Source organism: Cyprinodon variegatus, unplaced genomic scaffold (genome assembly GCF_000732505.1).
Source record: "Cyprinodon variegatus isolate N-32 unplaced genomic scaffold, C_variegatus-1.0 Scaffold14, whole genome shotgun sequence".
In the NCBI taxonomy this organism is placed as follows: Eukaryota; Metazoa; Chordata; class Actinopteri; order Cyprinodontiformes; family Cyprinodontidae; genus Cyprinodon; species Cyprinodon variegatus.
Genome location: NW_015150467.1, coordinates 1 through 114334, shown reverse-complemented (window position 1 = coordinate 114334; position 114334 = coordinate 1). Strand labels below are relative to the sequence as shown.

The following is a 114334-nucleotide window of genomic DNA, read 5'->3' as shown; positions in this document are numbered from 1 at the left end:
AAAACCCTCCTTCCACTGGCAGCTAGGATCCAGGACAAGAACCAAACAAAAACCGAACAGACAGACTAACAGAAAGACAAGTAATGATCTGGCCCTGAATGCTCAGGCTGAACTGAATATAAACCAGAGGATACAGGTGAGGGGAATAAATTATAATTGAGGCAGGGAAGGAAGAGGGCAGGTGAGGGGAATTACTAATTAGGGAGGAGCAAACAGGCCAGATCATGACAGTGAGGTACAGCTACTATGAGAAAAAGCACAAACAGCATAACATTAGAGATTGTACTAACAGATTCTGCGGAGTGGGAGAATAGAGATAGAATGAAGTAGAAGTCTGAGCTAACCAACACTGAGGGACTTTCCTCCAGCAGTCTAAGCCTACAGTATAGCAGCATAACTATAGAGATAGCTCAGGATAACCTGAGCCACTCTAACTATAAGCTTTATCAAAAAGGAAAGTTTTAGGCCTACCCTTAAAAGTTGACAGAGTGTCTTATTTTTAATAAGATCAATCTTATTTGTATGAGTGAGTTGATTGCATCGACTCATTGACTCAAAGGCAATCTCCCGCACTAAGCATGCTTGTAGCAACAGTGGAGAGGAAAAACTCTCCAGATAGGTTAACAGTTAAAAATAACAACCCATTTTAAAAACAACTCCTTTAAAAACTAGATAGGCGGACATAAACACAAAAGAGACAGATGGATAGCAAGAAGGCATAAAATACTTCCTCTGAGTTTCACATTTACTATGAACAACAGGCAAACTTTATCTATAAAACTGAAAACAAAACGAAAAGGCAAAAGACAGTAGACCTATGCTTAAAGCATTGCATTGCAAGACATTGATAAAACAACTGAGTCCAACATCCAAACAGTGGATGTTGGACTCCACCAAATGTACTGTTTATATCTGCTCCATTTTCTAGTTTTATGGACAATATCTCAAGGTTAAAAAATGCTTTATATTCTGCAATATATTTGCAGTTTATAGAGTTAATTTGACAAAATCAAAATAAGTTCAAAGGGATATTATATTTTTAAAATATACTTCAAACTTTGTTCTGGTGTGCTAGATGTCTGAAAATTATGTCCAAAGTAGAAGATGTTGTTCCACTGTACTGCACACTCTTGCTGTTGTGACTTTGTCTTACATGACATGTTATACAACCTATCTGACTCAAGGGTCACTGACCAACCCTTAATCAACGAGCACAGTACTTCAGTGGGCAGTATTTCTACCTGCACTAAACACCACAGCTTCAGTAAGAGAGCAGCTGATTATGAGCTTATTTTTAGGACCTTCACTTCATGATTTCCACTGAATACTTGGAAATACAAGTAAGAGGGGCTTAAACAAACATTTTCCTTTCTCTGGTTGACTCATTCATCTCTACAGATGACAACTTGTTGAGTTGTCTCTTTTTTTGTTCCTATTTCTTCATTAGTAATGGTTTATTGTTTTCACTTTGCATAATTCAGACTCCCTGAACTTTGTTCAGTAACAGAGAGCCATGAGCGCCACCTAACAGATGTATCATTTACAAGTAAATGCTCCAAGTGGATTCACATGGCTAAATCCTGCTCAACCGGTTGTTGCTATTTGAACCAACTGTAGCACCTTGCATAATTACATTCTGTTTCCCAGGCTATTGTCATCAGTTAAAGGTCAAGAGGATTATTTGTAACACAAACCAAGCCTTGCATTGTGCTGCCCAATAGCTGGGTCTTTAGTTGCTCAGTCACTTTGATATGCATGTGAATGTCAAATTAAAGAACCAAGCCCTAATAGGCAGCCATTACTGTGAGCGAGGATTCTTTGTGTTAATCTGAGTTCTAATCACTTATTCAATCACTAAGCATTGTGTTGGTGCACCCCCCCAACCCACCCTGTCATGGCTGCACATAGGAAAAAAAGAAAGAAATTAACAATTTCTTTATTTTATTTTCCAACACCATGGATACACTAAAATAAAACCCACATTTGTGGCTAGAGGCATTGCCTAATGGGTTATCCAGGGTGCTAACAAGCTTTTCTTGTTTGCTTTAATTAAATTTGAACCCTTTATAATTAGGTGAGAGACACAGTTGACCTCTGTATACTGAGTCTCATCACTTTCACTACTCTTGTGCTTTACGTGTATGTTTACATAAAGTCAAAATAAAAAACAACAAAAAAAAAAAAATCAGTGATTCTAACTGAGAGGTGCTAGCTCATTTCATCTAAACTGAGATATTTTCAACAGATCTTTCTGAATAGTACGACCTGCCTTTTTTTTGTTGGTCTCGTGAAGCAAATCAATGAAGTGTTACCATGGAGGACAATATGGCATCACGCCAAAGAGTTGAAGGTAATATTGGATTTTTCCATTGCTTGATGAACACAGGAAAGGAGTGTTTATCTCTCAAGTCAATACTTTGTAAATTCTCCATGCAATCCACCTACATCAACAATTTCTTCATCAGCTTTCAACAAATAGAAACAAAAACTTTACCAATTATTGCGATCAAAAGGTCAAAACACATGGAAGTGCGTTTGTATAGTTAGATAATTATACTTTGCTTGCAGGATTCCTCAGGGGCTTATCTTCAGTACTCGGGTCTACTTTATGCATGTGTTGCACCTCGACATAAAGCATATTTAATGACGTAATGTTATCAAAGTCTGCTGTAACCATTTTTAAATGTTGAAAAGAATAATACTAAACTACTCGCTGAAGATGAACATTGAGTAAGATATAACCTCAAATCCTTTGCTTTGGTAAAGCCAAATTCATTAAGAGTTCTACTATCCATCTCTGTTTCTTGGTTTATCACAGCCATTCTGGGTGCAATGCTTGATAGGTGTACTGAAGTTTTTTTTTCCAGCATAGAGCTATTGCTAGAATTAGTTTAGAAAATGCTTTTATTACACCCTAAATTGACTACTGCTTGGTAACTTATCTTTGTCAGGATCAAGTAACTCTTGATTAGACTGTATTGCAAGGTTAAAAGGTTGGGATTTTGATTTTACTACTTTCATTTTGTTGAAACTTTTTCTTCTCTATTTCAATTAATCTGTGTTTTTCAGAGTGTGCTTGATTATTATTATTCATTATTAATATTGTCATACTGCTTTAGATTTCATTAGTTTAAAAGCTAGTTTTATTTTTTCAATGCTTAAGGATATAAATAGGTTAGAGTACTGTATTTGTTGCAATTATGGATGTAATAAAGACTCAACACAAGACACAAAAAATTATTTATATACGTCTCTGAATAAATCTTGTAAGTCCAAACAAAAACATGTTGGCCAGTCATTTTGCAGTATTGTAATTTAATGGAGGAGGTAAATCGGTAATGAAAGCTAATGAAGCCACAGCCAAACCAAAATCAACATGGCAAACATGGCATCTAGTTTGTTGAAATTCATTAATGCATCTTTGAAAGAGAAACATATGCTGCCAACTTATCTTTTTACTGTGACTGGCTAAAATCAAACTGAGGTAAGGCAGGCTCTTGATGTCACGTAGCCCAATCATTTTGAAAGGGTCTGCTGAATGTCCCTCGTTTGACCGAAGGGATTTGATTGGAGCAGTCCCAGGTTCAACATAATATTAATTTATGTAATGTAGCACAATATTTTGTAACTTTGAGGGCTCTTTATTTCAGGGGTTTTCACTGTGTGAGATTTCCCCATACTTTGCGACTAAATAACCAAAATGATTGATATAAATAGTCATATTTTTTATTTTATACTTAATTGTCCCTTGAATGATCAGTATATTTTCTTTAAAACATTTTGAACATTCTCTACATAATCACATATAAAATTAAGCCTATTGTAACTGCTTTGCAAGTTGTAAACACTGTAGTAATGCTCGAGTGAAAACTGCATGACATTAAATTTCTTTACATATCAGAATCTATACCTAGGGAGCATTAAATGTATTCTACATATTTAAATTTTTTATATTGCCTAATTTTTCTTAGGAGTTGTTAAACTTCCAACTTAGGTTCTTCCAATTCTATATCAGTGAAAACTACTTATTTCCTTCTTGTAAAAGCATAACTTATGCATAAAGCCAAATCCTGCACTGCATCAACATTGGATATAAATGTACTCTCACTTTTATGTGCATCACATCTCCCATACAGGCATATTATTGTTCATTTAAAGGTCTGGGTGTGTCACAAAGCTTTCAAAATCTTTCTGTTGGCAGAAATATTAGCCATAGTTGTGTTTCATGGAGAAGAGAGCATATCCTGTAGACACTGCCTTTAAAACTTTTGACTCTATTCTATTCTAAATCTACTTGAACTGGCAGATAGGGTGACATATTACTCTAATCCCTCTTACCAGCTTATTGTCCATTGTTAGTCTGATGTTAAAATTTGGTTGCTTCCTTTTAGGTTTTAAATGCTTTTTTGCTGTCATTTCTAATCACTCTTCTTATAAAACCCAAACAACATTAGAAATTCTGCAGTAAAAGGCACACCGAGTAACTTTTGGCCACTAGGGGCACTAGACGTGTAACTTTTTTCTTGCCTCAACCATGACCAGTAGTCAAGCAGGAGGAAAATAATAAAGCCTTAGCTCCATGACTATATAAGGGCCTGCGGCCATAAAGGAATAGGTTCTTCCAGGTCACATGACCTGGCCAATGACGGTGCATCTAGTCCCAACTTACATTGTGGTATTTCAAGAGGGCAGCCCCGCTTGTAGCATTGATAGTGTCAAGCACTGTATATTGGCCTGAGGAATCATCTTAAAAACCCCTAAGCTTATCTAAAAAAACTAATTTAAATAAAACTAAGCAACAAAAATGAGAGATTAGTTCATGCTCAAGGAGAATGGATAGAGAGCTTTTGTGAAAATCATTTTCAGATGTTGCCACAGATGTTCGGTGGGATTTAGGTCTGGGTTTTAACTGGTCCATTTTAACACAAGTAGGTTTAGTTCAACCCATTATCTATATTCAACATTCCTTCTGCTGGTGTAGACAAGCATGTGCGCAGCATAATGCTGCCACCACTGTGTTTCAAAGTGGAGTTAAAGTAGTGTTTGGAAGTTGACGTTCAGTGTTAGTTTACTCTACATATTGTATTGTGTCACGGTTGGGTGGAGGTATTTGAGGACCCAAATGCAGAGATCAGGCGGCAGAGCTGAATCTTGTAGATTTAACGATAGAACAGAGGCAAAATCCAAAAATACAACAGCCAAGAGATTAGAAAACGTTAGGAAAAACTCACGTGGGAAGACAGAGATGAGGAAGCAACTAAAAACCAACAAGGATCTAGCTCTGAGTGACTGCAGAGGTGGAGTATATAAGTGGGAACAGAACAAAGGATGGGCTAATGAGCTGAAAATGGAGAAGGTGTGAGTGGAACTAACTAGAAGGAAGCCCAGGGGATAGGAAACAAGCACAAGGGGCAAACAGAGAGTAACTAAAGACTGCTTGAATATAATGGAAATAAACCAAAGATTAACAAAACAGAATAACTAATAACTGAAAACAAAAAACTCAGATCACATAACACAAAATAATTGTATGTGTGAACCAAAAGGTTGTAACGACCTTGGTTTTGTTGGTTTTCTCTAAGTTTTCAGTTTCACGTTTATCCATGTTTTTCTTTGTTTTCTAGCTTTATTGATGTGTTCTTGATTTATTGAAGTTTCTTAGGTTTTTCTTTGCTTGTCCTCTGTTGCCCCCTTGTGTTTTCTTTTCCCTTGGCTTCCTCATCAGCTCTACTCACACCTGCTCCTTATCAGCTCGTTAGTCCTGCCTTTGTTCAGTCAGCCATAAATACACTCCCTCTGCAGTCTCTCTGTGCTGGTTCCTCGTCTTACTTTGTCTCACCCTGGCTCCTTGTGATTGTTTTCCCCTGATGTCTCCATGATTCTGGTTTGTGTTTAATTTCTATGTTGGATTTTTAGATACCTATTTTTGTTTAGCACTTTCAAGTTGGATGTTTGCTGCCTGTGTTATCCTATTAAATCTTCTAAGAACTAACCCCTGCCTCTCAGGCTCTGCATTTGGGTCCTTACAAAAACCTCCAACCAAATCATGACAAAGGTTCAGTGTCTGTCTCATTCTACCAGAGCAACGTCATCCACATTTTTCAGATTTTAGTTAGTAAAAATGAAAACCATGTCTAGCTTTTATTTGATTTCATAGGTGTAAACTATTTTGGATGCACATAACAAATTAAACTCTTTCATATCTTACACTTAAAAAAACATGTATGACCACAAGTGAAAAGCTTTCATATAAATTAGTGAAAACATTTACCTCTTATATAACCTACTGAAGTCCTGTTTTTCTCTGCGTTGCCCTGCGATGGGCTGGCAACCTGTTCAGGGTGTACCCCACCTCTCGCCTGTAGACAGCTGGAGATAGGCAGCAACACCCCTCGCGACCCCACTTGGGATTAAGCGTGTAAGAAAATGGATGGATAACCTACTGAAAACCTTGCACAATTACTAGTGAAAAGCTCTCACATGAAGCAGTGAAAACGTTTACCTCTTATATAACCTACTCAAAAGCTCTCACACAAAGTGAGAACCATTTATATAAAATGGAGCCTAGGCGGAAGTTCAACTGAAGAAACTAGTTGCTTTCTTACATCCACCTGCAACACAGCCAATCAGCTTTGTACCACACCTCCAAGAAAGCCAATCGGCATCCAAAGTTCATCTTAAAAGACCTCTGATCCGCAACTTGTCTGCTCCTAGTGCGCAGGCGGTGGATGCGCTATGTGACTCATTCAGATGACACAGTTTCAACTCACCTCCAGCCCCTCCTCCACCGTCACAGGTAAAGCTTCATCAGGGTTTCATTACTCCCGGACTCTTACTGCATTCTGCGTGTCATTTCAACCAGTCCGGCAGAAGACCGCCATGTTGAGCCTGGTTCTGCCAGAGGTTTCTTCCCAACAGGGAGTTTTTCTTGCTCATCATGGAAAGGTTCTCTCAACCTGTGTTATGCAAGCCAGACTTCCATCTTCCAGATCCCAGAGTGAAGCTCTAGTATCAGCTCAAGCAGTCCACTGGATTTCACCATTAAGCTCAGCATACCTCCTCGCTAACCAGCAGTCTACAGACTGACCAACTTCATCTATCACCGCTCCACCACCAGTTTCAGGCCTGGGGGGAAACAACCCTATTCTTTGCTCCTGTTCAAGCATATCTATCAATATTAAGCGTTATGTTTCCTGCCGAGGTCTGAGCGCCAAAGACAAAATAATTGTATCAATACATTTCTTCTAATTATCTTTTCTCTTTGTGCGAGTTTTTCAGATTGAACTGGTGAAAGCTTTACCTTTCATATACACTACTGAAAAGCTATTGGCAGATTTCAGTTCAAAAGAGGAAGGCATTTCGGTGAAACCGGAAGGAATCTCATTAAACCGGAAGTTTTTTAAACAGAGGCCATTCCAGTTAACCCCGTAGATTTTTATAAAATAAATTAATTGATTATTGCTCAGCTATCTGCTGAAAACCTCACAGAATCAGGGACATTACTCTTATTAGTTATTTTGGTTTCAACAGAGGCCCTGTTCTGGTCTTGTGCGACATTCTGTTTCTCTATGAAAATCTGTTCCCCTTGTGTCGGGAACGCGCATTGCAGCCAGAGAGGTGGATCTGATCATTTTCACAGGGCTTCTGATCATTTCTCGTATAATCATGTCAAGGCAGGCACATTCAGTTTAATCGGCAGCTGTTTTTTTGTAAAATAAATAAATAAACAAGGTCTTTTGCTGTTTTGTGTTGTTTTGTCACTTCAACATGTAGTGTGTATTTATAATTTTTCATTGCTGATATAAGAGGATGGAAACTGGCTAATAGCAGGGCACAAAAATTTAGACTTCCTGCAAAGATGAAAGTGTAGAAATCCTGTTCTAAGGTTAAATATTACAGATTATAGATTAACAAAATTTCTAGTATATGACATGCTGTCACACAACAATTTTTGAGAATTTGGAAACAGTTGCTCGATATTTCCAAAAGATATGGGAGAAGGAGGGGAGAGAATGGATATTTTAGCTGCCTTAAATAATCTGTTCCCCCTCCATAACATAGGAAGAAATTAATTTACCTGCAAGTATTTAACTGTTTTTATTCCTCTCTTCATTAACAACAAACCCTGTGGATTTGGTGACATTTGATCATTAATTACCAAAATTAAAGGAGTGGAACCATATATTTTAGTTTACTGAGATAAATCCTTTCCTCTCCATAACATGTGAACAAATTAATTTACCTGCAAGTCTTTAACTTTATTTAATCCTATCTCTTTATCAACAACAAATCCTGTGATTTTGGTAGCATTTGCTCCTTGTTTGCAAGAGTTATGAGGGGGGAACCATATATTTTAGCAAACTAAAATAATCTGTTCCCCTTCCATAAAATGGGAAGAAATTAATTTCCCTGCAAATCTTTAACTATGCTCGTTGTATGTATGGATTCCGAAATAAGCTAAACTGAGATTATATATTTAAATAGAGGCTTCTACTGCACCACCTTACTGCATAAATATGCTCCACTTTTCACTGTCAAGATCCATCAAAGGAACAATGAGAGAGTCTACATTCATAAAGTTCCAACAGTGTTTTGTAATGGAACATTACACTGTAATGAGCAACCAAAAATTGTTCTTTATGGAGCTACTAAAGCTCTGTGAACCGGAGAAACACAGCCCACCACCATGTGCTATATTACTGACAGAGCGTTACACTGACTGAAAGTCACAACCATTCATTTGTAGATCTTTCCTTCTGAATTTAAGGAGTCGTAGAGCCCAGTTTTATTTAGCACTAGACAGTCATCTCTGCTTCTGTGGAGGGCAACAGATTTCCTGCCCCTCCTTTGACTTTGCTCCTGCTTGTGTTTTGCACTTCATGATTCAAACATGCTATTTTTTGCATCTAGATGAAACCAGATGTGGAATAATTTTAATCAGCGGTAAAAGTTAGGCTCCCCTTTCTCCTGGGACTCTAATGACCTTAGAGTTGTTTGAGTTTTAACACTCACAGATGTGCTCGTATACGTCCAAGTTTGTTTCCTTATCTGAAACCTTCAGTGCAGTGCACAGTAGTAAAAACCCTACAGAAGCTGCACCAGGGAGGCTCGTTTTCTCTGCTCATTTTATTTGCCTCCTACTGAAAAATAAGACTTTAACCTGATCCTGATAGGTGGCATGTTTTTGAATGCATCACAATGTTTCGAAAAGGCAGAAAGCTTTCTCGCAGGCCAGCAATTCCTTTTTCTTTTCTTTTTTTTTTTTTTTTTAAAAGCTGAATAATACATGCATATTTTGATGTGAACCGGTAAATTCAATAGCTTATGTGGAAAAGGATTGCTCTCAACCATTCTTTGCAGGCAGCCATTTACTTTCTTTAGGTCCAGTCTCCCATAAATAATTTGCCTTCAACCTTCACATGCATAAAAATTGCAACTTGTTGGTTATGAGAGAGAACAGTGAGGATGCACTTTGAATGCCAATGTAGCGATGAATAAACAATGGCTCACTGCTCCAAGAGCAATGCAGAGCTGCCAGAAGACATTGCTTTGAGTCCGTAGGCTCTCTTAATGGGTTTTGCCACAGACCAAGCCTTTCAGTCAGCTGTGAATGGGAGACTGTTTTGATCTAGGGGAACACTTTAATAATTTCTAACAAAGCAACGATTCCCTTGGCACTTTGGACAACCTTGGCAGATTCCATCTGATTATACCTCATCCAATCAACACTCTTTAAACCCTAACTTCTGTGAGAGAAAAAGTTATGGCACATGAGAAATAAAAATCAAACTTACTTTCAGAGCCTGTTATTGTCAACAGAGGTACCTTGTATGGTGCTCATAACATCTATCACAACAAACAAATGCGTTAGTTGTGCATTTTAACACCATAACCTATAGATCTTACATTCAAAACCATAAAAATAGTCCAGCTCTTCTGTAGTGCATCTGAAACAATATGAGATGCTTGAAAAGTAAATGAAAGCCTGTGATATTCTTTAAAGGCAGTGGGAGGCTTTATAACCAGCTTTGCAGTGTTACAGTGCCACCTGGTGAGCAGTGTTGGATGATAATGTCTGCCGAACAGGCTCCCTCTGGATTGACTGCTTACTTAGTTATTTAAAAGATAATATTCAAATTTTATATATATATATATATATATATATATATATATATATATATATATATATATATATATATATATATATATATATATAAACACGCAATTACTTTGGGAATACAAAGTAAAAAGCTGTAATCATGCTTTGAATAGCCTTGGTTTTAACGAACCTTATAGCACAAGGAAATGTAAAGCAAAGGACACAGATGGACTTAAGGAAATACGTGTGTTCTTATTACAGTGTCGTCTTACATGATATGTAACTTTTAAAGAAGCACAAACATTGAACAACAGGCTTTTTGATCAACTCAAACTATATAAAACCATCCAAATCATTCAGAGGAAATTATTAAAAATGCTATTAAAATTCTGTTTCAGCTTACAGATTGCATTTCATTAACAGCGGTTGATATTGAGAACAAACGTTTTAATCATTGATTTTGTCAGTTTTTTTATTCTTGCATGTTATTGGATATCAAAACTTTCTTTATTATCAATAGATATTAATGACAGGCCGAGCGAAAGCTTACTGTCATTATTTTTTTCCAGTTGCATATAGAAAAATTGTATCTGAGGCAAATAAAAATTATATTATGGTTGATCTGCTTACATATTCAAGAGACATCCAAATCCTGCATAAATATAGTTTTACATTAATTCTTACTGCCTAACTGTAGAAGCATTGTTAGAACAATGCTTCTACAGTTATTCTCAATGTCAAAATAAAACGTACAACTGTGAGGCTGTATGCATGTGGCCGTCTGTGTTGTCTCTCACCTCTTCTCCTCATCCTGGGTGAACCCAGGCAGGTGGAGCAGCACAGATGAACCTAATCAGAGCTCATCAAGGAGGAGTATTTAAGAAGACGATTTCCTCAGACAATACTCTCACTTATTGTGTGGTAACTAGGCCTTATCTTGTGTTCCAGGATTACCTGCCTTGTCTCTCCTTCCGGATCAAATCTCTTTACCTGATGTCCCAGGTCCACCTACGCTCATCATCTCCCAGCTGCCTCTTAAAAGAAAAAACCTCCCCATCTCTCCTCTGTGGCTCAGTAACTCCAGAGGCCCAAACCACCCCACCCAGCCTCACCGATCCTCCAACTCCCCCTCAGTGTCCTTTCACCATAATCAGATTAAGCAGCTCAAACCTGACTTTCAATCATTTAAAACCCATCATATCATTGTTTCCATAACTCATTGGCTTCTCTTTCTATGAAATCCCACAAATCCAGCATTCAGACCCCCTTCCAGCTGAAGGTCTTGTTACATTAAATAAACCTTTTATCAATTCTTTCCCTGTGTTTTAAGTTTTGATAACTAAGGGTAAAATCTTGGTTCTGATATGTTAAAATATGAGCTGTTTTTTTTTTTTTTGTTGTTGATAAACACCAAATCGACAAGACTTTTCCAGCCTTGTTTTCATCACTCTTCTCCAGATGTAGCTCTGCTTCGCCAACAGAGCACTAAAAGGCACTTACTGTACCTTGTTGCTTTTGGGTTTTTCTGCGTTTGACAGGTCAAAATGTTTTCTGAAAAGTAAGTCTACACTTGCTCCATGGTGTCAAGTGCTGAAATGAAAATGTAAAGATATCAGCATGCATTTTAAGGGTCTAAGTTAGCAATTGAATCTAAGCCAAACATTTGACTAATTACATTTCTACATTTTTAGGCTATTTTAAAAATAAAATGTTTACTGCTCTGTTATTTTTGACATTTTGTAGCTTTTTGTGAGTTTAAGATAATCTAAAGAATATAAACCAGCAAACAGTTGAATAAGCTCTGTACTACTACTACTGTAGAGCATATAATTTGAATGTGTTACATAAGGCTGTTTTTTTTATCATTTTAAAACTTGGACAAATAAAGTTAAAATACTTGGTACATGGGACACATTTATACAAGCAGGTAAATAATACTTTAAACAAGGAATTAAACTATTTAAGTCATGCGGTGACAACACCTAAGTCAATCCTAAGAATCACACAAGAAGTGTACCGTAGAACACTAAAGAAAAGCAAAACAATAAAAAAATGTCAGATGTTTGATAACACTAACTCTTATTTCATAAACTTTTAATACATGGAGTGTGTGTTAAGGCGTTTTGTTTTTACTGCAACATTTCTCCATCAAATGTTGCACATTTCTCTACTTTATTTTTACAGCAGATTTCAGTAAGATTGCAGTGGCATAAAGGTAATTATGTAATAAAATAGGAATGATTGAAGTGAATTAGAATTGATCATTAAAGTAATAATTTGCTTTTGAAAAATGAAATGATTATTATTAAATGCAAGAAAGTTTGACTACAAATTTAAATTAATAATGTTAAAAAAGCACAATCAAAAGACACTAAACTGATTTTTTATCTCGATTTAAAATCCTGGATATTCAGCAATCGTCCAGTTTTCACAGTTAATTCTGGACCAGTGGAGTTTAAGAACTTAAAGATAGTTAGCAATGTTCTTCTTCAAGTTCTGGTTCTAGGTAAGCAGATTAGGTTTGGGCCTGAAGACCTCAGAGGTCTGGATGGTTAAAACACTTACAATGTAATGTATTTGGTGCTCAGCCGCTATTTATATACTAACAGAAGTATTTTGAAGTCTGTTATCTGAGATACGGGGAGCCAGTATAAGGACTTTTAGAAATGTGGTGCTGTGCTCCCCTTTTTTAGTTTTAGTGAGGACAAAGGCAGCAGCCTTCTGGATCAATTGCAGCTTTCTGATAAACTTTTTTTTTTGCAGATCAGTGAATTCACCATCACAGTAATCATTTCAACTAAAGATGAAAACATTAATAACTTTTTCGAGATTCTGGTGAGAGTGTCATGATTTTGGCGCTGAGGACTGGCTCGATTGTTCATTCCATTCACCTGCCTTGCTCTGCCCAGTTTCTCATCACTGTTCATCTATTCCACCTTCTCCAGTCTACTTTAACTGCCTGATTCCAGTCATCGGTGCCAGATAATTCATGCCTTTGGTGAGAGTTCTCTAGCATACATGATTGTGTTCTGATTGCATGATCCTGACCCATTCTGCATTTGGACTTCTGAGCCTGCCTGTTCTGCTGTATTGGCTTGACCTGCCTTAGGACTCCTGCTGGATACTGCCTGTTGACCGAACCTGGATCTGCTTCCTGACACTGACCTGGATTTACCTTCAGTACCTCTTTGGATCTCTGATCTTTTGGCTTGGACTCCTGTGAACCTCTCTCACAGCAGTTTTGGCTTCTTCCTCTGGATTGCCCTGCCTTCCTTTGTCTGCTTGGATCTGACCTCCTGCCAGTTTTGTAGTCTTCAAGGCTTCAGTCTGGAATCCTCTGGGCAGGATTCAGTACGTCTTGTTGGCAGCCGCCTGGCTGGAATCAACCTCATTCTCTGGGCATGGAATGAACTTTAAGACCAGGTTAGTGACTCACACATTTGTAATCATCCTTCTCCAGATTAACGTGGTCACTAACCTGTTTTTCCCTCCTGCAGAGGTTACTGTCTTAGAGGCCCTAGCTGCCCACTGCCAATCCGTCATTTTTAAATAAACACTTTTGGGAAATCTGTCTCCCTTGAATACTAGGTTCTCTGTCCTGAGCCTTGACATAAAGATTAGTCCTTTAATTCTGAAGATTTTCTTTAGGTCATAGAAGGCCGACCTCATTATTGTATTTATTTACCACTGCTTTTTCAGCACTGAGTCTATCACTGTAAATGTTCAATATTCTTTTTTTGGTCCAGATATTATTACGTCAGTTTTGTTTAGATTTAGCTGGAGAAAAGATTTTGGCATATCCATGCGTTGATGCCTTTTATGCATTTACCCAGCACTTGAATGGATCCTTAGTCATCTGATGACATCCTAATGTATGGTCTTCATAGTTGTAGTAACTTATTACGTTGTCTATTATAATCCGACTTAGGTGAGAGTGTAGATATTGAATAGAAGGTGCTTTAAGATGGACCCTTGTTGAATGTCACATGTTTCTTTCTGGTCTCTGATATAAACTTACTGAATGACACAAAACCTTTTCTGTCTTTTAAGTAGGATGTAAAGCCAATCGAATACTGCACCAGAAAGGCTAACCTAGTTTTCCAGGTGCTGTAATAAAATACATTTTTATTAGAGTTCCTTTTGACTGTGGAGTGTTCAGCAGGCCTGAATACCACATTATGGTCTGATACATTTACCGCTTCGACAAGAACACTTCTGTACTATGGTTAGAACGTGAGCTAGAATGGAAGACATGTAGACACAGCTTTTTCAATAATCTTATTGATGGACAGGAGGCTTTAGATGGGCTTGCAATTTGGCAGTAGCAGCTTGTCTAAGTTCTTTTTTTTCCCAACAGCTGTTTGATAACTGCGGGTTTTAATGCATGGGGGAAAACACCTGACAAAAGGGACGCATTTATTATTTGAGTTAAAGAAAGTTCTTAAAGAAAGCTGTTAGTAAAATATCAAGGCAGCAGGAAGAAGCATTTAGTTGGTATTAAATTTCTGCTAAGATTTTGTAGTTTATTTGGTAAAATTTTAACATATGATCAAAATCAATTCTCATTGGAGATATCTTTAGTATTGGACTTCATAAGAAAGAACAGACTGCCCCTCAAATATTTGTTGTGAAGAAGTGAATAGATCCATTGCAGACCCTGGCTGAGTAAAGTTCAGATGCTACAGTTACAGTAGGGTTTCCAGTGCAAACAAGGGATAAATATAAATAATGTTTTGCTGGTGATCTCACAGAAGAGCATTTATCTTACAGTTGTTACAGTTAAGTTATACCCATAAAGCCTCTCTTTATAGATGTTATCGTGAACCTGGAGACCAGTCTTCTACTACTTGCATTCAACTTTTGAACACTTCCCTGTTTCACCTCTGACTATTGGAGCACTTGATTATCATTAAAGGAAAAAAAAAAGTTAAGGGACTAAAACCTTTTTAGGTTTTGGTTGACTAAAACCAACTAAAGAATCACTTATCGTAATGACAAAAATGAGTCTAAGACTAATAATAGTAATTTTTGTTCTGAAAACGTAAAAAAATAAGACTAAATCTAAGATGGCTGTCAAAAACATTTGTTAAAAATCGTTTAAATTTTAAATAAATTTTAAATTTGCAATAAATTTTTCAAAGAAAAAAATATGTTAATTTGACAAATACCGATGCAACTATAGGCACTATGTGGCTAAAAACATTTGGCTTTCAAGGTTATTTGATCATACTTTTATACTGTATATATCGTGTATCGTTATATAGCCCAAAGATATCATATAACATATTCCTCATATCGCCCAACCTTACAGATATTTTTTCAAACAAACTTAAGCACACATTTAACAAGTTCAATGGACTGTTATAACAGACAGCATATCTTTATTTTTCTTATTTCTCACTAAAATAACTTGTAACTTGTCCTAACAGAATGTCTTCATTTACATGTTGAAATAGCCAATGGTCAAAGTTTATGATAAAATGAACTAAAAAAATATTTTCATGTAAAACACCACATGGTTAAAAGTTTATAAAGAGGAAGTATTTCTTTATTTTATGACAAAACCACAATGCCATATAAAATACACTTTTTATTATCTAAGAGCATGAGTTGATTTGCCTTAAATCCAGCATATTTAGCCACAGTAGCTTCGACTTTAACAGAAACCATACAGCACTCACGGCTTGGATATCATTTAACAAGAAGAGCTTGTGAGCGACCCCTGAAGAGTTAGAAAGCATGAGGTTATCTTTAGATTTTTCCCCCCGAAAAGTGCTATTTAACAATGATTCTGAGCAAGCTGCTTCTCACAGAAAAAATATAAGCTTTATGTCTCCATCTACACCATGTTAAGACAATATGTTTCATCCACAGTTATCCTCAAAAGTGCTTGTTGAAGTCTGAGCAGACTGTAGAATAGAAAAAAAAAATATACAGTACATTGGCCACATGTTATATGTGTGTTACTCCTATACGGTACTGGCCACATTTATTGGCATCCCTGACAAGTATGGTTAAAAAGCTTTACAATAAAATGTGTAAAGATGCTTCACCTTTTTTTGACACACATTTATTTCAAGGCTCTTTTTTATGTTTAAAACCTTCTAAATAGTCTGGAAGGAGATTAATGTGTGCTTTGTGCATCACAGCTGGAATGAGTCATAGTACATTTCTAGATTTTGAAGGCAGGCCGACACTTTGAGGTTCACATGACCATTAAAACAGAAGCAGGACTACAGCCTCACAGATCCTCTATCCTAGTCATCAGGGAAGATTATTTTCTTTCTCATGTGTTCATGCTTTATTTACTTCAGACTCACCTAGCCAGTTTGATGTTAAAGCCAGATCTTAGGCCCACCTCTCACCAAAGGATAGATTTTCAGTAATAGTCATGAAAGAATTAGGACATCTCCGCATGGCTGCATTTATGATAGTATGACAAAAAACTTTTTTCCTGGGGGGCCTCTCAAAAACAGTCTAGAATTCATAGTTTCTAATGGATGTTATAAAAAACATAAAAATGGTGCCTTTAAGGCAGCACTCTGTGAAGATTTTCTTTAAAGCTGCTCTTGCCCTGTCTCCTAACCAACACATATGCTGCTTTTTGAAAAATATGTGTTTCGAAATGTTAGTAAATTAAGGGAATTTTGTAGAAATTCAATCCTATGCACAGGTGGCACATGCTTCGTTATTTGATGTCCTCTTCTCCTTCTCTTCTTTTGCTGTGATGTCACTAATTTATGCTTCTGCAATAAAGTCTGAATTCATTTGAAGTTTTTTTCACATCTTTATCATGGGTGCCAGTAAATATATCCCCTTCTGTCAGTATAATACATTTTAAAATAAGTTATCTACACTTTCCTAAACTTAAAAATCATATTAAAACACAAATTTACCTTGTTATCCCTTGTTATGCAATCGAAACATAGAAAAGTATTTTTTTCATACATGCTTCTTACACCTATTTCCACATTTTCAGTGTTAAAACAATAGGTTTATTCCCTTAAAACGTTTTCCAACAGCAAAGTCCATACTATAAGCCTCATTTCATATTTAGCAGCTCCATAGAGTAAAGCAAAACTTGGTCTGTTGGTCTGGCTGAGGATAAAGTGCAGGTGTCCTTTGGACCCAACAACAAAGTAGATGAATAAGCAGTGGACTGAGATCACTTATAAACCCCCACCCTCTGATCTTAGAGCAGGGTGATAAAAACCTTCATGAACCAGAACATTGGACAGCAGTCTCTGCCCTCGGGGAGACATGCAGCTCTGTCCAGGTAAATATCCTCTGGCAGATTTTCCGGATCTTGTGGATTTAGATCTTGGTGCTGCGTAATACCCCTCCATGTGGTCATATTGTGTGGGCTTGACTTTAGTGCTCTGAGTCCGTCTGTTGAACTGGGCAGGGAAGGGTTCCATCTGTCCAGGATCCAGGGGAGATTTTGATGGGTAATGATAGTAGTGACGATGTTCTCTGGTGCTCTGTGAGCGCATCGGTCTTCTCAGGATGCTGGGATTTTCAGCACCAGCCAGCAATGACTCATCCTGTCCGTAGCCTCTTGCTTGGCACCTGTGAGTGAGTTCAATGTTTTTCAGGTTAGGGCAGCCTCTGTCAGGCAGGGAGGGGACTTTTCGGAGAAGTGGTTGCTGCGAGTAGTCCTCTTTAATATGAATCCGTCTCACTGGGCCAAATTCGGCACCAGACCGGTGGCTACGACGTTGACTGGAGACCTCAGGGAATCCTTGCTGGGAACTCATTCCGGGTGAGGTCGGGGATGTAGTTACAGCCGTTTCACCTTCCATGTTGTGGGCAGAGAGAAGGTTGCCGTTTCCAGGGTCTGACTTACTCCTCGTGTGCATTATGTCCCTTGGTGAGTCTGGAGTCTCACAGGGAGACACAGAGTGGTACGTCCCCTTATGTGTCTCCTGTTGAACTGGTTGATATATGACCCTTTCAAAAACCTCTGCATCTCTAGCTTCATAAACCACAGTGTCTCTGCTTTTTATGTAGAGCTCCCTATTCACAGGGGGGATATGGCGAGGAGAGTAGTTGTAGTATTCTGACGGCTCACCTTCTCTTGTGGAGTGAACACTGAATGTCTGTTGACGATGGATACCACTTTGCCGACGGGGATCAAAGTAATGAGATCTTGGATTTTCCGCGTTTGAACCGGCATGGTATTGGTGTTCTGGCAGTAGGTTCTGAAACTGTGTCCGTACAGGGTTGAGGCCAGCCTGGATTAGTCCTTGATAGGGTAACTCAGGGCTTCTCTTTTGCTCTACGTAAAACATGGCGTCAACAGGCAGGATTTCTGTGTTAGCAAGCTCATAATGACTTATCTGTGGGGCATGGAAGGAGTGTGCCCTCCGGATGGCAGGGTTTCTTGCCACTCTGTCCTCTGAGCTCTGCCATTGACCATGTTGCTTGCGCAAATCACCCCGGTAGCGCCTGTACTGGGGTGACAGAGGTTGCCTCAGACCTAAGGAGCTGTAGTGGCTATCAGATGACTGCCTGTACAGGCCTTTATGTCCAGAGAGGTGAGGTGGCAGAGCGCTGGGTCGAGGATAGGGTGGTGCAGGTGTTTGACCCAAATGCAATGGCCGGTGATGGTACTGTGGATGATGATGGTGATTACTAAAGGCATCCTCACTAAACCCGGGAGGACTGTCCTCCTCTGGGCTATAGTGATGGGCTGAAGAGGTCTGCAATTGGCGTGGAAAGACCTCTTTGATAGATGCAGGCATCAAAGGCTCTGCCAGGACAGATCTGAAATTAAAAGCATCCACAGAGTCGGTGTTGGCATACACAGGAGAAGCTGTTGGGCTCCTTGCCGAGCAGAAAGGCTGACAGGGTGTGGAAACTCCAACACTCTGGTAAGTGTGCTGTTCTTGTTTGAACTCTGTCTCTCTTTCCTCCCTTTGCTCCTTCCCCTCAGCGCTGCCTTCATCCAAGCTCCCTGACCCGAGGGGGCTGACATTAGGGGTAAAATTGCACACACTTTCCTGGCTTTCGCCTACCTGAAACCGTTCTGAGCAGATGTGTGAAGAGGAGAACTGGACAGGATTAGGAGAGCGATGAGTCTCCCCAGCTGTTTGCCACTGGGACCCTGAGCTCCCACGAGGGCCACGGTACTCTTGAGGATGGGCTTTGAGGTCGAGAACAGAGGGTCGCTGCAGTCTGTGGTTATGTGCATGACTTCTTCTGTGGGATGCGTTGCTTGCCTGATGGGCAGACTCAGCCAGGGCCAAGGCCAACTTGCGTGCAGCACTCATCGAGGGGGGGTGAGGAGGGAGAACAGAGACTGAACTCATAAGTCTATCTGTTCCTGGGGAGGGATAAGACAAACAACGCTACAGTATGACAGGACAAACAAAGCTATGGTAACACATGATGGGACAAGACACAAAAGCTTTCATAAGAAACTACAGAGGGCATTAATTGTTACATACTTACTGATTTTATATATATATACAGATTTTTTTTTACTTATATATAAAAATGTGTCTTGTATAATTATTGATAGTACTAAAAACATTTCACATTTTGCCCTTACCTAAACAGCAAACATTGTGCAGAATGACAATCATAAACATTTTTAATTATTTTACCTGTAAAAATCTGTGCGGTGTGTATTTGTTTTCTAACCCCATGGTCAATACTTTTACTGCAATTCCCCTATGAGTCTTTTAGGATATGTTTCTACCAAATTAAAACATGGTCCATTCCTGATTGTAAAATAGTTCAAACTCAGTCAAGTTGAATGATTAGGCCTGTCGCGATAATCAATAAATGAATTAATCGCACGATTAATAAAAATTATCCACGTCATTTAATTTATCGGCTATATCGTCTCTGCCTGTGTTTTTCTCCTATTGATGACGCTGGATGAAAAGGCTTAGCTCCGGTGCTATCCACTGACCCCTCCCCTTCCTCATTTTTGAGGAGGGAGGAGGAGTGGACTATCGCATCAGGTAGTCAGCGTGCATCATTTTGTACTTCTGCAGCTTTAGAGCCCCGTGAGGAGTTAGCGAGGTAAAAAACAACCCACATCTTATGTTGGAGGAAAAAGCTCGAAATGGAACTGGTTTGAAAGCCGAGCGCAACAGCCGCAGTGGTGGAGTATTTCGGATTCAAACCAAATGACAGAGGCGAACCGCTGAACCTATGTGAGCCAGTATGTCGCATTCGTCATAAAACAGTAGCAACTAAGAGCAGCAATACAACCAACCTACACATGCACCTTAAGCACAACCACCCAGCAAAGTTTCTCCAGCTGGAAACAAAAAGTACAAGCGGTGGCCCATCTGCGTCTTCAAGTTTGCGACAGTCCACCATCACTGAAGCAATTTATCGACAGGCAACATACAAAAAGGTCGGCACAAAGTGGCGCGCGCTCACAGACAGCATAGTTCATCTAATTGCTAAAGAGATGCTTCCATTTAATATTGTTGAAAAGCCGGCATTTCGAAAAATGTTGCACACATTTGATAGACAGCATGAATTCCCCAGAAAACATACATATTACCAACGTGATATTTTGTATATACGTTTTTATTTTTACTGTGGTTTTATCTTGTATTTAGTTTTTATTCAAGTGTATTTTAAGTTAACAGAGACTGAGAGTCCATTTAATTTTTATTTCTCGTTTTATTTTGTTAACCAGTTCCAGTGTTAAGTGTTCTGTTGAAAATAAAGTGTGTTTATCTTTGGCAGGAATATGCATGCATTATTACGTCATTTCCATTAAATCAGTGTAAAAAGGTCTTCAAACAATATTATCGTTTATCGCAATAATTTTTGAGACAAATAATCTTTCTGCAAAATTTGTTATCGTGACAGGCCTAGTTAAATGGACGAATCTGTGAACAGCAATTTTAATACTTATTTAAGATGCTCGGTTGAAATTAAGTATGCATTCTGGATGGGCCATTCTAAATCATTAATATGCTTTAATCTAAATCTACTATTTTATTGTAGCTATGGTTGAACTACATTTAGAGTTGTTGTCTTGCTGAAAGATGAACTTTTGTCAGTCATTTAAAATCAAGAGACAAGTTTTAAGTTAACTACAAGGTTTCTGACACACTTATATAGACTTTTTTTGGTTCAACAATTGCTTTTTCCTCTTTCTCACTCACAAAACTCTTCCTCAAGGCTAGGGAAGCTGAGGAGTAGACGCTAACAGCTGCAACCATGCAGTCTCACCTTAAGGCTGGTTTATGCTCAGTAACCAGGTCTTCTGCGTGTGTTTAGCAGTTAATGCAGATATGCCCCCCCACCTTCCGCAGACACTGTGGTGCATCTCCCAAAAATTGTAGATGACCGCAGACAGTGCCACAGATATGAGGCCTCTGATTGGTCAATTCAACATCCACTCTACACTATCCATATTTCCTGTTTGGTACCGTACCGGCTTGTTTTGTTTGTATGATCGCCATTGTGGAAAATAAGTTGTGATGATGGACCAGTTATACGAGGGAGGAGCGTGAGAACCCTGGGACCCTTTTTCCACCTGATCCCCGCTCTTTTTTGCCCTCATGTCCCTCCGTTGTCGCACAAACTTGCCCCTTGCGTTTTTTCCACTTCCTTACCGCCTCGGCCGTATCTAGACCCACAGCTACTTCGTGATTATCCCTTTTGCGTTGTGGAGTGTAATAACAAAGCGCAGACCACCCTTCAAAATTGAGCATAGATCAAAAATATCTGAGTCATACCTGCGACAAGCTCTCTGCTACACACTGCTGCAGGAATATAACCAGCCCTTTTTTGTGTGGATACTCGCAGCTTTGTAAGTGTTACTTTTGACCAGCCGTGTGACAGTTTTCCTGAATAATGTTATTCATTAACAGCTTCAACAGATCTGGCATTTGTGCCTCACTCTTTTCAGTTTCGAATAATTGATGAGTACTCTGTATGCTTAAATGCTTAAAGCCTCAAATATCTTAAATCCTAGATCTGCTTTAAACTTCTATAAAACTCATCCTAATATTTTCTAATATCTAAGGCCTGAACAGCACAGCTGGAATTATACTTGCAGGATACTAATGGCTTTTTATTAGCAGTATTGGGGGACAAGGGGCTATAGACAAATACACATCACATTTTTCAGATAAATCAGCTAATGTTTCAGATGTTAAATCTGGTTTTTTAAACTGTAACAGTATAAAATGTGAAATGTACTATGGAAAGGTACAGTACAGTTCAAGTTTAAAGGGGAACTGACCTGGATCAGGGAGGTTCTGTGCAGTCTGACTGAGGTCAGTTGCAGCTGATGCCTGACTTGCTGTGTTGATAGGGCTGCTGTGCTGAAACGTGGCTCTTGGCTCCTTTCCATCTGCCACTGCAGCCTCCCACTTACCCTCGTTGGGAGAGGAAGATGGCACGGGAGTCTGAACATCTGCCAACAATTTTAATGATTTCTTCCTCACTTTGGGGGAGAGATGCTTCAAGCTAACTTTTTTCCCACTTTTGCACAATGCTGGGCTGACATCTGGAGAATGCGTGCAGCCAAAGTTGTTCTGAGAAGATGCAGGCTCCGATTCACCAGAACACCCCACACCTTTCCTCCACCTGTTCCCATCTCTGCCGTGTTGCATTGCAGGAGTCTGGCTGCACTGAAAAGACATGGGGTCGAAGTCCAGGGATGAGATGCCTGCAGCCGGTGGGGAGAGGTCAAGATCGTCCTCGGAGTGGTTAGGGGTAACAGCTCTGCGGCCTCTGTCAGAACTGCGTTTGCTCTCGTTTGGCTGGTGAGCTTGGCGGTCCTCTTTTCCTCTTGAGTTGTGCAGGTCATCCCTGCTGGTGGCAGAAATAGCCTCACTGGTTGAACGAGGTCTGAGGGGGCGGTAACTTGGAGGCTCTGGGTTGGAAAATGAAAAATATAAATGTCATTAGGTCTAGAAAAAAATATATGTATATATATGTAAACCAATAAGAATTTTGCAAAAGCTTTATTAATTTTAAAGAAAGATCACCTAAATTTTGTAAAGAAGTAAGTGATTCTTCACTCTTAGTCGAGCGCATTGTGCCACTATCACCTCGTCCTCCTACAATCGTTTAAGCAGAAATTGTTCAAAATGAATTTCACAATGTCCATGACACATTCAAAAAGGAAAATAAGCTCCACAGGAAACTGACCTGGCAGTGCTATGCTTTTTATCTCATTAGGTTCACTGGGGTGTCGCTTCAGTTTACGCTTGGACACTGAATGGGACTTGCCAAGGTGGAAAAAGGACAGCCAGTTCCCCACTGGAGACTTCTTTGACTTCACAAGAGACCGCTTCCCACTGAAAAAATGAAGGTTTTAAAAGTGAAAACAGCTCTCTTAAAATGTAAGAAAAAAAAAAAACACTTTTAAACCATAAGTTAATCACAATTTATAAGGTTGTAGTTAATCACAAAACATAGAAACTAAAGTAAAGTTGGTCTTATAACTAAGGCCATTATTTGTGGAAAGGTTTAAAATCATTTAGTTTTATCAGTTAAATCCTCAATAGAGAGTACAGAAAAGAAAGTCATTACCAAATGTACACAATGTGAAATGTGCTTTTGTTGCACCTTACAAAACCTGTACATTTCTCCCTAAGTGTCCCACATGTCGGAAAGGTTTTCAGTATATCTTGGTTTTATTGTTTACATTAAAATATCCAGCAGTTTTAACCTGGTTGTGTTGATTTTTAAGAGCCAAGTGCATACATATCTAAAAATTACTTAGAATAAATTTTTTTACCAAAAGTTCACCTTTTTAAAACAAATTTCATAAATAATATGACAATATGAAAGGAACTAGTCTTTTTTTGTTTTCCATTTTTTTCAATCAAAAAAAGGTTCTAAATTCATTAATACTTTGGACACTTAAGTGCCCCCTGTCGGTCTTTTTGACAGTGATAGGTTTGGCCCTAAATGTAGTTTCTTTGGGTCAAAATATCTAATATAATACAACGAAATTGATACATGTACTTCAATTTAAATTTCCAGAATTTGGGAATTCACAAAGCTCCTGACAATTTATTTTGCTTGCACGGTGATGAAAAGAGCTACTGCCCTGTTCAGAGAGAATGTACAGAATAGATTTCTCCCCTTCTTCATATGTTGAAATATAACAATTATTTGGGCTTCACCTGAGCAGCTCTCTGTCCTTCATCCAAAGCTTCCTGTCAACAACTGAACAGGGAGCAGGTCTAATGTCACAGGCAGGAAGCAGCAGCCATTACAAGCTGTCTTTGTCTATGAATGTCACTATAAAATGAAAAAGCGCTTAGATTTATAAGGAAATATAACACTGGTTGGCTTACGAAGATAATGTCATGTTTTGGATCTGCCTTCGTTTTCTTTTTGAGTTTTCATTGGTTTAATTTCCATTCTGAGTTATTCTATTTGTTTTTGGTTGAATTTTTTGAGTTCTTATGTATTTCTTGTTTACTCTCTGTTGCCTCTTTATGTCGGTCTCCTTCCCCTAGCTCTATTCTAAATGCGTACTTGGCACCAAACAGTGATGAATATATAGAAGAAATATAATAGAAGTGCGGTTTAATATAATACAAGTATGTGAATAGTTCTGTCTGAAACTAGTAAAAATAGTTTTTTAAATGGTCATTGAGTCAGATATGTGTTGGTAATGTTTGATTTATCTAAAGGTTTTTTTTCTGTTACTGTATTATTGGCTGTAATTTAAAGAGAGATTCTAATATATCTGCAATGTGGGGACTATAAATCTGATAGGATTTGTATTTTTTTATTTCTATTTTGCACAATTTGCTTAACTGAATTGAATACAAGAGATTTTGCAGATATATATTTAATACATACATTGTTTAGATTTACTTAGATCTTTCTACCCCTTATATATTATTACATTGGCTTTTATTTGTTCATGCTGCCGGTGGTTGTCACCTTTATGTCACTCTGTATTCTCATGAGTGTAGTTTTTGTTTACCTCACAATAAAAAAAAAAGAAAAAGAAACAGTTTTGAAAAGTTATTCATTTTTTTTTTTTGGAAAGTCTTAATCTCTACCTCTCTGTCGGCAGTTCGATGACAGTGTGAAATTTGCCCAGGAGAGCTTCGGGCCCTTCTCCGACCTCAATGTAGTCACTGGGGTTGAGGGAGGGAGTTGTAGCCGGAGACCCAAGCTGAGTCTGATTCCGAGCCTGTGCCTCCTCTAAAGACAGCAGCTTGGTGGACGGGGAGCAAACCATCAGAGACTTTGGTCTTGATAAAGTGTTGTTACCTAAGATGATTATAAACAAATTAGTAGATGAATAAATATACTCTCAGTCATCTTTTTTAACCACGTTTTACTCCTTCAGAATAACCTACCAGTGCTTTCTCTTATAATAGCATTAAGTTTGGAGCTGAAAAGGGACTCTGTGTTGTTGAGAATGAACTCCACCACCACCGACTGGATTCGCACTTCCATGAAGGCTGCTGTGCCACTAAAGCAGGCCGACTCAATCTGTCTGGACCTGAAACAGAGCACAGTGAGACCTATTTCAGCTCTTTAGGACCACTGAGATGTGCCCTAGTTGGATGTGACAGAAGAGCTAAAAACAAATGCTAATCTCTGACAGTGCTGTGGCCAAGATAATCACCTGAGGAGGTTCGGTGCCCAGACGATTGCAAGGTTTTTAGTGTGCATGTTGGTGACAGAGCTAAAGGTGGCCAGACGGGACAGGTGCCTCATGAGGTACTCCAGAGTCCTTTGGATATAAATCAATTCTTATGGTTAAGATTGTTCACTATTGTTCTCTATCAAACATTTAAGGCATTTAGTGTTACTTCACTTACAGTAAGTGACATACAAGTTGATTCTATTTACAAATTTCACAACTTCTACATGCAGTTGGTTGCTGCTTTTTGGTGTATCAAAGTGAATAACTTTGAATAAACTGTGCTTTCATTTCACAAATAACCACTTTTCATTTTTTTCTATCACATTAAATCCAAATAAAATATGTTGACATTTCTGACTGAGAAAGAAGAAAAAAAAATAGATAAAGTACAACAACAGTTAACTTTGACCAAAATGATACAGATTGATACAGTGACTGATACACATTCACTTTTGTGACAGCAGGGTGCAGCAGTGAGCTATGAATCTGACCTGTAATGAGGAGGAGGCAGCTGCTGAATGACATTGTGGATTTTTACCAGCCTCTCCTCTTCTGTAGCTGCAGACACAGCTTCCTGTGACGACACAGAGGACAAAGCACACATCACACATGCAAGCCTAATAGTCAGGCAGAGGGGGGTTGCATTAATATCTACTCTATTGCTCCCTTTCATATTCAGGATTTTCTTTTGGTTTCACAAGAAAATATGAACTGCCTTTGTCTTTTATGTATATCACTGAAAGGTCAGAAAGTCTGACTGAATCCTATATCAGCTTCCATTGAATTTTTATAGTCATATCCGTTGATGCTTACTGAGAATCGTTCGTAGAGCTGGTAGGTGAGCAGGGGGTTGGGCAGTTCTCTAAAGTAGAGCTTGCACAGGGAGCCCACTGAGTGGATGTCCTGTCTGAAAACGTCTCTGGTCAGATCTGGGATCTGCTCAGAGTCAAACTCGTGCCTAGATATGGGGAAAGCAAAATGAGATGTTAGAACAAACAAATAGACAGGGTTTTAACCAATCTGAGTATGAAATACTAGATAGACTTTTTATTATATGTAATATTTCCTTTTTTTTTTTTGGAGGAAAGTTGAATAAGAAAAGATTTTCTCTGGCTTCACAAAGTAAATAATTTTTTTTAAAGCAGAATGGTGTTTAAAATTATATTAATGACTTTATCTTAATTGATTCTAGAGGCTTTACTGACAAGTCCTTTGCTTAAGCAACTAATACCTATCCATCTCAGGTCAATCATTGCGTGTTTATTAACGACCACTTTTTCATTGATTTCGTTCTTATTTATCCATAAATAAAACATTTGGTCTACTAGAGAAAATTCTTCAGCAGCACCACTTACATATGGAGCACCCTTAGATTTATCTTATTCTCATATCATGCTGTCGTTTTAATTTATGTTGTTCAACCACATTTAAATCTCTTTTCTTAATAAAATAAAAGCTTACTATACTAAGCTGTGCTATTCACACACACATAATGCCTTCCAATCATGCTTTGGCTCTTTCATCTATAAAATGTTCAGCAGGTGAGGAAATCTGCCTACCTAACAATGGACTTGTATTGTTATCTCTTTGAATCTGAATGTATATCATGAATTACAGGGAAGGAACAAACCGTAGTTTTTGTATGTTGGAGGAGATCCCTGAGAGTCTGTAGATGCCATCCACGACTCCATTTTTCTCAATAAATTCAGCGCAACTCTTAACAACCTGTGGGACTACAGGAAACAAAAAAACATTAATTTATAATGTCTGTCTGGCTGTATGTTTGTGTAAATATATGTCTATACACCAGTAATAAATAAAAGTCTGCCTGTATAAAATGAGGGTACAACTGGCATTGACAAATTCAATACTTCACAATTTAACATTTATTTTTTAAAGCAGTGGTAATGATACCAAGTTAGAAAGAAGCTAATTAATTTGGCAAATTTTGGAAAAAGGCATGCCAAACCAGACAGGAAGAAGCGTTATTAAAATATTTTATGGTTTGAAATAAACTAGGTTTTGTGAACAATAAAGAATCTACTTCAGTTATAAGCTCACAGCAGAGAGACATTATATGAAACCTTAGAGCAAGTCAGAATGGAGAAGTATCTTCATATGTGTATGTTTTTGTGTATTTAACAAATACATTTTTTGTCTGTATTAAGGTTTTTCTTTGATTTGAAACATTAAAGTAAGATGAAAATTAAGAAATGCACCATATTTAAGAAGCAAATCCAGTCACCGCACCATTTAACCAGTGCAGATGCTCAGCAGTCTGAGGTTTTTGATCATGGTGGAGCACATTCTCTTTGGTGCTGAGGCCTGGATCACAAAACAAGATGCCCTTCTGACAATCCTAATGCCATCTGAAACTACGGCTATTTTCTATTAATGGAGGGCTGATCTGTTTTACAAGAAGATATGCTCCTTTTTTGGTATTTAAAAAAAAAAAAAGGACATAAGTTGAATTCCAATAACAAAAACAAAGTTAGACTGTAAATACTAGCACCCAAATGTGCCTTAAATTATTAATCACATTTCTCAAAACTTTCATAAAGCTCTGGACTGGTGCTGGTAATTTGAATTAAATTCTAATGATATAAAGACATAAAATTTTTAAGATATCTGCTTCAACTGCAAAAAGCAAGCTTTATTTGAACAGCCAGAGAGTCCTGAAGGAAATGAAACAAAGGGATAGAAGATGAACATGATTCTAATCCAATAACCGCCATTTCATTTCATTTCGTTTCAGTATAGCTGGCTATGATTTCATGAGAATCAGATTTCTATTAACAGAATCTTTGGCTTACTTTGTGTTACCTCTAAGCAGATCTTATTTTAGAGTAATTTACAATACATTCACAACACAATAAAAAAAAAAAAAAAGAATGAAATCCAATGTTTCACCATCGTGTCCTGAGTTGTGGAGATGCTCTCCCAGGTCGCAGCCAAACACTCGCTCTTTGAGGATTCCACGCTGACGCAGCTTCTGTGGTGGCGGCCGAGACTTCATAAATGACCTCAGGAAGGTTACAAGCTTTCCATGTTTCTTGCACACTGATTCAACACACAAGCACAAAAGCATCTTTAAAAACTATTACATTTGATGTAGTTTAGGTCCTCTATGATAGTTCAACAAGCACGTACGCACACTAAGTAGTACCTGGCTTTGGTACTGAGTTCTGAACACTGGGAGGGATCTTTTCGTTTATCAGCTCCACACAATCACAGGGGAAGAAACCAACCTGCAAGGACAAAAAGAGACTGAGGAAGCAAATACAGAGCAAGTATTTTAGCAGAATGTTGTGAAGATGCAAAAAAAGATCCGCAGTCTGACAGCTTCACATACTGCTTGATAGAGTCAAACTCTTGAGTTTCTGGTTTCATCTGATGAAACTCTAGAACTTGAGAATAAATGTTGATGTTGTCTTTAGAATAATGAGAACAAACGACTACCAAAGCTCTGACAGGTTGTTTTGAATAAGCTTCTTTAAGCATGAACCCATGAAAAAGGTATTTATTTTCTAAGGTGATCTGTGGGATCATCAATGCCCAACATTATGTTTTCATTAATGCTTTTTCCTTTTCAGAAGATGACTGAGAACTTATATTTATAGAATAACATGAGTTATTTTTGAAGAGGGGGCATTCTTATTATTACTAATAGAATAAATATTTTATTATAAATGCAATATTTTGATTGATAATGTGATCTATCTATGCTATGATCTATCACATTTATAAGTAGTGTTGCGCCAATGCCATTTTTTTGGCCCGATACTGATACCCGATACCTGGCTGTGCAGTGTTGGTCGATACCGATACCATACCGATGCCATCTGTTTGAAACTGATTTGTGTGTGTATATATGAAGAACTGCATAGTACTTGGATGTAAAATGCCTAAAATAGTTGAATAAACTTTTGGCTCTAAAAATGGTATCGGCACCCTATTTGTTGGTACCTTCCAATACCGATACGACCATTTTAGTGCTGGATTAGGGCCCCACCCGATACTGGTGCAACACTATTTATAAGTAATGATGATGATGAGTAATAATTAGCTCAATATAATTTATAATCTGATTTATGTCTGGTTTACCTCCATTGGCAAAATTAAGGCTTGAAATTTGGAAAGCATCTTTGAGCTCCACTTTGAAAGATCAACATTATCCATTTGGATTAGGAGATTAAGAAAACATCTTACTTTCCCTTTAAGGTGAGATGTTTTTCAAAATAAAAGCTTTAATTTTATAATTATATTATAAAATTAAAACATTTTTAACAGCTTTTATTAAAAAAAAAATCATACTTTAAAGGGGAAACAAAAGAAACATTCTTCTGACAGGTTCATTTAAATGAGGTATATGGATTTTATTGTATTCTCATTTACAATCATTTGGCAAATTAGACTAAATAATGTATACACCGTTAGTGTACTGTGTATCCAATAAGGCAAAGTATACACTCAACAAAAATATAAAGGCAACACTTTTGGTTTTGCTCCCATTTTTATAAGATTAATTCAAAGATCTAAAACTTTTTCTAAATGCACAATATTGTGCTCCACAAGTGGAGCATGTGTTGAAAAAAGTTGTAGGTTTTTGAGTTCATCTCACAAAAAATTAGAGGAAAACCAAAAGTTTTGCCTTTATATTTATTGAGATTACTTAGAATTCAGTATAAAGTGTGTAGAGCAGGTTTACCTGAAAGCCATGCTTCCCCCTCCACCAGCCTGTGTCTTCTTTAGGAGGCATGTCGATGACAGACACAATATCTCCCACCTAAGTCAGACAATGCATTTTTAAGAAGCTCATCTCCACAAAACGTTGAAAAAACATAGTATAGAAATATGGTTGATATACTGATTGAAGACTAAGTACATCTTCTACTGCAGCATTTACCTCAAAGGTTAGCTCATCTGTGGCCTGAGCAGTGTAGCGTTTGGTGACGTGGGCGGCAGCAATGGCTGGGACATTGATCGAAGCTTCTTCAGAAACCAGCAGATGGTTCCCCTTGTTGTCGATCTAAAAATAAAAACAGCAGATACATGTTGGCTAAAGCTGGGAGTGGGAGTTGGTCACGATTTATTAGGAGACAAAGCATAGGAGGAGCAGAGAACAATAAAATCATAAAACATCCTGTTTTGTTTTTGTAACTAATAACGTTTGAGGGGGTTTCGCTGTTAATACGAAGTGACACAGGTTAATCGATTGCACTAATCTATTTGTATCTGTGAAAACAAATTATGAATGATTTTCAAAATTAGATACAACAATAATGATTTTCAACTGTTTGACATAATTTCAGCAAATCAAACTGCAGTTCCAGAATACGTCCTGTGTTAAAGCATTCAGTTAGTATGTAGTTAACTGCAAGGTTTGGAAAACTGAACAAGATGCTACCCATTTATTCTGAGGAAACTCCAAATGTTAAAGTTAGATAACTTTCTTTCTGGTACTGACCCAGCATTTAATCACCATCAAATATTTTCAATAGGACTTTGTTTTGGGGTTTGGAAAAGCCATTCCAAGAGTTTAACAAAAACTCATTTAACTCAAAACCAGTTATAAGTGTCTCTGCTAATGTACTATAGAAAAAGACACAACAATTTAGTCTAGTTTTACACAGCTAAAATAAATTCTACACAAAGAAGAGTGATTGGTGTGAGAGAACAGCCCAGAAACCTCTAAAATTATTAATATACAAAGGTAAACTAATTTAAGATCTCTATCTTAAATCAATACTAGTCTCTTGGGGAAAAAAACAACATATTCTGCACTAACAGGTATATCAAATAGCTTCTGAATAACGTTTGGAAAGACAAAGATTAAGCTATTTAACAAAGGAGGAGGTTTTTCCAAGAGGCTTTAAAACCGAAGAAAGTGTCAAGCTTTGGTTTGATTACAGTGGTACTACAGCATTACAAGTGAGTGGGCTAATAAAATAGGACTATATTCAGAATATACTACATTAGCTTATATCAACAGCTTTACAATTAAACTTGGACATAATTTGATGATCCAACAGGAAAATGAGCCAAACAAGTTTGTTTTGGAATGATGGAGCTGGCTATTATAAGGAGTTTGCATGAATAAGAGAAAATCCACAATAATTTCAACTTTTTCCGTCAGAAACTCTCTTAAAGTCATGCATTGAATTTTCAACCCACCTAAAAAAGAAAAGAAAAAAAATTTAAAGGCCCCTAATAATGAATGGATGTAAACACCTTACAACCACTTTATTTCTGTAGCTGCTGCGATGAAGGCAGAGAAAAAGAAATGTCATTCAGCAAAAATATTGTTCAGGCTTCTGGTGGTTCGGAGTATGAAAAACCTGGAGCTATAAAATAAATTTGTACGAAATTAAATATGTAAATACTTAACTAAGACATTTTTCTCCAGATATGCCAGATTAATTAAGCCGTGCATGCTTACAGTTCGTGCAAGAGGCATCTCTCATTGTGTAACTGATCATTAGACTTCCACTTCATATTGGATAGGAAAAGCTGCATGCACCTACATTTTTCTGCACCACTACTGTTTATCCACTTAAGCCATGGCAAACCCCCTTCCTGGATTACTGATATTACACAAACCCCGCCTTTAACAGGGATGTGAAAACCCACACTTAAGGATTATGCTACCAGCAAGCGATAACAAATTTTATTCTTATCCATTACATTTCAACCATAACCTATTTTTCCATCAGTTCATCTAAAATCTGTAAATTTGCTCGCTACAATTAAACACCTGTCACTTCAGTATCTCAAGTTAGGGTTTACATTATAAATGAGAATCCCAGCCTTAAATATATACTACCTCCATCCATGTTAATACTGGTCCACAGTTGATTTTGTTGTCCGCGATGGCAGAAAAGCGGGACAGGTAGTTATTCAGCATTGTGGCGACTAACTGAAGAGAGACAAAAAAGGCAAATTTCAATAAAGTCCAAACATAATACATAATGTCACATAAGCAGCATATATATTAGACTCTACAAATGTACTTAAATGGTACTTAATTCTCACCAGTCATTTTAAAACCCTAAACTTTGGTGTCTTTCATAGAGCAAAATATTGTGATGTGGAGGTTAACTAAAATATAGATATTGGTTACACCACACACCACCAAAATGACAAAAAGCAAGGTTATGGTTGTACGATGACGAAAAAGTTTTTGCAAGGCATTTTATATGGAGGTGGTCCAACATTACCATACCTCAACAGTGTCCTTTAAGGTGTCGTATCTTGGCAGTTCGGTGAGATGGGAGTAACGACGGTCATAGATACACAAGTGCAAGTGTTTGTCCAAGACCCGGAAGTCCTCATAAGATCTTTTCACCAGCCAGTTTCGACCCTGATGGACACAACGAAAAGTAAATACTAGATGCTGAAAGATTACTAAAAAAAAGGGCTCTCCGACTGAGATTTTAAAGGAAGATGTAAAGGATGTTAAGCTGAAAATCCATAAATATTGCTTATACTGAGGTGACATTACCTGGCAAGTGATCTGGACCAAAAAAACAAGTTCTTTGCTATCCAGACCAGGTTTTGGTCCTTCGTTTTGCCCCTCTGCCAAGGCCAACTATGTAGAAAAAAAACGAGAGGAAGGAGAAACAGAGGAGCCTGGATTTAGGATGGTGTATAAATAATAGATGAGCATGATGCAAAAAACGCTCTGTTTCAAACCTGGGATACAAAAAGTGTCTAGTCATAAAACAAGATGTAAAAACTATAAGATCTATATTATTTTATCCTCTATCCTTTATATGCATGATATATATATTTTTTTCTATGAGCTTGCAGATAATAGGATTTCAACACAACGAGAGATCAAAGATGTTGGTGGAGACTTCAGAGGCCTTCACTCTGAGGAAGTTTTGGTTATTTATAACTGTTTGCAGCTCATCCAGATACACTGTTACACAACATGAGCCGACCTAGTTTCACCAAACTGATGAAGACCACAGACTGAGAAAATTATTTTTAAATGAGCCGTTATGGGGAAAATGCTGTTCACTGAAAGGATATTTGTCTTTAATTATGACTCTGAACTACAAAGCTATTTAAGGTATGGTACAGTCAAAGGGTCAAAGATCCAGTTACCATAGAGAGGATGGCAGATAAAAAGAAGCCTTGATAAATTATCCAAAATCAGCCAAAAAAAATTTTGTGTTTTTTTTTTCAATCACAGTGCACACATGCTTTTAAAATAAAATAAAGTATCCCATCAGTTTCCCATAAACAAACCTGCATTATGTTATTTATTCACTAAACAATAAATGCATAGCCAGGGGCCCTATTCATGTTACCTCCCACTAGAGCATCTCAGATATCCATCTGCGGATGAAGTAAGTGGTTCTTCTTTGTGTGCGGGACTACAGCACGCTCCTCAAAAAAAAGGAAGAAAAAAAAATCTTGGCTGAGAGTAAAAGGGTTTAAATGCTGCTCCTGACTCGCCTGTTTACTGTCCCACCGCGCTGCATGCAGACACTTATTTGCAGAGCTTTGGACCCCCATGCACCAGTGAGCTATAGAAAGCAGAAAATATGAGACACGGATGCTTCCCTCTGAGTATCTTAACGCCCCTGCCTCTGCCTCCCTTTTTACCCCTCCTCCCTCTCCTGTACTCCATCCCCCTCCCCCCTCTTAACCGATCTCCTCACTCCAGCGACAAAAGGAGGTTTGCCTATAAATGGGTTCATCTGGGACACACAGATGCATATTCTCATCCATCATACAGCAATATGAGACAGACAGACAACCCTCCAATTCTAACTGATGTCTTATCAAGGCGAGACTGGCGCTAATCTGGAGACAAATGTGGTGGAGGATGTCTGCTGCCCTTGTGCTGTTCTGCAGGCAGGACACATGAGACCTGATCACTGCTTCGTCTTTGCTGTTAAGACTATTGTGAATGCACATGCAGCCTTATGCATGAATAGGGAAAACCAGAAAAATAAACATGTTCTTTAGTTAAAGAAACCCCCGATTGCGCAGAACATTGAACTTCCTATGCAGTTCTGCCTTTAATATTAGTGTCCCCAACAAATAATGCTTCTGTTTCTGTTCTCTTTTAATTCAGTTTAAAAACAGCAGATGCAACAGCAATGGCAGCTGCTGTGGATAATTTTGCCGCAGAGAGTGAAAATGTTTACGATTTAGCCTCCTGCAAGACAGCCCATAAATGCGGCATGCAAGGATTCAGCTCCTTGAGCATCACATGCACCACTGAGGCTGTGCTAAGCTAGGGTAGCACCTTACAGTTGTGCAGAGATTAGTGATGCACTCTACTGGTGATCAAACCAAACTACAAGTTAGTTAATGAAGCCTTTAGCACATAAGTGAACAAATATAAAGACCTGAAAACTCTCCTTAGCACTGCCCTTTCTTAAACATTGTCACATCTACTGTGTGCTGTTATTTAAAAAAATCCCTTTGAGAAAGGTTTTAGTATTTATAAAATTGCAAAATTGAAAGGGGTGCCCATAAAAATGCAACAGACAAATGAGAGAACGTGGTAACCAAGAAAGCATGTTGCAAAAGAGGTACAATGTTATCAGTAGAAACACCAAGCTTGGGCATCAGTCCATAAAATATTGTCCCAAGACAAAATCAATCAGAAAAAGTCTCCTCATTTGAATTTATATAATGTGTTTTTAGAAACTGATTTATGAAGTTCAAAGGAGGGGAAATGTTTTCAGAGATTCTACGGAGGACTTTCTAAACACTGTGGTAGGATCAGTCTCCCTGTAATTCACTGCAGTGTTGAAAGACCACAAATCTGGACTCAAACATCTTAAGTCTAGCAGCATGGATGCATAGGCATGCATCAGCGTGTTCCTCCCAAAAATTTGTTCCATTGACATCAGCCATGTGCAAAACTTCCATTTCACCCATACAATCAGTCCATGTTTTCACTCAAGGATTTAACCAGACAGATCTGATGTCCGCTATTAAAGTTATTATGAGGACACAGATCAAATTTGGGCTAATATTAGCAATAAAATGTGTCTCTGGATTAGAGAAAGTGGTCTTTTATTTTTTCACTGCTTGATTTAATAGAATCGGCTGACATCAGCTAATGTTTTGTGTTGCCAGATGGTTATCTGATGCACATAAACAATAACTACTTTTAGCATGGTGGTCTGTATGTTTACTTATGGCCATTGGTGTATTTTGTGCCTCCTCCGTGTTAATTGATCATTGTGGACTTTTGGGTTGCCAAATTGTGTAAAAAGGTGGGGAAAATCCAGGTCATCCGTCTACTGTAGTAATTTTCAGACTTAGAGTTCCAGAACAAGTCAAGCCAAGATGGATGGATGGATGGATGGATGGATGGATGGATGGATGGATGGATGGATGGATGGATGGATGGATGGATGGATGGATGGATTTATCATATTTATCACTTGGCTTGAATAGAATTTCCTGCTTTAAAGAACCAAAACCTGGTGTTTTATTAAAGTAAGTCATTAAAACATACTTCTAGATCTAAATGGTCAAAAAGCAAATCATGATGTATGCTGAAACCAATGTTTAAAGTGTACTGGGGTTCCTGACAGCAGTCGTTCATTTTTGCTACTCCACAATAAATGATCATTCTCTGGACCAGAAATAAGATTATGTTGTCTTCTAATCCAGGCTGTTGGCAGCAAAACTTAACACAAGTTTGAGCAACCCACTGGTAAAAGTTGAGAAAAAAAATTAACAATAGCAGAGTCTGTAGATAAGTCATCTAAACAGTTTAGAGATGATCCAAAATGTGAGCTATGTATCCAGTAACCATCAAGATACAATCCTTCTAGTAAATTCTTGTACACACATCTCTTAGTCACACTAGAAGTAAACAAAGCCTCTTTAACAGTGACATCACCCATTTCACCTAGCTGTACTTTAAAAGTCGTAGGGAAGCGGCCGTTCCAACCGATGCATTTCCGAATTCTCCCAAGTGGTGCAGAACTTTAAATAAAGTAAATAAAGTGAATGTGATCGGTCGTTTATCAAGAGGGTGGCGATGTTGTGGCGGAAGGTTTGCAAACAAGTGTTATTGTGGCCGGTGTCTCGGGAGAATCTTGCTAACCAGTTACCAACTTAGAGCTAGTAGGTTCCCAATGGGAAATTCCATTTGGACCAAGTATCACTAAATTGGTGACTTAGAAACGACGCTGTCAAGGAACGCTATGGACAGCGGAAACATGCAAGAGGAGAGATTTTTGTGTCGGAGGATGTGGATGAGTCTCCTCTGTCATAGATTTTTTATTTAGTGGAGGAAAGTGGGGACGAAGATGTTGTGGAAGAGGTCGGCAGAAGCTTGGTTTGGTGTAGAAGGCTTACAGCCGTACATGTTTGAGCCCTTGCCTCACAACACTGCCAGTTCTGTCAGCTATAAGACACAGATCTGCATTTTCGTGAACACTGGGACATAACTCAATGGTAAAGTAAATTATTCTTATTTCAACCGTTGTGTATATTAGCTGCGACATATGAATCAAGATGCTATGACCCAAAAAATGTAATGGACAGATGACCTTTGATATATGATTGGCCGAATTTAGGTGTTCAGGCTGACGTATAGCTAACTGGCCTGCATAAGATAACCAAAAAAAAAACACAGATTTTAAGATAGGATTTTTTTTTTTTTTTATAGAGAAATTTACTAAATTTTGGGATAATATTGTCTGATAAAGAGTATATTTATATACATGTTTAAGCCAGAATGATTGGACATTTAAATATGATTTCCCTACAACTTTAAATCTGTCATCCAGCAATGCCAAAGCATAACTACCTGTTTTATGTTTCTTACATGACCTGTGAAGTGTATGAGGGAAATTGCTGTAACGATTGTCCAGAAAACCCAAACAAGGATATTGATTCTCCCTCAACACAATAAATACTCTCCATATGCAGCGTTCTGGAAGCTAATAACTCTCTGCCAAGTATTTTTAGAGCTCACCTGAATGTTGCCAAAATCAACAGTCTCATAGTGGAAATGGGCACACTCTGCCAATCTGGGGAAGTGACCTCTTGGGAACGTTAGCCTAGAACACACAGAACAGCAACTCATCAACATTCAAGACACGCTGACACTGTGATGAAGCAAAGCAAAGCAAAGAAAAGGAGGAAGAGAGGTCAGGTTTATGTGTGAGGGTGGCATTTAAGATTCACACTGACCCATCAGTGTGAGAGGCACCTTTCTTTAGAACACAGGCCATCGTTTCACTGGCCTGAATAGAAACGCTTTATTCAGGCCAGTGAAATACTCCCTAATAGTAGCAACTGAGAGCACCTACTTCTTCATGTTCTTGACCTTCATACTTGCTGTGCTGACGCAGGAGCGCAGGAGGGGCTCGGCAGGGTGTTCTGTGATGTCATCACTCTTCATCTGTCAAAAACGGCCACCATTAACAGGGTCAGAGATAAAGAAATTGCTTATGACATGTCTTTTGGAACATAAAGAAAGCACACTCATACATCTAATGGTTTTTAAAATAAAAATTATAGCCTTGTTCTTCATTAGATGACGGTCAAGTTGAATAGGTTGGATATGTCTTACATTTATCAATGAATCAGGATTTTTCAATTAAACAAAAACATTTACGTTATCTACAAAACTGTTTTCAGGTAAACAGTCAGAATTCCTGATAACATCACTTCCTCTTTCAGTTTGTTTTAGACACTTAGCTTCAGACATTCCACCAAATTAACAGGAACTTTATGGATAATAGTTTAACCTATAGAAACTCACATGTAAAATATCGAGAATGTAGCAGCTTCTTGTCTTTTTTTAGCTTTTACTTGGTTTGGACATTTATAATTGTAGTTACCTGGACAGGCATTCCATAGTTTTCCTTATGTAATTACAGCCAACATAAACACATTGTTATAAACATTTTGTAAATGTTACTATCCAGTAAAATGGGTCTCTAGCTTACATACCAGCCTGCTTTAACTCCTGATTCCATGAGATAAAGATTGCTAATAAGATTAATTTCTCAGATCATGAATCTAAATGAAGTCTTTAGTTTTTAGGTTCTGAATCCAACTCCTGTTTAAAATCTAAACTCTTTTTTTTTTTTTTTATAAGAGCCTCTTTTAATTTAAGTTTCTGATGAAGAAGACAAAGATGGCTTCTTTTTTTACACTTGTCAAATGGCTCCTTGAAAGAAGTTTGAACTCTTTGGCGAAACATACAGCAAGCATGTTTTAGCAGGAATAAAAGTTAGCTTTTTCATGTTAAAAATCATTCTGAAGGTCTCTTTAACAGGTGATACTGATCTATTAGTATATGACATGATAAAAAAGGATGATTCTTTTCAAATTCTCCAACTCCATGTTGAATAAATAACTAAGTAGGGCAATAAGTTTAATATTTTGCCCATTTCCCACTTTGATACTGTTATTCCACTGGGAAAATAATTTGCTACACAAACTAGAACCAGTATGGAGAAAATCCAAGGTTAACATTAAGCTGCTGGAATAGTTCTGACATCAACCAAAATAATATTCATGGTCTATAATTGAAAGCCAGATGTTTTAAAAGACCTGGGATAGAAAAATAGTTCAAATATTCAAAATGACCATAAAAGCATGTTGATGGTTATAACAACTGTTTAAAATCTCAATGACAAACTAGAACAAATAGTTGTAAAATTGATGTATGTATGTATGCTTGTGTGGTTTGACCCTCATTGGAAAATAAATTAGAAATTTTGCTCTGAAATCTTGTAACATGTTGAGGGGACAGAAGAACCAGCTGAAAAAACAAAACAGATTCACAGAGGAAGGACAACATGTCTGTTGGGTTTTATGTATTCTATTACATGGGATATGAGTCAGCGCCATGTGTGTAAAGGAGTGTACCAGGGCAGTGGATGCCTCTTGTGGCTGCTTCTCCCCAGGAGGAATAATGTTGGTAACTTGAGGTAAGCCATCATCTTTTTCGAGGTCAGTAGATGGTAACAAATCACTGCAGAAGAAGCAAAAGAAGGCGTTTAAAACTGGCAAGGCTCACAGTTTTTATAATTATTATTTTGATCCACCAGAGGGAGCAAGTGAGGGGGAAATTATCCAAGCAGCTTCTGAAATCATGACGTTGCACCAGCAACATGTCATGCTGAAGATGTTATTTCTGAATCCAAAATGTGAGAAGAAAAATAAACATAAAAATATATGCCAGTCAGCTGGATCTATCCGCAATTACAGAGAAACCATGCTTTACATCAGTGTGCTCGATTCACTGGCCCTTTATGTGCACTCAAAGCTCATGTATTCAGTCATCCATGAAGACAATCCACCCACAGGGAGTGTTTCACAAAACCTTCACTTGAAATGTGACTCAATGTGTTCAGGAGTGCAGGGTGAGGTCCATTCAGGGAAAACTTTTATAAGGAACAAAGACTGCAGAGAGTTTGGCTGTCTTACATTGATTCAGCTGGATCAAACCTGGAAATATGGCCTGGAACCCAGACACACACATCAACATTTATGGCATCCAAGAGGACTCAACAAATTCAATGAGTACAACAAAAGGAAGACAGTGGGGTTTGAAGCTGACAGAGCTAAAAAAAAAAAAAAAAAAAGAAGAAGAACAGTTTGTCTCTATCTCACTATGATAACTGGGTCATTTTTTTAATATCACATCTCAAATGCAAATTCCCACGTGCCTGTTAAGCAGCATCCAACAAACCACATTCAACTGAACTACTTTTTATGATCCAGGTAAGCAGACAAAGCCAGGAAAAACAGTAACTCACCCCTCAAGGACGACACTACTTCCTGGTTCTCTCTGGGGTCCTGAGGCAGCATTCTCAATCACCGCGGCAACCACACATCCAGCCTCCATGATGTTGCCTTGCTGCAACAGCCCGCTATAGAGAAACGTGAGTAGGAGGAGACAGAAGGAGAGAAAGTCACAGTGGGTGGGTAGGAGGGTCCGAAGCTGTGAAGCTGCCAGACGTTAACCCACTCGAGGCTAGGATCCACCCTGACTGTAATCTGGGATGACATCATGCTGAAATGTCATGGTCTGTCTTGATTATAAAAAAACATGTCAGGCTGTAAAATTCACAGGATGGATTTCACAAGAAAATCATCATCTGTTTTCTACTAGAACTGACAGATAGCTGTTAAAAACCAATCATTGCTCTCTTCAAGGAAAGGATAGGATACGTTTGTCACAGCAGTTAATAAAATTAAAATTTACTGATTTCACTGTTACCCTTGTTTTCAATTGCTCTTTTTTTGCTGTGCTATGAAAAGGTAATTCCCAGCTTAAAGATTTCTTCTCTTTTTTTAATATAATTGTCACCAAAGACAATAAAAATTAGATAAGAACAAAAAGTTGTTTATACTAATTGGTTTTAACGTACAGTAATGTATTAAGGGACAAAGGGTATTCATAGCAACCTGGGCTTTTCTGAAAAAAGAAATGACCTCCTTGTGTAATCAGAATTTAATGCTGATGTTTTGGGTTAAATTTCATTAGCCATGCCTAAGCTAATTACTGTCGGATCTATAATCAAGAGGTCACTTGAGAAAAATCTGACAGCACAAAGTAGGCTGAAACATCTCAATAAAGAAACACACCATACCCAAATCTACAGAAATGTATGAATAAATGACAAATAAAATAACAAGATCAGTCTGGAAAGGATAACAAAGCTATTTCTAAACCTTAAGGGCTCCATAAAACCCTGGAGGGCAAGGAAAAACCAAAATAAATGAAACATAAACTATATCGGATCAAAAAGATAAATAAATATTATCAATTTTGGAAAATGTTTCCATATGATTGACTTTGTGGTTAGAAAAATTAAACCCTTTCATGAATGTGAAATGATTTAAAATTCACTGGCAGGTTGTCACTGGGTTTACAAATATGAAATACAAATCTTAGAAGTTATTTTGAATGTGATAAAAAAGTTTCATCTGTATAGCTTATTTAGTGGTTTGCAAAATCAGGAAATTGTGCAAATGTAAATAAGAAAATAGAACATTTGAAGGTCTTATACATATTTGCCAAAGAAGACGGGACTCCTGTTAGACTCATTCTATTCATTTTTCCTCGAATTCATTAATTTTGTTTTGCTAATTTAAAATCCATTTTTCATAATTGTGGAATATTTCCCTACACCCAAATAGTTTCTGGCTTTAGTCACTCTTATGGGATTTGTTTAAAATTAATATTTAAGAAGGATTCTTTTGTTACTTAACAGGAACTTTAAATTCCCATATCAAGTTCTACTGCTTTCTCTCTGTATGGTGAGTAAACACTGGGAATGCCCTGGTAAAACAAACTTGGCTCTCTCACAATTTTCCCATAACGAGCACCTGAAACTATGAGGGTGTTTGTCGGTAAACAATGCCTTGCTGACGTGGATATGTCCCTCTCACACCTCTCACCACTGAAATTGAGTTTACTGAGGAACAGGTTACAATCAAGATTGAAGAGTTGTGCTGATCAACCATAACATGTTTGGTCTAACTGGTATGTTAATTAGGCTCAATGCTGCGGTTCCAGCCCCTCCGGCAAAGAAGCTGCTCCAGGATACTGGACTTCCACAAAGTTTCCTAATTTTAGCAGGATGCTAACAAGCAGACACGAAGGCTTGGCAAAGCTTATTCGACCTTATACTCATCTCATGCTGTCTCAATCCAATCCTGAGAATAGGCAATGAAGTTACCAGCCATCCAGAATCTACAGTACATAAACTTAAATTATATCACAGTCACTAGGACACTGCATTTACTGTATAGCTCCCTTATGAGCAAAGCCTTTGTGTTCTTTGAGCTTCTTCTTTTTTTTATTTATTTTTTTTTATTTAGAGAAGTTACAAACAAAAACCTTTGGGTTTTGCAGATTTGATGTGATGCTCTGACACAAATTAGTAAATAACCATTCAATGAAAACAGATCATGTAATCAGCAGCCTTTAAAAGTGTTCAGTTGTATGAAGCCTTTCTTAGCCAAATTCTGCACAAAAACAAATCAAATTAAGATTTAAATCTATCTGATCATAACAAGCCTAGCCGTAATAATTTTATTGCGGCCATTTTCATATGTTTTATACTCTCTTACAGCGTTTCATCTATACCTATCCTGTGTTTCCCTACAGTTTTTTCCCAATCAATCTCAGCCAGCTTCACCGTTTCTGCAGCAGAAATACACCCCCTAGCATAACACTGCCACCACCATGCATCATAGTGGGAATTGTGATTTCAGGGATAGTCTGTTAAGGGTCTTTAGTCTGAGCACTCCGCTCCATGTTTGATATGTACTTCAAAGAATGGCTATATTCACAGTGAGATTGAATTACTAACAGGTTTTCACTGATTTTTATTAGTGGTATTAAGTTAAAGGGGGCTGAATGTATATGCACTGATCCACATTCTTCAGGTTTTCATTTCTATATTTTGAATAACATATATAACCTCCACCTTCACAATCATGCAAAAAATTAAGTTTGATTACAGTTTTTAAACACAATAAATGTAAACTAAGAACAATACTAAAGCTGTATCTTGCTAATAAGGGAAATACATTCCCCTATCAGCTGAAAATTTTTTTAAACCCACACCAAAAAGCCTGACATTGCTGATTATAGCAAATTAGACAGAAAGCCTGTTTCAGTACAGGAACATGTTGTCCTCAACACAGCAGAGAGGACAAGCTTGTTTAAAGCACCTGCTAAAAGACTAGCAGGTTTTTGTCTGGAATAAGAAAGAAAATCAGAAAACAGCCATGAAAAACAAGCACTAAAGTAATCACTTCTTTTAACTAGAAAACCTTAACGGTAGACCAATGTAGAAATGCCACAAATAGCATACACTGCAGACATGCAAGGCTGTGAAGAAACATGATTTCAAGTAATCCTCATATGCACACCACCAACTTATGTAGCAGTGTGGGTGGGGAAACCAAAAGAATGTCAAAACTGTCAAGACAACATATTTTCCTCTTTTTTTATCTTTTAGCAACCTTGAAGTCATCACAACACACAGCTGCTCAATCAAATGGTGGCTCTGTTTTCACCGCTTCTCCATCAGCATTCATGTACAAAGTATCAAACTTTCTTTCCTGGATCCAAGCATAAAGAGGCCCTTTACCTATCCTAGATAATGGGGAAGGCGCAGCTCTGATCTCAGGAGACTGAAGCAGCAACCATAAAGGATGTCGCCTGGTATCTGATGGCCTACATAGTATTTCTGCAGGAAAATAGGCCAGCATGCACAGTCCTACATGCTGTTTGTAGGACCTGCATCAACCAGCGTGTTGGAAAGAAGGTGGTGAGTGAATATTAATGGGTAAAGATCTCACAAGAATGTCAGTCACATGTCATCCATTAAAAATTAAACAAGGGGGCAGCTAAACAAGGGAAAGCTGTGCTACTGAGTGTTTTCAGCAAATTAATGTTAATTTTAATCATATTTGTTTTAATTCCTTCCAAACCAACCATTACCTCTAATTTGGAAGCACGGCTAACAGGCACAATGTGACGCTCCAACCAATGATTGTTGGCCGACTCAAAATACAGAGGACTATATCAGTTACCATCCATCTACTCGACATGAAGGGGAAAGCAACGTGACAGCCTGTCAGAGTCACATACTCTGCTTTTAAATGACAATTTTAAATCTCTGCTCATGGGAGAGTATAGGTGTTTCACATATTTTATGACATATTCTGTTTCATCATATATTCTGTGATTTTAATCTGTTCATTTACTTTTTTGGCTATATTTTTAAATTATGTCAAAGTTGTAAAATGTGTGAGAAATCAATTTTTTTGTTTTTTTGTTTATGCAGCCAGTATACAATATAATATATACAGTATATATACAGTATATATACAGTATAAATGTAATAATATAGTAATGCACATCATTAATTAAAAGTCAACATATTGTTTTACAATTTGGCCTTTTAATATTATGAAAAGAACCCAATTAATCGTTAGATAACCAGTCAGATCAATCAACTTTAGACTAACTCATTAGTTGATAACTTGCATTTCTAAATGTAGCTTTATACTGCAAAGCTGTTGACCTCGTCATCATCGTTTAGTGCATATCTTTGCGTAGGACCTGTTTTATAAACGCTAGCTGAGGTTGCATTAGGCTAACGAAACACTTATATGTTTCATTTCTGAGAATCAATGTTGTCTTCCTAAAATAGGTTTCTTACACAAAAAGATTTTCTTCTATTCACTATTTATAGTGCATCATTTGCCTGTTTAAGAGAGAGCAGATTTGCAGCTCGCTGCAAGGTTCGGATTGTCTTTCCGAGAGACAGACTGGATTTTTGATTAAATGTTTGGATCATCGTGCGCCTGCTGTTCACACAGCCCGCTGGCCATCATAGGAGATCACTTGCTTAGAGATTTAAGCAATGACATTTTCTCTGTTTTAGATGAAATAATCTCAGTCTGACAGATTGCAGAAGATTAGAGGATCAAATTGACTCTCACCACCGACCAATTCACCTCTTTCTCTCTGAGAGGTGGCATGAGCCATGAAGCACTGTAAAACAATTGCTGAGCTGATGGAGACAGCCTGAAACCTGCAACGCAGTGACAGTCAAGCAGCCTTGGGTAGATTGGCTGATGATCTGTCAGAGCTTCTGGTCAAAGGTTCCTCTGAGGCTTCATTTGTCTCCTTGTCGCTCTGGAAGAGCATTGAGTCACGATGGATGGAAGATGAGTTACCATAGCAACTGCAGAGCTTTTTCCTCTGCATCTCCACCTTGTGTTTGACTGCAGTCAGATTGAAAGCCTGAAACCAACTTTCTGCACATTAACAAGAGTGATGCCATTCTCTGTTTGGGTATATCAGGAGGAAATTGAAGATCGAGGTGGAATTTGGTTAAGTGTGAATGTTAGCAAATTCTGTTTTTTTGTTGATAGTACCCACTTGCATTGCTTCAAGGTGCTAAAGACTTTATGCAGGCAAGAAACGAGATGTTTACTTTTAAGGACTAAAGCTAAACACCTGGCTGGGTATATTATATAATGACAAAATGGGATGAAATAAGAAGCATTTAAATTAGACCTGCAAATAAACCCAACATTTTGATGCATCTACTATGTGAAAAATACAGATATATTTGGAGATTATTTAAAAAATGTGTTTAGCACTGATTTCGATTCCAGTTGAAAAAAATGGCTATGGCCGGTAGCCGAGCTGCCAAATAGGAGGTAATGGTTGGTCTGGAAAAAATTTAAACTTGGCTTCTTGAAGTGTTTTAACACACTAAAGTCCTCACAACCAACCATATTTATTGGTATAATGTATTCTTCTACCATGTTACAAATCATGCATAATTCCCTCCAGTTTTGTGTCATCATATTTTCTCTTTCTCGTTGATCAATTATTTTTGGTAGAGAAGTTGAGGCTGCTCCACCATCCAGCATGCATGAATGGGCCCTTTTCAGGTGACAACCTGAAGCGCAACTGGAGTGTTTCATATCTATAAGAATTTTGCATTCAGCTTCCCGTCGCCATTAAACATTGCAAAATATTCCCACATTGAACTCTGCTTAAGCTTATTTATGTTTCTACCCTATCATGTCTCCGCCATTGATATTGTATTTCTCTTGCAACTATTGGTCCATTTAAGGGTGAACAGCAGCCCTCTAATGGAATAGCAACAACACTAAAACACTAAAAGCAAATTTGTCTAAACACCCACCTATTTTTAAGCAATCCTCTTTTTGCATACCAAAATTGAAGAGCAAATAACTGAGGAACTGTAAGCTCCAATTACATGTGTGATACATCATTTGAGAGCTAACATCTTTTAGTTTCTGTACATATAAATGAAAGCAGAGTGACTTAAAAACAGCCTAAACTGCTCCAGTTCAAATATACCTCAAAGTTGTTTTCTGTCTTCTCAGAAATAACAGGTCTTTTTTGAGCAGCAGCAATAAAGACATGCTTGAGAATAGGCATGTTTCATTCTATTACATTTGATCTACATCATGTCAACCACAACTGCAGAAAATTTCTGTAGGTACAACAGTTCCAGAGCTGTGAAGTTTTTGTGTCACCAGCGTTTCCAAATGTGCCAAATTTGAGCCATAAAACAACAATGAAGCATTTTAATGGGCACAAAACATTTATAAAGGAAGTATTTTTCCACCTGTGTATATATATATATATATATATATATATATATATATATATATATATATATATATATATATATATATATATATGTAGTGTACCCTATTACCTAAAGAATTCATCATTGATGTATAAATGTATAAATATAAAACGTTTAATTTAGTGTATATCTACCAATATCTCTACACGTCATTGGCTGACAGGCAAGGAGCAAGGAGCTTATTAGACTTCATCAGCTGTCCCTTCATCAAATCGAGTCATACAAAGATGCACACACTTTTGTATTGTAGATACGAGGACGATGTAAAAAAAAAAAAAGAAAAAAAAACATATCAGACAAACGTTTGAGGTAGTAAGTCTTAAGATGCTAAGCATTATCTTTGACCAGCTAACTTTTCTGACATCAAAAAATTTATGTTATATGGCGATTTTCTCATCATAGAAATTTTTGTTTTAATATGAATATGCTGAGTTACTTTTAACCCTTATGGACCAATGTAGTACAAATAACTGGAGATTGGATTTATAATACAGCTGACATGCTGCTATATCTGTGTTTACTGTGCTTTGGTGCTCGCTGTGTTCATAAAATGAACTTGGTGGTTGAATTGTGGAAAATCTAAGCTTTCTAACAATATCTAACATGTCTATATTGGTAATAATTTTACAAATGTAATTTTCATGTTTTGTTAGTAGTTAGTTGTAAACGCTTTAAAAACGGTGGCCAGCGACTGGGTGGATTTTGAGAGACTAATCAAAACCTTATCAGTTAATCTGATTTAGCAATTTTAATCTATTAAAGCATTTAATAAACAATTAATCAAAAGTGGGTTATTTGTTTATATCCTTTTATTTCGTACATTTAATAGGCCTACTCTATTTCCTCGATGTGCATAAAGGGTGTCCAATCTTATAACTAGTTTTATGGAGAGCAATAAACTAATGATTATTTTATAAATAATTTGACCATAAAACTTTAGAAAAAGTATTAATAAAAAAAGTAAAATATTTTCTATAAGGAGTAAGTAATCATGTCTCTCTTAAATGATTCCTTAATCTAACTTTGAAACAGATAACAGATTGTTCTCTATCAGCTTGTTCACAAAAACCTGCCAGCCTTTCATTCCATTATCACAGAATATTTAAAAGAGGAAGATTGTGGACGTCTGGCAACCTGTCTGTTTCCAAGGGAGGCAAATAATGCTGTGATGGACTTGACTACACAACACCTCTGTTTTCAGCTAATGTTCATTTCTCTGATGGTAGGATAGATGATGCAACACCTGTGTCAACAATAAAAAAAAGCAATAATACTTTTGGTTGCAGGTAAACATGATGTGTGTGTAACACACCATGTTTACTAGCTATGTGGTGACTTAGCTACAAAACCCTACACCATAACGCCAACAGCATTGCCTTTATACACCCAAGAGCTTTAATGACATTCTATACTCAATAAAAGGGCTTTAATATTAAGTTGACACCAAAAGGTTTAGATGTTAGTTTATGAAAATATGGGACCAAACTTCTGAGATACCATTTATGGTCTTGCTCACGGTGATCGTTTAATTCTTCTTAAAGATGTTCTAGCATTTGAGCTCAGGACTCTGTGCAGGCCAGTCAGGTTCTCCCAAATTAACTAGCTCAAAATTTAAATAAAAACGCTATCACAATATTGGTTGAAAATAATGGCAATTTAGATTTTTGATACTTTGTATGATGTTATGGAGTCATTAACAGAGGTCATTTCCAAATTGGACTTGTCTTAAACGTTTTTTTTGTGCTGCAACATAAACAGTATTTTTCAAATATAGCGAATGGGCAAAGCTAAAGCCCTAAAAAAAAATCAACCACAACCTTTAACAACAGTATCTAAAGCATTGACAGACTGAAAACAGATTTGTTTCTCCAAAGAACAACTTCACACCTTACACAACTCTATAGAAACAGTGGGGTAAGCTTTGAACCAGTACATCTGATGTTTTGCGCTTGATGCAACAATTTGATGCAGCTTCTTATCCATGAAAACCCATTCCAGGATGTTTTATCAACTTCTGCTCATCATGTTCTTCAGAATGCAATGTTGCTCAGCCTTATACACCAAGTTGTTGTTAACCATTACTTCCAATGTGTTACAAAAAATTACTATAGATGGAATGCAAGAAATTACTTCTAAAAAGGTTTGACAGGAAAGTTCTTTGGATTACTTTGGACAATAGTTGTATTCAGATCTCTTACATCTAAAGGATGAAATGACTAATATAGTCAAAAAAATACAAATATCCTTATCAATGGTATGAGGAACCCTTGTCTCATTCCGTATAAAGGGCTCTGAAAAAAGGGAATGCTTTCAGAAATACTTTTGCTAAATTGCTCATATGACAGTGCTCTACTCAATTATTGTGTCCAATTGAGGAATCACATTATGCTTTATTGGCGCAGTCAAAAAGCTTCTTGTCTTTTCTTTCTTTATTCCAAAAGAAATCTCTAGTACTCTTCTGTTTAAGTACTTGGGAGTTTCATCAGAGCCAGCGCTAAATTTGATTAGGGGATATATCATGTGCTATTGGTCACCACTACATTTAACTAGCAACCTTTAAATTACCCATCCCAGCACTTCCAAATAAAGCCATCAACCTATAGCGTGTATTATGATGTTCATTTTTGGAGTTGATTAAATTTAAGTAATGCATGAACTAGAAAATTCCTACAGTCCTTTAATTTGTTTGTTTCAAACTTGTTTGAAGGAGCTTAGAGCACATTTTGGAGTTATACAAGCGAAAATGCTTAGAAAAGGTCATGACAATCAGGTAAAGGAAAAGTCTGGTCAGCAAGGAATAATCAATGGACCATTATCTATACCTAAAACTAATATGTTTGCAGTGATTTAATGAATTTATTAGTAAAAAAAAGAAAATAATAATGTTCATTGCGATCACTGAGTCTGGGAGCGGCCATTTACACCCAAATATAGTAACACCTCACTCCTGACATCTCCAGCATTGACGTCACGGTACAGTAAGCCTAGAGCCATTCTTCCCGCTTAACAAGCAAAATCTATGGGAGCTACTAGACACACCTGCAATCAACAACAATTATTTTAGATTTTGAGAGGAATCAAAATTTGCAAGAGCTATAGTTAAACTGACAATGCCCACGTGCACTGCAGTTGGATGTTGCAAAACACCGGGTAAAAGCAGAAAAAAAAATTAGTTAGTTCACCTTTCTGATTCATGATCCACGAGTTCGTCGTTGGATTGCCAACTTGAAGAGGGAGGATTTGCCATCGAACTTCTGGCCAGAGAAAAAACACGTAATATGTAGCCAACGTTTTGAAGAAGAATTTTTTCAAATGATTTAGATAATAGCGCCTTGTGAATAACACCAGATACAGCACTGGGACTTGATCAACAGCTGATACCTCACCGTGACATCACAAACCGGTAGGTCACAGTAGTGTTCTTTGACAAACATGGATGTCTCCAGTAAAGCACATTCAAATGAAAATTACTCTTGATTAAAAACACTTATAATTTATTGAACAGTATGTAATAATTCAATATTTAAAGTACTTTCAGAAGTTTAAATTCTGAATATGACCAGACTGTTCCTTTAAAATCAGTGTCAGGGGCAGGATTTTTTTGTGACATCATATGCATTGGTCAGGAGAATTCCGATCACTGCATCTTAGATTGTAAGGTCAACCTAGTCGTTGTGACACTTTTATATCTCCTATAGTCCAGATGATTGCCCATGTGGAAAGGCCATCTATAAAACAGACCCATGAATAAAACGTCAATTACAAATGATCCCATATAAACAGCTAACTGGTCTTAGTATGCTTCTGAATTGGGCACAACTGTTGTGCCATTGCTGACAGAATCTACACTGCAAAAAAATTAAAATCTACATAAGTCATTTTTTTCTTAAAATAAGTGCATTTAGTCTTGAATTGAGGAGGCAAGTGAGACACTTTGCCAATGTAACAAGACAATTTATATTTAAAATAAGAAATGTAAATTTACTTACTCAAATTATTTACTTACTCAAATTAAGGGTGAATTGCAGTGTAACCAAGCTAGACTTTGATCACATGAAATGTTCGGGTGTATTACAAAGCTTGCACTTGTTGCAGGTCTGTTGCAGAAGAATTGCAGCATACCCGACCAGACAGCTCACTAAACAGTTAAACCCAAGCCTGTGTTTATAACCTCTGATGCAATAAAGCAACTAGAAGCCCCAGCCAATGAACAATGGGAAAAGTTAACCGGTAGTGTACTATGACCTGTTGGGCCTGACGGATAAGGCGCATTAATTCAACAGGGCTCGCACAGCACGCTGACTATAAACCTCTATTATTTCATAGATTTTATGGGGGAAAGCTGATAGCTCTAATAGGCAGTGTCTTTTCATCACGACTCCAGGACATCTGATTAAGATCCACCTGTGTTTTAGTTCCAGCAGCCTACCTGTGCCTGTGCGCGCTGCTCCTATCCGCCGCCTCTTCTATGCTGCAAAGCGCGCAGCTCCTCGGTTAGGAAGCTTGCTGTCAGCATCGCACTGCAGAACCATGCACGCCCTCATTCAGACTAAAAGGGCTCAGCTGCTCATCTGATTGATGTTTTTGGGAGGAGAGCCCGGGATCAGGTGCGGCATCGCTCTATGGCTGCTGGGGAGCGTTTCCGTAGCTGGTGTTCAGAGAGAGAGGGAGAGGAAGAAAGCTGCGCTCCGTGGGTGTCGGGAACGCGCAGTGCTGAAACGGGATTCGTGCCCGCGCCTCGGATGTTCAAGCCTCCCGGGTTCTTAGATGATTTTTTTTTTTCCCAAACCAGGGACCCAGATTTGATGTAGGCGTGGGGGTATGCAGGCAGGCAGGCGCTGATTCATTACATCCACGAGCATCGAGGAACCGCAGTTGTGCAGTGTTAGGTAATGGTAGAAGAATTACATAACCCACCACTGTGGGTGGGCGGTAACAGTGAGAGGAGTGAAAACTGGTGTTCAGTTTGTCCATAATCATCATGTAGGCCTGTCTATTTTAATGTACAGATCTACCAAGAGAAATACAGCTTATGTTATGTAATAATTCACAATACGAAATATGTCCTACCCCTTGATGCTTTTCCCTATTTTTTTTATGTAAATCCATTAATTTTATTTGTATAGCGTCAATATACAAAAGGCCATCTACAGTCACTTTACACAATCAAATGAAGTCAAACATAGATTGGTTAAAACTCCAATGGAAGGAAACCATGCATGACATGGTGTCAGTGTCTAACTTGCAGAATTCAGTCCTCCTGGTTTAGCAGGGTGACAGTTAGTTTGCATTGCACAATTGAATTTGCAGCAAACCCTGTTACTGAGCATGAATGCAGAGGAAATGAAAACACTTCTTTACCAGGCTCAATGTGAATGGGCCTCTGCCATGACCAATGGAGCTAATACACACTATATAAACACTAAAGCACAGATCTGGAGGTACTTTCTATCTGAGTGAAAAATAAAAGGGCAGATACAGTTGTAGCTCTCCTGAATTGGGTTAGAGTAGAAGAGCAACACTGCCAAGCAGATGAAAATGAACACACAGTTGGTCGCAGTAAAATCTCAGTTAATGGTTGTCTTTCTATCTATGCTTGCCCAGCCAATGTAGGACAGTTCACAACTGAAAAGAAGTTCTTGGGCCGGTATAACTATGAAGAAAGGGGGAAAAAAGTTAACCTTGTGAGCTCATGTGTACCAGGCTGTACACCATAGGTGTGAAAGACAGGAGGCAGGGGTGGGACATTTCCCCAAGCCGCTTTTAGCCGCTAAAATGGTTGAATCCCTTATTTACATGTGTTAAAGTTGATCAGAACCATCCTTTATTTTATTTTATGGGGGTTTTATAACATTAGTGGCTTGTTTTTTTAATGGACAGTGAGCTTACAGGAAAGGGGGTATGAGAGAGGGAAAGGACCACAGGCAGGATTCAAACCTGGGTTGCCCGTGTCGAGGACTAAGGCCTCCTTAAATGGGTCATGCGCGCTAACCACTGTGCCACCAAAGCAGGCCCCAATGTCCTCACACACACTTGATTCTTATGACAAAGGATTAGATGGAGATACTGGGCATACCACAAATGATTATGTATTTTCACTTACATGCAATTTTTTATTTATAAAGTTCTTGCCCTTACACAAACATTAAAATACCAGTTATTTTATTATAGAGGATAAAAATGAGCCTTGGTTTTTAAAGTCTTGTGGACTGATTGAGTTGTTTGGTCATAAAAAAAAGGTGTTATACATGGCAACAGAAAAATTCAGCATTCCAAGAAAAACCCTTGCAACCCACTGTAAAATTTGGTGAAGGTTCCATCATGCTTTGGGGCTGCTTTGCAAATGCTGGCACTGCGAATCTTGTTAAAGTTGAGGGTCGCATGGATTCCACTTAATATCAGCAGATTCTTGAGAATAATGTTCAAGAATCAGTTATGAAGTTGAAGTTACGCTGGGGATGGATATTTCAGCAAGACAATGATGGAAAACACTGCTCCAAATCATGCAGATGAAGAATTATATTGGTCTGGAATGGCCATCCCTTTTTTTCAATTTTTATTTGTTTTATTTTTTTTTATATATACACACACACACACGTATATATATATNATATATATATATATATATATATATATATATATATATATATATATATATATATATATATATATATATATATATATATATATACATGTCTTTTTTCTTAGACTTAAACAGACTTTATTGTCATTTTCTACATACAGAGTGTATACAAAAAGAAATTTCATCAGTTAAATTAATTTTTGCTGAGGTGCTCATATTTTTGCACCTGTCAAAGTTTGTTTTAATGCATACTGCACATTTTCTGTTAGTCCAATGAACCTCAATTCAATATTGAAATATTACTGTCCATTAGGTATTAGATATATCAAACTGAAATAGCTGTTGCAAACATTCAAATATTTAGAAATAAGAATAATTAAGATTAATAGGGGTGCCCAAACGTTTTCATAGTATTCCTTTGGACTCTGAGTAAACAGTCATTGATGAGGCTTACAAAGAAACTTCCTGACAAATATGGTTAATCACAGATGTTTTTTTTTGTTTTGTTTTTATTTAAGGAGATATATGTTTAGATAAACTAAGCTTGGTTTGAATGGCTGTTTTCACTTAGTGAACAAAATGTTCACTTTCAGTATTCTGTATTTAATCAGACTGGTTATCGTTGCCAGATTTTGAAACACTGGTTTTCATCTGAAACATTTAAGTGTTAAAATAAAGTAAATACATCTTTCGTTCCAGAAATACTTAAAACATAACATTTTAATTGTGGAGCTGTGGGTGGGCCTTAATGAGTCATCACTATAGGGTGCAGTCTCCCTATGCTGTTCACACTAAACTCATATCATTTTAACACTGAAAAACAAACAACTCAAGTAAGTAATTAATCTACATTTGGGCAACATTTAGTCCACTTTCCTGGGACACATTTTATTTATTCTTGCTGGATTTTCAACAAGAACTGTTGTTCCTACTCTTTAATTTAACTTCTTGTTCAATTCTGTAATATCTTAAATAGCTAATTATGAATTCACTATTGAATAAAAGCAGAAATACACCATAAAATCTATTTGAGAATTAAGTTAATGATAAATGCATTTTATTTCATTATTTTAAGTTGAGTGTAATAAATGCCTTTGGTAGTATGTATGTATAGCAAATTTAAGAATAAGCATACAAGGCACTAACTTTTAACGGTTCAACATTTAGGATTTTAATCCAGCCATCATTGCCTTAGGGCGGCTTAGTGTTTGAACAGTGGATTAACTGAACTTTATATGTTGCTCAGGTGTATGCAGATGGCTGCTCATTTGTTTACTTTTCGTTGTGCCTAAAATAATTCAAACAAAGTGCAAAGGTTGCTCTGGAGGAGCTCCATTTTCTTTAAGGTTGCTTTTATTCCTGTTTTGGACTCATTCCCTAACAAGTGGGTAAATACACAAAGACATTCCTTGAATTTATCCTCCTTTTTTCTAAATTAAATCCTTATGAAATGTCTAAGAGCAGATTTCAAGTGTTTTTTTTTATTTGTATGTGTGTTTGTTTTTCCTTTGGAAAAATGAATATAGTACTTTTGCACTTCTATTTTGTCTTAAAAGGAAAAAAAAGAGTAGAAAACTTGACCTGATTATGACACATCATTATCCAGTTTCTGGTCAACACTCACCCCCCTGTGTCCAGCATTTGAACTGCAGCATCATAATGGACACACGCACTCATTCTCATCTTGCAATATGCAGTGAAGACCATGTGTTGACTCCCATTGTCTTCCATTAATCTTGAACCATTTTTAACCCTTTCTATATGCCCTAACCCTGTCAATATCCCTAAACCTAACACTAACCATTATCAGTACATACTCCAACCTAACGTTAACCTAACTCACTTACACCTTATTAAAACAAAGTGAAGGCAAACAAAATGTCCAGCTTAGGTTCAAACGGTCCTTAATGTATTGGTGAAATCAGAAAAATTGTCCCAGTTCTGATGCTAAAAGATGAGCACAGTCAAATAAACACAACAAAAATTATGCCTCTTTTGATTTTTTTTATTATATCAAAATACAAAAATTTGAGAGGAAAATCTTGTATAGGACTAAGCATTTGAAATGATATGGTGACAGGGATACAACACTGCGTTCATATTCTCATAGACATGCCATAGATAGAGCATAGATCATGTGCTAGGCCCATGTCTACGTCATGATGAGCCACCAGGAGTGAGCCTGTGCATTTTTCCCCCTATAAAGGCTTGTGATGGCGACTGCAGCTGTACATCCAGGCCTGTTTTTGTAACAAGCCAGGGTTTGCTTTTTTTTATTTTAGTTCGTTCAGGTTTCTAGTTACTCAAAGAGAAAATATACAGAAAAAAAATAATTAATTCATGGCAGTTGAACATGAATAGTGAACAAGACATGATTTCAGACGAGTCACTGGATAGCAGTGGCAAATAAAAGAAAAACTAAAACAGATATTATACATAAGGCTTTGGTACAGCACCATACAGTATGAGTTAATTGCTCACAAAGAAAAGTTAAGTAAAGCATCGAAAAACCTGATGCGGTGACAGAATAGAATTAGATTTCTTAAAAAAAAAAAAAACAGGGTTATCATTAAAAAAAGGGAAAAGTGAGAAACGTTTAGCTCTGAATATTTACATATGGACATTATGATCCAAATAATAACATGGATGATACAGAATGTAAACATGTGATATACAGCAAAGAGTTCAATGGATTGAAAGAGAAAAGAAACATGGGGAGTTCTCATTTCTTTTAAACTCTACTGGGTTTGCTTGTGTATGCGCTAAAACAGTCAACAATGTAGTGCTTATTGTAGCCTACGATAATTATACATTCTAGCTTCTCAGTGCTGGTACACATGTAAAACAGAAAGAAAATAAAAAAATGAATATAGAAAATTCTACATACTTCTAGCTTCCGTCCAATAACCAATCAGCTCAAATGGCCATGAATGATTGCTAAATAGGCGTTTTTGTAATTCTCTCTACATGCAAGATAAACACGATAAAAAAAAAAAAGAATCAAATCTGTTAAATATCATCCTATCTGCAGCTAGTGATGCACTAAAAGCCGTAAGTCGAAAACACCCCCAAAACAAAAAAGAGAAACAAAGTTCAGAAAACGTAGCTAACAGTACGTCCAAAGCAGCCCTCTTAAACACTTTACATGTTCCCGCTGAATATTGTGAAGCCCGGAAGACGGCATCTTTTTAAAAAAAACCAAAAAAACTGCAGTGGGGATGTATGAGCTTTTCTAACTGGGAATAAATGCAAAATTAAATTACTCGTGGCTGAACTGTACAGTACTAATAGTTTTTTTATTTAAAAAAGTTACGGATGGGTGGATACGAGACATTTGCGTCTCTAGTAGTAGTAGTGTGCTTGAAAAAACAAGTGCTGTTGACCATAGAGCTACAGTGCTGTGGAATAGCATATCCCTCTTACAGATTTCCTCTTTTTGTTTACTTGTTAGAGTTACAAAATCATATTTATTGAGGAAAAAAGCTATCCAAAAAACAGACCCCATATGAAAAAGGAATTGTCTCTAAACCTAATAACCGGTTGTGCCCACCATCCTGGGTAACGCCTGACATTAAGCATTTTTGCTGACAGTAAGACCTTCACATCACTGTGAACGAATATTGACTCATTCTTGTCTGCAGAACTGTTCTAATTCAGCCACATTGAATTCCTGGTTATGATCTCCATAAGCTTATGTCACATCTTAATAAGACTTAAATCCAAACTAGACCACTTGCATTCAATTTGGACTTACTTGTTTGGTTTTTAAGTTTGTGAAGTATCAGTTTAAAATTCTCAATCAGGATACTTTGCTAGAGAGAAGAACTAACAGTTGCATCAAGAATGGGAGGTCCGACTGTAAAGCAGCTCAGACCATCATGCTGCTATGTATTTATGTTTGTATATTTAAAAAACAGGTATATTTCGTTAACTTTGGTTCTCATCTGTTCTCAAATCTCTTTAGGTCACTTTGTCCTTCTAACCAACTTGTGGTTTCTCTATTCTACTGGTATGGCAGTAATGCAATGCAAATATTTAGTTAGTAATTCCTTGCTATGGCTAGTAAATTTAAGCCTAGTTGTTCATATAATGTTGTTGAAATCAGTCAACTTTTTACTCAGCAATGTTGGGAGCAAATACTTTTTCACATGCTGTAGTTCCATGACTTATGGATAACCTTTTCCCCTCATTTAACAAACAAATTTTGCATTCAGGTCAATCAGGTCATACTTGACTGATATCAGTCAATACCACATTTGATATCAAATGTGCTTGATGATCTAAAGCAAGAAAAAAAAAAAACAAAGATTGAAAAAATCTTAAAGCAAGGGATGTTTTTTCACAGCACTGTACAGGAAGTGTGTATAAAAGATCCCCCCACCTGACCTGAACCAAAGGTGCTCTCAGATTCTCTCCCTTGTGTCCTCTGACCAGTACTAATCTAAGTCAGGCTAAGTTTCTCCCATTTAGGCTGGGTTAATAATGTCAGTATCATCACAAATATATTTTAGAGAGGGTACCTTGGAAGCACAGACAGACATAGCAAAAACACACTGTAGAAAACAGGTCATTTTGAGTTCATTGAATGTCACAAGTCTATTAATCAAGGTTATATGTCTACTTATTCCAGTATTGTCTATCACTGTAGTCACACTGTTAAGATTTGGACAATGTCTACCAGAGCTAGTTTAGCTGCTCAAACACACAGAGGAGATGGAGAAAAAAGTTCCTTCTAGAAACAGAAATAAATCTTGAGACCCCTATTCTACAGCACCACAAAGTTAAACATAGCACCAAGTCGTAATGTTCAAAGCAACTATGCCCTAACACACTGTATTTCTTCAAACTAATGTAAACACAATTTCCTCCACAGCACGTTTTGTACATGTCTACAGCATGTCCGTTGCTTTTAGGAAACCAAACAAATAAAAAAAAAACTAAATGTTTCCTTCAGGTTTATTTGCTTTGGACAAGTGAAGGTGAAGAAAACTGGAGTGAGTCTGCACGTGTGCTCATCAACGGGCAAAATACATTATTACTTTGTTTCAGATATATAATAGAGGGCAACAAATTTCTGCTTCTAAAGTGTTCCCCAAATGGGTATCCACGTACTAATACTTCAGAGAAAATACGACTCAACTTGTGCAGCCAGCGGGCTATGGCAATAATACACTGTACGGTACTAACATTTAGTGTACTTTTCTTCTCAGATAAAATAATGTCTGCTAAAGTATGACAAATTAGGCACCTTAAAATGTTTTTTTTTTTTTTAAACTTCCACTTAAAGCCGTATTGTAAGCAAATACTTTGATATATAATCTAATTACTTTCGACTTGGGATATCTGTCCCATTTTTTCTATTCATACGTCCCCATACAAGAAAGTCTTCCTGTAAAACATGGTTCAGTTTTTCTTTACAAATACAATACACACCATGTACAGTACATAACAAATATAGATTATTTCCTTGTATCTTACATGAAAACAATTATTGTTTGTCACTCGCTTTTAAGCAATCACCACTTTCTCCCTTGTGGATAACCTCAGATTTAGCGCAAAAAAAAAAAAAAGTTGATTTCGTAAAATAATAAAAAAAATCAAAAACACAGTCTGATGTGTCCTTAAGTGACTAGCCTTAGCAAAATGATCAAACAAAATAGAGAAAGGAAAAGAATATCAGGAAAAGAATAAAAGAACACCTTAATATCATCAGCAAATGTGGTCACCAGGAAAACGACTTGGGCATTGAATACAGGGGTTTGGACATATTTTGCCAACTGGTCATCTCAGCAAAAACGCAGCTGCACTACGTAAGCATTATGACAGGTCATTCAATGCACTGTGACGTAGGGACATTCATTTCCTGTACAGCAAAACATACATTCATTATCGGTTAGTGTCAAAAAATTAGCAAACATATAGAGAAGTAGCTAGCAATTAATATACAGTTGTAAGAGATAAACAGTCAGGGTGGCCATTCGTTTGGATATTTCCCATTGCTTGTTTTACAGCTTAATAAAGCAATCACATTCCGCTCTAAAAACTTTGCCGTCGTCACTGTGCAGTTGCTTGGGATTTCTTGACTCCCCATTTTTTTTTACAAGTATGTTGATACTGTTAGAACAAACTAAATGAGACATATGCATTCTCTCGTTCATGTGTCCTTGGCAAAAAATAAAATAAAATACATATATTGGAGTTCTAACTCACTTAGAGTGACAAACATAAGAAGGCGACTAAAAAAAGGCAGTTTATGTCAGAGAAAAACAAAACAAAACTATAAAAGGCAAAAAAAGGCACCTTAAGATGTGCCCAATTACGCGAATGATTCCTTAATAATGAGATACATACAAACACTTCACTTTGTTTCATTGCTCAAGAACAACCTCTGCTGAGCATTAAAGTCCCAAAATTTTTATAACAGATCTCATGAAGGCTATAATATTTAGTCATTATGCTGTGCCCCGACAATAGGCGTAACGACACAGAGCTACCGCTCGTCTCTACTCAAACCCAAAGTAAATGCAATGTACCAACTGCAATAATAAAAAGCATCCAAATAAGATTAAGCTAGGCCATATTATCCATTTGAATGAGCAGTGAGTATTATAAACCTTTTTATCTGTACCTTTAGAGTGTAAAAAGGTCAAGTACGTACAGTATACCACAAGAATTACAGCAACTCTGCGTTTACTCTGAGGTATATTTTGTGGTAAGAACCCTGTGTTTAAAGACTGACACTATTTGTATTGTAGGAAAGGTAGACTTGTGTCCCTGTACAAGGACGCACCAGGCTTTAACAGTACACTGTTTCACTGAAAAACCTAAAGATATGAACCCCTCAATGATAAGTGAGAAATCTTTTTAACGTGTTGTGACATACTCAACCAACACATTTTATTACTGTAAGAGGAAGCTTAATTCCCTTGTTTTACAATTTATATACATTATATATTTTCAGAGCATTTGTTCAAGTGAAATGCCAAAGATAAAAAGCCACTGTTCTTGTCATTAGATGAGACTTCTGGCGCCTGGAGGATTCACTTTGCTGCTCCTCATACACATATCAGCTTATACGGATTATATGAAACCTGTGTTTGTCGTTGTGGCTGATCAGGAAGGGCTGAGGTGTTTTGTATTTTTTTCCCATGAGCGGCCAGTTTAATTGGGTCCAATGGCTTGATGAGCACAAGATCAGCGTAGAGTTCCATAATTTGGGCCCTCAGAGTCTGCGCTGGCTAGGATGCCTGTCTGGTCCTCCTCAGACGTCCTGCGATGCAGGAACGATGTCAAGTAGCTGTATGGGTTCTTGCTTTGCTTTTTATTCTTTATGTGGTGATTGGGATCTTCTCCCTCTTTGGGTGTCTGAGATTGCTGCTGGGTCTGAGAGGGAGATAAGCCTGCAAAAGAGGCAGGGAGGTTATTCCAAAACCCGCCTTAGGACTCATCCGTGACTCCAGGACTAAGTATCTGGGTTGTTTCCTTACCCCACTTTATACACACACATTTTGTCCATTCTTTACTCTCATTTTATACCTGCAAGCAAACTATTTAAAGTATTATCCAAGTTACCTTCTAACTATTACCAATCCTAGCATCAGGCCATAAAGATAGAAATATTGGTCAGGAACTGTTGCAGGGAGTGCTGCTACAAGAACCTAAAACAATGAGAAAACCCCAAAATACATACAATTCAAAAAGTGTTGATTTACTTAGTTGATTTGCACAGGTTCTTTTGCTGGTAAAAGAATGGTGAGGTTTAATCTGTGCTCATGGGACAAACCGAATAGGATCTGGAGAAGCTGTGGTAAACATTATGCTGCCTCCAACATTGTCATCATATAACACTGCAACGTTGCTATCATCATTTATCATGGCATAACAAGTGTGCTTAAAGTTTTTCAGGATGCATACAAACACAAAGGGGAGTTGGACCTATTGAGTACCATGTTGAGTGACTCACAGCCATTTTAGTTAATTGGACATGTCTAATCCATCGGTTTTCCAGTCTCTGGAGATTGATAATTTTCATTTTTTTATGAAATTAAGTGACACCTGTTTGCTTGCAACCTATTAGCTACCCCACATCCATATCGAAATCCATAGTGTTTGATTATCTTTTGAACTATTCTGGAATTTTTTAACTTTTAACTTTAATTTTTAAATGGGATCTCTTCTATTTATATCATAAAAGTTGTATAGTAAAATATATTTAATAATAACAGTTCATGGAAGGAATAAAGATGCTCACCAACAATACCTGATATAAGTATTTAACAGTACAAATACTGTAAACTCGTTTGGTAAAATCATACCTAAAAATGTATATTTTTGACCAGCCTTCTCTGTAAGCAAGAAATATCTTGTTTTGCAATAAAGAAGAGAAAGAAAATCATAATGACTATGCAATTATGTATTTCATTGATTGATAACTTCAATTAACGACATTTAACATTTTTATTAATTAGGATTTAAAAAAAAACTTTTTATTCAATTAATGCATGCAACTCAAGTAACACTGGAATTTTCAGATTTACAAAAATTACATTTTCCACTTTTTTATTGTATATGTGGCACTTTTGGCTTTCCATACTTGTTCAGCTTCCCAAATACAGGAACGGCAAATTGGAAGAAAATAATAATAGGAAAAGATTTTTACGTAATTTATATTTCAAGCCTATGTACAGTAATTCTATACAGATGTTCTTTTTTAAAAGCAAAAGAAATGTTTAGCTAAAGTACTGCCCGCCCTGTTGTCAGACATAAAAATTTTCATTTTTTTCTAACCAGTTTGAAACACGGAGAAACAAAACAGATTTTATTGACCTCTAAATTCTATTTATTTCTTAACTCCATCTCCCACTCATTCTAGTTCTACTGTTCTGGAACCCAAAGTCTGGAATCTAAAGCGTTGAGCTATAAACCTTTTTTTTTAATCATTTTTCCAAGACCTCACATTCTCATTTGATTTACTTTTAATTTCATGGGTCATCTGACCATCAACTATTAATGTGTCATTCCTCTCTGAGTACCAACAGGTGGTTAGATAATGTAAACTAAATTAACCAGTATTATGTTTAAAAATGTTTTTTCAAGTAAAAACCCAAAAATTGGGTATTTCAATTGTTTATACACAGAGGTAGTGAACCGCTTGTATACTGCTGTGAAATAGAAGTAGGAAGTGATGGATAAGTAATGTTTGGTGGGAAACACCAATCCCAATTGGTAAAAGGATATGTTAACTACAAGCCTTTCATACCCAGTAGGATAAAAAAAAAGAACTGTAAAGGAAATGGAGAAAAGCAGAGTAATCAACACCTTCAGACTAACCTGTTCTTCTCACAGATGTTGCGTTGTTATTGTTGTTAGTGGCCACTCCCTTGGCTTTAGTTATACAGTGATGTAGCAGTGCTGTTAGGCTCTCAGACCCGGCAGTATCACTAGACGCACCTAAGGGTTCCCTGAAAGGACGAGAAGAGACAGCAAAGCATGTGTTGCTGCTTTAATCTGGCTGTCTGTTAAATCACATCACATTGAAAAAGATCAAATATTGCTTCCATTGCTACGTCCATAGCTGCTATCACATAATTGATGAGGACTCAGACTTCTATTGAGAGTCATTTCACTAAGATGATGAGATTCCAGTCTATATCTGTTTTGATGGATGATAAAAGTTAGAGAGGAAAGAGAAAATAAAGGAAGAAGGGAAAGTGAAAAAAAAAGGCCTGCCGACAGAAGGTGTAATTTCTGAAATTTCTACTGCTCTCAAATGGTCACAACATTAAAGATCCAATCTAAAGGATTCAGGCACATATTTGTACTTGTACAGGTACTACTCTGTTTTGTTTTACCTACAGTGCTAAAGATCAGGATTACATTTTGTAATTGGTGCGCTAAGACTTGAATTGCATATTCTGCCCATATTTTGGGTCTTTAATTAGTGACCACTTGAGGATTATGGGTGAAATTAATTTCTTGTGTAAAAATAATTATTATAGTTTATCTTCAGATCATCCAATACCAAAATATTTGACACACAGTTAGTTGGGGGGGTTGGAAGCCTTTTAAATTGTGCCTCTATTACTTTAATTTAGGGTTATAATAAAAAGGTTAACATTAAATGCTGACTTTCTTTTGACTATTGAACCAATTAATCCTAAGCATTTATAAAGTCTTACAGATGCAAAAGTAAAGTGGGGCCTTATCAATGAATTATATTAGTAAACGAGAAAATGGGGATCTTTCCAGGTCTTTTTCTTTTCCTAATTCACAATATTTGAGTTTTTTGGCGATGTTATTTAATATTTATTTTTAACAAAAAAGTATACATTTGTTTATAGTTCAGACTTTACAGATCAGCAGGTGAAAATGAACTAAACTGCCCTAAACTGAAAGTGACCGATGACTCTAACAAAACAAAGAACACCTTATTAAATGCAATGAAATTAAAGGCTCGTTAGATTCCAGCAATTTGGGACTATTTATCTATATAATGTACTAAAATATTTCAACACAATAGTTCAGCTATTGTTAAAAGCAATGCAATGGCCAAAGGTGTACAAATTACAACACAGAGCCAAGGGGGCTGTGTCTACAAAGATTTGTGAGAGAGTAATATGCTGGTGAAGATTCTCAGTCATCCAGATCATAGTCATTCCCAAAAATGATGTTTTTAAATTAGTTTTAATAATCATTCAATTAGTTCAATTGATTGATTATTGTGAATCTAAAGTTACTGGAATCACTGGAGTTGAATCTGTGTTTGCTGAGGCTTGTAGTGAGCAGAGGTTGCCACTTGTTGCAGATTAAATAGCTGAAGACTTTTAGATTTTAACTGACTTTTAGATTAATTCGGGGTCAGTAAGCTTTAGGGAATAGCTTTCCATTTGCTAGAAGCTGCATCTAAAGACGTGGATGAGCCTGTTCACTTTGGAGACGCTTGACTTGCACACACAGAGTACTAACCTTAAGATAAGGAAAGTGGAAACAGGCAATGTCCAACACAATCTCTGACCTCACAAATGTGCTTCTAAAGGAATCCTCTTAAATTCCCATAATCACACTTTTAAACTTTGAGGAAAAATATTTACTACATAGACCATCTACTGGACAAAATGGAAGGAGAAAGTGACAAAAAGCCAGAGTATAGTTAATGGATGAGGACCTGGAGCCCAGAGAAGACGAAATATAAATGCTACATTATACTAGGGCTGCAAATAGAAATAATTTTGATAAATGATTAATCTTTCAATTGTTTATTTTTTTGATTAATAAGCGGATGTCAAAACGTTCTTTAAAGATTTTTTTTTTAGAGAGACCTACACCAGGTGAAACTAAAACTTTTTCTACTTGAAAAGTTCTGGATAGAGCATTTTGACAAACAAAATACTTTTTTTCCATCTTATATATAAATATGAATATACATTTTTAAGGTTGAAACAATCAGATTTATTGTGATTAACGGATTGTTGAAATAATTGTCAACTACTTTATTAAACAATTAATCATTAACTGGAGGTTAGAGACGGTAAAATATGCCTTTAGCTGACAGAGCGACCCACTGAGAGCGGTAATTATATCTAAATTGGGAAAAAAATATATATATAAACATTTTGCATTCAAGATTTAAATAAATAACGTTTTTATCTGTCAATATGCTCTAAAACCCCTGCAGTGCAAAGGTTTTATTTTCACCTGGTTTAATTTTCTAAAAAATTTTCCAGGAACTTTTTGCTATCCGATTATTAATCGTTTAATCAAAACAATAATCCACAGATTAATCAATCTGCAAAATAATTGTTAGTTGCAGCCTTAATATTTTACAGTTGTGGTAAAATTACTTCTATAAGTGGGTTTCTTTAACAGCTCAAGAAATATTTAAGAATCTCTATACTCCAGTTAAATTTGAATCTGTTGCTACATTAGTTCTTGATTATTTCAATAATATATTTATCATGATTTATCCGATTAGTTGTTTCAGCCTAAGATTAAACTCCATTTCAGATTATCTTCTATCGGAGACTCACCAAGAAAATAATACACCTGCCCCCCCAACACACAAGTAAGTAAATCCTTTGACACATTTCAGAAGACTGCCAACCCCTTCAAATAGGTGTTTTTTTTCTATCAATGAAAAATGAATTGAACAGGGATTATTTTCATTCAATGAGGAATACAGGCCTGATTCCTGAATAGAATCACTTAAATCAGCACAGGGAGAAATCATACGAAACTTAAGTATCTTGACTTTCATATTCTGTTCTTTGTAAAGCTGTATCCTATAAAGAAGCACTTTAAATGTGTAATCTATCTCACTAGGCAAATAAAACTGCACAACATCACAAATCTAATAAGGCCACATGTCTGAATACTAACAAATTCAAAACTTGATATTATGCTGCGATTATGTCAAGTGTTTGAATCAAAAAAGTAGTGCATTAGAAAGGGAGAGGAACACAAAGCTTTATAGATGCTGTCCAGAATTTGTCACTGTGGAGAGAAGATCGAGAGTCGTTAGCAAAGGGGGGAGGGGGAGAGACAAATCTGACAAACAGTCCCGTACAGAAGAAAAAAAACATAAAATCATTTTAAGATCAACTGTGTGCGGAAGCCATAGTGTGTTAAAATGTAGTACATTTCCATACAGACACTATACAGCACACTTTCATCAACATGAACACTGCGTACAAAGGCTTCACCATGCTGACGGGAGGAGATGGCAGGAAGAGCAAATGGCCGTCAAAGAACGAGTTACATGACAGGAGGAGGAGATGGCCATTAAAAAACGGTCACATGACAGAAAGAACGAAAGCACTCAGGACAACAGATGTAACAGAGAATTTAGTTTGAGATTTGTTGTTATTTGTTTGGTCAAAAAGAGAGTTTAAAGAATGCATGCATGGCATTTTGCACATGGAACGAAACTTTAAAGGGGAATACTCCAGTCTGTTTTTTTAAGTTCATCCTCTACTGATTTAAGCCTTTAATTTTCTCCCTTTTTTCACTGTAGGGATTGAATAATGTATTCATACTACATTCATTTCAAATCAAAATTCTTATTCTGTTTAAACGAGTCTTCAAACTCAATTAAAACAGGCTACCCCACAGCAGGCTAAAACTGTGTAGACAAATATGTCCGGCGGCCATGATTACCATTACTGTTCCCTGCTTGAATCCAGCACAGAGGCACAATCCAAAGTGTTTCCCCTTTAAAGAAGAGAGTGATTAGAGCCCTCCCCCTGCTGACCCCTCCCCTCTCAGACATGGGTCCGACCCTTACCTATTGTGGCGTAGGGGACCGGGTCACAACAACGCTGCCCAGATAGCTGAGATCAATCAAAAACAAATCAGGTAAGACCCTTACCCTCTACAAAGCAGCAGCCTTATAAGCTACTCTCTCTTAATGGCCAGTGATAATGTAGAAGCAGGAATCAGCTGTTTGAGCTCAGGTGAGGTCCTGGTTGCTAGGTCAGTGAGGTGGGGGTAAGGGGGCTCAGGTTTGTGGACAGAAAAGAAACTCGCTGGAAAATACACATTAACCTAAAAAAAAAAAAAGGTTCTGTGTTTCATTATCTATACAGCGCCTTGCAAACACTTTCAAACCTGTTAAAATATTTTATGTTTTGTCATCATTCAACCACAAACCCTGAAAAAAAAAAAATCTATTTATATTTTACATAAAGGTCCAAACCAAGAAATGCACACGAGGAAAGAGGGATTTTTGGTATATTTTTGAAAAAAAAAAAATCAACACAAGATGATGGTGCCACCACCATGTTTCAGAAACAAAATTTGCTCCTGCATGGTTCAAAAAAAGGAAAGGGCATGGTAAAAATAAAATGTTTAAAGACATGATCTTCTACCCATATTACCTACAACTCTAGAATAAATTAAACAAGCAGCCAATGTGCTCTTGGAGGAGCTGCAGAGATCCACAGCTTTTAAATCTCTTTACCTTAATGATACAGTGAACAGAAGAAAGATACTGTTCAAAGAAAACTCCATGTAGTCCAATTAATAGTTTGCCACAAGCCAAGTAGGGAACACTGTAAACCAGTGGAAGTTCTCTGATCAGATGAAACCAAAGCAGGTGTTTCCTGTCTATATTTAAAATGGTCTGTCTGACAATAAACAAACTAAGAAAAAATGTACCGTCAATACACCATCCCAGTGATGAAACATGGTGGTGGCAGCATCATGATGTCAGGTTAGTTTTTATCAGCGCAAAATCATCGTATAAAGCATTGACTATAGAGTACAAATTAGGAATATTCTTTGTGAAGTGTTTAAAAGCACGTAGGGCTTTTTTTTTTACTTCATAGTTATTTTATACTTTGTCATTATCCCCTACACAGCATTTCAATAAAACACATCATCGTTGGTGGCTGTCAAATGTAAAAACTAAATAAATAAATAAATCAACAGGTATGACTAGTTTTGCAAGACACTTATAGGGGCACGGTCATCTAAGTATATGTTGCTATGCCTCTGATAAACTGGAACATCTTTAGAAATTATTTACTTGAAAGCCACAGCATTCTATTCATTGCTTTATTTATATATTGCTCAACTAACTTTCTTTATTTCAAAAGAATGCATTCCTTCTAAATGCATTTTTTAAGTTAATTTGTTATTGTTTCATTCATTCTGCAGGAAATCACTCATCCTGTATTTTAAATGTATCTTTTTAACCACAGATTATTGCAAATAACACTTCTAAGGACCTGGGAAGTGTTTTACAATGCAAATGAGATCTTCTCTGTGGAAGCTGGCTCAACAAAACCTTAAACTATGCTCTTTAACAGTAGGTTACTTTGCTAATTCAGGATTAGTGCTACTTCTTAATTAAACCTTGATAAAGGTGTAACAGATTAAACGTCTCTTGTTTAAGAACAAACAAATCTATTTAAATTATTTAGGCATTTAATGAGAGACATTTTTATTTCCTAATCAAAGTCAGAAGTTTACATACAGACAGATTGACCTGCCTACTGTTATGTCTTTTTAAGTTTCTGGTCTTAATTCACAATAGTTGAGTTATTTTAAGGCACATCTGTGGGCATTTTTAAGGCAACATGTCCGTCTTGTTCTAGGAGTTGGAGGGAGTTTGTTTGCTATCTGCAGCAGGCTTTGGAACGAAGGCAGGGTAAATTCTTTAAATGTCTCCAGTCCATTAGAAGGGCAACACAGAAATGCAAGGGGAAAATAATGGTTGAAGGTGCTAGGCAAGGTTGACATCATTATACAGAGGTATAAAAATGGGAATATTCAGTCATAACAACATCAGAAAGGAGATGAGCTCTGTGTCCCAGAGCTAAAAGTAATGTGAACTTTTATTTTGATTTTGGATTGTGGTAGAAGTTCATTTGCATCAAAGCTCATTGTGTGCTGCATCAAAATTGGCTGAAAGGCTACTCTGAAAGAAAGAAGCATTTCTTCAGCATGAGAAGTGATCTCATTGTTTTTCTTTTAGTGACCAATATTTTACTTTTATGTATAGTGTAACTAAATACTGTATATCGTTCTATAAAATAAGCAAAAAAATGAAATGAGAAAAAAAAAAAGTTAAATAAATAAAAATAATGCATCCTGAATAAACAAAAAAATTTTTCAGATGTCCTAATAACCAAATAATATATTAAAAAAGGGTAAATGCTGCGCTCCTCTCAAAAGAAATTAGTTAAATGGGGAAAAAAATGAACAACTGAATGTCCTGCCAATGGAAATTAAAATATGTCAAATCCCAGACTAGGAACAATCTTTGTCATTAGTAAAAAAAATAATAATAAACTAAGTGTACCCAAATCATCTTTTCAATTTCACTATGGTCACTAATGATTTAGATCAAACTGAAGCTACATTTTCTTTTGTCAAATGCTTAAATAAATACATCATAACGAAACGATAAAATCTAGTAGTTTAGTATACTTTCAAAAACTAAGAAGCAGTACTACCACTATTTTGATTTTATTATTTAGATGCGTTTGTTAATAAAACAAAGTATTAATCTTAATTTTGTACTGACATCCTAGTTAACTGCCTAGATAGAAAACAGCTACTTTTTTTAAACTTTCAGTGTGTGCTAAATGCAATTACATGCCTTCTGCATATTGGAGTGAATATGCATCATAAAGTTTACTAAACTGAAACACCGAGGCAAAAATTTGGAAAAATACAAAGGATATTTTAAAAGAAGTGATCAGACAAGGAGAAAAGCCTCCTTAAAAAAATAAAATGTATCGTCTACATGAATGGATCACCTACCCTGAGGCTGAGATCTGGAGCTGGGAGGGCTCTGAGGGTAGCATCTCCTCCTCTGTCCGTCTCTGGGATGGCCTCTGCCCAAAAACATCCCTGCCCTCTGGAGGGGGAGAGGGGGACTGAGAAGGGTAACTGGCTGCAGTGGAGGCATAGGACATGGGGTAACTGGGGCTGGGCTGCTTGGCGCCCTGACTCTGAGTGGGAGAGGCAGTCAGCGAGGATCTCCGAGAGAAGCTAACAGTGGCTGAGGGCTGCAGGGTGATCTCGGGCATCTCCAGAGACCGAGAGGTACGGAGGATGCCGTGACGTGGAGGGGGTCTCACTAGAATATCTGGGGAACCTGGTTGGGTGCTGAGTGGGCTCTGGGAGAGTGGAGAAAGACGGGAGGGTTGTAGTACTAGTGGGGGTAGGCTGGGGTCTGCCCGGCGCCCTGCCCTCGGGCTGAGCCAAGACTGAGGGCTACTACTGGGGGCTGTGCTTGGGCTCCCTGCACGGGCTGCCGGGTCAGGGTAAGGCAACACTGGTACACCCACACCGTGGGCCGTGTGTCTGAGCTGGCCGAGACTCTGGGCCTGTTGCATAGCTAAACGCCTAACTGGAGGCCCTGGGGGCCTGTCTCTGCCTGGTGGAGCCACAGGGACCTCCAGTTGCAGGAGTCCAGGGCTCGTTGGATCCCTAAGGGGTGGAAGGTGCAGGCGACTAGGGGGGAGAGTATGGGGAGGGTATGGGGGTGGGTCAGGGAGGTCCTGGGGGTGATGTAGGGGATGGTGAGGTGGGTATATGAACCTTGGGCCCTCTAGGCCCAGAAAGGGTAACTCATGAGGCTGCCAGCTTTCAGGTGAGCGGAGAGGAGGGCTGTGAGTGTGTGACAGAGAATGGCCAGAGGCAGTGTACTGATGGTGTTCCAATCCTTCACTCTCCTCAGGGATGGAGGGGTAACCGAAGGGCCCCTCAGCTGTGCCTGGTGGTGAGGAAAGAGCGGAGCTACGCGGGCTGATGTCAGGCATGTAGAATGGTGGTGGAATCCCTGATTCAGCACGACTGCCTAGATAACCATAGAACAGGCCCTGGGGAAAGCCCCTGTAGCGGGAGGCTGGGGCCTGCCCTGAGGCGTAAGGTGCGCTGCCCTCTGCAAAGCTCATACCTTCCATGGGCCTGTGTAGGCGAGGGCTGTAGGTGGGGGGCTGCGTTGACTCCAGGCTGGAGGACGTTGGGGAGAGTTGGGGTCGCAGCGTGGGCATGATGGGTGGCAAAGGCCCAGGGTCAAAATCATTCTCTTCGTCCGACTGCCGGAACTCTGGGTACATGTCGGACTCCTCTGCAAAGGGGAAGCCCTGGATTCGGCGGGGAGGCGGACTTGTCTCCATAACAAAGCGGCCATCGGGGCCTCGGCTTATCAGCTCTATAGGCGTGGTGACCTCTGCCTCATGTTTGGACACACTGTATTTCTTGCTGGCTATGGCACGCTTGGTTTTCTTGTAGAAGGAGAGCTCTTTGTCCTTTTCTCTCTGAGGGCTGGGCAGCTTCCTGACGTACAGGCCTGGACCATGGGAACCTTCTGATGATAGAGAGCGGGGCCGAGATGGAGGGGAGCTCTCTGGACTTATCTTCCCCGACGATAACCTGAAAGAATAATTTAGATACTAATTTAAAGCGCTGGGGTAAATCCTAACAAAGATAAAACTCAAAAGGCCTGAGTAAAAATGATTTTTGACACCACAAACCAATACGCATGATTGCACTTTCTAAAGCATGAGACAAAACAAAGCTGGAGCATTGAATTAATGCAGCTTTAACCAACTACATCAAGAAAATAACTACTTTTGCTGATTTGGGGCAACAATAGTGCAGCAACTCTGCAGATCCATTGATTCGACATCTTATTGGAGAAGAGACCTTTTAAACCTGGATGTTACAGGTCTAGCACCCCTAAAAGATATACACTGTGCTTTCCCCAATAATCACTGTGATCAAATCAAATATGTCATTATTTTTCAGGATGAGGCGTTGATGCTGTAATCAAATTTTTACTTATTTTAAGGCTTTTTCAGTAATACAGTTAGCAAATGTAAGTCTCTTAGTGCTTTGCAAAAGTATTAATTTTGTTAAGTTAAATTAAAAACTATAAACTAGTTAGGACAGTTCCACAGAAAGCTTTTTAACTTTTTTTAAATATTAATTTAAAAATGGTGATTAAAAAAAATAAAAAATATATGTATTTATTTTAATCCTTGGTGAGTTAGTCAGATTGGATGGAAAGCTTCTGTGCCCATCAGTACCGCCAATAGTCCAGTGGACTACCACATTTAAATGCTTTGATCTAAAATGACCCATTGTACTTCTGGCTCTCTGGGGTTAATGTCTAACTGTAAGGTGAAGCTCTACCCCAGCCTCAAGTCTTTTGCAGCCTCAAACTTGTTTTCTTCCAATGTAACTGCATTTAAATGTACCTATCTTTAGATCAAATCTGATCAAACTGTCAAAGCAAACCCAGGATCCACCCAACATGACGCTACCACTGCCAGATATCACATTGGGGGATCAGTTGTCACTGTAACTTGGACTCATGGTTGGTGCCTTTCGGGTATTTATACAAATTTTCACGTGTTTTTAGGGGCAGGCAAAAATACATGTGAGCCTGGGATCAATCCCATGCAAATCGGCGTGTGTGAAGGTAAAGTGGTGACCTATTTATACACCATTTTATACAGCATACTTTTCTGTGCACTGCAAGTTTCACAATGTTTTCCCATTGCTAACTTTTAGTATAAGTATTTAGTATCTGCAGACTTTTAAATGCATGATGACCCAAATTTGTGCAGTGTATACCCATATAACATTATTTTATTGTTAATACACTGTCACAAGTACAGAGCAATGAAATGAGTTCTCTGCATTTAACCCATCCCCTTGGGGAGCAGTTGGCTGCCATTGTGCGGCGCCCGGGGAGCAGTGTGGGGTTAAGGGTCTTGCTCAGGGACCCAGAGTGGCAGTCTGTGGGATTGGGGGATCAAACTCACAATCTCAGTATTCAAAGCCCTATGCCCTAACCACTAGGCTGCCACTCAACCATATGGGTTGCTTTAAACATCTTCCTGACTTTCTTATTGACTTATCTTAAACCTTATACTATTTGTTCACAATATGTGGTACTCTTTACGGAGTATTTTTTTCCTTCGGATTTGCGTTCCATTACAGAAGCAGTATGTGTACTACTTATACTATGACTTTAGGCAAATAACTGATTGCATTTGACTTTATGTGGGAGTATTAGGGTAAATACAGTTAAATAGAAAGATTTAAAGACATTTTTTTTTTTTGTCAAACAATTTGAAAATAAGTTTTTTTTCTTCCACTTCACATTAATGCACATTTAGAATGCTTTGATTTAAGATGGTGCGTTTCATAAAATGTCTGTAAAGTAATATGAAATTTGCAGCTGGAGGTTTGTGTGTATAAAAACAGGTGCAAACTTGATAACACTTCCAAAGCTTCTTCTAAGGTGCAGGTGCAGAATAGCAGGTTGCCTTTATGAATATGCAGAAAATATGCTCATCTTGAGAATGTGAAAGAAATGAGGGGATGAATATGGAAACATGTTTACTTACCCTCCTCAAATCAATATAATCATATCGGAATCTGTTTTTTGCCTCCATAAAGTACTTTGTATGTTTAAAAGTCAGGCGCAAATTTGCACACAACAATGTCTGAAGTCATAGTGTTGAGAAGGAGGGTTGTGTGCAATGGCAGACAATATAGAGAGAGAACAGTTTGTGTGTTTCTGTCAGAAACAACAATGTTAGAAGAACAGTAGAGACTTAGCTTCTCTTCTGCAATGACATTTTGGAGCTGCAGGATTATAGAGCAACATCAGTCTATGGCGAAACACTGTTATGTCAGCATCACACTGAAGAAGTGTCTCTTATATATCCCAGATACGCTGGTGAGGTTTGTAGTGGTCTACTGCATGTTCAATGACAAGGGGGCAAAATCCTGTTTGCACAAGTGAGATAAAATGGGCTGCAGAAAATCTCAACACAGTGAACCAAAATGGAAAACACAAAATGACTGAGCTTAGACATTATGACATGTTTATTAACAAACAAAACTGAACATTTACAGACACCAGAGAGCAGATAACAATCATAAAAGCCTGTAAGTGAGCAGGGGGGTCTCCTCATTTGCACCTCCCTTATAGCTATATATGTGAAGTCCAGTGTAAGTAGTTTATACGTTTTTTAAGTTTCTATTATTGTTATAATTATTACCTCTCATTAAATGAGATTAATTCAATTAATTCATTAATTCATCTTTCTTTAGGCCACTCTGCCCTTTCAAACTTATCATGGTGAAAAATCTGTTTATTATTTAAATGTTATTGATTGCAGCTGCAGTCTTTGTGGATTAACGGGAACACGCCCAGAAAGTGCTGTTTTTTTTTTCTTTTGTTTATTTGCAGATGCAATTTAGCACTTCTTATGTGGGATCTTAGTAGATCAGGCCCAATGTGGAAAAGTTCAAATTACCTAAATCCTTTGGCAAGGCAGTGTATCACAGCAAGGCTGAATTTTTATTAATGATATGATGTATGCCTCTAAATATTCTATAGTTGTTAAAAACAAAAAAATAACTAAAAAGAAACGTTGCTTTTGTCATTTCAGATTAAAGACATTTCTGTTCATAAAGATTTGCAGAGATTGAAGAAGCTGCTTCATCGATTGGACTAAAATGGAAAGCCAAAATAATCACTCTCCGATCAAGCTGTCCGATCAATGAGATGGCTCAATGGAACATATTTGTTTAACCAAGTACAAACAGCACCCCTGTGTTGAGACATTTTAATGCATTAGCTGATGAATATTAAAGTTGTAAAAAAACAAAAAAAAGGCAAGCAGCCATGAATATGGAAGTAAAAACTCCTAACATGGGTTATGGAAAAAAGCATTCTTTTTTTTACTTTAGTCTTTGAATCTTGAATCTGGATATTATCCACTGTCATAGGCCTGTAAAGCGCTGGGCATTTAAAAAGATAATGAAAGGGGGAGGGGGGAGACCCTAAGAAAGTAATAAAAGATAGAAATAATTATTTTAAGTAGAGAATTCAGGTTTAAAGTCTATCTGGATTCTTTATTCTTATAAGTAAGGAAAAGGTGGTATCTGCTAAACATGTTAGTGCATATCCACAGTATTGTATTGTACGTGCAACATATCTAGTGTAATCTTCTCCCAGTATGGTGTAAGGGGATGTGCATGCAGTAATGCTTGACTACATCTAAAAGAAATCACTGTCAAATGATAGTTTCTAAGCATTGCTTTAACCATGCAGCCAAGCCAGTGCAAGGCAGCACACTCTGGATTTCTGTGCAGGCAGGCACTCACAGGGGGCTGGCCGGAGGGGGCAAGAAACTGCTCCTGGCAGGCTCGTCCCAGCAGGGCTCTACCCCTGGCAAGGGGGTGAGAGGAGGCCTGCGATGGGAGACAAACAACATGGGCCGGGTTCATTTCTAACTATGCTATTTGAATGAAGCACTAGGTGCAAACTGCCAGACTTGCCTTCACCTTTTTATAAAGATATAAGGACAGGGAAGTGGAACTGATTATTTTGGTCAATATAAATTCATAAACAAACTGGAATGAGATTTTAAGACATATTAATGTTCAGAACGGACCTTGTTTTGAGCCTGAAATGCAGTCATACATGTACAAAGAATTTACAATGTGACAAATACACACAGAACTGATACAGTACAATGTACAAGACCATTAAACACGACAATCATGCAAGAAGCAGACAGTGGTTTGAGGTTAAAAAATACAGATGAAAAGAAAAATCAAAACACATACAGCAGCTTGTACTTAAAATGCTAACTGTGCTGCTATAAACTAAACAAATTTGCCTATGATCTGCAGGTGATCACAACTGTAAATGTTCTTCTACACTGACAAGAAACCTTAACATCATCATAGGTTTCATTTTCAATTTAAACCGACTTATAATCAGCATTAACCTGCGACTTATTTCAGCTGTATGTCTTGTGCATGCATGGCACCAACGGAAAGTTGTTGCCACCTCAGGCAGATGCAGGAGCTTTAAGGCATCTTTACTTACGGTGACTCAATGCTTTTCCTGAAGTGTGTCACTGACAAGGGAGGGTCTGAGAGGACAAACAGATTTAAAATTAGTTTTCAGCAGCAAAAATAGAAACAAGAAACTTGGATATTTAAGAAAAATGATAGATATATAGTATACAGAAATGAGAGAAAAGATCACCCAAAGTAACTTAAAATTTATGGCTGACATGCCATCTTAAATTGTAGTAATGATCATAAATAAAAATGCTTTTAATCAGTTTTAGAAACCATGAGGATTTTTAAGCTATTGATATCACCAAAACACAAAAATTGCATTAAGTTTCTAAGATTAAAATTTTTTTGCATCAATAATAAATAATTAAAATTCAGTTAGGATTACAAGAACAAAAGAAAACTAAAAGGGGCAATTAATTTATTCAAGAATGGATTTTGCTAATCAGTCTATTTACTAAAGATATAATTTAGTTAAAAACCATCACATGAAACATGAAATCAATTAGTCAGAATTAAGTTGCTAATGCTGATAGTATTACACGCAGTAGTCCTAAAAGTCTAGAAAGGGAAATAGTGTTTTGGGAATTTAAATAAATGGATAAAAATTTTTGAATTTAGTTGTTTCTTTGGAGTTTAAAAAGATTGGCTTTAGCAACTCATTTTTGGTTCTAATATCCATCTAATGTCCATGTGGTGTTTAAACAGCTAAGTAAGATATAGCACTCATAAAGTCCAGTGTTTCTATATATACTGTTTTTTTTTTTATTTGCAAAAATTGCATTTAACAGATTCAGATTTCCACAGTTTCTATCAACCTGGATATTGTAATAACCAATTTTTCACTTTAAACACTGTGTTGTTTTATTATCTGTGAGACTTAAAGATTAAACAAGCTTTTCGTGTTTTAAACAATAAGGCCTTTTTTCACAGCTATTTTGACTAACTTACAGTTGCTTAGTCTATTTATTGTTTATTTTTTTTTATTTAACCTTTATTGAACCAGGAAGTCCCTTGAGATTGAAATCTCTTTTTCGAGGGAGACCTGGCCAAGACGGCATTTTATATTTAAAATGTGCAATTTGAATGCAACATGAAGTATTTTTGCCAGACTTACTTTTGCCCGGATTTTAGGTTAAGTCCAGAAGTAATCAGTGGAACTTTTCAGTCTGTTTTTATCTAATCTATTTTTATATAATTTTATTTTATTATTTTATTTAAAATAATAATAAAAAAACTAGATATGTTGCAATTCTAAAAAAAAATGTTTGTCCTTTTGAAACCTGAAAGTGAAAAAAGTCTCTAAAATTAATAATTTTCCATTCTCCTTCTCCCGTTTTTTAATGGTGATTTAATCCGTTTTTCATATTGAATTTTGAATCTTGCATGGGCTTTATTAAAACACAGCAAACCGTTCAATATGAAACAAAATCATTCATCGCAATCAAACATCAGGAGGGTTGTCAGGCCTGTTTTTGACCTGGTGGCGAAAGTTACTTCCTAGGTTCTCTGTTTTTTTTATTCTCTAACTAAAGAATTTTTGACAGCTGTCACTACCAGAAGAGGAGACATAAGCGCTGATCCCTCAGTTAGAAGAGAACTATTTTTTTGTCCACAGAATTCTTAGACTCAGAGGGACCACAAAAATAATCTTTGGCTTGAGCTCTAATAACTATATTTTCTGTGATATTTTGTCACTAAAGGTTTTCATAATATTAAACATTTGCAATTCAGCATAACACATTAATCAATATATAAAGCTATGAATAAATACTAAACAAATGATTGAAAAGTTTTCATTTTCTGGCTTTTTAATAGTCAAAATCCGATTAATCAGAAGAAGCTGACATGTAAGCACAGTCTATTAGAAAAGCTTGTATTTAGCACATGTGTTTGCATACACAACACATACATTAGTATTAGTAAAGAGAATCCAACCTGGTTTACGCTTGAGTTTTCGACGGTGCTGTTTATTAACGAAGCAGGCGGCAAGAGTGCTAAAGAGTACCGCCGCTGCCAGAAAACAGATGGTCGCCACGACGCCTGCCACCACAGGGCGTGCCAGCCCCTCTTCGGGCAACTCTGGAGCAGGGAAGGGGTCTGCTGAGGCCGCCAAGGAGATAGAAAGTTGTTAGAGGCGCAAGACCTCAAAAAGAGAGTCCTCATAAGGGGCAAAGCATCGCTGTGTAAGAACCCTGACCTGTGCTGGAAACTCCTACTACATTGCTGCTCTCGCTGATAAGGTCATCCATGACCGCAATCACCCGAAACTCATACCAGGACTCCTGTTACAGTCATGAAACAAACATACATTGTTAAATGTCTTTAGTAGAAATCCAAAGATTTCTTTGCTGTCTCATGCTATCTTCAACTTTTTTGCAGGGGGAAAAAGAGATACGAGCACCAGGGCACTCATCTTCTAACTGACCTGGACCAGGTCTCTTGCTACCAGCTCAGTCTCAGTGGATGGGATTAAGTCATCAAGAACCTCCCACTTCTCCCCGAGGCGGAACTCCATGATATATCGGTCAATAGGTGAGGAGTGGTTAGCTGGGGGTAGCCATGTAAGGAGGACACCATGCTGCGTGCGATTGGCTGTGAGGCACCGTGGTGGAGTAAGAAGCACCAGAGGTTCAGCGGTACCCAGAGGAGAGCCTGTAAAGAGAAATACACTTTTAGCATTCTGTTTTTAACACAAACAGTCTTGTTGATATTGTTAAAATTAAATAAAACACAGACATTGTGAAGTCTGTGGAAGTAAACCAACATGAAGGAGCAAGATAAGTTCATTCTAGCAGCCTAGTGTGAAACAATGCGTAGTAAACAATGTTCACCCATGAAGAAAGAATCAAATGGAACCATACTAACAGAACATGGCAAAGATGAAAACAAAAATGTGGAAACAACATGAATAATGCAACAAATGAAACAAAACATGATCAGAACTAAAATAAATAAAAAAAACTGAATATAATGACCTAAGAATACACTAGAAAGCCCAACACTAACAAATATGAGCAACAAGATAAGACATAAACTAAAAATAAAGATGTCAAATACAAACAAAAAACAAAGACTTCAAAATTCTGACATAAAGATCACAACATAAATTGTTTGGAGGGTGACTGGAGAGTCGTTTTCAAAGTGTGTTTTAAGCTTGACTGGCAATACTAAGTGCCTTTCTTTTCCTTTCAGTAACTAAGGCAGTAATTATTTCTTAACCTCTTAAAACGGAAACTGTCTGGGTTTTACCGACGTATTGAGTAAAGAAGACTTCAAAAACTAAAGTCAGAAGAACAAGAAGGTTTAAAGTTTCAATAGTCATAGAAAGAAGGTGTAATCAGGTAAACTCCATCAGATAAAAAAGGAAGGTTCAAAAAGTTAATATGACTTCATCATTTTTGGATGAAACATGGGAAAAAAAACTATATTCTACAAACAAAAATGTTGTCTTTAAGAAATGCTGGGGAAAAATAAAACACTTATTTAATATTCAATTCTTTATCAAAACATATTTACGACAAAAATTAAACTTGGTTTAAGGCTAAGTTTTGGTCACTATCATGTCACAAGGTGCAGCTATGCTTTATTTTCAGCTCGCAGAAAAAATGTAACATTTTTGTAAAAAGGTGTCAAAAAGATTTTAAAAAAAGTTCAGTTCTCAGAAAAAATCTTTTTATTTTGAATTAGGGAAAATCTTGACCAGCTGAGTTCAGCTTTAGTTTGAGTTCAACAAATCCACAGTGTTGCCTAGAAGCATCTTAAAAGTTTATTTTGGGATTTTAGACTCATTACATTACTGCGCTGAACTGTCCTAATTCTTTCTGAGAAATGACAGTTTTTAACTTTTTTGAGACCGGACAACTTTTTTCCTAAGACTTCAGGATGTCCTAAAATATACACACTACACATGCTTTTCTATAGTGGACTTTAGCTAACGTGTTTGTGTGAGGTCTAGTCGCTCATTTATTTTGGTACTGCTTATTACTTTTTATCAACATTTAACAGACTTTGTTAGCAGTAACAAATGAAGTGCATCATAGAAAGTACAATAAGAACCCAGAGAAGTCACTGAAACATAAAACTGATTTTTATGCTGACGATATTAAAGCAAATTAGCCATTGAAGCCAAAATCTTCTTTAAATAGCAGCAGTTGAAACAACATCAAGGATTTTTTTTTTTTACTTCCAGAGGGCAGCAAGTATGCTACTGAGCTCAGTTATACTCTAAAAATGAAACTGACAGCCTCTACTTTATGCTCAGCAATTAAACAACCTTTAATCAGGAGAGCCAACCTGCGGTGGTGACCGTCACAACTTCGCTGAATGGACCTGTGCCCAGTTTGTTTTGAGCCAACACACTGAACTGGTACTCTGTCCCAGGCTCCAACCCTGGCACCACCAACCAGGTCTGAGCACCAGAAACAGGCATCGAATGCCAGTCATGAGGACCAAAGTCTGTTCTCTTAGACCTGAGAACAGAAACACAAAAAGAAACTTTAAAAATGGGGTAATATATTGTACTAATTTAAAAAAATGAGACCACATCAAATTCATTGGTTTTGAACCTTTACATTTAAAGGTATAGTGGAGGGTTTTTGCGAATTTTTGAAAAGACCCACCCACTGCACTTAAAAAAAATGCACATGCACAACCCTGTACCCACTCCCAAGAGGGAATGTCTATTAAAAGTGTGCGAGAGCGTGCACCAGCCCATTTCTCCTCGTGCACGCTCTGTTTAAAAGTTACTGTTTGCATCACTCAAACAAGCGTACTTTCCAAAAGAAGATTTGCAATTTTTCCACTATGTCAGACTCACCACCGTTAAGTGAAAGTGGGGACGACCGCGTAGGCGGCCTTACGTAAACATATCAGCAGAATGATTGACAATTAGGAGGACCACTTATTTTGATGATCCACCCAGAAAAAGAACATCCTCCACTATATCTTTAACTTAACTCCTAATTTTAGCTCTAAGAAAAGTTAAAGGAGGTTAAGCCACAAAGAAAAATATATATATATTTAAGCAATTTTTTTTTTTGCATTTTGTTCGTATAGGCAGTCTTTTAAAAAGTGAATCAGTTGAGATCTACTAATCTACTAATCCATCCTGAAATCCTTTTAATATAGATTTAGTTTTCTTAAAATGATCGTAAGCTCAGCAAAAACATTTTCTTACAAGTTTGCTGCATTACACTCATTACATTAATGGCATAATTCAGAAATTGGACCTTTGCATCACAATATTCAGTGAGATTGTGTCATCAGAACAGTTTAGCTCTCAGGTCCTGAGGGAATCCATTCACTGTCATCTTTCTGAGTGTGGAACGGCATCCACGCTCTGTCAGACAGCTCTGCTAACCTTACAGCATGTTTAATTTTCCCTGCTGCACACTACTAGCATTAAGTAGAAGAGTAAGGGCACTCACACTGGACCATACCACACTGAGAATGTCTGCTCGAAGCCGCCATCATAGCCTGGTTCCCAGGAAACATTTGCAGTGGTCGTAGATGGCAACACGTGGATATTGCCAGGAGCGTGTGGGCTGGTGCCTGAGTGTTTTTTTTTTCCAGAGACAGAAACATACTGTAGTTAGAACGCTTTAAAATGTTGCAATTTAAAAACTAGGAATCTTTATTTTATTAAGATGGCTGTTTTTTGTGTGAAAATAATATCAACACAAATACTTCAGTTGCAGTTTTTCTTTACAGGAAGAAATTGTTAGTGTAATGCTGCCTGATATTGGTACCAGCCAGAGGTCACAATCATCCCACCCACACAACAGCTGTGTACAATGCCCTGAAGTCAGTGACTTTCACCAGGATTAAGGCAAAACCTGATGTGTTCTGAGGAGCACAGCTGCAGTGCCACCCTGTGACCTCAGGTGAGCTGATGGCCGGCCTAATACAGTAGATACACGCTGCCAGCTGTAGAACTGGATGATACTGTACAGGTAGGTGTGCAAGAAGCAGAAGGCAAACAAACAGCAGGCTTACTGACTGTCTCACCTCTATACCAAACATAAGGAAATACTCTGAGAGTAAAATATCATGTAATAAACTGACATTTTTCTCTATTTCCTTAGGGAATGTCATTTTTTTTTTATTGGTCAGACCTAGCTAACCCAATGAACAAACTGAAAGAGAAAGCCTACTCTGTTCTAGAACCTCTGGAAATTATATCACAAATGAGATTTTTACAAACGTAAAAAACATTATGGAGAGCGGTAAGCTGTCTACAGTTCGAGAGCATAACAGACTGCTACAGAAGATCCTTCCTTCCTACAGCAATCAACACCTTTAACAACCCATTGAAGAAAAACCCATGAATTACTACAGCGTTTAATTCCGCTTAGGGATTAATTGTTCAAATTTAACTGAACTGAGCAACTTCTCTCCATTAGGTACCCAAAGCTAACAAGCTGCAGTATTAGCATAATTTGACTTTAAAATATAAAAAATATCTAGTCAGTAAGCAGAACTATTTGTATGATGTTAATTTTTTAATTGATTTTATTTCAATTTCTTTGAGCAAAAATACAAGCAAGATTTACATTGTGATGTTAAGACATTTTAGTAGCACTGAAAGAAGTAAGTAGAAGTTCAAGAACTTATAAGAACCTACCCCCAATAACAATGTTTATGTCACGTAACATATAAGGTCTTTGCTAAAAGGAGGCATCAAAAATCAAAGTACAGTTAAACGAATACAGAGTGTCTTATATTGAAAGCAGTAGTACAGATATCTATTAGTACATATCAAAAATGATGCAAATTATATTTTTATATTTTTTAAAGATTACAATTTTATGCTTTTAAATTTTTATACGGATTTTCATGATGTGAGATTTTAAGAAAACTGCAAGATCTCTAAATTCAACATTATGAAGGATTCGTAAATCTTACAAATTGGAAAACATCTTTCATGTTGTGCATTATAACTGCCAGCCAACACAAGTGGCTCCCCTGCTAAGTCCTTAGACATTCATGGACTGATATTTTTTTTAAACTTAGTCCCAGCTGCCTCCTTCTTGTACAAATGCATATAATTTTAAGGTTGTGTTGTGTAGAAAATAGTCTAGCACCACCAGACTTGTCTGTGGCAAGACTGCCCTGTGAAGAAGCAAAACAGCTAAATGCTGTTCATTAGGTGAAAGACCCTTTTGTGAGAGATAAACCAAAATGAACTGAAAATAGCAAAAATGCTATATAACAAGTAAAAAAAAAGTTATGAAAAAAAAAAAAAAACTTGGAGAAGCAATATAATCTCTTTCCTGATAGAACTTAAGATATATTGATTTGGTTAATCACTTCCATTTAATAGTAGAATATTTTATATTTACACCATGAAATCACACAGCAAAGTAGGATCACCATGAACTCAAGGAACTGTTAAGTTACTGAGGTAAACTGAGGCGCTGTGTCAGTACCGATGACTAGAATACGTGTGCTGGCAGTGATGCTTGTGACCACATTGGTGGCTACACACTCCCACTCTCCATGATCCTCCTTGCTGAGCGATAGAAACTGTAAGCTGCCACTGGGTAGAATGTTGTGTTTACTTCTGCTTGGCTTCCCCACCTTGAATTGACAGAAAAAAATTAAAGAACTATAGTCAAGCGGCGTGAGAAAATCAAACACTTCATGCATGATGGGTAAAAGTAGAAATTGATAAAGTATTTTCTTTTTGAGCTGGAGTGTTTACCTTTCTCCAGGTAATGGTTGGTATATCGGGGTCTCCAGAAGCAGCACAAGGGATTACTAGCTCTCTTCCAGCCTCCTGACGGTACTCCCCCCCAGGCCTCACATTAAAGTAAGGGGGATCCTTGATGAAAACATGTATTAAGCAGACTTTGGTTCAGAACCAAGCAGAATATGAAGAGAAGACACATCAAAACCATAGTGGAGGCTTACCTTTAGCACCAAAGTGGCAGGGGGGGACATGCCCATTGTACCCAGGGCGTTGTAAGGCACACAGGTGTAGGTGCCCAGGGAGTCTTCTGTGGCCTCTGCCACCCGGATACTTCCATCTGGCATCAAGCTCCAACCAGGGTACTACAAGACAAGAGGGGCATCTGAAAGGCTAGTTTTAGATAGGGTGTCCCTGAACTCTCAGGGTCCCAACTTGTAATGTTTTTTTAACTGCACAAAAAAAAAACAACATTCTGATAAGTAAAGTTGATTTTTACATCGGCTATTAAAGTGATGCCTTATTTGTTCGATTCAACCTAATCGTATAAATTGTGATATGATACATATTAGTTTATAAAGATGAACTCTACAGAGGTGGGGAGATGTTGCTTAATTCTTTTGTTCCTAATTAAAATTCAGCATATGTGAAATTTTAGCAGTATTATTAGTCACTGGTTTCAATAGTTTAGAGCGGAGGTCTTCAACAAGGGGTCCGCGACCACTAGGGGGTCCACGAAGGTACTGCGTGGGGGTCGCAAAAGTTTTACTCTAGATTTAGGTTTTGATTAGATTTCTTTCTAAATCCCCCCTTTCAACTTTTTTCCACTAATTGAAATGTCTTTAATTACACATTAACATGAATTCAACACACTGTAGCAAACAAAAAAAATGGAGGCAGAAGATGTCTTTCAGTCATCAATGCACACATTCAGTGACACACAGGAGCTCTTTCAAGCTGGGCCCCGTTTCATTCACAACACCTGTCCCATCAACCAGGAATCCGAATCAGAAATACCTTAATAATCCCAGAGCGAAATTACTTCCGTTACATTACTCCATGTGTAATAGAGTGACTATAGGACCAGTTTGATATAACACAATTTTATACGATATATAATTAGGGGGTCCCCGCTCCATCTCGCCATCAGTTTTGGGGTCCTTGGCCTGGAGAACATTGAAGACCCCTGGTTTAGAGCTTTTATACCACATAAATGTATCACTCACTGAGATAGTGGATCTCTATGACAAGCAGTCTAGCAACCATTGAAAAAATAATGTGGTGCTTTTTTTTGTTGTGAGGCACACAAATAAAAGTCAGCCAACTCTATTTTTTTTTTTTCCTATTTTATTGGGTTTATTTGTCAATAAACTTCTGTTCTATAAACCCAAAATGTTTGCTGTATCAGTGATGTATTATAGTTTACAGAAATGTAGGTTGGTTGTCGGCTACAAAAAGTTTAATAGTTGAAAATCGAAGACGGTTAACTGCACTTCAGATATTCCCATGAGCTCCTGTATGTATTTAATTACCTTGACGTGACATGGCGTATTACAGGGCAGGTAGTTTTATTTTTTTTGCTGATCACAGACTTTACAAGATTTTTTTGGTGCATCTGAAGTAAAATAAATTACATCTAACTATGCAGGTCAACTTTGCAGGTTTTCTGTTTTGTATCATTTAGATGAACCTTTTCAAAACGAAAGGCTGCCAGTAGATTGTGAATGATGGGACATCTGTCTTAAATTTAGCCACATAATACAGTAAAATTATATATTTTGTTCTGTTTATAAAAAGCTGTTTGAGTAAACAAAGCATAAAATCTACAAATGAATGTATTAACAACAGTGCATGTAAAAAAGCTTGTTTTTACACCACTGGAGAACTAGCATATAATATGCTTTCATTGCTTTTTTCCTAAAAGAAATTATTCCTGGTTACATACTTAAATTAAAAAAATGATCAGAAGATCTTTGAGCATTAATATTAACATTAAATAATAAAACCTACTGAATTTAAGGAGATGTTCCTGAGAGCAAACTACTGAATAATTTAGTGGTAATGTTAGGCGGGAACATCCCAGCTTAATCCTGAGTTGTGACAGGAGTAACTGACCTTTTCTACTCTGAGTGTGTAGCCATCTTTCTCCCACTTCACTGATGTCACAGGCGGGTTGGCGTCCACAGGGCAGCGGATGATACCTGGCAGTTTCCGTGGGACGTAGATGACAGGGGGCATGTTGATCACTCGGGCGGGGTCTGAACATTAATTGTAGTCTGAGTTAGATTTTTTTTTTTTTTTAGACAAATCTACATGGAACAGCTGATAGATTGGATTTAAGTCAGGACAAGGAAAAAACACATTTATCTGAAATACCTAAAGAGTCATGAGTGGATTTGACAAAGCGTCGTTTGGACAAAATACTTTTCTTGATTATAAAAAAAACAACAAGATCTTATCACAACATATAGTGATGCAGCATACACTTCTATTATAAGGATCATGCAGGAAAAATTTATGAAAGATGAATAGGTCAAAGTTATCCTTTTTTTTGGTAATGCTCTCTCTCTCAGCTTCCTAAAACAAATTATCTCATTGATTCATCATTAGAAACATGCCTGCCGACAAGGGGTGGCAAGGGGGTCAAATGTCTCAGGACAGAGGCGCCCAAAATTGACACTCTGATCATTAAAAATACAGGCAGAAGTAAATTTTTCCGAAAATATGAAATATTATAGTAACTAATATATATCTGCATTAGGCATATGTAATTTTTTTTTTTTTTTTTAAAAAGAACCCCCCCACCCCCAAAAAAAATAAGAGAAAAAGGGAAGATGTGACCAAAGGCTTTAGGGTTTTAATGAGTAAATATTAAAAATAAACTGAGGATGAGTCAGGAACACGTCCAGGAAAGAAATTGCAAAACAATGATGCTCATTCAGAGACAGGTAAGAAGCAATGCGTTTATAACTGTGATTTTAAAGAATAGCTTCTGCTAGTGTAAGGGGGAAAACACCTTTTCCTTTACAGAAATACTTGAGCTTAGCGCCAAAAGAGCAAAATATTTGGTAGAGGTGCATAAAGAGGACATTGTAGAGGTTCTCCTGTTGCAGCTTCGGCAGGCGGGGGAGAGACAGCGTGTGTTTGAGGAGGAGACAGAGAGCCATCCCTCCCTGCACAGTGCAGGTGGAGGGGCTTGCTGCCTGTTCGGATAGTCCGAGCATAGTGGCTCAGAGACGGATCACGCCAATAATTTCAATGGCTGTGGCCAACAAAAATGACTAATTTTGATTGAATGAATGTTTGTAATGACAAAAAGGAAGTGTTTCTCAGAAATGGCAAATGAACTGCCAGCAGATTCAGTGGGTGGAGAATTTCCAAAGTATCTAAATTATTCTACCTCCCACAGTGAAACGTAAAAAATTGTTAAGGCCTGGCTAATATACAGCAGGTCAAAAAAAAGGCAATATTTTGCTGTACTTGCTGTTCTCCTATGAAGTACAGAAAAGATCAAATACTGCACTAAATTCAATAGATTGGATGAAAATATCCATTCTAAAATACAGAAAGCTTTATGAAGGTTTTCCAGGGCATCAAAGAAACTGTGCACACAAACATTTTTAATTGAAATGGAAGAGCCTGCTATGTATTTTTCTATCTCTACCTGTGACTGGCTAGAGGTGAGCAAGCCTTCAGTAAAATTAAGATTATTAAAACATACCTGCGCTCTAGGATGTCCTAGGAAAGCTTCAATTAGCAATGCTGCCTATAGAGCATCAGCTTGCCAAGAGGTTAGACTTTAAAGACATCATAAATGACTTTCCCACTAAAGAAGTTCACTGTTTGGCATTTGGAGACCAAGTCTAAACAACATTTTTGAAGTTTAGTAATCTATGACTTGTTTGCAGGACAAAAAAATATATTTCTGCAAACAGCAGATTATTAAATAAAATCATAGGCAAAGGAGAATGCGGTTAAGTAGACTTTTGTGTCTGTGTGTGTGTGTGTGTGTGTGTGTGTGTGTGTGTGTGTGTGCGTTTGGGGGGAGGGAACCTAATTAATACTCTTATTCTTATCAGTCTTTAAATCAAATATGCATGAGTGTTTAATTGTAGCTGCACTCTGGATGAATAAGACGAAACACATACACTTAGAAAAAAACAGATTTACTCCCAAAAAATGTCTTACTTTTCTTCTTTAGTTCTTAAATTGTAGTTTTATTTCAAGCCAAAATGGATGACTTTATGTCTGTAACAAACGGATATAAAGATACAGGGACGATGAGCTGAAAGGGGGATTAGTTGAAGTGAAGAATAGGCGATGGCAGACAGAAATACTCAGGGCCATCAGTGAATATGCCTGATGTGGGGAAGCTTTACAGCCTGAGAAATGTGCAAAAAATGTCCCTCTGTGCACAACGTAAGATTTTTTTTTTATTCAAAAAACACTTAGACTGTATGAGTATTTCCTCAATATGTGCCTGAATGTGTCCTTTGAGTCCAGTTCTTGGTACAAAGGAAAACGGCAGAAGATTTCTCAAGCAATCCCGTTCGTGTAAAGCCTCTTTAGCATCCAGGACTCTTATTTCTTTATGGTCCCTCCATGTTGGGCTTGCAGAACTCTGCTCCCTCTCTCTTGCAGTGACACAATAATCAATGACCGGTAGTGACTTGGGAGTAAATCAGCTCAACGTAGCACAAAGACTGAAGATTAGATGTCTTATACAGAGTGGAGAGGGCAGGGCGGAGAACGGAACATTCCCCGCCCTGCCCTCTTCACTCTCATCACAAACAACTGCTCTGCGATCCGTCCCACAAACATGTTTGTGAAGTTTAGGAAACAACCACGATCCATGAACATGTGCACTTGTTTGTACATCTTTGAGTCTCCTCTAAGTTTGTTTGTTATTCTCGTTTCATATTTGATTTAACTCATGTTTTTGTATTAAATGTGTTTTTAACGGGGGTCTCAGAAAAACCTCACTATGGTGACGTAACGACTTGATATATTTTAATATAGACGTGATGTTATTTATCAATTAGTGATAACTCATGCAGAGGAATTTGACTATTTCACACACTTGAACAAGTGTCAAGAAAAAAAGGCATTAAGAGAGGGAAAGAAATGGTGTCTAAGGATAAGGTCGTCCATCTCAGGTCATAAGAAGGAGGCGAGGATCCTGTGAGGAGTGATTTCATTAGATGTAGGAAAATGGCTCTGCTGCCTCCCTGTGACACCTGACCTTCACTTCTATGCAGGATCCTCCTCAGTTCAGTCAATGAGCAGCCAAAAACTACAGCCTCCGTACCACCACTGCTGCTTCCGTTCCCTTCTCCGCACACAGCTCGCTCTGCCGCCTCCCCACCCCTCCCCCCCACTCCGCTCGGTTGCCACAGTAACACTCACACTGAACAGTCAGGTACGCTGATGCTGACGGTGAGATACCGAGGCTGTTGCTCGGACTGCAGGTGTACTTCCCAGCATCCTCGGGCTTGACCTGGAATATCTTGAGGGTGCCGTCGACGAAGATGCGCACTCGGAGCTTCAAGTCACTGCAAGAAGACATACATGTTCTGAAACAGAGCAGGACACTGCATATATCTAATCCTTTTTTTTTTTAGTGCTACACTGCATTAAAGAGCCATAAGAGAGCAGCAGAGAGTCAAACAACAGCCAGCAGTGAAGGATGTAGAGAACAGAGTGTACAAAGCCAGAGATTCAAATGAATCTGCAAAATGGAACCGCCTTTTCAATTTCCTGCTGGAAAGTCTTTACTGCTAAAGACACCATTACATTCAAATGGAGATATATTCACCCTTTTTTAATAAAAGAGACCTCCACCAGGAATGAAGTTGACTGTAGTTATAAATAAATGTTTTAGTGCCATCATGTTAAATTGCAAAAGCTTATTTTGTTGCATTTAATGTGACTCTTTATAAAGTTCAGGTTTAATCATTCATAAATCAAAGAAGGACTGGGTATAACACAACCCTAGCAACTAGTTAAACACAGTATGAAGGACAACTCTTTTTTTTTGTGGCATTAAATGAGACTGACCCTTTCAGTTTTTTCACATTTTTTTAAAATGGACTCTGGGTAATAATAACTGTATGAATCAAGATGTGTGCAGGAATTTGTGCCATGAGTATGTACAGAATTTAATTTATTTCGTCTCTTAATGGACTTTGGATTAGTACTGACACATAATTGAAGTAGGGAATCAAGATTGTAGGAGGACAACAAGAAAGAGAAGGGATGTGATTAACTAAGTTTCATTTCCAGACACTGAATTATATATATATATACACAAATAAACTTATTCATTTAGTCATCCTTCAAGGTCATTGTCATTTCAAAGGACTTAATGCGCCCAACCTAGTTTGAGATTTTTGATATATTAAAAAATTGCACTTTCCCTATGATATAAGCTAGGTTGTCTACTATACTACAGTCTACTATAGCAAAATTCCATCCAAAAGACTTTTATACCTAAACTGGTGAAAGTATTTCATCTTCAATGCTATGATGGTTCTTTATTTTTTTTATGCTCTTTATGCACAAAATTGTTAGAGTGGTGGACTGTGTCAAATTAAAGAAATTATTCTGAAGGATAAACATCTTAGCAGTTTTCTTACGATTTTTCCATTTAATAATTTAAGCAGTGTGTTTCACGAGATGCCATTAATGTCATTATATTGAAGTGTTAAAAATTTACATTTTTTTTATCCTCATCTTTGATGTCAGTTTTAAAAAAACTTTAAATGCATAGGAGCCATACTAAAAGTCTGCTTATGCCAAACAGATAAAAATGTTGTACACCAAATAATTTATAAAACCATGTGAATGCTTAAAACCGAGTAATTCTCTAGTTCTACTTCAGAGTTTGAATATAAGACTTTGCCTCTATGCATTCAAATTAAACCATAAATGATCCATGCAAAGTATCAAATGAATATCATTGCATATTTAAATAAGTCAGATGATAGTTTTTTTTTTCATGGTTGCCGATATTAACCGCCGTAAGGAAATACAGTAGATGCGTTGGTGAGTGACGTGGTTAGCTGCACAAATGTTATTAGTAGCTAAGGTATCCAGAGTCTGTTCAGTATGGACTGATCATATTAACAAGGGTAGCTAGCTGGGTTATCTTACTGTAGATTTATTGATCATTTAATTTAATTATTTTATTTCAACAATTGACTTTAGGCATTGAGTTCATTAAATGTTTATATTTAATACCTGTGGGAACATTTGCATTGGTATACGCTGCTATTGAAGCACCTACCAGCTGTAGTTAAAAAATAATGTACAGAATAAGAAAGACAAACAATCCAGGAAAGCATCACACCTATCTTTAAGAATTATTATGGGTAACCAATTGTAATGTCTTGGCTACATCAGCCCATTATACAGATGTTTCCTAATCTCTTGTGGATCTGGAGCTGAACAAAGCTGCATCCATTTTTAGCCCATATTCAAAATTTCATTTATTTATTGGTTAATAGACATATATTTTAAATGTTACATGTGCCACAGATAGCTTTGGTGTGTATATTTTATGGTGTTTCTTTTAAACTGTATGAACAAATGAAAATGAACAACTGCAGAAATAGTCTGAATAATATTTTCTATATTATGGGCTTCATGCCATTAGTGTTGTGTTAGGCAATAGATATGATCACTTCCAATAAATGTTCTGTAAGGTTCATAATTAGGCAGAAAGTTGGTCTACAGACTGGGCTATAAATAGCAGTGAATTAAAAAAACAGTAAATCACAGGAACAGTTTCACACCATTAATTGCTCTCTGACATCAGCAGCAGCAATGCTGCATAATCTCTGTAACCCAATAAACATACCATTTAAAATCTGCACAATGATCTTATACCACATGCCATTTGTTAGTTTTTCTTTAATTGTCTCCTAATAGAGAGTAATTACTGGTGCTTATAAGTTAGTTTTTTTTAAGAAATTACAAAACATGCAGTTAAAACCAAGTGTTTCCACATGCTGTATAAAACAACAACTCTTTTTTTCTCATTGTCTGATGTTAAACCTGTACTGTTTGAGGTCATCTGTGATTTTTATAAATATTTATATGTTACTAAAAGCCAGAACATAGATACTTCCTTCAAACTTATAAATATACCTACATGCACTTATTAAAAACTTTAAGGAATTGGCTTTAAATATTTGGTCGAAACCTTTATCCAAAATGATGAACAAATGAGGACGGAAAAAAATGTAAAACAAATAAATTGAAAAAGCTTTTTGGGTGGGAAGCAAAATGTTTTCACACTTGAAAACAAAGTCCGGTGGATTGTTTTTTGTTTTTTTTTTTACTTTTTAGGCAAGCTTATATTCGTCCTCGGTATTTGGGTCTAAATAATATATTTTGGTCCATCTGTATTTAGCATCAGGATCATTTGCCTCTTATTGAACCTTTATAACTGGCATCTCTTTGCCTCTTGTTCACAATGACAGAGAAGTCTTTGTCATTAAACACAGGTGGGGGTAATAGCTGGCCACAGGAGGGGACTCAGTTGTGTATTGGATATTAAAATGTTTTTTATGAGTGAAGAAGGAGCAACAGCAGCTGAGAATGATAATCTCCCCTTACTGGAGCAGCAGGAGGAAACCAGTTCATCTCTCTCTAACAGGTTGGTTAGAGGGGGATCCCATCATGTGAGTATAAATAAGGAGCCACAAAATTAATAATTTAACTGGTGGTTAAAAGAAAGTGAGATCAACTCAAATATAAAACTAGATTTTTTATTTGACATCAGGTGTAGCCAAATAAAACAAAATATAACTATGTGTTATGTTACACACTGCAAAAACGATCTAGATATAAGTATGCATTTCTTAAATTCAGTGTGTTTAACCTTAATTTGAGTAGGTAAATAAGACAATTTGCCAATGAAATTAGTGGGTGAAGATTCTCAGTCATCCAGGTCATAATCAGTCCAAAAAATTAAAACCTAACAAGACCCTTAAACAGAGTCTAGTGCATCCTAAACACAAAACCCCCCAGACCAAATATGAGCGGAGTTGTATATGCAGTTCAATGCAGTGAGGAATGCTCTGATCTTTATATTGAAGAAACCAAACAACCTTTCCACAGACGCATGGCCCAACACAGAAAAGCGACCTCCTCAGGACGAGACTCTGAGAGGACATTCCTTTGAGACCAAGAATGTTCATATTTTGAACATAGGTGGTTTAAGAGGGGTGTGAGGGAAGCCATCTATGTTAAGAAAGAAAAACCAACCTGAAACAGAGGGGGTGGACTCAGTTTTTAGCTTTCAAAAACCTACAATTTAGCGATTAAGTGGATTCCTTCCCACTAGCATCACAACATCACCCCATTACAGGGGACCAGAGCACCTCTTCTGTTCAGCAAAGCCAACAATTCCCTTTAACGACCCCCCCTTTCAGAGACATAGACAGGTTTCGGGTATTACAGGCTGACAAAGAAACCAAACAACCCCCATTCCAAAGGGGTGGATCCGTGCATCAGGTTCAATTTGCATGTTTCTAAGCCAAAACAAGGGTTTGCTTTGGTCCACTATACAAGGCCTTGAACTAAACGCTATTTTTGATATTTTGAATTAAAAAAGCTTCTTAGAAGGGAAGCGAAACGTCTTCAAACTTGGAAATAAAGTCAATTAGATTTTTTTGACAATAAAAGTAGTTTTTTTTTACTCCTAAAATAAGATAATTAGATATTATGCGCTTGAAATATTGGTTGTTCTTATTTTAAATGAAAATTGTCTTGTTCCATTGGCAAAATGTCTCACCTTCCTCCCCAACTCAAGAAAAATGCTTTTATTTTAACAATAAATTACTTATTTTTCATTACCATTTTTTGGTAGTGCATATTTTTAGTATTAGCATTTTAGGATGGAGGATGAACATTTTAACTCAGAAGGAGTCTCAGGCATTAATATCATCAATAACTAGTGCATGAGGCTGTTAGCTAAAGCCACAAGTCCAAACTCAATTAAAAAAGAAGACAATTTAAACTAAAGTTTACACAAAAAACAACCAATATTCTGTTTTCAGCTTCATCTATTTTACACTGTAAACCAAACCAAATCAAGAATACTCAAAACATAACTCAACAATTCTATAAGAATTGTTGAGTTATGTTTGTAAAAACAAAAATGTTGTTACTTAGACTTAAATATATATATCTTAAACGTATTTCCAAGGTGTATGAAATATTCACATTGAAACTGCTAAAGCTGTTTTAACGGAAGAAAGTTTTAATCTTTCTTTCTTTGACTATCCAGTCTTGACTTGTATTCTTTTAGCCTTACTCATTCTCTCTCATAGCCATATAACTCTCTCATGATCTAAAGCACTTTGGAGCCTGTAGAGGTCTGGATTGGGCTTCAGATCATCACTGCATGAGGCCTACAGATGACACCAGGCCTGACTGAAGTGATGCTGCCATCAGAGCACGCTAAGTAGCGTGGCGTGCTCCAGACAGACCCCCGGCAGGTTCTCTCTAGCTGCCTCTAGTGCCGCAGCGGGACAGGGCACAAACACTCCTAACACACTTGGACAGCAGTTAAAACATGGCACAGTGCTCCACTCAAAGACATACAATGTCACTCATTTCACCAAAGCTGGTGGATAAAGACCTCATGCTGTCTGGAAGCTGGTGATTTGAATGTCAAAGCGTCAAATCTGTAAACCCCCCCTCAAAAAAAAAAACATAGTTTCAGCTGCTTCAGCACAAAAGTAAACTTGATCATAACTTTACTTCTTGAAGAAGACATTGTCCTCCTCCCAGAACCAGGTGTAGGTCAGGTTGCCTGGATAGGCCTCGGCTTTGCAGTTGAAGCGTGCATTCTGTGATATGTTTACGGTGACGTTTTCTGGTGGCGACACGATGTACGGAGGTCCTGAGAGAAAGAAAAGCAAATACCCAGTAAATAAATCGTTCTCATTCACACAGAGCATATGGTGCACAAAATCTTTACATTTACTCTCTTAAAATGTGCTTTCTCTAGTTTCTGAGTAGAACATAAAAAAAAATAAACATATATAAATAATATCTCACCTTTTTCAGATTGATGTCTATCATAATAAAAATAACAATGTCAATAACCAAGAGTATTTGAGGCCTTTGTTCGTTCTAAACAAAAAAAATAAATAAATAAAAAATATAAAGTATTATTGTGCATCTTTTGATCATAAACAAAAGCAGCTAATTTTAAGGCCTCCTTTCTAACGAAATGTCAACTTTTTTTCTCTTTGCAACAAGTCAGTGTGAGTAAAACCTCCCACTACACATTATTTACAATATTGTCACTACAGTCAGGCAGAAGACACAGAAAGGATCCAGCTACTGTGACCTTAATAGTAGTCAGAGTTAAAGCCCCTGCATGCTTCACATTGTTACCCCTTCAGACTCCGAGGTGCTGAAGGTTTGCTGAAAACTCTTAATAAAACAGCAGAAACCATGAAAGGTAAGCTGTCTTTCATGATGGATCCCAGAAACAAACCTTCTGGTTACTTTTCTTTCAGCATCAGCAGCTTTATACATAAGCTTTGACTCACAGAATGATTAAAACACATCACCACGGGGATCAGACTGTTATTTCTACAACAGTATTAAAAAAAGTCACATTTCATGTCACAATGGTTAAAACAGAAAACATCTACATTCTGTATTTTACTATTGAAATATTGCTGAATGTTCACTCAGTGCTGCAGCAATGGCTCCTGTTGGTATAAATCTGATATTAATATGACAGAGGTTAACAGGCAGTCACAAAGCCTCAGATTAAACATTAGCATCTCGCCTGGTTGGTGACAGAGGCTGGGGAAAAAAAGGCTAACACCATTAACACGTCTTTTTTCAGGGGTCGCACTGCTAAAAACATGAAACCTCAGAGGAGACATTCTTAAAAAACATTTCTATGCGACGTTCGAAAGATAAGTTTAATTACTTCGTTCACACCAGGTAACAAAGCCAACAGGTTAATACATTTAATTGGTGCTTTTTAATTACTTATAAATTTTATTAAGCCTCATAAAAAGAGAAATAACAAAAAACTATGCCTAATAAAGAGGTGGATTAAATAGACTGGGTTATGTGCATCATTGCATAATTAAACTGCCAGAAAATGTGAGCGATAAAAAGAACGCATCATGCCCTAATCCAAAGAAAATGATTTAGGAACCATGACTTCTGCTCTCCGGTAAAAAAATTTGAATAAAATATTGCATGGCTGTGGGCTTATGTTAATCCAGTTTGGGTTATGCTAAAGAAAAACAACCCAGAACACAGCAGCAAGTCCACATTTGAATGGCTCACACTAGGGCTGAAACAATTAATTCGATAAATCAAGATTATTCGATTATTGAAATAATCGTGAACTAAATTAGAAATCGATTAATCATTAACTGGAGTATAGAGACTCTAAAACATGCTTTTAGCCACTTAATGACAGTAATTATATGAAAATGTTTAAAAATATACACAAAGATTTTGCATTTCAGATTTAAAAAAAAATATTTTTCTTCTGTCGAAATGCTCTATGCGAAACTCCTCAAGTGGAAAAGTTTTAGTTTTTCACTCGGTTTAATTTTGTAAAAAGGAAGCTTTGGCTATCTGTTTAATATGTCAATAATCTATAAATAATACATATCCATGTGCAGAGTTATTAAGTTTAAGCTTTAAATTTGATGTTAATGTATGTAACTTTTGTCAGAAAGATCTAGAAACACAAGAACATCTTTTTTTACAATTGTTGTGTTGTTAAGTCTTTTTGGGACAAGATTTATGATTGGCTATCAACGAAAAATGTGATTCCTAATTTTGAAAATAAAGGAGTTAAATTTGGCATTACTTTTCATGATAAAAATGTGGAATTTTTATGTAATATTATTTTCATTATGGGAAAATTCTTTATCCACAAGTGCAGATTCTTTAAAGTTTCTCCAAATTTTCAAGCATTCCAAAACGATATTAAAAGTTTTCATGCCTCGATTAAGTTACTGGAAAACAATAAGGCCTTAAAGTTTTCAGACTTGATAGCAATATATTTTAGCTAAACCCCTGTGTTTTTTGTTTTTGTTTTTTTTTTCTATTTAATTTAATTTAAAAAAAATGTTCTTATTATTTTATGTGTTATGTTTATTTTTCTGAAAGAAAACTGTTATGGATCGCTTATGTTCAATTGTACGTTTCTGCTTTTCTGAAAGTGTTTTTTGGATTTAAGTAAAAAAAATAAATAAATAAACATACTTCAATAATCTAAAAAATAATTGTCAGATTATTCGTTTTGCAAAATGATCGTTATTTGCAGCCCTAGCTCGAACTTCACAAAATTAGGCTTTTAGAGGTTTTTGGTGAAAAGTCTGAATATAAACCTGATGTAGAATACTGTCACATGACCTGACAGCTGGTTAATGGTGGATAACCTTCCAATGCGGCTCAATTCAAACAACAATTCAATCTACTGCATATATGTATGAGCCTCAGTCCCTTTAAAGCAATGTAAAAGACTTGTTGTCAGGGATCGCAAACGACTACTGGCAGAACTGGTTGTTTGGTTAAGGGGGTAAATGCGGTTAGTCTTATCACTTCAAATAAATGAACTCTTAGCATCTATTTAGTTTGATGATCAATTAAGATAAAACAGCAAAACAGAAGATTTTTTTTGCAAATTCTTCCTCACAGCACTGCATCAATGTAAGTATATCCAGTAACATGACTGTTCTCTTTGTTACAAAACAAAATGACGTCTGCATGTTTGCTTTTGCTGTATGACTGCATTTACTGTACTGTGAACAGAGAAGTGTAATTTCTCTCCTGTTTGCACCTACAGAAGTCAAGCTTTAAAATAGACTTGATGCCCACTCTGCCATGAAAGCGAGGCACTCGACTGCTTGTTAAATACACACTGTTAACTCCCTGAAGCGGTGCTGTATCAGGAGACGGCGAGGAGCTGCAGGCGGGAAGCACGAACCATCTATCTGATCCGTGTCTAGCGGAGAAGCGGGTTAATGGACCAGAGACATACGGGGACGTTCTAGTAGACCGACTGTCTGTGTGAATGTACGCATTCATACAGACTGTCTATACACTTAAGTATTGGTCTGCCTGATACATCCCCACGAGGTATGTTTAACACATGAGTGCACCAGGAAGCTGCCTTTATGACTATATGCTGAAACTAAGCCGGCTGGGTTGATGCACGGCTAACCCAAGATTGCAAGCGGAGAACAGCGAACAGGTATTTTCACCTTGAAGTCTGATGATCCAATAAAATGCATTTGTCAACGAGTCTTGCTGCAGTAAAGAAGCAGCACGGCGACATTACCTTGAACTAAGAGGCGGGTGGTATGAAGTACCTCTCCCTGGTCACTGTACGCTCTGCAGGTGTATGCCCCTCTGTCGTCCCGGGTGATGCCAAGAATGGTCAGACTGCCATCATGTACCTTCAGTTCAGAAAGAAAGGGGATTACATCAAACTTCAGACAAAATGCCATCCAAAAAAATGCATCAAACGTAAGTTAAAGAGAATCAGATCATTCTGTGTCTCAGCTCAGTTATGCTCTGATGTAACTGTTATTTATGTTAGTTGTTTACCATAATGTCAAACTAGATTTAAAGCTCAGTAGAGCTGGTATATCAATGATTTCAAGAGCAGAGGTCATTAGAGTTCTAAATTTGGAACTATTTTCCTAAAAATGAAATATCCACATTGCTGTGTACAAGTTCTCATCTGGATTCCACTAAAAAGTGAAGCTCCAACTGCAGAAACACACAAACTACATTAGTTAATATGAATGAAAACTGCTGTTTTAGAAACACAGTATAAAAATAACTTTAAAACAGTAGAAGCCTTGTTTGACCATGATTCTTCTTTAAACACAGATGAAAATGGCTCTTCACCTCATATACCACAGATTGCACATATTTTTATTTTATTTTATTAAAGAATACAGTCCTGCGGGGGGGCCGCCAATTTTCATAATCAATGCCAAAAGTACACATCAGAAGTTGTCCCAATGGAAATTTAATGAAGTCATATGGAATCCACTTTCCATAGGTTTAGCTTTCTCATCCAGCACTGTTAGAATTAGGGTTAGTCTTCAGAAGAGGGGACTAAATTAGCTTTAGGATCAAGTCTCTGGAGCTTAGGTTTAGGTTTCTGTGAAAACTTACAGTGTAAACTTTGTATGTGTGTGTTATTGTTTGTTCTTGGCAAATATATAGATGATCTAGTGTTCAAAAATCTCTCCAAACAGAAGTTCGGGGTCATTTAAGTAAATAAAGCTTTAAAGTAGAGAATAAATAAAAAATTTGAATTGCAATAAATTCTGAAATAAAACAAATCAAATGGAAAAATATTTAAAAATTCTGCCGTATTAACCACCTTCCAGTGTGCACTTGTGGTTTGTACTGTACTGTAAAATGGCAGCACCCTTCCCCTCCAATAGGGTGCCTACTTATGGTGGAGAACAAAATAATTAATCCAAAAAATCTATAATTTGCCTTTCTTAAAATATTTACCCCAAAATTTGATTCCAGCCTTTTGTAAACCTGAAAACATCCCGATCTATTACTGAGCATCTCTACAAGGAAGGAACACATTAAAACAAACCAGTGAGGGAAAAAAAAAGGAATACCCTCATAAATTATGCAACAAGTTGCAAGAGGCTCTGTCCATTCAAGTCACTCACAGCTGTAGTCTGTCCATTCATATGTCTGAGAGGGGAATCTGAGACGCCTACAGCATAATTCCTATTCATCCTTCTCTCAAATGCTTACTAAGCTGCTGTTAGATAAACCAAAGCAGCTTTTAACTTCTCAAAGTCTGTTGGCAAACTGGATCATCATCTATCTTTCACAAGGTAACACTTTGTGCAGAGCTGCTGTAAACAAGCAACACACACGTCATGCTGAGTGCTGGAAGTGTTAACTAATCACTGGTTTGTTGTGAAGTAGGATTGTGAGGTTTCCAAAGGCATGTGCAGGGATTAAAGTAGTTAGGAGATTTAAACTTGCATTAGTTCTAATAAAACAAAATGGACTCTCTGACGGATGTCAAGGGCTTTTTTTTTCTTGTTCAAACTTATTTATGGCTGATATGATGGCTGAGCGGGGCAAAGTTGATTTTTTGTTGTATCATATAAATTAGATCAAGGAGGCAAAACATGCCTGCAAACAAAGGGTCATATATTTTGTAGGTGAGGTGACCAAAATGACTAAAGTTGGTGTTTAAATTGATAAGGAGCAGAAAGTATAACTAATCTTTGTTTCTATGTCCTCAGAAGTAGTACTCAAACGTTTGTCTTCTAGATGATAATTATATGTTTACTACATTTCAACAATCTAGTTCTTTAGGATAACATTTTCCTTTATGTTCTAATTTAAAATGCATAGTGTGACAGAGCGATGCCATTTTCACCGTTCTACTATTACAGAGGTCACAGATTAACAGACTGCGGTCTGGATCCGGACCCACCTGCTGACTAATCCGGACTCAACCTGATTTAAAACATTTATAAATTATGGCTTGTTGTCTGACAACAGTGTCTACTGTAACTTCACTTGCGCTGCTTCTCTTGTTAATATGATAAAGCCCATGCAGTGTAAAGCCCACTTCTCTCATTAAGGCATTAAAAAGAGAACAAAAACAAAGTGTTCAGGTGTTTTATGAAATATATGAATCAGGAATCAGGAAAATTGTCTGTATACCAAACTGAATGATTGTTTTTCTCTACTTCAAAAAACACTTTAGATAAAAAAAATAAAAAAAAATTCTCTAAAAAAAGTTTTTTAAAATATTTTATTTTATTTAAAAAGTGAATGTAGAAAATGGATGCATAAACATCTCATTTTATTTTAGAGTTAAATTTTGTTTAAAGTAACGGATTATAATTAAAATGTCTCCGGACCTTTACTGGTTGATGACTTTCTTTATTCTGACCCTGCTGATTTTTTAATTGGTGACCCCTGTCCTATTATATTATTGTTTTAATGGTGTCTTTTAGGGACACCTGTTGCTTATTTATGATGACAAGACGCTATGGATGACTGAAATGAAATGAAACAATGCATTGGACAGAACTTTTCTTATTTTTTACTCTAGGTATAATGCTCCTTTTATGCCCTTACTAAAATAGCATAAAACTAAAATGTAGTTAATTTTGTTTTACTTCCAAAAATGTAAATATTGTCTGATCCATAAGCAGAAACAAAACCTGTGGAAAAGCGGAACCTTTTTGAATGTTTTTTTTTTTTTTACCTGCATTTGAATGTAATAAAGTATTAACAAACTTTATTAGTTTTTTTTTTTTTTTATTGATTTAAAAATTTTAGTTTGGCTGCATTTCAAATAAAATTGTAAAATCTTATATTTGTAAAAAGCAATCTGTGAATAATTGCAAAGACAAAGCCAAGGATTTTGGAGCCTTTCACGTTGGCCTCATTAGAAGAAAAACATAAACTTTAAAAATTTTTATGAGATTAAAAGATTTCTAGTTGTAAGTGTTTTGGTCAATATTAAGCAACATAAAGACAATTATTCCAAAATTCAGCAAATAGTATTATCTGTGATTATTGTTATTATTTTTTTTTTTTTTTTTTAAGACAGAAATGTGAAACTTTTTTCATATTTATGTTGCAGACAAAACACATGGCTTTGAGACACTGGGAAGCAAGTGTTTTTCTCTTTGTTCCACTTTAAAGATGTCCTTCTAGTCCCATCATGGTGTCTGTTCCAACTTTCAGTGTCCTCTTTTTGTCTGTGCCCATAAAGAAACGAAGATGAGGAGGGACCCTAACCTAGGCTGTCACATTCCTTTCTTTCTCCATGACGTCTCCTTGGATTTGAAGCCAGTACAGTGAGCAAATATACCCTCATGCTCATGCTCACTCTCACATTTTCTTATTTTACCACAAATAAGACCTTTTACCTGTTTTAAGAGAGAAACACAAGTGAGAAGAAGATTTGGTAAAAGCAGAGAAGCTAGTGGGAGATTTTCTCCTTTTAGTACATATATTTTTCTTTTTTTTGTCTAATGTAATATTGATACAGAAGGGAGAGATTAATTATGCATTAGAACATTATCTAATCATTTAGCGGACAAATTCTGTTAGAAGAGGCGAGTGGAGGGAGCAGAGAAGCAAAATAAAAGAGAAAGGGAATAAGGTCTTTAGTAGGCTCTATATGATGCTGTCCATTGATGCATATTATAAATGTGGAGACGAGGACCAGATGATGCCTGTACCAGACTGTAATATCAGTGACATGATGAAATAATGTAAAGACACACAAATACGAGAGGCAAAAACTACTTGAAAAATTAGAAAATAGTCCCAATCTGTTTTGTTCAAGCAGTAAAAACACAGGTAAAACATGTATTTTTATTTCGGCAGTTCTTCACTTATTATCACATTCCTGCCTCAACAACTGTCTCCTGAGTGATAATACAAAAAAAAAAAAAAAAACACACACACAAAAACCATACAGTAAAACCTACAATGAAAGAAACTGAGTTTTGGTTTCTTTTTCTCCCAAATAAATAGTCTCATCCTTGTGGACTAAATAAATCTAAACCATTTAGAGATTTAGTAGAAACAGCAGTCTATTTTTTAAGGTTGTTGAAAAGCATTAAATGAAATGGAAACTCAATGCTTTACTGTAAATTTGACTTTGCTATTGTCAACTGTAGCATCTCATTTAATCAATAAGTTAACCTATATAACTATGGGCATCAGAGGCAATTTGTGTTTCCTTATAGTCTGTGCTAAATGAAAGACATCTTGTGTAGTATGGAGTTATTTTTGTCTTTTTTATGTAATTCAAGCACAAAAGCAAACCTAATGGGGAAAATAACTTTTAACGTAAAATAAATATATTGGAAAGGACAAATATTCACACTGATAGGAAGAAGTGATGTTATTTGAGACTGAAGAAAGTAAATCTTTTGTCATGGAATAAATAAAAGATAAATCAACATTTAGAAAATGATTTCCAGAATATATTTTAACTCTCAGATATTCTTTTTTTTTTTTATCAGAGTAAAAACATTTCCTCTCAAAAAGAATTTCTTTCTCAAAAATTTTTTTTTTCTCTCTCAAAATCAAAGTCTTTTTTTTTCTCTCGGTATGAAAATTGTGTCATGGCGGGGGGGTTGTTCCTATAGGCCAGTCTCAACAGAATTAACAGAATTAACAACAAGTGGGGCACTCTTCAATTCCAATACACCTAACATCGCCTCAGCTGTTAAGACTGACCAAAGGCTCGCCCATGACACCTTTTTCATTATGAGAAAAAAAATAATGATCGCTTTGTTATTATACTTTGAAATGTATAATAACACGTTATTTTTCTTTTGAATTTGATAAAAACACAAAAATAACTTCACAGTGTATCAGGACACTTCCACAACTTTCACAACTTCCGACATTACATTGAACTTGGTTTTTAGGCTAATTATATGTCAAAGAAATGTTGAGGAATTATACAAAGAGTTAAAGAGAGAGATGACTAAATATGAACAGTCAGGGGCCAAAGGCAAGTAATTTTTGATGCCTTGGTATTTTGCTGATCAACATGTTTTTTATGCATTGGTCCTCCTTAACAAATCTCCAAATAAGTAAGAAATATCTATTAAAGCAGTGGCTTATGCCCTCTGGACTCAGTGCAGGAGTTGGGAAACAAAAGGATCTTTAGTAAATTAACATCTCTGTTGGATAATGTTTCCCACGCCATGCATGAAGCTGTTGCAGAACTGGAGAGCTCCTTCAGTGACAGACTGCTGCACCCTAAATGCTCCAGGAAGAGTTATCACAGATCCTTCCTCCCAGCAGCTGTAACACTATATAAGCATCACTGTTCCAAACAACCTCAATAAGTTTTTACATTCATGCTGATTTTGCACTTTTTCTATCTTAGTCAGTTACATAACATGCTGCTCTCATTTTGCACATGTCTGATGTTGCTGCTATTTTCAAATATTCATTACTGTCAAAATGTCATGTATATTGGTTATTTATTATCCAGGTGCACAGTATTATATTGTTAAAACACTTTACGTTACAGTATTTTATTAACTCTTCACTACTATGTTATTCTTATAAAAGATAAAGGTGACGAGATAAAGATAAAGGTCTGCATTTCTGTGACCATTTTTTCTATAATCTTTGCTGCTGTAAAAACCAGAATTTTGTTGGACAATAAAAGGATTTTCTATTCTGTTCTATTCTACAAGTTAAAGCCTGTAAGTTGCCTATATTGTTTTTAAGTGTCCTATTTGCAATGCATAAGATGTTTGACGTGTAACAAAGTCATACATTTGGTTTCTTTGTTTGCCTATTTTTATCTATTTCGGACTTAAAAATATATATATCAATATCATAAACTCAATCCTGACCCTTTTTTTTATTTCCCCCCTAAATGTATCAGACATGTACTATGAAAATTATATCAAAGATTTTAAATATATGAAAATATTGATCAAGACAACTGCTTTTGAATGCAAGTGCAAGTCAACACTATGTAACCATAATGCATCATCACACTTTTCTGAGTCATCTGAATGTTAAACACCTTTGATTCTCTAACAGCAGCACCAAGGAGCTGATGTTTATAGATTTAGCGATGTGTCACTGAAAGGCTTTTTTTTGCATATCACACCAAAGTGAGGCTGTGCCAGAAATATCCTGTCAGGCATTAGACATTAGAGAGGTTTTTTTGTAGTGAAATAAAAATCCACCATCACCAGATAACAAAGAGGGTTGAAATATGAGGCCAGTAGCTGCTTATAATACAATAAAATTGATTTAGCATGTGTTGTCATTTTTTCTAAATGCATCACAAGGAGGCAGCAGCATCCCCCCCCAGACAACATATATTTGAGTGATTTTTCTTTCCTCTTGATATCAGCGAAGTATTATGCTGCAGACGCTAATGAAAATAGTCTGCGGATAGCTTGATGCAACATGGAAAATGTTCAAATAGCTTATTGATTCCAAAGAAATTCCAATCAATACATTTAAAGACATTGACGAAAAAGTACAAGTAGGCTTGAAGGACGACTATCTGCAAACAAAGCCTTTCTGTATCTTTGTAAATCGTGAATAATTTTGCTGCTTTTATATTTTCTCACCGAGTACTTTGAGTTGGATGCAAGCTCCTCCCCTTCTCTAAGCCAACTGATCATTGGTTTTGGATTTCCCTGGGCAGAGCAGCCGAGCAGAGTGCTTCCCCCTTCCTTTGCTTCCACATACTGCGGTGGTGTCGCTGTGAAGGAAGGTGGGGCTGTAGAGAGAGGAAAAAAGAGCATTTACTAAAAGTCTGTATGATGGTTTTACAGTAAAGCTGAAGCTATTCAATGATCCAAAGACAGTTTAAGTCCTCAGTTGCTCTCTGAGGTCAAATCACAGCTGCGATATGTATTTTATATTCCTTCCAAACTACCAGGACATTTTTTGTTCAATTAAAAAAAACAGATAAAAATAAAGCTTTTATTTAACGTTTGTGGTCCAATTGTTTTATCTTTTACCATGTTTTTATCTCTACTTGCTTTTATTCTGCTTTTACGTTGCTACTATTTCATCCAAATATTTCCTCTTGATTGGCAAAAATGTTATCATAAGTGCTGCACACTACTGTTGTACCACAAGGCCTTAAGATAAATATGAACATGGATGGATATTGAACATGGTTTGGACCAGGATGCAGGACTGAAAGAATTGTGAAGCGAAGAAGAAGCTTGATGGAACATCCTGAGAGCCCCTGTGGAGCCTACTATCAAGGCTACTGTTTGCCTTCACCTCTTTCTCTATAGTTGAGGTTACAAAGTGGAGACAATGCTTCTACTGACAAGGGACAACAGTCTTTAAACTCTAATATAAGTTGACTGTCCTGTAATTGTAAAGCTGACAAGCTGTATGCCTCTTGTTAGGATTCTCTGTGCTTACACCTCACATTTAGGTGCTAATAAGATGGCCGCTCACTCTGAGCCTGGTTCTGCTGGAGGTTTCTTCCTGTTAAAAGGGAGTTTTTCCTCTTCACTGTAGCTACTAACATGCTTACCGTAGTGTGAGGGATTGCATTCGAGTCAATGAGTCGATGCAATCAACTGGTTTTCCTTAGATAGAAAACTTTGAATAAATTTGACTGTATGATCTGGTGAACTGTAAAGTGCCTTGAGATTACATGTGTGGTGAATTGGCGCTATATAAATAAACTGAATTGAATTAATAAGAAAGAAAGAATTTAAAGCAGGTCTTTTTTTGACATTTTTATGAAGTCAAGTTGTTGATTTAAATCTAAGAAGCAACCTAAGGCTACTACTGTATATTTAGATCTGCTCTGGATTATTGTGACTTGATTAATATCTATAGTCCCTCTCCAAGCCTTTATATTCTGATTGCTAATAATTATTACAGATTTGAAAAGACTCACACACCTTTGTCTGCTATATTTTTATGTTGGTTGGTCTGACTTGTTTTCTCGCAGACTGAGGCACTGGTATATTTTAATCTACAAAGCTATTTTGAGCCATCTGTGCTCATCTCTCTAGACCTACTTTGATCAGAAAAAATTATGTTGATACAGTCTTGAGTAACAGGATGTTGTTTTACTGGCTATAGTAAAAGGCTAAAGAAACCTTTGAAAAAGGCTGTTTAAAAATGCCCAACTTACTGTCTTGAAGTGTTTGCAAAATTATTTTTTTAGGTAAAATACATGGTGTCTTTAAAGATTAAAGAAATTTTCAGGAAATATCTGACTGCGTGTTGTTTAATCTGATACCTAACAACATGCTAAATGTGATGAACTTGTGGTAAATTTTTCTATTCTTTTTTTTATTGCCGTATGTTTTATTCGCCCTAAAATTCATCAATGTTTTTCCGGAATAGACAGAGGCAAAATTACATTTTAAAAGTATCCATAAACAGTCCTAATGACTACCAGACCAGCCGATCAAGAAATCACTTAATCGTAGACTTGGACAACTTTCATTCTCATTCTGTATACACAGAGTGTACACAGAAGTGTACAAAAAGACATTTCGTTTAGTACAGCTTTCAGACAGTAAATAAAAATTTGCATTCCATAAATGCACCAGTGATCAAATGATCTAATCATCTGACTAACATAATGAATTAGGCACATTGAAGGGAACAGTCTCTAAAGCAGTGAAGATCTTACTTGCATCATAATTCAATAGCCTCTCTTCCATTGCAGAGACTTTCAGCAGTTTCCCCTGATTTTTCAAAACATTTAGAGACAATTTTATGCTAGTAATTTTACTGGGCTCATATTTTCCTGGAGAACAGTTCACAGTCTGGGAATGGGACTTTAAGAATACCCCAAGATTGGTTAGAAGTGAGATTATATGCTGAGTAATGATGATGGTGGACCGTTACTTGTAGTATTTAGATTTCCAGGGCTTAATATTTAATGATTAATATTTAACTTGATTGTTTGTGATTAAGAACGGTCCAAAGAAAAAGGAGCATATATGCCGGTTTAGAGTTTTCCATCTTGTTTCTTGAACGAATTGCAGATTAAATATTCCCAATCTGTCTTTCTGGCACCTTTATTACTGCCACCAGCAGGACTGGAGGTGTATTGCAGATATCTTTACAAACCATGTGCCATTAGGTTGATTTCAACAGAAATGTAATTTTTCATTGGAAATTACAAATTACCCCTGATTTGTTTTACCAGAATCCAAATAATAATAATAATTAAAAAAAACATGACAAGGAACCTTCCTGAAAACAATTCCCTCTTTCACATACAGCATGCACCTTTGTGGAAGAGGGAAGCGTCTCAGTTAAAATCTCTATAACACAAAAAGGATATAAAGGATTGTCTTACTGTTCCCAAAATCACCTTTATGACCTCTGTTAGGTTTAGCAGGCAGTTACGTTTTCAAGTTGGTTGGGGTTAATATAGAGAAATTCTTTTCTAAATTAATGGAGTTTTCATGGGTACTTAATCAGGTTATCTTTGCTACTGGATCCTATCGTTGCTGATCACATGCTCAGTGACGTGACAGCCACCAGCTGCACAGTGGACATGGATCTGTGATGATAAGGACCCCCCTCACACACAAACCATTTAGCAAAGACACTTTGAGCTATATCTCTGTACTTCCACCTGATGTTTCTAAGATCCTAGAACAGCCTCTGTTGTGCTGCTAATCATTTCCTCAAAGCCACTAGGCTACAGCTTCCTCTCTACTTAACAATGTGAATATAAATAGTCATACTGAGTTTAGTTAAATAAAAAAATAAGACTGCTTTGGTGAAAAATGGGTCACTGCTTGCCGCTGGGAGTGCTGCCATGCTTCAGCCTCCACCCAAGCACCTGGCATGGAATAAACAAATTGCCCAATTAGCACTTTAGACATCTGTCTGTCCATACTGTCCTCTCGCTCTCTAAGACCCATTACATTACATGATAGGGTTGATTAATGGGGATCCTAGTAAAGCTTTCTGATAATTCATGTGTCCCTTGCTTTTTGACAATGATTGGCCAGTTAAAATAAATTTCAGTCTTTCAAAGAAACCTTAACAGTAATTTCAAAATAGCTTTATGTGTCTAATTCAAGTTAAACATAAATAACTGTCACTGTGACTCTATTCTGTAAATTTCTTTTCAAATGTTTAGTTTTTCACGTTTTTACATCTTGATAAAAGAGACAGTTGAATCACCCCTCTACATATAATGTGCCATATTTAGCTGAATTCATACCTTCCTTAAGGGAATAAGAATCAGCTGACAGGAAGTGGGTGTCAAACGCTGCATTGCTGTGACAGCAGCAGGTACATCAGCCCACCTGGGATTTGTTTCACATCGTCAGCTGCAGCACCTCAAACAGGGAGCGTCACCACAGATGAGGGAAACATGGGAATTACAGAAGAAAGCATGCTGCGCAATAAACTCCTGTCCTACTTACAGCAGCTCTGCATCAATTATCTACATGAAAAAAGTGCTTGAAGAATTTATGTTCCTTCTGTTTGTCTCTCTAGCCCACATGATGCACATTATTTTCTCACTAACTTTAAAGTGGTTTCACATCTCTTAAATTCCCAAGTATGCTCTTTTTTTTACTTCCTTTTCCTCTGTAGAGAACAAAGCTACAGAAAGAACACATTTCTCAATGGTTTAACAACAGAAGGTTCAAAACTTGTACTTTAAACATTCAGAAAGAAGTCAATTAATACTCAAGGACAAATCTCTTTCTTAACTAGAATTGCTACACTATACAGAATAGTGTTCATATTAGTTTAGTGTTATTTGACTAAAAAGATTTTACAAATTCAACTTTTGACATAGTGGACCCAATATGTAGCCTACTTACATTAAATTATAACTGAAAGAACTCTTTATCTTAAGATAGCAAGAAAGAACAATAAAGCATTTTTTTGCACATATGCACCTCTGAAAGTTTATTTATTTCCTAGCTAGTTGACTCTCTTAACACATTCTACTGCCAAACATTGATGCAAAGGCGTAACTATTGGCAAGCAGAGACTGTAGTTGCTTAGGGGCCCCCGACCCCTTAGGGGCCCCGTCACTGACACCTGGTGGGTCCCCTACGCAATTGTGGACTAGGATGTCTCTTTGCAGATGTAATGGTGCAAAAAATTCCTCTTAAACCCACCTGATACTAGATTGACTGACCGAACCTTATTTATACCCCAACACTTGGCCGATTTCAACATGATGGTGAGCCGTTTAAACATGACACCAATAGCAAAGCAGACAGTGGTACTTTTAATTACTATGTTAATCACTGTGTATAGTTCATTAGATGGTTGGTAAAAAATACACTAATCTAATATGTTTCAAACCGCAATAAAGATCTTAAAAGAACGATGTATTTGAGTATTTTATTTTTACAATACGACTTGGAATTATAGGTAATCCAGAGCGTAGATTAAAACCATAACCGTTACGTACAATGTGTTAGCGACGATGGATACCTAAAAGAGGTACTTAAGCGGTTTCCAGAAAAGAAAAAGCAAAGAGGAGCTGCTGGAGGAATGAAGGGGATGGGGTGTTGTATTTCATATGGGGCCCACCCAGATAATGTTGCTTGTTGTGTTGTTACGCCATTACATTGATGCTTGCTCAAAGTCCCCTAAACGTTAGATGATGGCCCAACGTGGGTGCCTCCTCATGTAGTGATGTGCAAGGTTGCAGGTTGCAGACATTGCATCATATAACCTGCAGCAAAAATGTTGGCCTACAGTTAATGTTGGCCGCTTTAGGAGTGTATGATCACATGTATACTAGTGTTTGTTCAACTTTAGGTGTCAGGAAAAATGATGGTTTATTGTTAGTTTTTCAGTTCAATAAAAAAATGTTAGACAGTTCCTGTCACAACCTCTCATTCAAGTTCCAAAAAAGTTCCTCTTTAAGTATTTGAGGTGGGTATTCAACATTTGTGACCTTACAAAAGAAGTCAGGAAAAACATGCTGTTAAATTTAAAATCTCAGCTAAAGCGAAATCTACCAGGGGTAGTGAATGATTTCATGTTTAATCTGTTGTAGATTTGTTTTGCCTCTCTTTAATAGAGTCATTGCATTGTAGGAAGTAAGAAAGTTCCATATATTTATTTATTTCTTGCTCTCAAAGCCCCCCAAAAAATATGTTGACATTTGAAATGACTGACCAATTTTTTTGTGGCATTTCAGAACCATTTTTTTTTCCAACCTTTACTAAGACATGTATTTTTACGTCATGATTTACAGATGAGTACTATCCTAAATTCAAGGGTTAGTCTTTAACCTAACAACTTAGCAAATGACCCCTTTCTAGATTTGATAATGAGATTTTTGAGACATCTGATTCCCAACAGTTTGAAACAAAGATACCAATTTTGTACTATTTCTATGAATTTCAGATACTTAAATCTGTATTGACTGCAAAGGGATTGTTTAAGCTTGGCTCTCACATTTTTTCCCCCAAATGCTCCTTTTATTTTAGCATAAACTTCACAATACGCTATAAGAGGCAAATGCAGGAACCGAATGTAGAAATCTAATTACAAACTTAGCTAAATTGGGCTCTTGTCTTAAAAAAAAATAATAATAATAATTTAAAAAGTGTGAGATTGAAGTCAATCAGAGAAAACCTGTGATTGGTCTAATTTCTTTCCAAACTGCTGTTTTTTTTCTGTTTTAGAAAAACTAGTTGAAGTCAACTTCAAAATAATTATGTCAGAAAGTGAGATAAGAAATATTTTGTTTAGGGTTTTTCCTAAAACATCTTGCTTTAGTTTTATTTATCTATTATTTCAGTTGTATTATAAACACAAATGTCCACGTAGAAGTATAAAAAAATTATAACTAATTGTTAGTATAGTAATAAATAGTTTACATAGCAAATCAAATAATATACAGGCATTCTTGCCTGTATAATATGGAGGTAATTAGAGGTAATTAACATGAACATTATTTAAATCAGGCTTTTAGTCAGGAATTGCAATCTTCCATCTAACAGGAAAGGGCACAGAGGTTTTTCTGATGGTGGATTTTTAATATACAAACAGGTTCAAATGTGAATATTTTTGTTGTTGGTGTTTTTCTTTTTTACTCTACATGGGATTAGTATTTAAGAAAAAAAGGGTCAAAAGGAAAAGGAACATATATGCCAGTTTAGTGTTTTCCATCTTGGTTCTTGGACAGTCTGCAGATACTGTAAAACATTCCAAATCTGTCTGTCTGGTTTTCGGTTTCTTATTATCGCCAACATCAGGACTGGAGGTGTATTGCAGATATCTGTTCAACTTTTCCATGTGTCATTAGGTTGAGTTAAACAGGAATGTAATTATCTGCAGCCTTATAGAGCAGTTGAAAGAGTGAATACACAAATTACCCCAAAATTATTTAAGAATCCAGAAAAAAGAAAAAAAAAAAAAACAGGTACCTAAATCATGTGAGATTCAGTGGATAAGAGATATGATGTCAGAAACTGCACAACATAAAAACCTTTCTTTTAGGGTTTTTCCTAAAACATCTTTATTTTGTTTTATTTTGTTTATTATTTCAATTTTATTATGAACAAAAATGTCCACAGTAAAAGTATTAAAAAAGATAACAATTATAAAAATAGTAATGAAAAGGTTACATTGCAAATGCCAGTGCTTCGACAAATCACCCTCTGTAAAGTTCCAGTTAGAGGTTCACATACAGTAATGATCCTGATTTAAATTAAAGCTTTAATGCATGATGCATTTCAACCATCCTATAAACAGGGATATTTGAACTTAAGTTAAATCCAACTGCACACTTTTTCTTGCCATCAACAAGCTTCTGGCATGATTCAGGCTGACATATGACCAAAATTAGAAGCCTGGTCATCATATTTTCTAAAGATCATATTGCTTATTTAAATCTGTTATTTTCTTGGTACAGTCCCCATTTTTAGGCATAATCCATACTTTTCCAAGTGTTCTGAGGTCAGAGCTTTGGAGAGGCCATTCTGGAAGCTTAATGTAAGCCTTCTAAAATGAGTCTTGATGAATTTTTGGGATGATTGTCCTGCAGAACACCAAGATTCATCCCATATGACCCCAGCTCGACTCAGATGAAAGGGAATGAGTCAGGATGCACATCCTTGGGCCTCATTGTTTAAATTTGATACACTATGAACCTGTGAAAGCACAAAACACATTCACACTTGTGCTCTTAAATTTTAATTTTTCAGTTTCATTAAAGCTGTAGGCTGTAGAATAATTCCAGCCTACAACATGTTGAGTTCAAACAAAGTGATATATCCCAAATTTAAAAGACATTTATGCCTCTGACAGTAGTTTGCTTATTCTACAGGACATTTCTCAATTTAAACCATGCATACGAAAACGGAACCCCCTTTTAATTAATAAGTAATTAGAAGAAAAAGAGACAAAAGGCCAGATAAACATAAGGTTGAATCAGAGATCCAAATGCCAGATTATTACTCACTAAATGGCACAAGATTTAATTAAAGATGTTTTGGATGAATAACAGATTCTTAATATTTAATGTTGTAAAAACATGTCTGGTGCTTCAGGAGTGGCCAGAGGAAGGAAGACACGGTGGATGAGGGAAATGAGAAATGAGAGGAAGAAGGCCGGAGGACAGAGATAGAGAGAGACTGGCCTCAGTTTCTTTTTCGGGCACAAGGCCTTGCCATCTGACACCTGCCACTGAGCGGGCATGGGGTCCCTGTCCGCTTGGCAGGAAGTCGGGGCCCACAAACAGGAACCCAAAGGAGGAATTCATGCAAATAGCAACAGCCAAAGGAAATGAGTGTCCTTTAATGTTTTGGGCCCGGGCGAAGACGCCACCTGCTTCCTTCAAAGACTCCCATTCAGAGGACTACAAGCACTTAACACCCCTGTTAGATGTTTTAAACACTGCGCCAGCTTTAATATTGTAAAAAGCGAGTTCAGACCAATCCTGCTGCTGAACCTCAAAGAGTTTAGCTCATAGCTAGATTTTTTTGTATATTAATGAAGCCGTTCGAGAGATGGAGTTTACTTAAACAACTAAATATCTACACAAACATGCCTACAGATGTTCCTGAAGAGCAAAAATGCACGCAGAGAACCCGCAACGACAGAGCATGACCGACCAGAGATTTTTTTATTTTTTTTTACCCTGTGGGGGAAACACAGAGAAATCATTATATTCTGCCTTGGCTACAGCCACTTAAAAAGATCTGCATTTTTATCCTGTAGTGGTTATGCTTGCGTGGTCGACTTTCTAAATGCTTCTTCAAACATTATTTTACACCCCACGCGCTGTGATCATTACTCAGATGATGAAAGCGGGTTTGCTGTTAAAACGTGGAAGGAATCGAAGGGAATATGTATGAGTCCTATGCAGCTCTGGTTAAATTCACAGAACTAAAATATACGTAAATGAGCCTGACAGCACTTCACCCCCTAATTCTCGCTAACAACACTGAGGATTACAGCTTCCTCAAGTCAGTGAAGTCAACACTTTAAGTATTAACATTACTCTTTTTTATCACTTAAGTTATCCAAGAACTAAAAACTGCAGATTAATTAAACTGTACAGCAAAATTAAGAAGATATGTGCTAATCTATGCTGACATATACAGCAGCATTGCCTCATCTGGAGCATTCGTCATATATTGCCTTCAAACCTTGCCTCATTTAAGTATGTTAAGTAATAGTGTTGAATGTATGTTAAGTAATAGTGTTTTACCAGATTTTTATACAAAAAAAAATACTTCATTAATATGAATGGGCAGGAGTTTTTTTTCTAAATTTAGGGAGAAATGTATAACATATTCCATTAACAAAGTATGCATGCAGATAGCTGTGTGGAGAAAAGCTAAATGCTTTACACTTTGAACACATTATCCTCCTGGTAATCATGGTGGTGGCAACATCATGGTGAGGAAATGATTTTCCAAACCTAAAGTAAATGCAGAAAAGCTGCTGTAAGACTGGCATTTGCTGTTTACAAGTGAGTGAACTCTAACCCAGTTTATGGTAACTTGAAAAGGGGAGCTTTGTTCCAATCATTAGATCAGAGGTCTTCAATGTTTTCCAGGCCAAGGACCCCCAAACTGAAGGCAAGATGGACCTCCTTATTATATATACTGTATAAAATTGTGTTATATCAAACTGGTCCTATAGTCACTCTTTTACATATGGAGTAATGTAACAAAAGTAATTTCTCCCTGGGATTATTAAAGTATTTCTGATTCTGATTCCTTGGTGATGGGACAGGTGTTGTGAACGGTTCCCAGCTTGAAGGAGTTCCTGTGTGTCGCTGAATGTGTGCATTGATGACTGAAAGACATCTTCTGCCTCCATTTATCTG

General features: G+C 36.9%; 2 protein-coding genes across 3 annotated transcripts; both read right to left on the bottom strand.

Annotated features, from left to right (window-relative positions):
* Positions 1–15410: 15410 nt before the first annotated feature.
* LOC107090408 (rho GTPase-activating protein 32-like) lies at positions 15411–51580 on the bottom strand. Of its 2 annotated transcripts, XM_015383775.1 has the most exons (22): positions 51306–51580; positions 40472–40585; positions 39579–39684; positions 38009–38100; positions 37672–37756; positions 33211–33297; positions 32932–33069; positions 32533–32625; positions 30616–30738; positions 30418–30495; positions 28876–28957; positions 28620–28769; positions 27340–27442; positions 26523–26667; positions 26201–26283; positions 25689–25796; positions 25417–25562; positions 25114–25327; positions 23237–23385; positions 23074–23145; positions 22323–22958; positions 15411–19424 (listed from the first exon to the last, which is right to left on the bottom strand). In XM_015383775.1, the coding sequence occupies exons 2-22, from the start codon at positions 40558–40560 to the stop codon at positions 17269–17271; spliced, it is 4935 nt and encodes a 1644-aa protein (XP_015239261.1). In that variant the 5' UTR covers positions 40561–40585; positions 51306–51580; the 3' UTR covers positions 15411–17268. The 2 variants fall into 2 exon arrangements, with proteins under 2 accessions (XP_015239261.1, XP_015239270.1); XM_015383784.1 differs by lacking the exons at positions 37672–37756; positions 38009–38100; positions 39579–39684; positions 40472–40585; positions 51306–51580 and adding an exon at positions 34025–34275 and having other exon boundaries at positions 15413–19424.
* Positions 51581–59084: 7504 nt separating this feature from the next.
* On the bottom strand, positions 59085–104788 carry LOC107090001 (protein turtle homolog B-like; the record flags this gene model as incomplete). Its single annotated transcript, XM_015383104.1, has 18 exons — positions 59085–60859; positions 62790–62920; positions 69723–71342; positions 75099–75185; positions 75829–75874; positions 77742–77906; positions 78004–78088; positions 78232–78458; positions 80100–80275; positions 81233–81356; positions 83234–83384; positions 83509–83628; positions 83718–83858; positions 85609–85751; positions 88900–89045; positions 94264–94405; positions 97835–97952; positions 104637–104788. Coding segments are annotated over 18 exons (3980 nt in total), but the record flags the coding sequence as incomplete, so codon positions are not given.
* Positions 104789–114334: the final 9546 nt, after the last annotated feature.

Excerpts from the sequence above, each read along its gene's own strand:
- LOC107090408 (XM_015383775.1), bottom strand. The coding sequence starts at position 40,560 with ATGGAGGCTGGATGTGTGGTTGCCGCGGTGATTGAGAATGCTGCCTCA. Across the intron at positions 38,101-39,578 it reads AAGAGGCATCCACTGCCCTG|ATGAAGAGTGATGACATCAC; the intron begins GTACACTCCTTT and ends CGTTTTTGACAG. Across the intron at positions 37,757-38,008 it reads AAGGTCAAGAACATGAAGAA|GCTAACGTTCCCAAGAGGTC; the intron begins GTAGGTGCTCTC and ends TGTGTGTTCTAG.